A 144179-nucleotide genomic window follows, 5' to 3' on the forward strand; every position below is an offset into this window, starting at 1 on the left:
GTTGGAGGTTAGAGTGTAACGTGAGAAACTGAGAAAAGTTACATATGTACCAACTACTGTATTTTCCTGTCAAGTATAAATCATTAATTCCCCCAATAAAGAAAAAATAAATTACAAGGGATATAATTTTCGCTTGCCTACACTTCTGTGTCTTCCTTGGAGAAGTATCTGTTCAGATCCTTTGCCCATTTTAGAATCAGGCTGTTTTTGGTTTTTGTATATTTTGGATATTAGCCCCTTGTCAAATAAATATATGCTGTGAAATATCTTCCCCCATTAAGTAAAATTTCTTTTCATTTTGATGCATGTTTCTTAAAAAAAAAAGAGGCACGTATTTTATTTTATTTTTTAAATAATATTTATTTATTCCTTTTTGTTGCCCTTGCTGTTTTATTGTTGTAGTTATTATTGTGGTTGTTACTGATGTCATCGTTGTTGGACAGGACAGAGAGAAATGGAGAGTGGAGGGGAAGACAGAGGGGGAGAGAAAGATAGACACCTGCAGAGCTGCTTCACGGCCTGTAAAGCGACTCCCCTGCAGGTGGGGGAGGCATGTATTTTATTAGATACATTCTTACTAAGACATTCAGATAGAAATCAAAGTAATATTGTGTGTACGTGCATCCATAAGCAAGGGGCAATTATATACCTCAATGTAGAAGTGTTTCATAGCCCTCTGTGATTAGACTAAGACCTAATGAGCCTGACATTCTAATAGAATGGCCTAAAGAAGGCATCCTAAATGATCTAATCACATATTTACAACTTAGGTCTAGACACTCTCTTCTCCTACCCTTTACTTCACTTCCCTCAATCACTCTATTTACTCAACTACACAAAAGAAAGGAAGTAAGATATATTCTTCTATCTTTTAATCTCTTCTGACAGAGTATCAACATTATTGTTATCCCTTTGATAATCTTAAGAGAAACACTACCTAACTGGCCAAGAGATATACTGACAAAAACTACATATCAAGTAAAGGACAATTACTGTCTCCTTTATTAGAATCATCAAACAAGTAAATGCAGATAAAACAAGGGATGTAAAATTCAAGGTGGTCTATTTCCTCCCTACCCTGAGGCCAGATCCCATAAACCTAATACTGGTTTGGATACAGCTAATCACACTCAATACTTTAATAACTGGGAGAAAGTCTAAGCTCATCAGATAAAGAAGGGAATATAAAAGCTGGAAAAAAAAAAAAAGAGCAAGAGACTGGCTCACTTCAGGATGGCCCTTTTGGCAACTATCAGGTCACTCCATCACCCAGCATCCTAGACAGAAAGTGTTTGGATTTCCCCATAGATAATATGTGGCTAGACTTTTAGTAGATCCCTTTCTCTACCATCACTGGTCACATCCACTGGAAAATGTCATTATAAACCCTTTTGTGGGCTTCTTCAGGACCTTACCCTTACTATGAACTAGCAATGGTTGGGATGGCCCCACTCTTTGAAGGGAGGCTGGGTCATTTACACTGCCACTCCGGAAAGACTGGTTCTGAAGTGAGTTCAGCCTGGAATGTTCCCAGCTGTGACTATGGACTATAATAAGCACAGTCTGATAGGGACTAGGAGGTTGTACAGGTTATGAATACATATAGGCTCCGAGTTTGACAGATGTAGTAAACAGTTCATTGCATTTATAGATTTTCTTCAAGTCTATAAGCAACTCTTGACCCTAATCCTGCTTCCTAGTTCTGTTCTTAACTCTGACACCATCTTCCCAGTCAATAGTTCTAGTCCACCCTCATGTTAGCTATCAAGCTTACCTCACCTCTCCAGAGCCCTACCACACTAGGGAAAGGATGGGGGTATGTATCAACCTGTCAACATCCATGTCCAGTGGAGAAGCAATTAGACAGGCCAGAATTCCCACCTACTGCACCCCATAAAGAAATTAGGTCCATACTCCAGAGAGGCTTTAAATGAAAGGGGAGGAAAACCAGGAGGCTTTGCATACCCATTCCACCAGGACTCAAAGTGTTTTGTCATCAGTAATATTGTTTTTATAGAATCAGTGAAAAGAAAGCAAATCTGTAAAACCCTGGAGGAAGCCAGGCACTGTTTCTCTTATCTGAGAGAGAGAAAAGGAAAAAAGAAAAGAGACCTGGAAGTAGCAATAGGTGTGGGGGTGTCTTAGGAAAAAAAAAGTGAAGGCAGAGCCATTGAAAAAAAATGGACAGGAGGCGAGTAGTGGCACACCTGGTTCAGTGCACATGTTACAATGTGCAAGAACCTGGGTTCGAGCCTCCTGTCCTCACATGCATGGGGAAAGCTTCACAAGTGGTGAAGCAGTACTGCAGGTGCTTCTCTGTCTCTCTCCCTCTCTATCTCCCCTTCCCCTCTTGATTTTTGGCTGTCTCTATCCAATAAATAAAGGTAATTTAAAAAAAATTAAAAGGAAGTTGGGCGGTAGGGCAGCGGCTTAAGTGCATGTGGCACAAAGTGTAAGTACCAGCCCCTGGCTCCCCACTTGCAGGGGGGTCGCTTTAGCAGGTCTGCTGGTGTCTTTCTTCCTGTCTTCCGTCTTCCCCTCCTCTCTCCATTTCTCTCTGTCCTATCTAACAATGATGACATCAATAACAATAATAACTACAACAACAATGAAAACAACAAGGGCAACAAAGGGGAAAATAAATAAGTAAATAAAAATTTTAATTTTAAAAAATGGGAAAAATATATACACACATATAAAAATACAGACAGATAATATATACATATAAAATAGATACAGACAGATAATAATAGAATAGATACAGACAGATAATAGATAGATAGATAGATAGATAGATAGATAGATAGATAGATAGATAGAGACAGGTAATTATAGAATCAGCCCATATCGGTGACCTTGGGAGAGCTACTCCAGTTTCTAGTGGAGGGGATGGGGACACAGAACTCTGGTGGTTTATGTAGAAAGCTGAGAAATGTTACACATGTACAAACTACTGTATTTTACTTTTGACTGTAAACCATTAATTCTCCCAATAAAGGAAAAGAAATAACTCTGGTGGTGGGAACTGTATGCAGTTATACTCCTAATCTTACAATTTTGTAAATCAATATTAAATCACTAATAAAAATGGGGTCTAAGAAAAAAACAGGAAGAACTAGAGTAACATTGACCTGATATTTAAATAAAAACTTATAAGAACAGGGGAAAACAAAAGAAACAGGATTGGCCCCTTGGGGGGCAGTTTAGTTTGGGAATTGGGTTTGGATCTGTACAGATGGAGAGATGATATTAATACACAAGATCAGCTCTTTTAGTTTGGAGATGAAAGGAGGAGTGAGCTTAAAAAAAACAATCTGGGAGTTGGGCGGTAGCGCATAGGGTTAAGCGCACGTGGGGCAAAGCACAAGGACCCGTGTAAGGATCCCAGTCCGAGACACACACACACACACCCCCCCGTTCCCCACCTGCAGGAAAGTCACTTCACAGGCGGTGAAGCAGGTCTGCAGGTGTCTGTCTTTCTCTCTCCCTCTCTGTCTTCCCCTCCTCTCTCCATTTCTCTCTGTCCTATCCAACAACAGACATCCATCATAACTACAACAATAAAACAAGGGCAACAAAATGGAATAAATAATAAATAAATATTTTAAAAAAACAATCTACAGTCTCAGATTAAAATTTTCAAAATTTAAACATCTCTTAAAAGGGACATGAAGATCAGTGTTAGTAAGAAGGCACCCAAAGGGATTTCTAGAGAATGTGAACAACAGGAAAAAAATGGAAGAGAAAAAAAATAGTCCATAAAATAAGTTGAGTGTCTCAAGTACCTAAACCAGTTGATCTAGGCTATTCATTAGGGTTATAACCATCTTGTTTAATAATTAATGGTGTTAGCAAGCTTTCTTTAAAAACAAAAATCCATTGGCTGTTCTCTGCAAACGTAGAGTTTTAAAGCTACAGTCAGGATTCTAGACTCAAAAGAAAAAAGTTAAAAACAAGATGAGATAAATATGAGCCAGAATTATTGTGAGAGGGCCTAGGGGACTGGCCACCAAGCTGCAGATACTACTACAATTCCATCCTGACTTCCCTGGGCAGGTGACCTCACCAACATGTCCCAAAGTTTCACCTCTCCAGAGCCCAACCCCACTAGGGAAAGATAGAAACAGGCTGGGGGTATGGATTGACCTGCCAATGCTCATGTCCAAAGGAGAAGCAAATACAGAAGCCAGAACGTCTACTTTTTGCACCCCATAAAGAATTTTGGTCCATACTCCCAGAGGGGAAGAAATGTTTGGGGAAGAGGGCTCTGAAACTAAATTTCATAGGACCAGGAGAGAGAAGAGAAATAAAAAAGGAAAGAGATTGGGAAGGAGTAATAAGTGTAGCTGTGACAAAATGGAAAAGAAGGCAGGACCATAGGAAGAAAATGGAATATATATATATAATATATGTCTATATATTATATATATATATATATTTATTTATTTATTTACAGAAATATCAGTCAACCCATATCTGTGACATTGAGAGAAACACTGCAGTTTCCAATGGAGAGAATGGGGACATAAAACTCTGGTGGTGGGAACAGTGTGGAATTGCAACCCTCTTATTTTGTAATTTTGTAAATCACTAATAGAAATTGTGGTTTTAAAAAAAAAGAGTTGAGGGAGTCAGGCGGTCGCACAGTGGGTTAAGCGCAGGTGGCACAAAGTGCAAGGACCAGCATAAGGATCCCGGTTCGAGGCTCAGGCTCCCCACCTGCAGGGGAGACACTTCACAAGCGGTGAGGCAGGTCTGCAGGTATCTATCTTTATCTCCCCCTCTCTGTCTTTCCCTCCTCTCTCCATTTCTCCCTGTCCTATCCAACAACAACATCAATAACAATAACTACAACAATAAAACAATGGCAACAAAAGGGAATAAATAAATATTTAAAAAAAGAGTTGAGGAGAGATCAGAAGGATTCATTGCAAATAACATAACTCGTAGTACAGTTAAAACTGGAGTCATATTACAGTAATAAAAAATATAGTATGCTAGTTCCCCCTAAAAAGATGATCTAGCAACAAAGCGTTACAACATGTAAATAAAACAGTCTAATTTCTATATGAATACCAATGAAGAAACACAAACTTTTATGTTCGACTAGATACAATCAGCAATATATGATAATGATACTTTGTATACATTTCTAGGGCTAAGGAGCTGAGCAAGCATACTAAAAGTCAAGCAACCAGATTTCTTTGAAGTTCTACTCTTTGAAAAAATGTTGGAAACAGGCAATATGGTTCAGAGGAGCATATGTTCTTATATTTCTGAGTAACATTTTAACTGAAAAACAGAACAGTTGTTTGAAAAATACTGTTGAGTACAATGATGTAGGTGGGTGGATAATGCAAATTCAAACAAGCCTTTTTTTTTTTTGTAAGAAAACAGCGTTAATCTCAAATTTAAGTTTTCTATGAACATTTGTAAGCTTTATCTCTTATGAGATTAGTTAATACAATACAAATACATTTTCACCAGGCTGATTTCTACATAAGTGGGACTGTAAATTTATCAGTGTTGCCATTTCCTATGTTCCCTTCACTTCCTGTTTCACAGCCCGCCTCACCTCAAATTCTAGCTTAGATGCCCTGCTCAGCTTCCTGCCAGTCCAAGACGCCATGGTATCCTTTTGAATAGGCTCTTAAAGTACAACCCTAGGTACAGAGAACTTAATACAGCATCCGACACACAGTACGTTTCTTAAGTATGCAAAGAATGATGGGGAGAATTCTCTTAACCAGCTGTTGAGTGCGATAGTTAAAATCACTTCTGAAATTAGTTTAGCATCCTCTACCAAAGTTAGTCACACACTTTCCCTAAGATTTAGCATACTGGCAAAATACTATATTTTAAAACCAAGCCCATCTTAGAAAAATCATAAAGCAAGGAAACAAAGTCAAAGGAAAAGAAACCTTTGGGGTTTAATTACAGAAGTGAGGTTATCAAAAAGAGAGTGGGATGAGGGCTGGGTGGTGGTGAACCTGGTTGACAGCATACATTACAGTGCACGAGGACCCAGGTTCAAGCCAATGCTGCAGGTGTTTCTCTCCCTTTCCCTCTTTAGAGCCCTCTTCTCAATTTCTCTCTGTCCCTATCATATATATATATATGTGTATATGTGTGTGTATACATATATATATATTATGTATATATATATATGTATACACACACATATATGGAGAGAGAGGAGAGGTGTCTAAGGGTAAAAGGGATTCAGTAGATATTTGTGGGAGGGATACTGGTCTTTAGTGATGTGGTTCAACATACATCAGGAATCATTGTGAAATGGCATCCCTAAAACATATAGTTCTGAATATGGGATGATCTCACTCACAGGCAGAAGTTGAAAAATAAGATCAGAAGATAAAATACTAAGGAGAACCTGGACTGGAGTTGGTGTATTGCACCAAAGTAAAAGACTCTGGGGTGGGTGGGTGTGGATGGGGGGTGGGGGTGGGAGAGTACAGGTCCTGGAAAAGGATGACAGAGGACCTAGTGGGGGTTGTATTTTTATGTGGAAAACTGAGAAATGTTATGCATGTACAAACTATTGTATTTACTGTTAAATGTAAAACATTAATCTCCCAATAAAGGGGAAAAACATATAGTTCTGCAAAACATTACCTTCTCTTTCCAAAAGGAGTGATCTCAACTTCTTTGTTTGTAGAAGGAAAACTAGAAATAACCTCTTTGTTAATCTGGAATGGAGGGGGTAAATGAGCGGCCACAGAAATGTCCATCGGGTACTATTTAGCAATAAAAATGAATGAAGGGAATAAACTACAGTTACATCAACATGAATGAATCTTACAAATGAGGAAAGGGCCAAAGGGGGGAGAGGAAGAGTAGTAGAGTGTGATATCATTGATAAATATTTCAAAAAGAAGCTAAACCAAAATATTTGGCTAGAAATACATATATGGATATCAAATTTATATGAGTAGCAAATATTCATTACAAGAGTAAGACTTACAGTTGTCTTTGCAGAAAAGAAGGCAATAACTGAAATAACTGAGGAGTAGATTTCGTGGTGTGTGTGTGTGTGTGTGTACTGTAAACCAACTTTGCATGAGTACTGATAATACTCTACTTTTCTGACCTGGGTGATGTTTAGGGATGTTTATTTTGTCACTGCTTATTAACATGTGTATCTAGGTGAATGTGTGTTTCAGTATGTTATATTTTACAATGGAAATAAGTGAGCTGCTATATAGGTCTTGTTTGTGCTGTGCTAATTGCATTGATAACATCCTAGAATCATGAGTTCTGGCTCCAGCTTCTTGGCTGTTACAACTGCCAATGAGATACACTGTGAGCGAATTTTATGTGGTTGTTCTTGCTGGAACTTTTGCTCAGAATCCTTCCTCTCCTTTAAAAAAAATTTGTTTAGTCTAAATAACAAATCGGTTTGTGACTGCAATTATACAAATTTTGCTTAAAATATAGCTTTTATTTAAATAAGAGTGACTATATTCAAGGTATCAGGGAAAATGTAGTAGTGAAAGAATTACTCTACACAATAGCTTTCCTTTTGTGAGCTACAAAAACAAGTTATTTTGACAAGTATTTCTTTATTGATACACAATCTAGCAAATATCACACAGAAACAGAATGTATAAAAATCCCATAATTCGAGGTATATTGAAAAAATCTGTGCTTTCCATTTAACTGCCACATTTTTACTTATTTCACTACTTGGGTGCTTAGTAGTGTTTTAAGCACAGTATAAATGAATTTGCTGTCAAAGGAATGCATTTTGTACTGTCTATAATTGGTGTGTTTTCTAAAAGAATGGTTTAAATAGCTTCTTAAATAGACTATATTGCATAGTTTTGCTCTTATGCTCATATTTCTAGATTTTAAATGTTTTGCAGAACTGTATTTTTTTCCCTTTATTGGGAGATTAATGTTTCACACTTGACAGTAAATACAATAGTTTTTACATGCATAACATTTCTCAGTTTTTCACTGTTAACAGTGATGGGTTCAGAATATTGCCTATTAGCTGTAGTATACACTTGGGATGAAATACATGTTATCAAAAGTAAATGTGTATTCATGTTTAGAAGTATTATTTATAATTTCCACTATAATGGACAACTTTTTATTCTAGCTGATTAATTATTCAAACCTTCATTTCCTTGAATCAGAGGTAGAAAAATTTTGCAACAAGTTTAGCTCTTCTGACCGATTTGGTTCCTTTCTCTCTTTTTAGATACATAGAGGCAAAATGGCAGAGAGAGAGAGAGAGAGAGAGGGAGAGAGAGAGAGGGAGAGAGAGAGAATGTTGCCACAGCATTCTTCCATGCACTGGAGACAGAGCTCAAACCTGGGTCACACACATGTCAAAGGAGCACACCAATCAAGTTAGTTACTTCCCTGACCCTGACTTGCTTCCTTTCTAGTCACTAAGGAACCAGAAAGTATTTCAAAGGCTGTTGCATTAATATTCACAACCCAGGGCCTTACTGAGATATCATGCACATGAGTTCACACTCATGTGCTACATTTTAGGAAACAGCATTTCAATCCCTGAAATAAGAAAACACATTGTTTGCACTGGAGGCCCTTCTTGTGTGCTCTCCAGTGGCCTTGAGGTTGAAGGACATATAATACAATTTGTTACATCCTAGTAAAAGTAGTAATTTTCAAAATTATTAAAACTACAGATACATAAACCAAATAAAACTTGAGAGGAAAATTACAAAGAAGCAGCCTTAAGATCATTATGGGAGGGAGAGGGACTTTTAAGATATCAGGAAATGGATCATCTGTGATAATGGACTTGCCGAGATAAGTGACACTAGCTGCTGTATTAACTGACCCTCAAATGTCTGGCTCAACTCAATGAAGATCTGTTTTCTCAATCAATTTGTAGTACAATACATGTTGTGAGGATGTTCTGCTCTAACTAGTCATTTAAGGAGTCAAGCTTCTTACATGGTGTAGGCCAAGAAACTCAAACACAAAGTATCAAGACTGACCTGATTTCATTCTCTCAGTAGATGGCAGAAAGATAAAAGTAGAGAAGGCCCATCTCTTAACTGCTTAGCAGAGCTTAATCCTACTAGAGAAAACAACTGAAGAGGCCTTACCCAGATGCAAAACTTTGGGAAATGTCACTTAGCTATGGATCCTGGAGGGAAAAAACAGGGCTGGTAAGTAAGCATCTAGTCAGTCTTTATCATATATACTGAGATAGGTCTAAAAAGGATTCCCAATCTATATTTTGAGTATCACAAGTCTGCCTTTGGAAATTTCTTTCACTCTTTTGTCGTGCTGGTTTCGCGGGTGGGAGAGAGAGATGACCAGGGACTCATGGCTGAGCTGGGAAGCAGTATCTCTTTATTGACGAGTGGGGTTGCGGTTCAACAATCTAATCTCTTCTAATCACAACACAATTCTGTCCGCATCTCTCCTGAGGCGGAAGAGTCAGGAACAAGGAAGTACGTAGGATAGGGGGCGGGGAGAAGGGAAAAGCGTGAACCAGTGAGGATTAAACCAATGTCCTGGAGGCAGGGGGGTGCTTAGTAACAGTGGTTATGTAAATAGAATACATTGTAAGTAATACAAGCGAACCTAATGTGATGATCAAAACAGAAGGTCTTATAAGCAGGATTTAGAAGCATACCAACACTCTTTCTTTCTTTCTTTCTTTGCCTCCAGCTGTTGGGGCTCAGTGCTGGTGGCCTTTTTTCCTCCTCCTCCTCCTCCTCCTCCTCCTCCTCCTCTTCCTCCTCTTCCTCCTCCTCTTCCTCCTCCTCCTCCTCCTCCTTCTTCTTCTATTCAATAGGGCAGAGAAATTGAGATGAGAAAGGGAAGATAGAGAGGAGAGAAAGATAAGACACCTGCAGGACTACACTGCTTGTGAAGTATTCTCCCACCTATAAGGTTGGTAGTGGGGGCTTGAACCTGGGTCCTTGTATATTTTACTATGTGTGCTTAACTGGGTGTGCCACTGCCTGACCTCCCCCTTTGGAAATTTCTTAGGAAATCTTGACCATATTTTCTTTTCTTTTCTTTTCTTTTCCTTTCTTTCTTTCTTCTTCTTTTTTTTTAATATTTGTAAATCTTTATTTATTGGATAGAGACAGCCAGAAATCAAGAGGGAAGGGGATGATAGAGAGGAGAGAGAGAGAGACACCTGCAGCATTGCTTCACGACTTGCAAAGCTTTCCCCCTGCAGGTAGGGACTGGGGGCTCAAACTGGAGTCCTTGAGCATTGTAACATGTGAGCTCAACCAGGTGCGCCACCACCCAGCCCTCCCTTGACCACACTTTTCTGCCTGCTGTAACTAAAGGTTCTCTGTATGCAGCTCTTGCTGTTTCCTGAACAAGTCATGACCTTCCATGACTTTAGAAGTTTGCATCTGATTTCCATATGAAGCCTATCCATTCTTTCCAAATACTCTTTTCCTTTCAGCCTCTTCTTCCTCCAAACCTAGTGACACCCCCTTATCTTTCAAGATGTAACACTTAAGAAAATGTTGACAGCTTCTATGAACTTTTTCCTGATAATTATAGAAGACACTATCTTTTTAATTTTAATAGAATTTTATCTCTATATATTTAGTACCTACCTCTATTACTGAACACATACACCTTTATTATAATTATTTCAGTAAGTTGTATGTTTTCAAAAGGATCAAGTGTTTTAATATTTATAATACAGCGATCATTAAGAATAAACTTAGCTTCTTAAGGGTAAGGACTAAGTTAACTATCTCAGAATCTCCTGTGTCTACCCTTCATAGTCCCAGGTCACATACGCAATAACTTAAGGAAAAAAAGTGAATCTTGTCTCCTTTCTTGTTACTTCAGTAACAACTCTCTTTTGTGTGTGTGTGTGTGTGTGTGTTGGAGTAAAAACAACAACAACAACAACAAAAAACCACAGAACTCACCATCTTAACTATTTTTTTAATTTATTTTTTATTTTAAGAAAGGATAAATTAACAAAACCATAGGGTAGGAGGGGTACAACTCCACACAATTCCCACCACCCAATCTCTGTATCCCATTCCCTCCCCACTAGCTTTCCCATTCTCTATCCCTCTGGGATCATGGACCCAGGGTTATTGTGGGTTGCAGAAGGTAAAAGGCATGGCTTCTGTAATTGCTTCCCTGCTGAACATGGACATTGACTGGTCGGTCCATACTCCCAGTCTGCCTCTCTCTTTCCCTAGTAGGGTGGGTCTCTGGGGAAGCTGAGCTCCAGGGCACATTGGTGGGGTCTTCAGTCCAGGGAAGCCTGGTCGGCATTTTTTAAGTATACAATATAGGTCCACTAAACTACATGACTTGCTTGCTGCAGCTCTATAGTACATTTTCATTTTGCAAAGCTACAACAGCACTGACTACACAACTAACTCCCTGTTTTCCTCTTCCCGCAAACCTTGGAAATCAATATACTTTCTGTTTCCAGGAATTTGAGTATTTTAGATACTTCACGTCAGTAGGATAATGCAGCATTTGCCTTTTTGTGACTGGTTGATTTCACTTACCAAATTATTCTCATAGTGCATTCATGTGAGATATGATAGGTTTCCCTTCTTTTTTTTTAAGGTTGTAAAATATTTCATTGTATGCACCACATTTTCTTTACCCAGATATCAATTTAAATTTTCTCTGTTTTTGATTTGTCCCTATTGAACGAGACCTATGAGAAAACAAAAGTTTTATTGACCGAAGAGAAATATATGAGGACAGTTTAGGTCCTAGTGAGAAGTTATATTGGTTGTAAAGGGAAATTGAATAATAATAATAATAATAAAAACAATGACTACATAAAGAATGCCTCCTATTATCCACTATCTGAGCATGAGAAACTATTAAACTACTTTCAACTGAGCAGCAAGGGCCCAAAATAAATACCTATCCACATTCCAAAGATCTCTCATCCTAACCTTTTGCTGTCCTGTTGAGAAAAGAAACAGTGAAGTCTTAAAGTAGGACAAATGAATAGGTAAATAAATAAATAAATGGATAAACAAGAACTATATCATCACACAACACATACAAGAATTTAAATGCTTATGGAGAAGGTGACCCTTCAGTGTGATTTCTGGCTGTTTTTGGCATTAGGAATTCCAGTGATTTACACTGAGGCCCTCAAGGGACGTTCATAAGGGACATTCATAACCTTTCCTTCAGACTGTTAGGATGTAAGAATCTAAAATATCTGTACATTATCACACTGCGACTTTTTCAGTTGATCTGAGCAGCTATTATTAAATATGTTGCGACAGTGTGTCCTGAAAAATCTGCAAGAAAACTATCACTTAGCCTGTAAACATATTAAAACACCCCTCACACAATTACTATTTAAAGCGATTATATTAAAACCCCCAGCACTGATGAACAATCTTGCAGCTTTTTTTTTGTTAAAATATGGAAAATAAGAGTTTGAAGTAGTAAACACCCTCCCACACACACACACAAAATACGGCATTAGCAAATTAATCGGTGAGTGAACAAAGGAGTCTTTCATTGTGCTAGCATGAATGTTGCTTTTTTTTTTTCCCCTCCCCTCTTGTCTCTCTCAAATGATTTTTGAAAACAGCTGTAGTGCATGTTGACAAATGACAAAAGAGGCAGACATGGTCAAACACTTTCGGTCAAGGCTAAGAGGAGAAAAAAAAAAAAAAGGTTGGGGAGGCCAATGGGCTTGAGGCCCCAGCTTCCTTAACTCCCTCTCCCTCTCCCTCTCCCTCTCCCTCTCTCTCCAAGGCTAAAAGGAGAAAAAAAAAAAGATTGGGGAGGCCAATAAGCTTGAGTCCCCAGCTTCCTTAACACACACACACACACACACACACACACACACACACACACACACTCTGACACACACACACACACACTCTGACACACACACACACACTCTGACACACACACACTCTGACACACACACACACTCTGACACACACACACACTCTGACACACACACACTCTGACACACACACACACACACACTCTGACACACACACACACACACACTCTGACACACACACACTCTGACACACACACACACACTCTGACACACACACACTCTGACACACACACACACACACACTCTGACACACACACACACACTCTGACACACACACACACACACACACACACACACACACACACACATACAGTCTTTCTCTTTTCTCTCTCTCTCCCTCTCCCTCTCTCCCTCTACCCTGGTCTTCAGGGAGCGGGGGCCTCACCGTCCCATCCCCCTTCCCCTGGGTCTGGTTACACAGCCTTTCGAGTTAAACAAACTTGCAGCCAGAGGGCTGGCGGCGATCGCGAGCTCCTAGGCTCGGGGCTTTGCATTTATTCATTTATATTCCACAGCCCCCAGGGCGGGCCGCCGCCTGGACCCCGGGGCCTTGGCGGGGATCCGCACGCGCCCCCCGCGTGTTCCCCGCGTCCCGCACGTCCGCCCGCCAGTCCCCCAAGGCCGGCACGTGCTGCGCTCGCCAGCCCCGCTCGCCCAGGGGGCGGAGAGGGCGGAGGGGGCGAAGGGGGCGGAGGCCCCGGCTCCCCTCCGCACCCCCCGCTCGGCCGGGAGGAGGAGCAGCAGCGGCGGGAGGCGGTAGAGGCGGGAGGCGGCAGCCGCCTGGCCCAGGGAGCTCCGCGGAGAGAGCGCTGCAGCGCCCGGGCGCCCCGTGACACTCTGCGGCCGCGCGGGGGGGAGGCGGGGAGCGGCTCGGCCGCCTGGGATGTTCCCGGGCGCTTCCTGACTGGCTGGCAGCGCGCTCGCGGCCCGGCTCGTTCCCCGGCCCCGGCCCCGGCCCCGGCCCCTCGCTCGCTGGCTCTGCATCGGCCAAGCCGCGGTGGAGGCGCGCGAAGGGGGGCGGAGGAGAGGTGGACACGGCCCCGGGGGATGAGCTGATTGCGGGTAAATAACCCGCCGACGGGGCCCCGGGAAGCCGCGAGGATCCGCATTTCACAGAATAGCCGCCCTGCCCTTGGATTCGCGACCATGTACGTAGCGCGCTGCGGTCCCTGCTATTGTCTCGACCCCGCCGCGGGTCGCGCACCTCGGGGGCCGGGAGGGGGCCAGTGTCCATCCTCGCTGCGCCCTGCCCTCGTACTTCCTGACCACGTGCCTCTTTTTTTTCTTTTCTTTTCTCTTTTCTTTCTTTCTTTCTTTTTTTTTTCTTTTTCCTCTCCTGCTTTTTCTGCCTTGCAGGTCCATCCACATCGTGGCACTGGGGAACGAGGGAGACGCGTTCCACCAGGACAACCGGCCGTCGGGGCTCATCCGCACTTACCTGGGGAGAAGCCCGCTGGTCTCCGGGGACGAGAGCAGCTTGTTGCTCAACGCGAGCAGCACGGTCGCTCGGCCAGTGTTCACGGAATATCAGGCCAGCGCCTTTGGGAATGTCAAGCTGGTAGTGCACGACTGTCCCGTCTGGGTAAGGGGCGGCAACTGCTAGGGGCTAGGGCAGACGGAGTTTTTTTTTTTTTTTTCCTTTCATTTTCTTTTCTTCTTTTTCCCCACACCCCTTTCATGAATATGGAACGTGCAGGTAACCTGGGGCAGAGTTTTCAAACACTTTTGGGGGTGGGGTGGGGGAAGTCTTTGGTCCTTTGTTCTACTTATTGGACAGTGGGCAGCACAGTCAAAGAACACATTTGGAAGGGGTTGGGGGTGGGGAATATTTAAAAAAAAAGATTGTGAATGCAGAATACTATTTCTACACTTAATGACTGTGTTGGCCTATGGTAGACAGCTGACAGTTGAATGTGCCAACACCAAGGGACAGAGTCACTGAGTTTCACCAGGAGAGCAGTGTCTTTTTTTTCTTTTTCTGTTACCCTGTGGGTGATAGTGTAATATTAGTGCTCTAAAAATAAAGCTCTCTGAAAACTCAGCACAGACTAAAATATACTTCCCTGGGGCAGTTCATAAATAGGACCCCTGGAAAGGAGAGGAAGGGGAATCAGGGACTACAAATTAATTTGAATTAATTCACTTATAGCACTGTCTGCCTTTGAGACATTTTTAGCGATTTTTTTTAAAGTGAGGTACAATTGACATACAACATTAGTTTCAGGGGGTGGAACATAATTACTGAATGTTTGTATATATTTCAGAATGATCACACCATAAATTAAGTTCATGTTTCTAATTTGAATAATCCACACACTTTTGGTAAATTAGTCTTTTGTATAATTCTTAAAAATAGTATTACTAATGATGCTTGGACACTTCATAAGTCTAAACATTTAGTGATTGAAAAATTTATAGTGAAGTTGGTAAATTTTAGTGTGATTCTTGAGTTTGTGGTAAAAGGAGAAAGGAGTTTATTCCTTGACACAAACGTGTTTTTACAGAAGTTATCTTCTCATACTTTGTATAAAATACAAAGTATACTTGAATACTTTGTATTCCCCCTTTTTTATTTTCACTTAATTATAATTCAAAGTTTCTGTTTATTTACCAATATTGGAATTACAAGATTACATTTTGTAACAAGAAACTTTCGTGTCTGAAAAGAAGATACAAACTATCATTATGTTAGATTAAAAAATTAAATTGGGGCTATATGGAATTAGTACACCTTTGTAAAAAAAGCAAGAAAACATTTTTATATAGACTTCTGCACTGAAGGAATAGAACACTTGCCCACATAAATTTCCAGTTAAAGGAAAGTTACATCACTAGTCTAAAATCTAAAAAGCAACACATTTCAACAATAGGGATGCTATATACACCCGATCGATAGTGACAACGCTCCTCTGCAAAACATTGATAGAAAACTTCCTGGCCGGAGTCCATCTATGCAAGTGAAATGTTTCTTTTTGACTCTTTGATTATGAAAAGATCTTACAGTCTAAAATACTATTGCTTCTGCATGCAGCTGAACAAATGTCAAGTACACAGAGTAAATAAATGTAGAGAAAATAAACTAAACTGAATTAGGATGTTAGGATTACCTCCCTGATTTCTTTTCTTCTCTTTCTTTCTTTCTTTCTTTCTTTCTTTCTTTCTTTCTTTCTTTCTTTCTTTCTTTCTTTCTTTCGCTGTTAACTTTCTCTGTTAATTTAGCTAAAAGCAATGCTTGTGAGCCCTTGTGCTCCAGTAAGTCAGGTCTTTCAAATGGATTTAAATAAACATTCGCAGTCTGGACTTGTGCCATATACTGATTGTTATGTTTTGTTCTACTGATAACGTTTTGTTTGGTTAAACTCTGTCCCTGTTTAAGGCACTGAGTTTGTAACCAGGTGAAGTTGTTTGTTTTTTTTTTAAGAAGTCTATTAAAATAGTTTATTCATCTGTTTTGTATAGAGACATAAATTAAAAGGGAAGGGTTAGCAAGAGGGAGAGAGAGACAGACAGACAGGCAGAGAGAGTGCTGCAGTAATACTTAACCCCTCTTGAAACTTCTCCCCTGCAGGTGGTTACCAGGGGCTTGAGCCCTGGCCCTCCCCTGTAATGTATGTGCTCAAACAGGTGTACCATTACCCAGTCTCCCCCCCCCCCATATATATATTGGGAGTGGGGGCAAGAGAGAGCATGCAAGCAAGTGCAACAAAGAGAAAAAGAGTGAATGAGACTACAGCATCAAAGCTTCCTTGGGTGCATTGCTGTGGGAACCTTGGGACCTGCTTGAACCTGAAAGCAGCACACCTTCAGACCGAATTATTTCACCAGACCCTAGATGTAGTCTTCTCTTCTCTTTCTTTTCTCTCTCTCTCTCTCTTCTTTTTCTCTTCCTCCTCCTCCTCCTCCTTCTTCTTTTCCTTTTTTTGTTGCCTCCAGGTTTATCACTGGGGCTCAGTACCTGCACTACAGATCCACCACTTCTAGTGGCCATTTATTTTCCTTTTTTTTTATTGGATAGGACAGAGGGAAATTGAGAGAGGAGGGGGAGGCATAGAGGGGGAGAGAAATAGACACCTACAACCTTGCTTCGCTGCTTGTGAAGTGCCCCAGCTGCAGGTTGGGAGCTGGGCTTACCCCTGTGCTGCACTGCCCAGCCCCAGTGCGGTTTTCTAGGTCATGTTTTCCAGATACAGTGGAGTTGTTCTTTATAAAGGATTTTCCTTGCTTTGGTAAGTGAAAGTCCATCTAAGATACTGGAGTCAGTTGTATTTAGCAGCTGATATTTACATATGTACTGAACCAAAATATTATCTATAGCAGAACTGAGAGGGCACAGGTTTTGATATCAAGAGGACCTGATTCCAGAGGTTCACACTACTGTTTAGTGGTTATTTTCCTTGGTAAGTCACCTGTTTTCAGTTAGCCTTATTCTCCATGTCTATAATGTTGACAGTATAATCTCTGCCTCCAAGAGCTGGGCTGAAGAGTAAATGAGACATTACATGTAAAATTCTTAATATGGAGATTGATGTGTAGTAGGTACTGAGTCTGTGGTAGTTACTATAATAATGATGTGTTTCTTACCACTTAACTTGCCATGCATGACTTACACTAAGTAAGAGTAGTTTTCACCTACACGATTTATATAACTAGTTGGGCAGCAGTATTAGTACTTAATAGGACACTGTATTTGTAGCCCGACAATTAAGTAGAATGAAATTGTTTTGGTTTAAAAGAGAGAGGGAGGGAGGGAGGGAGGCAGAGAGAGAGAGAGAGAGACAGACAGACAGACAGACATGAGAGAGAGAGAGAGACAGACAGACAGAAAGACCGACAGACAGACATGAGTTCAGTTCTTCAAATGTGGCTTCAAGCCTTGTGTTGCATAACCACCTAGAGGAAATCCTGGAACTGATTTTGAAAGGGTGGGAGAATTTGATTTCCTTCATAGTTCTTGAAACCAGTGGAGCATTTTTCTCTTTGACATTTTTAAGAAGAAATGAGGTGTTTCGTTGGAGTTGGGATGATATAGTTGTGTTTATCTTCCCACGTTTTCTTTTGTGGCCCTATAGCCTTACTTTGGATGTTTGCCATATATGCTTGGCACTTTTTAAATAAATGTGTTTGTACTTCATTATATGTAGCTCACTATTAACTATGTCTCTCACACACTCCTTTGTGTGCGTGTAGTTACATTATGATTTCATTCCTAGATCTTTTCCTGTTTTCCAAAAAAATTTCCTTGTGCAAAGTTTGAAGTTATGATTATTGTTAAAATTAAAAATTACTTGTAGTTCACACATCATCAGCATCATAGTTTTAATGATGCCAATCCCAATTTTCTCATGAAATTTTAATTTAAAAATTTCATTTTTTTAATTTCTCAGCACACCTTTCCAGTAACTGGAACTTTAAACTACTTCAAATATGAAGAAAAGTTATTTTTGATTTGTGTGTCTTAGAGTTAAATGATTGCTTAATGCTAAACTACTTCAAATATGAAGAAAAGTTATTTTTGATTTGTGTGTCTTAGAGTTAAATGATTGCTTAATGCTAGTTCAGTTGTATTTAGGGTTTGTTATTTTTTTTTTGTAACTTTTTACCCCACTCACCTCACTTTCTCTTTTATATATATATATATTTCTATACCATGTTATACTTGTTTACTTTGAACTGCTATAACAGATACTGTTGAAATGTAATGGTTTTTGTGGTTTGGGATTTGAAAATTAGTGTGGAGTTCTGCTGGGAAGCTTTTAACTTTTTTTTTTTTGATCCACATCTCTATTTACTTTCCCCCCTTCTTAACTTCCTCTACAAAGTTCAAGGTCATTATATTTCATAGTTTGTCCTTTCTTTTTTTTTTGTTCTTAGAATCTTTCATAAAACTTTCTGTCCTTACAATAGTGTATTCATATCTAAGAATTCTGCAGTCGTTTTTTTTGGACACTTAAGTGTTTTTATAGGAAATGGGTGGACTGGGGGTAGTATAAGGAGTTGGGAGAGATTTTTTCCTAGAGCTTTGGAAGTACTGGTAAAAAAATTTTTTCTCTTTAAAGGAAAATTACTATATATATATATATATATATATATATATATATATATATATATATCTCCAGATTTTTCTATTATGGGATAAAAGTTGGGTCACATGGATCTCCATTTGCTGATTCAAACAGTATCTGCCCTGTTTTGTACTATTTTTCAAAATGCAAACTTTCAGAACTAAACAATGTTTGGACCTGCTAGCTACAGCAGTCTTATTTCTCATTATTAATGGATTTTTGGGAAGATTTATTGATTTAGGTGCAGGCATGTGAGAAAGAGAGAAGCAGCACTACTCTGGCATCTGTGCTCCCAGGAGCCATATTTACTAGTCCACGTATGCCAAATCCTGTGCTCTACCACTGAGCCATCTCTGCAGGTTACCCTACCTTTTATTTTTGTTATCTTAGTCTTAGCTTTGTTACACATTTGGAATATTAATATATGCCACAAGACTACATTAAATTCATCTAAGAGATTATGAATTGGACTTGCAGATGAAGGATTCTGAACTCAATCCTGGCATTGACATATACCAGAGTGATGCTGTAGTCTTCTTTCTCTCACTAGTAAATAAATAAAATCTAACAAAAAATTCAAAGAACACATATAAGGAAAAATAATAACAGTTACCTAGATCTGAGGAAGCTACTTAAGTATATTTAGCAGTGATATTAAGGCATATTTCACTACTCACATAACAACTTTGGAAAATTACTTAAAAAAATAAAGTGCTAAGTTTTTGTTATTTTTATTAGTGATTTAATGTTGATTTTACAAAATTATGAGATAACAGGGATATAATTCCACACTGGTTGCACCACTAGAGTTCTGTGTCCCTATTTCCTCCATTGGAAACAGCAGTAATTCTCCTAAGGTCACAGATGTGGGTTGACTATTATTTCTGTAACTATCTGTCCATATTGATATATATTTGCCCATTTTTTCCTATGGCCCTGCTATCCCCGCTACTACTTGTGAACGTCCTTCATTGTTCCCTCTCCTCTCTCCGAGTTTTTTTTTTTATATATTTATTTTATTTATTTATTCCCTTTTGTTACCCTTGTTGTTTTATTCTTGTAGTTATTATTGTTGTTGTCGTCGTTGTTGGATAGGACAGAGAGAAATAGAGAAAGGAGGGGAAGACAGAGAGGAGGAGAGAAAGATAGACACCTGCAGACCTGCTTCACCGCCTGTGAAGCTACTCCCCTGCAGGTGGGGAGCCGGGGTTCGAACCGGGATCCTTATGCCGGTCCTTGTGCTTTGCGCCACCTGCGCTTAACCCGCTGCGCTACAGCCCGACTCCCTTCTCTCCGAGTTTTGATGGAATTGGAGTTCAGAGCCTTTTGGTCATCTTACCCTAACATTTCTCCCCCTCTGGGAGTGTGGACCAAAATTCTTTATTGGGTGTGAAAAGTGGGAGTTCTGGCTTCTGTAATTGCTTTTCTGCTGGACATGGGTATTGGCTGGTTGATCCGTACCATCAACCTGTTTCTATCTTTCTCTAGTGAGGTAGGGCTCTGGAGAGGTAAGGTTCCAGGACACATCGGTGAGGTCTTTTGCCCAGGGAAATCAGGATGGAATCACAGTAGCATCTGCAACTTGGTGAGTGAAAGGCAGTAAGATATAAAGATATATAAAGTGTTTAATAAACAGGAACCAAAAAGTAGGAATAGAGCAGATGTGATTAGGGATCTTGGGACAGAAAGAAGCTAGGAAGTCTGTTTTAGGTATGTTTCAAGGAGCCCATGACTTTACTGATTTTTGCCCAAGCATGCTAGCTGTCATGCAGGTGGACTAGAAATATTGTCTGGGAAGTTGTAGTCAGAGTTAATAGAACTGGAAAGCTGGATTATGCCAGAGAGTAGCTCCCAACTTGAAGAAAGTATATGAATACAGTTTGTGTTTATCCCATTGATCTGACCCAGGGCCCATATATGTTCACATTTAGCACAGGGCCTGTGCAGTCTCTGAGTCCTTATCAGTTTGAGCAAAGCACTAAATTTTAAGAATAGGGTTCATGTTTTATTACTTTTTACTTCGTGTTTAAATACAAATATTAATTGTGGTCTGACGTGATATATTTCAGAACTGTGAAGTGTCATGCTAAATTTATTTATATAATCAGAACACATGAATTACAAATACATTCCTCATGATGTTAACACCATATGTATGTGTTACCATATGTTAACACCACAACTACAGTAGCTTTTTTTACGGGAGCATACTCGCCTTCCAAATATAAACACGCACATTTACTTAATTGGTACTTTCCAAAGATGTGTAAAATTAAATACTATATATGAATTTTGAAAATATGACTACACTGTATGGAACACCACAGACGTCACAGTACTTTGCAATTCAGAACAATTCTGCAGTGTCTAACTGGGTCACAGAATATCTTTTGAAGCTTTCTTATTCATACTGGTGCTCTTGCATCGAATGCAGTGTTAGGTTTTTAAAAATTGTCAGGTGATAAAAGTGTGGCATAATTGTGGCATAATTGTTAGAGTTTATTTTGAAGTACAAATAAAAAGATTGCATAGGCGCTCAGACATTCTTTAGATCTGTTTTTACCAACACATTAGTCTAGGCTAAATAAATAAGCTTCATATTTAAAAGCTAGTAGGTGGCAAATATTTTCTAATTTTACATTTTTACTTATTACATGTAGTTTTTTCAGGAACTATAGAAACTAAAGTGTATCAAAAATTAAATGTTTGATTTCTTGTTTGATTTGAAGACAAAGATTTCTCTTTGCATTTTAATTTAGGACATTTTTGACAGTGATTGGTACACCTCGCGGAATCTCATTGGAGGTGCTGACATTATTGTGATCAAATACAACGTAAATGACAAGTTTTCATTCCATGAAGTAAAGGACAATTATATTCCAGTGATAAAAAGAGCATTAAATTCAGTACCTGTAATCATTGCAGCTGTTGGCACCAGACAGAATGGTAAGCATTTCATTTTTTTATAATGAGACCACAAGTATGTACTTTACATAGAGCTAAGTTTATCAATGATTAATGAAGTGTTTTTTATATGAAATAATTGGGTTCAGATGCCAGCTGTTAATCTCGTCATCACTGGCATTGGTCATGACATCAAAGGGAAGTATTGCAGACTTCTGCTGTGAATCTGCTGGGTATAAGTATGTCTTCCAACTACTTTTTTTTTTAAAGATTTTTTTTATTCCCTTTTGTTACCCTTGTTGTTTTATTGTTGTAATTATTGTTGTTGTTATTGATGTTGTCGTTGTTGGATAGGACAGAGAGAAATGGAGAGAGGAGGGGAAGACAGAGAGAAAGACAGACACCTGCAGACCTGCTTCACCACTTGTGAAGCAACTCTCCTGCAGGTGGGGAGCCGGGAGCTTGAACCAGAATCCTTCTGCTGGTCCTTGTGCTTCGCACCATGTCGCGCGCTTAACCTGCTGCGCTACCACCTGGCTCCACCAACTACTTTTCTACACAACTGAGGGAAGACAGTAATTGTGTTCTTTTGATGTAGAAGAGACATCAGGTAGATGCTGAGTTCTGGGGGAAAAGTTAACAACCTTATAGGTCTATCCAGTTTTGAGCATCCATGGAGTAGTGTCTGTAGGTAGGTAGTTCTGAGTAAGCAGGATCCAACAATTAAGACCAACAATTAAGAAAACATCAGTATTCCATGGCTGATGGCTTCCTTTTAGTTTAGTCCATCCTATTAGTTGCTGTTATGCATATTATTGCAAATGTTTTAGAACTAACTTAGAATTCACTGAGATTAGGTGGTATTTTTTCTTTTTCTTTTTTTTTTTTTTTCTGCCTTCAGGGTTATTGCTGGTGCTTGGTGCTGGCACTAGGAATCCACCACTCCTGGGTTCATTTTTTTTTTTATTCTAGGACAGAAATAGAGAGAGGAGGGGACGATAGAGAGGGAGAATGAAAGATAGACACCTGCAGACCTGCTTCACCACTTATGAATCGTCATCCCCGTAGGTGAGGAGCTGAGGGTTTGAACCCAGATCCTTGTGCGTGACCTTGCACTTAGTATTATCTGTGCTTAACCAGGTGCACCACTGTCCAGCCCCTGTGCTTTATTGTTCTTAGAGGCGTTTCCTCAGTAAGCTCACTTTACATTATTTATTTACTCTGTTTTTTGAGCTGTAGCAAAGTAAAGGATGTAAAATTCACTAAATGTAGAATGAAGTGTGATGTGTGTTTACACATATATACACTTATGCAAACATCACGTAGATCAAGATAGAGAACATTTGCAGCACTCTGGAAGATTGTCTTAGGCTTCCCCCCTCCCTCCCGTCAATCATACCCCTCTTCAGAGGTACCCACTTACCTACTTCTAAGTTTGTACTTTTTTAAAAAAAAAAATTTATTTGTTGGATAGAGACACTCAGAATTTGAGAACAAAGGAGGAGGTAGAGAGGGAAAGAGACAGAGAGACACCTGCAGCCCTGTTTCACCCCTTTGTGAAGCTTTCCCCTGCAGGTGGGGCTGGGGGCTTGAACCTGGGTCCTTGTGCACTGTAGTGTGTACACTCAACCAGGTGCGCCACCACCAGCCCCCACTTAACTACTTCTAACAACACAGCTTAGTTTTTACCTGCTCCTGAACTACAATACTGTGGTTCATCCAGTATGTGCTTACCTGTCTTTTTTTTTTTTTTTTCCTCCAGGGTTATTGCTGGGCTGGATGCCTGCACCATGAATCCACCACTCCTGGAGGCCATTTTTCCCCCTTTTGTTGCCCTTGTTGTTATAGCCTCGTTGTGGTTATTATTATTATTGCCATTGTTGATGTTGGTCGTTGTTCGTTGTTGGATAGGACAGAGAGAAATGGAGGGTGGGGAGACAGAGGGGGAGAGAAAGACAGACACCTGCAGACCTGCTTCACTGCCTGTGAAGTGACTCCTCTGCAGGTGGGGAGCCCGGCGCTCGAAATGGGATCCTTACGCCGGTCCCTGCGCTCTGCGCTCTGCGCTCTGCGCCACCGCCCGACCCCCTACCTGCTATTTTTTACCACTGCATATAATTCGTTGTATAAATAAGCCACCACTTTATGTAACCGCGTTTCTCTTGAGGCTCATACTTAGGCTGTTACTTCGGAGCAGATTGTTGGGATCGTGGGGTAGGTGTATGTTTAGCGTTAGTAGATAAAACTAAATAGACTTGTTTTACTTCTCTGTCTTTCTTTTTATTGCTGCCTTTGATTCTTGAGTCATCCACACTTCCTCATGTCTCATTCATTCTTCAGTTTACTTCAGTCTGACAATAGTGTTGGCAGTTACACTGAGTTTGTTCTCACACAAGATTGCCAGTTACAAAGTCTAATACAGAATTAACAATAATTCTGTCCTTGAAATTACCTAGACACATTTCTCTCCACTTAATAAAGCCACATTTTTTCTTCCTACTTTCCCGTTGTTCTAATTGCATCATCTCGGACTCCCTACCTTTCCAACCTCATCCCCCTTGACCCTGCAGCATTTCTTGTAGGCTTCATCCCTTACTTTCACCTGAACCTGCTAACCAGCTAGCATCCCCTGTACAGACAGTGATGATTTGCCAATTGTGAAGCATCCTCCCCCCCTCTCCCGAGCAGCTGGGGAGTGGGGGCTGGAACCTGGGTCTTTGTGCATGGTACTATGTGCACTCAACCAGGTGTGTCACCACCCATCCCCCTTGATTTTAGTTTTTGTGTATCAAACCAGGGCCTTATGCATGTGTGATTTCACCACTCTGTGTTGATTTATTTTAATTAGCTGATTAGTCAATCAAGCGCACATGTTACAATGCACAAGGATAAGGGTTTAAACCCCTGGTCCCCTCCTGCAGGGGGAAAGCTTTACAAGTGGTGAAGCAGAGCTGCAGGTGTCTCTCTGACTCTCATCTTCTCAATTTCTGATTTTTTCTATCCAATAAATAAATAAAGATAATAAAAAATAATGAAATCAGTCAGTCAATTTACTAACACTGCTCATCTCTGGCTTATGGTGTTGCTGGGAGTTAAAACCTCTACTATTGGTTCTGTTGCATTACTTCTGGAACTCTCTTCCAAACTGCAACGCGCCTCCCTTTGAATTTACTTTTGATATTTTAAAGTAAGATTTATTAATTGGAGGGGGTTGAGGGAGAGAGATGCATATATGACACTAGGGATTGTACTTGGGATCTGATGCTTTGAGTCCAGCACTCTTGCCTCTGTTCCACCTCCCAGTCCTCAGGGTCTCTTTTTCATTCAGAATAAGAGATTGGGAGACATAGAACAAGAGAGACAGTAAGAGGAAGATGGGCCTCAACATCAGAGCGAGATAGACCTCAGCATTAATGGGTGGTGCTCCTTTATGGCACTAGAGTTCAAACCTGGGCCTTGAACATGGCAAGACACACACCTTTTCTGATCAGTTATCTCTAGCTCCAATTCAGTATTTTCAGTTAAGGCTTAAACTCTTTTGCTTTTTCTCTTCATCTTCAATGACATTTACAGCATAGTTAATAAATTATCTATTAGAGTAGCCTCCTCTTTGACCTTCTAAAAGGAAAGGTCCAGATTTGGCAAGACTTGAAACTAAACAGTCTGACAACCTGTTAAGGGGAAATAGCCCTTATAAAACCAGAGACACATATACGTACAGAGATGGATATTTATTTAGAATGAAAAAAAAAAAGGAATTCCAAATTCTAAAGAAATTGTGAGATCCCACAAGCATGTAAAACTGTTTTTATTATGTAACAGCTTGATACCTTTTTTTTAAACAGCCTTTCTTATATTTTTGGACCGTGTAATCTCTGATCACCTCTTCATAGAGGTCTCCTTTTGATATTTTCTGTAGAGAGAAGAATATTTTTCTTTGAGCAAGTTTTTTCACTCTCCAAGTCATTTCCGTACTGGGCACTATGGTTTCTGTTATGTTTGCCTTTCAGCTTTGTGTATGTATGTCATGATGGCAAGTAAATCTGCTCAGTGAGAGGCAGAAGCATTACAAACGTCACTTCCTGTGCTGGAACAGTTCTCAAGCACTTCGCTGTACAGGGAAGAGACTACAAACCACACAGAACAGCTCATTAAATCTAAATTTAAATTCTTTTTAGCAGGGCTGGAGAGATGACCGACTGCATAGGGCATGCGTCTTTCTGTGTGCACAGACCTGGCTTGAGCCCTGGAAACACATGGGAGGTGCAAAAACACTTAGAGGAAAAGCTCTAGTACTGTCCTCCCCACTTCTTTTGCCTGAGTGAAAAAAATAAGAGCAGAAGACTTGGCTCTGCATAAATAAAGAAATAAACAGGGGAGTCGGGCGGTGGCGCAGTGGGTTAAGCGCAGGTGGCGCAAAGCACAAGGACCGGCATAAGGATTCTGGTTCGATCCCCCGGCTCCCCACCTGCAGGGGAGTCGCTTCACAGGCGGTGAAGCAGGTCTGCAGGTATCTGTCTTTCTCTCCTCCTCTCTGTCTTCCCCTCCTCTCTCCATTTATCTCTGTCCTATCCAACAACGACAACAACAATAATAACTACAACAATAAAACAACAAGGGCAACAAAAGGGAATAAATAAAATAAATATTTAAAAAAAAAAAAGAAATAAACAACAAATTCCCGCTAGAAGCGTCCCCCAAATGCTTCCACACTTAGTCCAGAGCTGCTTGATACAGGGTGAAGGGGGCTGGAGTATAGAGCAATGATGACCTGGTGCCACACTTGGCTACGTGTACATGCTACCATGTGCAAGGACTGGCATCCAAATCCCCGATCCTCACTTTCACATGGAAAGCTTCACACGTGGTGAAGCAGGGCTTTAAGTCTCTGTGTCTCTCTGTCTCTATCTCCCTATTGTCATCCCCTCTCAATTTCTTTCTACCCTATCAAATTAGATGAGATTAAAGAGAGAGAGGACAGATATTAATCTTAGCAAAATATGGATAAAATGCCCTGCTTTGCAAATCTTACAAAAGTCTATGACCCTGTGAGACAATCTGTTGCCCAGGTCCCTTGCAGGACTTTGGAAGCTACTAGAAAAGGACCTTAGGGGGTCAAGCAGTGGCACACCCAGTTTAAGTGCACATAGTATTATGTGCAAGGACCCGGGTTCAACCCCTCCTACACACCTCTAGCGGGGACACTTCACAAGCATTGAAGCAGGTTTGCAGGTGTCTGTCTTTCTCTCCCCCTCTCTCTCTTCCTCCTCTACTCCCTGTCAATTTCCCTTTGTCCTATTGAATAAAATATAAAATGAAAAAAAAAAAGGCTACTGGGAGTGGTTGATTCCTAGAGCTGGCACTGATCCCCAGTGATAACCCTGGAAGCCAACTCCCCCCAAAGTTTAAATTTTACCAGTTTCATGGTAAATTGACCTCTGGTCTCCGTTTCCTGTTTTGGCCCTTTCTGAAATGAATCCTTTCAGAATAATAATCTTAAGACGTAAATCAGATCATTATAAAGTTCCCTTTTTATTTGCAGAATGTAAACTCAAGAAAATTTACAAAATAGGATATTGAGTTCCAGGAGTTACAAACACACGTGCACATGTGCTCACACATGTACACATGATTTTTTGGTCTGACCTACTACTTCAGAGTAAATTGTAAACAGTGTAAGATTTCATCCATCCTATTATTTAAGCATGTAACATCTAAGAACAGAGCCGTTCTTTGTTACTTATAATACAATTGCCATTGAAGAAATGCAATATACTGTTGTCCATTAGACTATTTAAAATAGAATTCAGGGGCCAGGCAGTGGCATACCTGGTTAAGCTCTCACATTACAATGTGCAAAGACCCAGGTTCAAGCCCCCGTTCCTCACCTGCAGGGGGAAAGCTTCAGGATCGGTGAAGCAGGGCTGCAGGTGTCTCTCAGCCTCTTCCTTGTCTATCTCCACTTCCCCTCTCAGTTTCTCTTAGTCTCTATCCAATAATAAATAAATAAAAAGATTTTTAAAAGATTTAAAATAGAATTCACATTCTTCTTTTTCCAGTTGTCCCAAGGATTTTTGGGAGAGGTTTATTGGGAACCACATTGAGGACATTATACATGCAAAACATAAGCATGTACTCTACCACTGAGCAATATCCCTGGCTTAATGCTGTTTTCTTTAATCCAGAATGAAATTGAAGACTGTACATTGTAGTTAGTTGCCATATCTTTCTTGTCTTTTTTTTTTTTTTTTGGTGTGGAAAAGAAGGTTCATAAATGAAGGGGGAGATGGAGGGAAGGAGGGAGGAAGGGGAGGGGGGAACCTGCAGCTCTACTACATCACTCGTGAAACTTTTCCCCTGCAGGTGGGGACCAGCGGCTTGAACCTGGGTCCTCGCACACTGTAATGTGTGCGCTTAACTAGGTGTACCACCACCTGGTCCCTTTCTCCATGCTGAGCTCCCTAAGTCTTCTTAACCTTCCCGCAGCGCCCCCTTCCCCCATCTTCTGCCTGTAGTATCCTTGGCTCTGTCACTTGTCGGCCTTTTGACTAAGATCAGGTATAGAGTCTGGGTCTGCTGCAATAGATCACCGCTAGTTTAAGTTTCACACTGTCGCTCCCTTTTCTTGGTTTCCTAAATTCTACCTATGAGCGAGGTCATCTGGTCATTACCTTTCTCATTCTGGCTTATCTCACTTTGCATGCTTTCTTCAAGTCCCATCCAAGATGTAGTAAAATATTTCATATAACCAAATTGTGTATATGCAACTTTCTTATCTGTCTTTGGACATTTGGGTTGTTTCTAAATTTGGCGTTTTAAAAATAGGGTTGCAATGAGCATAGCTGTGTATAGATCTTTTTGGATATGTGGCTTTGTGTTATTTGGATAAGTCCCTAGAAGAGGAATTGTTGCATCACATGATAGGATTTACCTCTAGGAGCTCCAGGCGCAGTCGGTGAGTGCGCAGTACTTATACAGGATTCACTTCTGATGTCCTCAGGAATCTCCAGACTGTTTTCTACAGAACAAATTTACATTCCCACCAGTAAAGTAGAAGGGTTCTTCCTCCCCTCCCCAACATCCTCACAGCATTTGTTGTTTCTGTCCTTTTTGCGTATGACATTCTCACAGGTGTGAGGTAGTATCTCATTATTTGCATTTCTCTGATAATCAGTGACTTTGAGCATTTCTTCATATGTCTGTTGGCTACCCTGAAAATTCTGTTCATGTCCTCTTCCCCATTTTATTTTATTTTACTTTTTTCATTATGTTGTCATTTCTTTTTAAAAAATTTTTATTTACAAAAAGCAAACACTGACAAAAACCATAGGATAAGAGGGTATGACTCTACACATTTCCCACCACCAGAACTCTGTATCCCATCCCTTCCCCTGATAGCTTTCCTATTCTTTATCCCTCTGGGATCATGGACCCAGGGTCATTATGGGGTGCAAAAGGTAGAAGGTCTGGCTTCTGTAATTATTTCCCCACTGAACATGGGCACTGGTAGGTCGATCCATGTTCCCAGCCTGTCTCTCTTGTTCCCTAGTGGGGCAGGGCTCTGGGGAAGCTGGGCTCTAGGACATATTGGTGGGTTGTCATTTTTTAAAAAAATATTTATTTTATTTATTTATTCCCTTACGTTACCCTTGTTGTTTTACTGTTGTAGTTATTATTGTCGTTGTTGTTGGATAGAACAGAGAGAAATGGAGAGAGGAGGGTGAAGACAGAGGGGGAGAGAAAGATAGACACCTGCAGACCTGCTTCACCGCTTGTGAAGCGACTCCCCTGCAGGTGGGGAGCCGGGGCTCGAACCGGGATCCTTTCTCCGGTCCTTGTGCTTTGCGTGGCGCCACCTGCGCTTAGCCCACTGTGCTACAGCCCGACTCCCCATTTTTTTTTTTAAGAATACTGCTCAGCTGTGGCTCAAGGTGGTGTTGGTGATTGAACCTAGTTAACCTTTTTCTTCAAGCATGAAAGTCTTTTTTATATCCATTGTATTATCTCCCCAGTCTCTCCATTTTTAATGGGGTTGTTTTTTTGTTGCTGAGTTTTGTTTGATGTATGGTGTGTACAAATTCTATTCCATTCAGTAGGGTGTATTGTGGTGTTGGTTTCTTTTACTGTGCAGAAGCTTTTCAATTTTGTGGAGTCCTGTTGATTTAGTTTTGCTTTTGTTTTCTTGGCTGTTGGGCTTAAGTCTTCCAGAGCTTTTCTGCTGGAAACATTGTGAAGTGTTCTGACAATGTTTCCTTCTATGTTTTTAATAGTTCCTGGTCTAATGTCCAAATCTTTGATGCTTTTGTAGTTTGCTTTTTTGTGTGTGTATCATGTAGTGGCCCTGTTTCTTTCTTATGTGTGTTTCAGCCCCATTTTCTCAGCACCACTCACTGAAGATTCTCCTTTCTCTATTTGATGTTCTGAATCTACATGTCATAAATTGTCCTTTGGTGTGTGCATGACTGGGCTGTCCTTTATCACCATTACTAGTCAACACAGCCTTCAAAGTTCTGTCCTTAGCAATTAGGCAAGAGAAAGGAATAAAGGGCTACAGGTCAGAGGAGAAAAGGTAAGGTTGTCACTCTTCACATATCATGGGATAATATACAAAGAGTCCAGTAAAAAAAAAAAAAAACACCTGGAAATTGTTATGCAATGTCTTAAGAAAGCAGGCTACACAGTTAAAATACAAAAATCAGTGACGATCTTCTTCTTCTAGCGTTTACCCTTCTTCTGTAGCCAGTCAACAGCGTCAGGTTGAGCCTGATGTAAAGTTTCGAGACCTCCTTTGAATCTGGAGAGGTGGCAGTCGTTGACTATGTGGGTCATAGTCTGTCTGTAGCCGCAGGGGCAGTTTGGGTCGTCTTTGGCTCCCCAGCGATGGAACATAGCGGCGCACTGGCCATGACGATGATTTATATAGGTATCTAGGAATAAACATAACAAAGGAGGTGAAAGACTTTAAAAAATTATTTATTTTCCCCTTCGTTGCCCTTGTCTTTTTTATTGTTGTTGTAGTTATTGTTGTTGTTATCGATGTCGTTGTTAGACAGGGCAGAGAGAAATGGAGAGAGGAGGGGAAGACAAAGATGGGGAGAGAAAGATAGACACCAGCAGGCTTGCTTCACCTCCTGTGAAGCGACTCCCCTGTAGGTGGAGAACTTGGGGCTTGAGAGGTGAAAGACTTTTATGCTGAAATTATGAATGACTACTACAGGAAATAGAGGAAGACAAAGGAATGGAAAGACATTGCACACTCATGGATTGGAAGAATTAGCATCATTAAAATGATTATCCTACCAAGAGAAATATACTTAATTCAATCTCAATCAAAGTCCCACCTAATTTCTTTAAGGCAATAGAATATAGACTACAAAAGTTTTTTTTTTTTTTTTATTACCAGAGGATACCCAACATTGTCATAGAAATCCTAAGAAATAAGAAAGGATACATCATGCTTCCTGTCTTCCAGTTGTATTACAGTGCTATACTCTCAAATCTGTGTCATGCTAGAACAAAAATAGATACAGATCAATGGAACAGAACTGAGCGTCCACAAATCATGTCTTTCTTTAAGTCTCAGTGAGTCTTACCTTGACTTTGTCAGCTATCACGTTCTATTTTTGGATTCTTAAGACTGAAGTTGAAACTTCTGGAACTCTCCAGTTCTCTGATCTTTCTTTTATACTTTCTATTCATTTATTTCTCTCTGCTACACTGTGAGAGAATTGGTTCCATGGCCTGTATTGGTGTGTTAATGGTTTATATAAACCAGGTCCCATGAGATAGGGCATATGTTCATATGTATCCATAAATTAGGGCAAAATATATACCTGAAAGCAAAAGTGCACAATAGTTTGCAGTGAGTCAGTAAGTGAAGCAAGCAAGTAGAAAGACCTAAAAAGACACCTTAAAGTACCTAATGAAATAGTTTCTACTTAGACCTTGATACCCTCCTCACTTATTTCCTATTATACTTCCCTCAGTCACTCCAAAGCTAACCTTATCAAATAAGGACTACAAAAGCTGAATAAAGGCAAGAGATTGGCATACTTTAATGATGACTCTTTAGTCACTATCAGGCCACCCCATCAGCTGGGGCCCTAGTTGGGAAGTCCTGGGATTCCCATACAGACATGATGAGCCTAGACCTCGAATAGATCCCCTCTTTCCATTATGACTGGTCATCTCCATCAAGAATAACATAATGGACCCCTTTGGGGCCCCCCATAGGATCTTGCCCTAAATGTGGATCAACAATGGTAGAGAATGTTCCATCCTTTGAAGAGGGGTTGAATAACATACTCTATCTTCCACCTGAAGAAGATGAGTCCTGAAATTGGTGCAACTTGGAATGTTCCTACTGATGACCACAGAATGCAAGTTCGGACCTACAGGGATGTAGAGGTCACACAGGCTCCTGTGCTGAATATGGGCTCTAGATCAAATCGATGGGGTTTCCAGTCAACAATATTTATACACTTTTCCCATATTTAGGAACTACTCTCTTCCCTGATCCAGCTTTCTAGCCCCTTTTCCAGTCATGACATCATTTCCCCAGACAATAACCTGGGTCCACCTGCATATCAGATGTCAGGCCCAAGCAAAAACAAAGTCATGGACCCTTTGGAATATACCTAAAATAGTCCTACTAGTCTTTATTTGGGTATTAATAGTTTATATTGCAGTCATTGATATATATATACATACATACAATACATACATACATACATACATATATATCCCTTCTCATCTTTCCATGGTAGGAGTCTGCAGGACACGTTCTCCCACAACCTAAGTCCATTTGTACCATTATGCACTAAGACTCCAGTGTCCCTACATCCGATCCTTTTCCATCCTTCCCCAGGGTCCTTTACTTAGGTGTAGCACAACACACCTAGTCCAAGTATAAATTTATGTTTTCCCTTACTGTCCTTGTTTCTTAAATTCTACTTATGTGTGAGATGATCTGGTGTACATAATTTATTTTGGCTTATCTCACTTAACATGATACCTTCAACTTCTGTCCTTGATGTAATAAAGATGACCTCATCTTTTTAATAACTGCATAGTATTCCATTACGTATACTTCCACACTTTTATTAACCACTCATCTGTTGGACAGCTGGGTTGCATTCTAGTTTGGAATATTAAAAATTGTGCTGCTTTGAACAAAATTGTGCATAGGTGGATGGGTATCTTTGGATGGGTATCTTTATTTTCTTTGGATATATCCCCAGGAGAGGAATTGCTAGATCATAGGGTAAATTCATTTCTAGCAGTTTGATCAGTCTCCAAACTGTCTTTCACGATGATTGAACCAATTTATATTCCCACCAGCAATGTGAGAGAGTTCCTTTTTTCCTCTGCAGTTCCTGCAACAGTTGGTGTTTCTGTCTTTTTCTAATTTATGACATTCTCACAGGTGTAAGGTGGTATCTTTTCTTTAATTTCCGTTTCTCTGATCATCAGTGACTTTGAGCATTTTCCCACATTTCTGTTGTCCCTTTTGATCTCTGTGGTGAAGATTCTGCCCATGCCCTCTCCTCCACCCCAAATTTTGAATGGAGTACTTTCTTTTTAAAATATCTTTCTTTATTATTGGTTAGAGACATACATAAATTGAGGAGGGGAAGAGGAGATAGAGAGGAAGAGAGACAGACACCTGCAGCTCTGCTCCACTACTTGTGAAGCTTCCACCTGCAGGTGGAGACGGGGGGCTTGAACCTGAGTCCTTGTGTACTATAATGTGAGCGCTTAGCCAAATGCATCACTGCCTGGCCCCGAGGTGTTTCTTTTCTTATTGTTAAATTTGATGAGTTCTTTATGTATTTTGGTTATTTTTTTTAATTTCTTTGTTGGGGGGTTAATGCTTTACAGTTGACAGTAAATAAAATTGTTTGTACGTGCATAACATTTCTCAGTTTTCCACATAACAATACAACCCCCATTATGTCCTCTGTCATCCTTTTCCAGGACCTGTACTCCCCTCAACCCCACCGCAGAGTCTTTTACTTTGGTGCCTTTGTCTGATGCACAACGTGTAAAGATCTCCCACTCCCTAGAGAGTTTCTGTTTCCTGACGTTCCTTTTGCTCTGCAGAGATTTTCAGCTTGACATTACCCCATTGGCTTATTTTTGTTTTTGTTTTCCTTGAAGTTGGGCATGAGTCATCAAAGATCTTTTAAAATCTTACACTGAAAGCAGTACTGTCAATGTTTTCTTCTAAGTATTTTGGTAGTTTCTGACCTAATATTCAAGTATTTGATTCATTTTGAGTTTAACTTTGTATTTGGTGAAGTGTGGTGGTCCAGTTTCATTCCTTTGCATGCTCAACCCAATTTTCCCAACACTAATTGTTAAATGGACTCCCCTTTCTCATTTACTATTTTGGGCCCACTTGTCAAAAACAGACATCTGTAGGTGTGTGGCCTTAGTAATTTTTTAAAATATTAATAATTTCTCTTTTTGCAGGATCTTAAGTGGTTCTTCCACATAATTTCTTGTCCTTGTTTTAAGGATGCAATATATAAAAACATTGTTCAATTATTTATAATAATTATTATTTTAAGTTAAAAATTTTAAATATCCCTCTTTTAGAGGCATAATTAATATCTTTTCATTGGTAAGATTTTATTTCATGGTGTGGATGCTTCCTAAATAGTGGATAATTCTTAACTTACCTAGTTTTCTAGCTTATGTTTTTCTGCTGGATTGATTCTTTCTAGTCTTCTCAGCTACTCTTTTTGGAATGGGTGTGGGAGTGGGTGTTTGAGTGGGAGTGGGAGTGGGGTCTGTATACTTTGCGGCATCCACTGGGTTGCTGTAATTAATCTCCTCTTAGGTTTTTAGTCTCCACCTTGCTACCCTCTCCAGTCATGTACCTGTGAACATTTTTGATGTTGCTTGCCACACTGAATGAGTTCTCACCTGTCCTCTAAGCTTCATCATTCCTCTCTGTTCTACCCTCAGCTTTTCAGGAACTCCTAATGTGCGAACTAAAGATTTCTCTTCTAATTTTTGAGTTTCTCTTCCTTATTTTCCTCTTTTCCACATTATTCCCTTTCCTCTTTTTATTTATTTATTTATTTATTTATTTATTTATTTGCCTCCAGGGTTACTGCTGGGGCTTGGTGCCTGCACTATGAATTCACTTCTCCTGGAAGACATTTTCCCCATTTTTGTTGCCCTTGTTGTTGTTGTTGCCAATGTTATTGTTGCCATTGCTGTTGTTGCTGGGTAGGACAGGAGAAATCAAGAGGAGGGGAAGACATAGAGGGGGAGAGGAAGATAGACACCTGCAGACCTGCTTCACCGCTTGTAAAGTGACCCCCCCCCACCTGCAGGTGGGGAGCCAGGGGCTCAAACCAGGTCCTTATGACTGGTCCTTGTGCTTCGAGCCATGTGCGCTCTACCCGCTGCACTACTGCTGGGCCTCCTCCTTTTCCTCCTTTTATTATTCCTCCCTCCTCCTCTCTGTTTCACCATCTGCGTAGACAGAGTACCGTGTGGGCTTAGCTTGCCATTTTGAAACTAGAAGGAATGTGTCCCGTTTTCACTCAGGCCCAGGCTTCTGCACATACGGCACTCCAGAGTGTTGTAGCATGCTCCTCCCTGTCATATCTGCACAGCAGTTCCACACTTATACTTTAAACCGTGACGTGTTCTGCGAAGCTTTCCATACACTTCCTCCTCAGAATTAACTTCCCTTCTCTGTTCCCATGGTGACTTTACACACTTTCACTTCAGTGCTTTTTAATACTGTGTTAGGATTGTTTGCACTCATGTCTGGTTTGGCTCAGTTGACTGGGAGCTGCTTTTATCTGTGCCATTATATTCTTACTTGGTGTGGTATGTGGTTAATATACATTTGTTCAATTAATAAATTATCTTATGAATGTTATACATAAATTCAGCTCTCAAGATGAAATTAATTTGCCATAGAAGATGTAAGTTCAGGGGCCGGGTGGTGCCGCACCTGGTTGAGCGCACATGTTGCGATGTGCAAGGACCCAGGTTCGAGCCCCCAGTTCCCACCTGCAGGGGGAAAGCTTTGCGAGTGGTGAAGCAGGGCTGCAGGTGTCTTTCTGTCTCTCTCCCTCTTCCTCTTGATTTCTGACTGTCTCTATCCAATAAATAAATAAAGATAATAAAAAAAATTTTTAAAGGATTTAAATTCAAAGCAGTTGCATCTCAAATCTGGTTTTTCAACTCATTGTCCCCTGCCCCAAATCTCTTGCAGTGCACAAAACTGTGTTCTGATGACCGCTCTGGTGCTCTTTTTAGAATTAGTTCAGCACACAGTCAGTCTCACCTCTTTCCTTTGTCACACAGGTTTTGGCAAGCTTGACTGTGTGTCTATGTCTTCCTTGGATCTGAATACACTTTTGGCTTTTGCTAAATATTCCATTCGTCTTTGCAATGGAACATTGTTTTTCTAAACTTGCCTATGTTGTATTCATAACATTAAGCTCCTGAAAATGGACATCCTGTCTTTTATAATTTGAAGTGACTATAGAGGCTAGTACTTTCCTAGGCTGGAATGTTTCAAAGGATCTAAAACTTTAAAAAAAAGTATTTTATTTATTTATTAGATAGAGACAGACACTTAAAGAGGAGGGGGAGTTAAAGAGGGAAAGAGAGAGAGAGAGAGAGAGGAAACACCAGCACTGCTTTACACCTCATGAAGCTTTCCCCCTGCAGGGTTTGAACCTGTGTTCTTGTGTACTGTAATGTGAGTGCTCAATCATGTGCACCACTGCCTGGCCCCCTAAGGATCTAAGACTTTAAAGCAATAGCAGGGTATTGTATGAATTACCCTAGAGGTTCTCAAAGTCACTGCTTTGTCAAAGAAACCACTCACTTCAATTGCATAGCTATATTGTATAACATTTTTAAAAAGAACATGTATTTAATTTAAAAAAAAAAGACTAGCATTCTGATTCAGTCCCAGTGACTATGAGGTAGGTTCCCGGTGGTGAGTCTGGAAGAAACACAGTAATTTGAAGTTAGTTAGTTTGGATGCTGCCATTGTTCTTGTTGAAATGTTTAGTGTAGGTTTTGTTTGTTCTCCTGTTCAAATGTTTAGTTTGTTCTCCTGATACATATAATGAATGAGCATTTTTGGCTTTGGGGAATGTGTGAATGGAAACAAAATGCCTTCTGTAACCTAGAGGAGATACAGAGATTAGATATAAGGAGTTTTTTTAAAGAGTGTAAAATGCTTAAATGCTTCCAGCAAAACACAATGTAAAACTGCATGAAAACTGAAACTTTCCCCTCAAGATTGCTTGAAATTATTTTATATTGTGTTCACTTAGCTTTTCACTTTAAACACTACTGACTTGGCTTTAGTTTTGCCCAGAAATGAAGTTTAATGTGGCGATCTGCCTACTCATCCCATTCCATCGACATTAGTAAAGCTTTATAGACATGAGGCAGCCTCTGTCTTCAGGAGAGCAAAAGCCCTGTTTGTGAAGGCTTTGTAAGGAATGTGAACAATTGTGGTATTTTGTAAGGGAGGCTGGATTCTGTGTGAAGACTTTATTTGCTCCAGTCCTAGAATGATCCTTTGGAAAACAAAGATTCAGGTTAGAATTTATAGCAGAGAATTTGTAGTTTAGATAACCCAGACTTACTTTTTATATTTCTCTCATTTAAAAAAAATATTTATTTATTCCCTTTTGTTGCCCTTGTTATTTTATTGTTGTAGTTGTTATTGATGCCGTTGTTGTTGGATAGGACAGAGAGAAATGGAGAGAGAAGGGGAAGATAGAGGAGGGAGAGAAAGATAGACATTTGCAGACCTGCTTCACTGCTTGTGAAGCGACTCCCCTGCAGGTGGGGAGCTGGGGGCTCAAACCGGGATCCTTACGCCAGTCCTTGCGCTTTGCACCACCTGCGCTTAACCCGCTGCGCTATTGCCAGACTCCTAAATTCTCTCATTTTAATGAGCCTTTGCTTAAATTTTGGCTGCTTGCAAGTTTGGGCTATTGCAAATAATGCTACAATCAACAGAGGTGTATAGAAATCTCGGAAGGAACTTGATGGGATCATGTCAAGTGAAATAAGCGAGAAGAGAAAAACAATACTGGATGATTTCACTTATAGGAGAATCTTATGAAAAAAGTAGTCAAGGGAAACTTAGGCTGAAACTTGGACTAGGACTGGTCTGTTGCAACACAGCCAAGGACTCTGGGGACAAGAGTGGGTCTGGAAGGAGGAGATTGAGAGGGCATTGGGGACCCAGTACATGATGGTGGAGGAGGGCTGAAGTTGGTAGTGGTGAGAAGACACCTCTCAGGGAGAGATAAGAAGTACTCAAGGGGGCTGGAGTGTGGCACATCTGGTTGAATGCACACATTACCATGCACAAGGACCTGCATTTGAGCCCCCACAATGAAGCAGTTCTGCAGGTGTCTGTCCTTTCCTCTCCCTCTCTACCTTCCACTCCCTTCTCAATTTCTCTCTGTCCTATAAAATAAAATAAAAATGAGGGGGGAAAGGAGAAAAATGGCTACCTGGAGCAGTGGACTTGTGCTGGCACCGAGCCCTAGCAATACCCCTGGCAGCAGAAAGAAGGAAGGAGAAAGAAAGAAATTGTACCCATGTAAAAACAGTTGTCTTGTAAAGCACTATTTCCCTAAGAAAACAATAAAATGATAGAGCAGTAAAAAGTAATATTCCTTGGCTTAAGCCAAAAGTTTATTTTTCTAATGCTCTTTTATTATGTGGGAGAAATAATGATTTTGTTACTGTTTTTCCACCGCTAGCACACAAAGAGATTTGGACAAGCCGTTTTTCTCTCTGTCTTTGTAAAATTAGGATGTCAGTGCACGGTTTCTAAAACCTAAAATACTTTCACTGAAATGAAAAATTTTCTAATTCACGGTATGTGCGCTCTGGCATAGATACATACATGGTGATCACATGCATGTCTCTAGCAAACCAGTTACCATTGACATATTTGTGACTCACCATGAGCAGCTCCTGGTAGAAAACTGCTTGTGAATGCTGTAGGGAGTTGCCCACGAACCATCCTAGAGCCTCTGTGCTTCCCGATTCAGTGTCTGAGCTTGTTGGCTGAGTCTGATTCACCAAGTCCCTTTCCAGACTTCACTTTTGTGAACAATATGCAGAAACCCTATTTAAGTTAAGTTGGGAGACCGGAAAGTTCCTACATGTGTGTCAGTCTGTAAACTACAGCCCATAATGCTTTGTTGCTGTTTCCCACTCCAGTGGAAGTGAGAAGGACATTCAGTACAGGTTAGGGAAGAGAATATGGTTGTTCCCAGATTCACCTCCTAGTAAACATCATGCACACCAATCTCCATTTCACATTCTGCTTCCCAGGACTCACTTTTTTTGGTTTGAGTTTTTTTTTTTCTTTTGGCCTCCAAGGTTATTTGCGACCGTTTTTTTTCTTTTCTCTTCTCTTCTTCTCTTCTCTTCTCTTGTCTTTTCTTTTCTCTTTCTTTTTTTTTTTCTTTTTCGGTTTTTAATTGGATAGGACAAAGAGTTATTGAGAGGGGAAGGGAGTGGGGGAGAAGACAGAGAGGGAGAAAGATACCTGCAGACCTGCTTCACTGCTTATGTGGTGTCCCCTGCAAGTGAGGAGTTGGGGGGCTTCTAACCTAGATCCTTGCTTGGATCCTTGTGTATGTCCCCTGGTTTGAATTGCCTTTTGAAAACAAAACAGTAATCTAACAAACCCAGAGCTGAACACACAACTCTATCTTTTATCAGTTTCTTTTCTTTTCTCTTCTTTTCTTTTTTTCTATTTCTTTCCTTCCTTCCTTCCTTTCTTCCCTTCTTTCTTCTTCTTCTTCCTCTTCCTCTTCTGCTTCTTCTTCCTTCTTCTTCTTTTTTTAATAGATATATTGATCTACCACCTTCCCGTATATGATCTGTAGATGGTGCATCTGTAATTCTTGGGAATTTGGTCTTTTCAGTTGAATATTTTACAGTCTAATTCTTGAAATATTTGCATTGGTTAGAATACAGGTGACATGAAATTTGAAGAGTGAATGACAGTTTTGTAGCCTTGAAGATTAAGGTAAAATTGAGAGGGGAGGGGAAGATACAGAGGAGAAGAGAAAGACACCTGCAGACCTGCTTCCCCGTGATTTCTTCCCCCCCCATGATTTCTGTCTGTATCTAATAAAACAAATAAACAAACAATAACAACAAAAATAACTGATTCTGTTAAAAAATGAAAGTATAGATGTGGGTTATAGCATAGCTAGTAGAGTTCATGCCCTACTGTTTGTGAGGCACTGTGTTTGAACCCCAGCACTACATGAGAATACATGGATGGTGTCAGGGGAGCTCTGTGGATGATGGAGTGGTGGTGTGTTGTCTCTCCTTTCTATGTGTCTGTGTCTCCCTTCCTCTTCACTCTCTTTAAAAAAAAAAATTGAGTAGAAAATTGGAACTGAGATGCTACTCAGCAGTAGCCATCAAGCACAAGGCCCATACTTCACTCCATGGGACCCTATTTTTAAAAAAGAATGAGAAAGTATAAGGCCTACTCAACCTTGGTAGATATATCTAAAATTCATAACAACAATAGAAAAGCCAAATTGACTGTGTTTTTTTTTCTCTCATATTAATTAAGTAGTGATTTATATGACTACAAATTAATGAATGTACATAAAAACCATTCCCACCACCAAAAGACTGTGTCCCATCCCACCCCCCCCCCCACCATGAAGCTGAACATCCACCCTCACCCTCACCATCATCCCAGGGTTTTTTTTTTTAATTCTTTATTGAGGAATTAATGTTTTACATTCAACAGTAAATACAATAGTTTGTACATGCATAACATTCCCCAGTTTCCCATTTAACAATACAACCCCCACCATGTCATTTATCATCCTTCATGGATCTGTATTCTCCCCACCCACCCACCCCACAGTCTTTGACTTTGGTGCAATATGCCAATTACATTTCAGGTTCTACTTGTGCTTTCTTTTCTGATCTTGTTTTTCAACTGCCTGAGAGTGAGATCATCCCATATTCATCCTTCTGTTCTGACTTATTTCACTCAACATAATTTTTTCAAGCTCCATCCAAGATCGGCTGAAAACGGTGAAGTGACCACTTTTTACAGCTGAGTAGTATTCCATTGTGTATATATACCACAACTTGCTCAGCCACTCACCTGTTGTTGGACACCTGGGTTGCTTCCAGGTTTTGGCTATTACAAATTGTGCTGCCAAGAACATATGTGTACACAGATCTTTTTGGATGGATGTGTTGGGTTCCTTAGGATCTATCCCCAGGAGAGGAATTACAGGGTCATAGGGTAGATCTATTTCTAACCTTCTGAGAGTTCTCCAGACTGTTCTCCACAGAGGTTGGACCAATTGACATTCCCACCAGCAGTGTAGGAGGGTTCCTTTGACCCCACACCCTCTCCAGCATTTGCTGCTGTTACCTTTTCTGATGTGTGACATTCTCACAGGAGTGAAGTGATATCTCATTGTTGTCTTGATTTGCATTTCTCTGACAATCAGAGACTTGGAGCATTTTTTCATGTGTTTCTCAGCCTTTTGGATCTCTTCTGTGGTGAATATTCTGTCCAAGTCCTCCCCCCATTTTTGGATCACCCCAGGGTTTTTACATTGGTGCCCTACTGCAAATTCAGTCAGATCCTGCTATTAGTTTCCCTTTCTGTTCTTCTTTCTCAATTTCTCTTTATGAGTGGGATCATCCCACACTCATCTTTTGCCACGCCCCATCCTGCTGCTCCTCGGTCCGTCGCAATATTTATCTTTCTGACTTAGCGCGCTTAACACAATTCCTTCCAGCTCCATCCAAGATGGGTCAGAGAAGGTGGGTTCATTGTTCTTAATAGCTGCATATTGACTATGGTTTCTGTGGCAAAATGAGTTGTTAAATTTGTAATGATGCTTAAGATTTCAAAGTTATTTGCTAGTAACTTGAATAGCTTTAGTCATATTCATCTGTCCCCCCTTTTTTTAAATGCAGCTTGTTTTTCTTGTAGTTAAAGTATATCTTAGGGACCTTTCTATTATCATTTTCACAGTTAAGTTAACGTCCATTGGGGTAGTAGATGAATGACCTTAAATTTTGGTCTAGTACAAGCTCTTGTTGAATGTTCAGATTACTTGTGTATTTTTTTTTTACTGTGAAAAAAAAATCTTGGTATTCATATTCACTTTTTCAGAAGAATTACCTTGTACATGCCCACTGTGTACCTCAGACAGAGGCAGTTGTGTTAGTACAACTGAAGGCATCCAACTTGCTAAGGAGCTGGGAGCTACCTATCTTGAACTACACAGCCTTGATGACTTCTACATAGGAAAATATTTCGGAGGAGTGGTAAGTGGAAATTCTTTTTACCTAGGTTAAAGAGACTTGTGAGTTTGGCCTGTTTTTTTCAGAATATTAGTTACAACTTTATTTTAAGATCATAATTGGTTTCAACCTTAAGTGAAAATGAGAGTAAACAGTAAAAATATTTTGTCAAAGTAAAACCATAGTTACGTTTTCTCTCCAAATGCATCTTTTCCATTGCTTATTGTATTGTGTGAGTTCGCATCCGATACTTTATTGATTTGATTTTATTATTTTTATTGACAGCAGGGTTATTACTGGGGCTCAGTGCCAGCACTACTAATCCAACGCTCCCGGCGACCATTTTTTTTTCTTTCTGATTTTTGTTAGGACAGAGAGAAATTGAGAGAGGATACGGAGATAGAGAGATGAAGAGAAAGTTAGACATCTGCAGACTTGCTTCAACACTCGTGAAGCAGACCCCCTGCAAGTGAGGAGCAAGGACTCAAATCCAGGTCCTTGAGCTTGGAATATGTGTGCTTAACCGAGTGTGCCACCAACCAGCCCCAATTTTACTGCTTTTTAAAATATACATATCAAAAGCATGTTTACTTATAAGAACTTGTGAAATCAGTCATAATAGTGACCTATATATAGGTCAATAAGCCTGCAACCTAAATCAGTGGGCTCTGAAATTTCTCCTTTGTTTTTATCTGCTACTATAAAGAATAATTTTTCTGGGGCTGGGTGGTGGTGTACCTGGGTAAGTGTACGTATTACCATGCATAAGGTATCTAGGTGCAAGCCCCTGGTCCCCACCTGCAAGGGGAAAGCTTCACAAGTGGTAGAGCAGTGCTGCCAGTTGTCTCTCTCTCTCTCTTTTCCTTTCCATCTCCCCTCTCTCCCAATTTCTCTCTGTTCTACCAAATAAAATAAATAAAGTTAAAAAAAAAGAATTTTTTTTTCTTTCACAGTATGTTTCTCCAAGACTTCACATAGTACTCTTATGGTTGATTTCAAAAATTTTAGAGAAACTTCTTACACAGATAACTTTTTATCAAATCGGCATAGAGTCAGGGTTTGCTTTCTGTTACAGTGGCGATTAGATCCTGCAGGCTTCTGAGGCCCCTATCTGCACACAACACCTACCCTGCAATACCAGGACTACATGGTCATTTGAGGAAACTGTAGTATTAAATTATTAGGTATTTGATACTTGACTGTGGAATTATCTTCCATATCCTCTAAGAACAGAATCTTGTCAAGCAGCCAAATTTGGGTAACATTGCTATGAAGTCTAAATCAAAAGAAGCTCTGGGTCAAGTAGGAGTGCTTTGAACTGGTCCGTTCCTTCTCTTTCACTTCGTGGAGTACTCTTTCCAGTATTCCTACATCTTCCTTTTGGAGAGCCATGTAAAAATGTTGAGGCTTTAACAGATGACTGTAGACGTTTCATTTGTTCTGGAGTCACTAAACTGAGAAATGGATCAAATGCAAGTGGTTCTGGGTTCTCTCAGAACATAGTAACATCATGAAGGAAGGTAATGCTCCCAATACTGACAGAATCAACAACTTATATCTTCGTTATTTTATTATATTTATTTATTTAATCATTTCACTGGGGAAGTTAATAGTTTATGTGTGAGTGCAGTTTCTCAACTCCCCATGACAGATGTCTGGCAAATACTCTCAACCTCACTATCGTGCGCAGGGATCCTGATGTCCTCTCCACCCCCTCTGTGCCCCTCCCTCCCCAGAGTCCTTTGCTGTGGTACAGTTCACTCCACCTAGTTTAAGTTTCATTTTATTCTTTCCTTTTCTTTCTTTTCTTATTTTTTTTACCTCCAGGGTTATCGTTGGGGCTCGATGCCTGCCTGCACTATAAATTCACTGCTCCTGGCGGCCATCTTTTTTTCCATTGTTGTTGTTGTTGTTGGATATGATAGAGAGAAATTGAGAGAGGAAGGGGAGATGGGGGGGGTGGAGAGAAAGATATACACCTGCAGACCTGCTTCACCACCTGTGAAGTGACCTCCTTGCAGGTAGGGAGCCAGGGGCTTGAACCGGGACCCTTGTGTCTGACCTTGCACACTATGTACGCTTGCTTAAATCTGTGCTCTACCATCTGGACTCCTGCACTTTCCTTTTCTGTCCTTGTTTCTTAAGTTCCACCTATATGTGAGATCATCTGGTATTTATCTGCTGTTGATTTGTAGTGACAAGAAGTGTGTAAAAAAGTAGACAAAATAGAATATACTTTTTCCATTGTAGAGACAGAGAGGCAGAGCCAGAGGGAGAAGAGAAAGAGAGAGAGAGAGAGAAAGAAAGAAAGAAAGAAAGAAAGAAAGAAAGAAAGAAAGAAAGAAAGAAAGAGGCAATCACTGGAGCTTTCTTTACTGAAGTGGAGACTGGACTCAAACCTGGGTTGTCCATATGGCAAAGCAGCACATTATCCAAGTGAGCTATTTCACTGGCCCAGAACTTAATCTTGTCAAAAATCTTATATTGTAGTTGCTAAAAAAAAAAAAATTGGTTTTAGATAATTGCATTTCTCTAAAATACATAGAGAATTGAAGATAATGAAAAGGATAATTTGGGGAGTTAGGTGGTAGCGCAGTGGGTTAATCGCACATGGTGCAAAGTGCAAGGACTGGTGGAAGGTCTGGCTTCTGTAATTGCTTCCCTGCTGAACATGGGTGTTGACAGGTTGATCCAAACTCCCAGCCTGTCTCTCTCTTTCCCTAGTGGGGAAAGTGCCACTAGTCATCTCCATCAGGAACAATATAATGGACCCCTAGTGGAGCAGGGCACTGGGGAGGTGGGCCAGCTCCAGGACAAATTGGTGGGGTTGTCTGCCCAGGGAAGTCAGGCTGACATCATGGTAGCATCTGAAACCTGGTGGCTGAAAAAAGAGTTACGATATAAATCAGAACAGATTTGGGGGTCTCCATTTTGGAAAAAGCTAGTAGTTCTATTTCAGGTATATTCCAAGGGGCCCATATCTTTACCAGTTTTTTCCTGAGTCTGACAGCTAACATGTAGGCGGACCCAAGGTATTGTCTGGGGAGATGGTGTCATATTTGGAAAAAGGACTAGAAAGCTGGATCAGGGAAGAGAGTGGCTCCCAAATATGGGAAAGTACATAAATACCATTAATTGTAAACTCCATTGATTTGATCTGGGGCCCATAGTCAGCACAGGAGCCTATGTAATCTCTGCATCGCTGTAGGTCTGAGCTCATATTCTGTGGTCACGACTAGGAACATTCCAGGCTACACTAATTTCAGGACCCATCTTCCTCAGGTAGTAGGTAGAGTATGTTGTCCAACCTCCCTTCGGAGAATGGAACAATCCCTACCATTGTTTATCCACCTTGAGGGCACGGTGCTGTAGGGACCCACAAAAGGATCCATTATATTGTTCCTGATGCTGATGACCAGTGGCAGTGGAGAGAGGGATCTGTTAGAGGTCTAGGCCCATCATGTCAGTGTGGGAATCCCAGGACTCCCTGTCTAGGGCCCCAGGTGGTGGGGTGGCCTGGTAGTGACCAGAGTCATCATTAAAGTCTGCCAGTTTCTTGCCTTTATCCTGCTTTTGTGATCCTTACTTTGTCTGACAAGGTTAGCTTTGGATTGAGGAAGTGAAATAGAAAATAGGTGAGGAGGGTTTCTAGGTCTAGTAGGTGTAAGTCTAAGTAGAAACTATTTGATTATGTACTTTATGGTATCCTTTTTAGGTCTTTCTATTTGCTTGCTGCATTTATTAACTCACTGCAAAACTACTGTGTGCTGTTGCTTTAAGGTATATATTGTTCCCCCAACTTGTGGATACCTGTGTACGTAAGTCCTATCACATGGGCCCTGGTCTATAGCTAAGTTTTGAGGCTTTGTTAGGAAGTGCACCACCCAAAATGGAATTACTGAGTCCTATGAGCTAGGAAAGGTCTTACCAGAGTAATGAAGCTGGAGGGTTGACATTCCACACCTGACATCTCCGGACACAATCTGAAGTGAAACATGTCGGGGTGGTATTTTAAACTCATAACTCCACTCAATGTGTATTGTCCTTTCTGTAGCCCAGCCTATATGTGATCTGCGGCTCTCTTGCTTGGTTCCACTTTGACCCCTCCTGTATACTTCCTCCACCACTGCCCTGGAAATCTTGCCCTCACTTGGAATTCCTAAGTTTTAAGCAGCTGCTTTGCAGAGAGAAAGTCAGGAGATGTCGTCATGCCGCCATCTTGGCTTCTCCCCCCATGTTAAAATAATTTTAAAGTAGTTTCTGATATGTTTATGATACTGGCGCTAAAATGTTTGACAAATGTGAATCAGGCAGATTCATAATTTTGTTAAAACCTTAATTAAAATTTGTTTCCTGTTTTAGTTGGAGTATTTTATGATTCAAGCCTTAAATCAGAAGACAAGTGATAAAATGAAGAAAAGGAAAATGAGCAACTCATTTCATGGAATTAGACCACCTCAGCTCGAACAACCGGGTACATTCGCTTGATATTTATTATAGATCATTTCTTAAGTCTTAGAGCCATAGTTCTCAAACTTGAGTATTTGAGGGCTTATCTGATTCAGGAAATCTGGAATTGAGCCTACAGTGTGCTTCCTGAATAACATTCCTGGGTAATTTTTTGAAGCAGGTGGCCCTTGAACCAACTTTGAAGAACCTGTCTTTAAAAAATGAGCCTATAGAGATAAGGAGATATACCAGGTAGAGTGCACACTTCACCATGCTCAGAGAGAAATTAAGAGAGAAAGCAGAGATGGATAGGGAGAGAGAAAGTGAGACACCAGCAGTACTTTACCACTTATGAAGCTTCCTCCTGCAGGTGGGGAATGGAGGCTTTCAGCCAGATCCATGCACGTGATAAGGTGTGTACCACCCAGCCCCGTCTCCCATTCTGTCTCCCATTACCCTCTCAGTTTCTCTCTGTCCTATCAAATAAACAAATAAATAAAAAAGTAAAATAGTAACTTAAGTACAAGTACATGAGCCTTGATTGGATCATGATTCAGTGAAAACATTGAAAAGACATTCTAGGATCAGTTGAGTGAAATTTTAATAAAGATGGAAAATAAGATATGACATGAAATTACAATTTTCTTATGCATGAGTAGCATTGTGTTTAATCAAAGAGTGCCCTTTCTCTGTGAGATGGATGTGAAAGTATTTAGAGCCAAGCCGTCATGATGACTGCAACTTATTTTAAATAGTCAGCAGTATGTGCACTGAAGGGTATTTGTGCTTCTTGCATTAATCTTACACTTTTGTAGTGTTTGAAATATTCACATTGCAAGCTTAGACAAAAGAAACTTAAATAAAATTATATCAACTGTTATAAATTTAATGTGAATTTGTAACAGAACTAGTATAGTTTTCTAGCCAAATCAGTTTGTTGTATATATATTTTAAAAAATTAGATACTTGGTATGTTTTTATTAAATTAACTAATATAACTTAAAAAATGGGAAAATATAAGTTAGTAGGGAAAACCAATTCCAGGCATAATTCCAGGCAGATCTATAGGCCACACACCATATATACTTAGAATTGAAACTTCTTGGTGTACAAAGTGAAAGAGGAGATGTGATCTTTGATGCAGGAAGCACTGAAGCCTTAAATATTTTCTGAATGAGAAGATAGGTGGGGAAAAGCCAAATAAATTATGTGGAGAGATAGATATTCTCTAACCTCATATTAGTCAAGGAGAGAGAATGTATTAGTTCTGAAGAGAAAGCAAAGCATCTTGTGTCATTCACTACTAAAATAAATGTGTTTAGGTAGTCATAGGGGGTGGGTCTCTAGGTGATAGTGGACAGAGCCTTCAGAAATGTCCGGTTAATCAAAGCAATTTCAGTTAGTGCAGGGCTGTTTTTGTGCTCTTCTGTTAGGACAGCAGTGGAGATCACTGGGAATATATACAGGGGTCTAGGACAATACAAGTGTGGGTACACATTCTAACTAGTTCTTAAGATTTATTTTATTTATTACATATGAGGAGGGAGTTTCACATGAGATGAAATGAGAGAGAGAGAAGGAGGAGGAGGAGCCAAAATACCACTCTGGTACACGTGGAGGCAGTGATCAAACCAGGAACCTTGGGCATGCAAATTTGATGCTCTAGTGTTTGAGCTATCTCCTTGACTATAGTGCTAATTTTTAAAAAATAATATGTTTTGGGGCCCTGGGCTGTAGCGCGGGTTAAACGCAATGGCACGAAGTGCAAGGACCAGCGTTAAGGATCCCGGTTCTAGTCCTGCCCCCGCCCACCTTCAGGGGGGTCGCCTCACAAGTGGTGAAGCAGGTCTGCAGGTGTCTATCCCTCCCCCTCTGTCTTCCCCTCCTCTCTTGATTTCTCTGTCCTGTCCAACAACAATAGCAATGGTAACAATAACAACAAAAAGGACAACAAAATGGGGAAAATGGCCTCCAGAAGCAGACACAAGCCCCAGTGATAACGCTAGAAGCAAAAAATAAAATAAAATATTAAAAAATAAATTGTTTAAAAAATAATGTCTTTTTAAAAAGCATAGTTATTTTTTTATTAACAAAATACATGTTTTTGTGCTGCCAAGGACACATCTCTTGCTTGATTACACAACTCCTGGAACAACTTTTTCATTTTTTTAATTTGAGAAATAGATATATGGGAGGAGGTGCTGATCTGTTCCCTAAGGGCAAATCCTGAGCTTTGGGGCATGTGACTTTCAAACTGTTCTCAGCTTATAAGTTTGCACGGAGGTGCCTCTAATATTGAGGTGGTATACAGTAAGGTTCATTTCTGAAAGGGCTGGACCCCCAAAGTACTATATTACTGTCTTTTATTAGACTGGACTTTTGCATTAAAGATAACAATTTACTTTTAAAAAATATATATTTATTTATTGGATACAGTCAGAAATTGAGAGGGGAAGGGGATATAGAGAGGAAGAGAGACAGAGAGATACCTGCATCACTGCTTCACCACTTCAAAGCTTCCCCCCTGCAGGTGGGGACTGGGAGCAAGAACCTGGGTCCTTGTGCACTGTAACATGTGCGTGCAGGTGCATCACCACCTGGCCCCCAAGAAAGCAATTTACTTTCCATTTATGTGACTGCGTACCCTCCAAGTAGCCATTTGCTGGTAACATTTTCCTCAACTCAGCTTTAGATGAAAATTAGCAGGCATTTTACAGTGAGGGTCTGTGAAGAGGTACAGTCCTTGTGTAGCCCTTCTGAACTCAAGGGCCATCCTGCTTTTGTTCATAATAAACCTAGAAAATAAACCTGACAGTTGATCCTCTTTTGGAAGTTAGGAACCTCACCTGCACATTTATTGAAGGGAAAAAGCTCATTCTTGGGGAGCATATTGTTTTTCTGAGAGAATAAAAATAGTAATTTCAGGGTCAAAATAAAATAGTCAGGATGACCTTGCAAACAGGAGTTCAAGGCTCTTCGTTTTGACCCTGAGAGGTTGTAGTTTTAAGAGTTTAGCCTTCCATCTCCACTTCAAGTCCCAGAAGGAAAACAAACAAACAAAAAACTTAAAATGTAAGGTTGGGTTTTTCAGAATTTATTCACTATTAGTTTGAATTTTTATCACGTGAAAGCAAAGAATGCTGGCTGACTAAAATTTAATACTTAGAGGATATTTTATTTTGGAACATACAAATAAAGATCAGTGTTATTTTATTAGTATTTGTGACAATACCGGGTTTTTCATTGGCACAATACAAAGGAAATACCCCATTTCTATGTTTCTGTTATGAAATTCTGTACTTCCTAATGATCGGTTTATATGTGTTTATAACTAGTGTAGAGTATACAGTAATTCTTTTTTATAGGTCAAAGTTGTAATTTTTATGACTTCGCCTAATATTTAAAATTTTTGTTATGTTCCATCTAAAATAAACCTACAGTAGTTGGCTCTACAGACCTAGAGCATAGTTTGTGATTTTCATTGTCTTTTTTATGAAACAGAAAAAATGCCTGTGTTAAAGGCCGAAGCATCGCATTACAACTCAGACTTAAACAATTTGCTGTTCTGCTGCCAGTGTGTGGATGTAGTATTTTACAATCCAGAATTGAAGGATGTTGTGGAGGCCCACAAAATTGTTCTGTGTGCTGTAAGCCATGTTTTCATGCTGCTTTTCAATGTCAAGAGTCCTGCTGAGATTCAGGATTCCAGTATTATCCGAACTACCCAGGATCTCTTTGCTATAAACAGAGATGCTGCGTTTCCAGGTGCTAGCCAGGAGTCTTCGGGCAACCCACCATTACGAGTTATTGTTAAAGACGCCATCTTCTGTTCATGCTTGTCGGACATTCTGCACTTCATTTATTCAGGTATCTTGTCAAATGGCTCTGTTATACTCTCTTAAGCTCTTGAAACGAAGTATGCTTATGGTCCTCAGGTGTTTGGGCTAGTTTTATATTTATTTTCTTCCTACCATCTGAAGTGAAGGTCATTCTTTAAATAGTATTTGCTTTATATACAGGAATTGATCCAAGTCTTTCAAGTATTCCATGTGTTACTTGTCTTGATTTTTAAAACATTTTTTATTATTTTTTGCTTTATTTATTTATAATAAGGAAACACTGACAAAACCATAGGATAAGAGGGTACAACTCCACACAATTCCCACCACCAGAACTCCATATCCCATCCCCTCCCCCAATAGCTTACCTATTCTTTAACCCTCTGGGAGTATGGACCCAGGGTCATTATGGGGTGCAGAAGGTGGAAGGTCTGACTTCTGTAATTGCTTCCCCGCTGAACATGGGCATTGACAGGTTGCTCCATACTCCCAGCCTGCCTCTCTCTTTCCCTAGTGGGGTGGGGTTCTGGAGCTCCAGGACACATTGGTGGGGTTGTCTGTCCAGGGAAGTCTGGTTGATTTGTCTTGATTTTTAATTTATTTGTAAAAACAATACTTTCTTTTCCTACATGAGTAACTTATTTTTTTTAAATAACTGAAATGTGAAAATAAAGGAATCTGTACCCCAGTTTAAAGAAAGAATATTTCTGAAATGTATATGAAAATATGCATAGACATTAAAATGTAGCTTTTATATTTCATCCTTAGATTTTTTTTTTTAAAGAAACTGAGCAGAGAAATTAGCTGTTTAGGTGACATTTTGTTTAGGAAGTGGAGACAGCGTCTGAATTTAGTATAGGCTGATTGCTGATCAGCTTTGGTTATGACTGTTTTAGGTTTTACTTCTTTACCCTTACTGTTTTTTTTTTATCTTCTAAAGATCTAGTTTAGCAATTCTTTTTCTTTTTTTGTAACTTTTATATTAATGATCTAACAGTGGTTTACAAGTTTATAAGATGTCGGAGGTATAGTCACATTTTTATAGTATGTGTCAGTCACCACATCCAACACCAGTGTTCTGTTTTCCCTGCTCCCCCCACCCCCCTCCCACACATAACCCCCTCCACACAATCAACATAGTTTTCATACGATTTAAAAAGTATTTTAATTTTTTTCTGTATTTATTTGCTTTACTTATTTTTACTGCACAAATGATCAAGAAACCATGAATGGAACTGAAGATGATTATGCTAAATGAAACATATAAAGAGGTCAATTATTGTTCTTTTATCCTACTAAAAAAAACCTCCGAAGCAGCTATGTTCTGAATAAGTGTTTTGTCTGAACTATTTTAGCAAATGAATGAAGATCTCACATTTTAATGTTCTATGTAAGAATGGAAAGAAATGAAAGTAAAATGATTTTTTAAGTAAACACCCAAATGAACATTTTCTTTTTTTAAAAAAAATTTTACTTATTTATTTATTCCCTTCTGTTGCCCTTGTTTTACTGTTGTAGTTATTGATGTCATTGTTGTTGGATAGGACAGAGAAAAATGGAGAGAGGAGGGGAAGACAGAGGGAGGAGAGAAAGATAGACACCTGCTTTCACCGCTTGTGAAGCGACTCCCCTGCAGGTGGGGAGCCAGGGGCTTGAACCGGGATCCTTACTTGGTCCTTGTGCTTTGCGCCACCTGCACTTAACCCACTGCGCTACTGACCGACCCCCCCCAAATAAGCATTTTCTGAGAATTTCTCCTTTCTTTAATTTTTCCCCCATTTGGAATCATGAAAGAATATTAGGGTAAGGTCATTCCATGTATGGAATGTGTCTGGAGAAATATTTATTATCTCCTTTTAGTCGTCAGAATGAGAATTAAATAAAATGTATATAAAGGTTTACAAATAAGGAAAAATATTAATTCATATATCTGAGAAAATTGTGGATAGTGTCCAGTTGAAATGACTGATTTATTATTATTATTATTTTAACCAGGGCTTCACTGGGGCTTCTGCTCCTGGCAGATTTTTTTTCTACTAGAAGGTGAGAGAAAGGGAAAGAGAGAGAGAGAGGAGAGCTGCATCACCTCTTCACTACTTGTGAAGCTTTCCCTTAGTATGATGCCCCCACATGGTGTCAGGGGGTTTGAACTTGATTTCTTGAGCATGATAAAGTGCGTACTTTGCCAGGTTAGCTGTCTCCTGGCTCTAAAAATGATTGATGTTAGAAATAAAATTTTAACTATTTTTATTTGGTCAGTGGACATATAAGTTTAATTATTTATTTTTATTTTATTTGCAGAACCAGGGTTTTATGCATATGCATTACAGACTGCTTTTTCTTTTTTTTTTTAGAAATTTACTTTTTAAATTTTAGTGATTTATTAAAAATTGACAAGATTGTGGGATAAGAGGGGTACAATTCCATACAGTTCCCACCACCAGAGTTCCATATTCCCTCCCTTCCATTGGATGTTTTCTTGTTCTTTATCTCTCTGGGAGTATGGACCCAGGCTGATTATGGGGTGCAGAAGATGGGAGGTCTGGCTTCTGTAATTGCTTCTCTGCTGGACATGGGCATTGGAATGTCGTTCACACTCCCAGCCTCTTTCTATCTTCCCCTAGTGGGGCAGGACTCTGGAGATGTGGGGTTCCAGGACATATTGGTGAGGTCGTCTGCCCAGGGAAGTCAGGTTGGCATCATGGTAGCATCTGCATCTTGGTGGCTGAAAAAGCATTAAGATATAAAGAAGCTGAATAAACTGTCTAATGATCAGGAGCCTAAAAGTAAGAATATAGCAGATGAGATTGGGTCTCCGTTTTAGAAAAAGCTGGGAAATCTATTTTAGGTATATTCCAAGGGGCCCATGGCTTTACTAATTTTTCCCTGAGTCCAATAGCTAACATGCAGGTGGCCTAAAGGTATTGTCTGGGGAAGATGGTGTTAGGGTTGGAAATAGAAAGCTGGATCAGGGAAGAGAGTAGCTCCCCAAAATATGACAAAAGTATATAAATATTGTTTACTGTAAACCCTATTGGTTTGGTCTGGGGTCCACATTCAGCACAGGAGCCAGTGCAGTTTCTGCATGCCTGTAGATCTGAGTTAACATTCTGTGGTCATAGCAAGGAACATTGGAGGATGCAATCATTTCAGCACCCGTCCTTAAGTGGCAGAGTCTGTTGACCCAGTCTCCCTTCAGAGAGTGGGGCAGTCCCTACCATGGTTGTTCCAAATTGAAGGCAAGTTCCTATAGAGGCCCACAAGAGGGTTTATGATGTTCTTCCTGATGGAGATGACCAGCGATGGTGGAAAGGGATCTGTTAGAGGTCTAGGCCCATCATATCTATGTGGGAATCCCAGGATTCCCTGACTAGGGCCCTGGATGATAGGGTGGCATGGTAGTGACTGAAAGAGCTTTCATTAAAGTATGCGGTCTCTTGCCCTTATTCAGCTTTTGTAGTCCTTACTTTGACAAGGTTAGCCTTAGAGTGATTGAGGGAAGTGTGATAGAAAGTAGGTGAGGATGATTACATATTTTTATAAGTTGAAATGAATTGTTTTGAAAAGTATAATTGCAGCTTGAATTTTAAGTAGATTAAAACACATATGCATTTGTATATATGTACCTATATATGCATATATATGTATAATGTGGTGGCAGATTTAACTCCATTGTGTAGTGAATGCTGGATTGACTTGTAGAAGACATAAATAATCAATCTACAGAGCACAAAAGCACAGTGCCTTCAGCCGACATACCCTCTCTGTCAGCTGAATTAGTCAGTAGGCTGTAGTAGCTGTGAATCAATACATGAATAAGCCTTATTAAAGACCTCTTTTAGTACTACAGATTCTTATGTTTGAACTTGGATTCTTATGTTTAAACTCAGAATTTTAACCCATTTTGAGAAACCAAAATGTTTATGTGTTAAAAGTTTAATGTTGTGTTTAGAAAATGATGGAAGAAGGTGCTTGGCTTCCCCCCCCCCAATGATTTTACTGTTTAAATTATGAATTATTCAGCATATTCCCCACAGTGCCCATTGAGTGCTTTCAAAGGTGCATGAACACTTTGCGGTCAGTTACATCTTCTTTGATATGGTAACAGTAAAGTGATTAGATGTATCTTCAGTGACAGAAAACCTGCTTAACTTTCTTCTAGAAAGTGGGTTCTTTGAATTACAAAACCACTACATGTAGATGGAATAAAGTGGGGGAGGGGGAAGAAGAGAAAAATGGAAAGTTATTCTTATTCCCTTCCCCTTACTCCAGAGTCAGTTGCCTATTAAAAGTGTGTGTGTGTGTGTGTGTGTGTGTGTGTGTGTGTGTGTGTGTGTGTGTGTGTATATTCTACCACCCACCTCTACTTAGCTGCCAGGATCAAATGAGACCAGGCATATTCAAAGTGGTATGGCTAGATTTGCATGTTATTTCTAACACTATTTAAAATAAATTAGTATATTGAGAAATTGACACTGCTGAGTTAGTTTCATCCGGGGCAACTGCTGTTTTACAGAAATCTTTATTTTCTGATGTCTTGAGTATAGAGTAGGAGGTGGTGACAGGAGGAAGTGAGGGTGGCAAAGCAATCCATGCGAGCTGTTTCTTTCTTTCTTAGAAGCTGCTTTAGGCTTTTAAGCGTGATTGCACTGGACTTCAGAAAATTAATTTCTGCGTATTTGTTGCCACTATATATCACTCTCTAGTCTTTGTGAATAGGTTTTCTTTAAGGGTTTTTAATCAAACAAAAATATTAAATCTGCATTTCCCCCTCCCCAGAAACTCTAGTCAAGAGGTCAAACTTGTGGGTTTCTGTTTTGTTTTTCTCCTTGTTAAACACTTTAAAACTTTGAACAGAGCGCACATTTTAAGACCCAATTATGCAATGGTTTCTTCCCAGAAGCCTCAGCCTACCCACAGGTTACATCAGGGAACTGTGGAAGACAGGAGCTGTTTGTATTCCTGACAGTAGGGTGGGTAAGGCAGAGTTGGTACTCCATGACATGGCATATTTGGGAATATTTGTCCTAAGCAAACATGGGCTGGGAAACCATATGAAAACTGTATCCTGCTCTTTTTTTTTTTTTTAATGAACCAAGTTACAAAGGATATCTTCTTTTATAATAGCATACTTTAAAAAGTCTTCAATAATTTGGTATTTTGTATATATTGTGTTACCATGGAATTTAGTTCCTATGTACATTTGGCAAAGACTTGGATAACAGTTGGGTCAAAACTTTATACCTACATAAAGCTTCAGTTAATTTTTCTGAGTTGACAGACACTATAAAAATAGGTATGTTCTGTTTATGTTAGTTTCATACTGGCTAACAGAAAACACTAATCTGTAAGTACCTAATGACTAATGCTAAAGGAGCAGGAGTAATCTGAAAATTGAGGCCTGCAGTTTCCTGGTTATCATGTAGTAATACTTAAATGGCATTCAATTATAACATTCCTACAATACTTGATACAGTCTTCATGCTTGCAAATTCCTAAGTCATAGGATCTCAGATGGTTAGGAACTGAAATATTTTAAAGAACCTCAAGAATTTAACTTTGAGCTCTTCCTGCCACAGATGGCTCTGAGACTCTTACATCACTTACAGAAATGCTGCCAGAGGGAGTGAGTATGTGGAAACAACCTTTCATCTTTAGTTTGAATAAAATTCTTCAACTCTTAGAATTATTCCATGGCATGCTTCTTTCTGCATTGCATAAAAACACAGCTTAGTACATGAGTAGACCATGTTCTCTGAAAGTCCATGAGTATTTTTGAGAAAGTAACAAGAAAATCCCAATTCATTATGCACGACAAGTAAATGGTAGAGAGATGCTATACATTCTTTGTACTGTTTAAAATACTGTACTGTATAGCCCAGGAAGTGGTGGAATAGATAAGGCTTTGGACTCGCTTCCCTTTCATTGATGGTATAAAAGCAAGATTCCTGGTGAAAAACACTTAGGGTCCTGGTGGAATGAGGGGACAGAGCCCTTTGGTTTACTTCCCCTATCACTTATCCCTCTGGTGCAATAGGTGGGAATTCTAGCTTCTTCACTGAACATGGGCATTGACAGGTTGACCCTTACCCCCAGCCTATTTATATCTTTCCTATATGGGGAGTAGGATTCTGGAAAGGTAAGGTTTCAGGAATTATTGGTGAGGTCGTCTGCCCAGGGAAGTCAGGATGGAATAACAGTAGCATCTGGAGCTTGGTGGCTGAAATGCAGCCAGATGGAAAGCAGGACAAAATATTTAATAACCAGGAACCATAAAGTAGTAATAGAGCAGATGAAAGTTGAGATTTTAGGATGGACAAACATGAGGAAGTCTGTTTTAGTTAGGAACCTGTGTCTTAGTAATCTTTGCTTGAGCTTGATAGCTAGCATGAGGGTGGACTAGAACTATTGTTTGGGAAGATGATGTCAGAGTTGAGAGTAGAACAGAGGCAGTATAACAGGGTTAAGAGATCAGAGAGAAGAAACGTCAAGAAGTATGAACAAAGTCCCAGATGTTCCAGGACTAGGAAGCAGGGTTAGGACAGAGTTACTTGCAAACTTGAAGAAAATTTATAAATGCAGTCAACTGTTTGCTACATCTATCAAACCTGGGGCCCATACATATTCATAATTTAGCATTGGAGCCTGTACAGCCTCCTAGTTTCTGTCAGACTGAACTCGCAGTCCGTGGTCAAAGCTGGGAACATTCCAGGCTGAACTCACTTTAGAACCAGTCTTCCTTGAGTGGCAGTGTAGGATGACCCAGCCTCCATTTGAAGAGTGGGGCTGTCCCTACCATTTTTTAGTTCATAGTAAGGGTAAGGTCCTAAAGAAGCCCGCAAAAGGGCTTATGATGGCATTTCCAGTGGATGTGACCAGTGATGGAAGAGAAAGGGATCTATCAGAATTCTAGGCCCTTTTTATCTATGGGGGGAATCCAAGAATTCCTCCCTGTCTCAGACCCAAGTGATTGGGTGACCTGATAGTGCTTAAAAAGGCCATCTTGCTGTGAGCCAGTCTCTTGCTTTTTTTTTTTTTTTAGCGTTTGTAATCCCTTCTTTATCTGTTAATCTTAGACTTTCTCCCAGTTGTTAAAGCATTACGTGTGTTTTGTTGTATTCAAGCCAGTATTAGGTTTATGGGATCTGGCCTCAAGGTAGGGAAGAGATAGACTTAGGATTTTAGTGGGGGTCTCAGCCCCCTAGGGTTTCTGCATTTACTTGTTTGATGATTCTAGTAAAGGGGACAGTAATTGTTCTTTTCATGATATGTCGTTTTTGCCAGTATATCTCTTGGCCAGTTAGATAGTGTTTCTCCTAAGATTGTCAAGGGGTAACAATAATGCTGATGCTCTGTCAGAAAAGATTAAAAGTTGGACTGCATCTTACTTCCTTTTGTGTAGTTAATTGAGTAGATATAGATTGAAGGAAGTGAAGTAGAGGGTAGGAGAGGAGGATGTATAGGCCTAAGTAATAAATATATAATTAGAGAATTTAAAATGCCTCCTTTAGGCCATTACACTAGGTTGCAAGGCTTATTCAGGTCTAAGTTTAGTCACGGAGGGCTAGTAAGCACTTTTACTTTGAGGTATAGAATTACCCCTTACTTATGGATATATGCACACATGTACCCAATACCCTAGGCTCTAGCTTCTATCTAGTGTCTGTAACTTTCTTAAAAAATCTTGCATCAGAAAAGGGAACAGCAGCAAATGCTGGATAGGGTGTGGGGTCAAAGGAACCCTCCTGCACTGCTGGTGGGAATGTCCATTGGTCCAACCTCTGTGGAGAGCAGTCTGGAGAACTCTCCGAAGGCTAGAAATGGACCTACCCTATGACCCTGCAATTCCCCTCCTGGGGATATAACCTAAGGAACCCAACACATCCATCCAAAAAGATCTGTGTACACATATGTTCTTGGCAGCACAGTTTGTAATAACCAAAACCTGGAAGCAACCCAGGTGTCCAACAACAGATGAGTGGCTGAGCAAGTTGTGGTATATATACACCATGGAATACTACTCAGCTGTAAAAAGTGGTGACTACACCATTTTCAGCCGATCTTGGATGGACCTTGAAAAAATCATGTTGAGTGAAATAAGTCAGAAACAGAAGGATGAATATGGGATGATCTCACTCTCAGGCTGAAGTTGAAAAACAAGATTAGAAAAGAAAACACAAGTCGAACCTGAAATGGAATTGGAGTATTACACCAAAGTAAAAGACTCTGGGGTGGGTGGGTGGGTGGGGAGAATACAGGTCCATGAAAGATGATGAATGACATAGTGGGGGTTGTATTATTAAATGGGAATCTGGGGAATGTTATGCATGTACAAACTATTGTATTTACTGTTGAATGTAAAACATTAGCTCCCCAATAAAGAAATAAATTATTTTAAAAAAAGAAATAAATTATTAAAAAAAATAAAACATACATGAGTCTAGAATATAAAAAAAAAATCTTGCCATTTGAAATGACACTTGGTAGTCCCATGTATTAGGAAAGATCTCACCAGGTTAGCGGAGTTGGAAGGCTTGCGTATCAGGCTTGGCCATCTCTGGAGGCCATCTGCAGTAGCAAGTCAGCAGCAGCATCATGTGGTATGGCAACACTGGTAGTGCTGATTTAGTTGAGGTCAACAGAGACTTAACAGGGTAAGAGATCAGAGAGAAGAAACATCAAGAAATATGAGCAAAGTCCCAGATGTTCCAGGACTAAGAGAAATAAGAATTTTAGAGATAATGGGAAAGGTTCCTTGTAGTAAGTGATGATTATTATTAGAACCACATTAGTTAGGATCTTGTTTTTCCTTGAAAAACTGATAGTTAGAATTTACCGTAATATACTTGACCTCTCTATGTTTTATGCTATTGAAAGATATTTACTAGTAACTATCTTAGATACTGACAGGACCAAATGATTTTGATCTATCTGACCTAAGGTTGTATGTAACTTAGATAAATAAAAAAATAGGGCAGGGGTAGATAGCATAATAGTTATGCAAAGAGATTCTCATGCCTGAGGCTTCAAAGTCCCAGGTTAAATCCCCTGCACCACTAAAAGCCAGAGCTGATCAGTGCTCTGGTAATAATAATAAAATAAAAAATATATGTAAATATATAGATAGATTATATTTCAGAGCTGCTTAGACCATTTAAGCCCAGTGTCAGAATTAAATCTTACAAATCTGAAACAATAAATATTTGGGCTAAAGAAAATATGTTTACTCAGAACAAAAATCTTGCCAGTTAGAGAACTTGAAGTGTTAAATCTATTTTCCCCTGACATATTGAATAAATAGTGATTCGTAAAAATCTGTGTTAATAGGAGTATAGTTTCACACTCATTGTTCTCCAAACCAAAGTTCTTTCTCCCACCCCACCCCCCAGATAACCACTATGGCTTTCCCACAGTCTTGGATATGAGTTGATTGATTGTTTCTTGTTTGTTTTCACATTCATGTGTTCAGTTCTTTATATTCCACATGTAAGTGAAATCATTCTGAACTTGTTCTATACTTGCTTACTTACTTCACTAAGCTTAAGCTTTTCCAATTCCATCTATTTTATCCCAAAGGACACAATATCATCTTATTTAATTTTTTAATTATTATCTTTATTTATTGGATAGAGGCAGCCAGAAATTGAGAGGGAAGGGGGAGATAGGGAGGGAGAGGTACAGAGAGACACCTGCAACACTGCTTCACTATTCACAAAACTTTCCCTCTACAAGTGGGGGCCAGGGGCTTGAACCTGGGTCCTTGTGCATTGTAAGACGTACAGTCAACCAGGTGCGCCACCACCTGGCCCCCACAATATCATCTTTTTTATTGCCAAGTAGTAGTCCATTGAGTATGTCTCTTAACTTCTTTATTTCTGCTTCTCCTGTCTTTCCCTCCCCCCTTCTCATAATAAATAAACTTTTTTTTGTTGTTGTTGGAAAGGATAGAGAGAAATGGAGAGAGGAGGGGAAGACAGAGAGGTGATGAGAGGTGAATCGACTCCCCTGCAGGTGGGGAGCCAGGAGCTCCAACCAGGATCCTTATGCCAAGTCCTTGTGCTTTGCACCACCTGCGCTTAACCTGCTGTACTACCACTCGACTCCCTTATATCTGTATTTTATAAAGGAACACCTATGCACATTCTCTCCTTCTTTCCAGATCATTTTCTTTTCTTTTTTTTTTAAATAATTTATTTCTTTATTGGGGAATTAATGCTTTACATTCAACAGTAAATACAATAGTTTGTACATGCATAACATTCCCCAGATTCCCATTTAACAATACAACTCCCACTATGTCATTCATCATTTTTCATTGACCTGTATTCTCCCCACCCACCCACCCACCCCAGAGTCTTTTACTTTGGTGTAATACTCCAATTCCATTTCAGGTTCGACTTGTGTTTTCTTTTCTAATCTTGTTTTTCAACTTCGGCCTGAGAGTGAGATCATCCCATATTCATCCTTCTGTTTCTGACTTATTTCACTCAACATGATTTTTTCAAGGTCCATCCAAGATCGGCTGAAAATGGTGTAGTCACCACTTTTTACAGCTGAGTAGTATTCCATTGTGTATATATACCACAACTTGCTCAGCCACTCATCTGTTGTTGGACACCTGGGTTGCTTCCAGGTTTTGGCTATTACAAACTGTGCTGCCAAGAACATATGTATACACAGATCTTTTTGGATGGATGTGTTGGGTTCCTTAGGATATATCCCCAGGAGGGGGATTGCAGGGTCATAGGGTAGGTCCATTTCTAGCCTTCTGAGAGTTCTACAGACTGTTCTCCACAGAAGTTGGACCAATGGACATTCCCACCAGCAGTGCAGGAGGGTTCCTTTGACCCCACACCCTCTCCAGCATTTGCTGCTGTTACCTTTTCTGATGTATGACATTCTCACAGGAGTGAAGTGATATTTCATTGTTGTCTTGATTTGCATTTCTCTGACAATCAGAGACTTGGAGCATTTTTTCATGTGTTTCTCAGCCTTTTGGATCTCTTCTGTGGTGAATATTTTGTCCAAGTCCTCCCCCCATTTTTGGATGGGGTTATTAATAAATAAACTTTTAGTAAGTATTGTATTGAACACTTAAAATTCTTGGGGGCCAAGTGATGGCATACCCACTTAAGTGCACATGCCATGAGCAAGGGCCCACAGAAGGATCTGGGTTGGAGCCCCCCGATCCCCACTTGCAGGGGGTCACTTCACAAGCATCGAATATCTGCAGGTGTCTTTCTCTCTCTTTTTCTCCCCCCCACTCTTTCCATCTCTCTCTGGCCTGTCCAATAAAATGGAGAAAATGGCCATCAGGAGCAATGGATTTTTAGTGCCAGCACTGAGCCCCAACAATAACTCTGGAGGAAAAAAAAACAGAACACTGAAAATTTTGTTAAGAGGATAGATCTCATGTTAAATGTTTTGCATACATGAGGTTGGGGTGAGAGAGATCTGTAGTCTAAAAATTATTAGGACTATATCATAAATGATTTTGATTAACATACCTGAGAGTAAGTAAGAGTGTTCTTATAAGCTTGTCTTAAATTTTATTCTCAATTGTGAGATCTTTCTATGTCTGTTCTCAAAAAGATCTGACACTTGTAGGGATTTACCTGCTACTAAATACATATGATTCTTGCTTTCAGGTAATCTCAGTGGGACTGTTGTTGTAGGTATGATTTCTATGAAGATTTATTTATTTACACTGTGAGAGAGAGAGAGACGGAGAGACGGACTAGAGCATGACTCTGCTTTATGTGTTTTTATCTCCTTTGGATAAATGCCTGGAAATGGTTTGCAGGATCCTAAGTTATTTTTACTTTTTGAAAAGAATATGCATAGGAGCTATACCAGTTTGCATATTTTTTTGCCTCTAGGGGGCTCAGTGCTGGCACTACAAATCCACTGTTCCCCGTGGACATTTTCTCCATTTTATTGGATAGGACAGAGAGAAATTGAGAATGGGGGGTGGGGAGGGAGATAGGTAGAGAGAAAGATAAACACCTGCTTCATCGCTTATAAAGCATCCCTCCTGCAGGTGGGGACTGGGGGCTCAAACCCGATCCTTGCTTGGGTCCTTGCGCATAGTATTATGTGCGCCACTGCCCAGCCCCTCACCAGTTTGCATTCCCACCAGATGTGTACCAGGATTTTTTTTTCCCCCTTAATGTCCTTACCAATGCTTACTCTTTTGAGATTATTTGTTTATTTATTTATTTTCTACCAGGGTTATCACTGGGGCTCAGTGTCTGCAAAACAAATCTATCTCTCCTGGAGGCCATTTATTTCCTTTTATTTTTATTTTTCTTTATTTAATAGGACAGAGAGAAACTCAGGAGAAGGGGAGAATGAGCGGGAGAGAGAATGAGAAACATTTGTAGTAGTCACTCATGAAGCCTCCCTCCCTATAGGTGGGAAGTGGGGCTTGAACCTGAGTCCTTGCACATGGTGATGTGTGCACTTAACCAGATGCACCACCACCCAGCCTCCTTGAGCCTTTTTTTTTTTTCATGTAGGCCATGCTCACAGGTGTGAGGTGGCATCTCATTGTGATTTTAACAGTGTAACACTGTTACATTAAGTATATATATATATATATATATATATATATACTTAATATATATTATATATACACATACATATGACTATAGGTGATCTGAATGACTTCTTTAGAGAATTTAGACATATTGCCTGCTTTTTCACTGGGTTGCTTGTTTTTTGTTATTGAGTTATATAGGTGGGCTGTCACTTTACTCTGCACTTTGAAATTAATTTGTTGTTTGCCTGTGGGAGGTTCTGTGGCTGTAGTGATGGACTTTACCTTTGCATATAAAGTGTGACAGGGAGGGAGAGGTCAATAGAAATAAAAGGAATAACCATAGTAGTTCCTGGCATTGCTTCTTCTTCTTCTAGCGTTTGCCCTTCTTCCGTAGCCAGTCAACAGGTCAGGTTGAAAGCTGTCAGGAGCTGCTTGTTGCTGGCTTTGAAAGTGACTGGGATCCATGTGGATTCAGTCGGCTAGGAAGGATCGTCAGTTTCCCCAATGAATGGGTACTCAACGGGATGCACCACGAGAAGGTCGATCCAATGCATCCCTGGCATTGCTGAAGGAGTGGAATTACATGGCTCAGTGAGAGGACTCCACAGCGCACCCTAGTGCCACTAGTGCAGAACAGTTCTCTGTGTGCACTCAACAGGACAGAGGCTCAGTTTCCTCACCTACATATACTACTCCAGTGCCACAGTCCTGGAACTCATTCAAAAATTATCTAACCCCTTTTATTTTTTATTCTCTTATTATTGGGTAGAGATCCAGAGAAATTGAGAAGGGAGAGGAAGGTAGAGAGGGAAAGAGACAGAGAGACACCTGCAGGCCTACTTCACCACTTGTAAAGCTTTCCCTCTGCAAGTGGGGACCAAGGGCTCGAACCTGGGTCCTTGTGCATTGTAATGTGTGTAATTTAAGGTGTGCCGCAGCCTTGTCCCCTCTACCTCCTTTCTTTGGGTTGATTTTGTAGAGGTGACTTGGAACATCCTGACCTGACCCTGACAGTGCACAAGATCTTCTGAGTAGATCATGTACCAATGATGGTAGTCATCGATCTCCACAGTTAGCACAGTTTGATTGTACGTGGACAAGACCAGACCTGATTTCTTGCCTGGTACAAAGCATTCATTCTGGTGTTGGACAATTTATGATGGTAGCTTGTGTCCTGACCATTGTTGTTATCACTAGTTGATCACCTATAATTTAGAGGCAAGCGAATTGATTTTTTTTTCTCTTCTTTTGCCATTAGGAATATTACTTAGACCCAGTGCAGCCATGAATCCATTATTTCAGTAAGCTATCCCCGTCCCCCCCTTTTTTCTTTCTGTTTTTGATAGAAGGAGGAGGGAGTGATACAAAGACAAGGAGAGACCTGCACCACTGCTCCACTACTCCTGAAGCTTCCCCCTGTAGGTAGGGACCTGGGGCTTGAATCTGGGTGCTCTGACAGGATAACGTGTTCTACTGGGTGAGCCACCACCCTTGCCCTGCAAACGGATAAGATATATTTTCTCCAGAGCACTGCTCATCTCTGGCTTAAGGTGGTGTGGGGGATTGAACCTGGGACCTTGAAGCCTCAGGCATGAGAGTCTCTTTACGTAACCATTATGCTGTCTACCCCCACCCCAAACTGATTTAAAAAAAAAAAAGAGTTGTTTAAACATACAAGGACATACATTTTGCAGAGAAAATTTTAAAGAAAAATATTGAGCAACTGGGTTAGTGATTCCACAAGGAGAGCATAGGACTTCCCTGTATAAGACTCTTGTTCCTTGCACCATGAATGCTGGGGTGCAGTGGTCCTTGGTTTATCTGTTCTTCTGATTCTATCTTGTTAGATAAATCTTTAGGAAGAACTGAAAATGAAACATTAATGTCTACAAGAGTTTTATTTTTTTCTTCTTTTTTTTTAACTAAAACAAACAAACAAACAAAAAAAAACCCCAACATATCTTACTTTGTTCACAGGTGCTTTTCAATGGGAAGAACTGGAAGAAGATATCAGAAAGAAATTGAAAGATTCTGGGGATGTCTCCAATGTAATTGAGAAAGTTAAATGCATTTTAAAAACGCCAGGGAAGGTAAGCTAGTTTTTGTGAATTTGTTTACTTTTACTTTCTCTGGACTATCTCTGATGGTTGTGATGACTCTAATATTGAGATATGAAAAAAGTGTGAAACTGTGATGACTATAATATTGAGATATGAAAAATGTCAATAGCATATACATGTTTTCATTAAATGTTTGCCATTAAGACACTTTATAAACATAAGCATATGTAGTTCTCATATGTAGTTCTCAGATTGTTAATTCATGCAAGAATTACAATATTGTTAGTCACATCTTAACGATGTTCATTTTTGAAGCATCCCTCTGACCACTCTGGGACTATGCAACTTATTTAAAGTTTGAAGGGCTGTTAAACTAGTCCAAATAATCATTTTGAAACTGTTAATTCTTCTAGTCCATGAGTATAACCACTGGACTTATAGGTGGAACTTAGGCAACAAGGACAGAACGGGTAAAGACAAGGTGAAACTCAGGCTGCATGTCATATTCTGGACCAAAGCAAATGATTGTAGGGAGGGAAAGGCCTGGTTCAGGTGAAGAGGCCATTGGAGGCCAGGTGCATGATGGTCAGAAAAGACTTAAATTGGGGGTGAAAGTATTTTGCAGACACCTCTCTCAGAAAGATGAAGCATTGTACCTGGGCATCAAGAACTGTGCTATTAGCAACTGTCCTCCAATACAATGATTTGGGTAGGGAGTGAGAGGAAAAGAGGGGCAGTTGGGAAGGTTCTGAGTCAAAGGATCTTTAGAACCAAATATATATATATATATATATTTTTTTTCTCAGATAAAAAATTATGCTTTTTTTTTTTAAAGAGAGAATATCTTCTCATTTCTCAAAATTTAAGTCCATATCATATTCAGGAGCATGAGAGTTGCAGATTGTGTCCTTTTTTTAATTGAAATCTGTATGACCAAGTAGATAGTAAAGGAATAGTTTCTCATTTGGTATAAACTTAAAATAGTAGCTAAGAGTCAAAGCTTATAAAAACACAGACCTTGAAACTGGCAAAATAGCTCACCTAGACTGTGTATGTTTTACCACAAGCACTACCAAGCTTGAGCCCAGCCCCACCCCACCACATTAAAGGAAACTTAGGTCTTTACCTCTCTGTCTGTTTGTCTGTCTGTCTGTCACTCTTTCTATTTGAATATGCCAGCCTAGAGTGGTGAAACTCCAGCAACAAACAGACAGACACACATACAAACTTTGTACATGGTTATAAAATTAGGCATATGAAAACTTTGGTAACTTGTATTGTACAAACATTGTAGGATTTTTAATGTAAGAACATATATTAAGTTTTAAGATAACTACATTATACCATTTACTCAGTGTATTTGAATTTTGTATTCTGTGCTAAACAGTGGCTATCTTAGATTAAAATGGTAAATTATGTGCAATGCCTAGCAGAATATAGGTTTATATTAAATGCAATAAAAATAATTTACCCTTTAAATATTTATGATATTAGTAATTAACAAAATTACAAGTTCACAGTGGTACAATTCCACACTGTTCCCACCACCAGAGGTCTGTGCTCCCATTCTCTCCACTGAAACTACAGTCGTTCTCCCAAAGTCAAAGATGTGGGTTGACAGTTATATCTATAGCTATCTGTCTACCTCTATATATCTCTTCCCATTTTTTTTTCTTACAGTCCTGACTTCTCTTCCTCTCTAAGTCACACTTATACCTATTAGTGCTTCAAAATGTCCTTCCTTTCTTCTTCTCTTTCTAGGTCCTAATAGAATTGGCTCTCAGAGCCCTCTAGTCATCTTCCCCTAATATTTCTCCCCCTTTGGGAGAATAGACCAAAATTCTTTATTTTTTTATTTATTATTTTTTTTATTTAAGAAAGGAGACATTAACAAAACTGTAGGATAGGAGGCTTACAACTCCACACAATTCCCACCACCTGATCTCCATATCCCACCCCCTCCCCTGATAGCTTTCCCATTCTCTATCCCTCTGGGAGCATGGACCCAGGGTCGTTGTGGGTTGCAGAAGGTGGAAGGTCTGGCTTCTGTCATTGCTTCCCCGCTGAACATATGGGGTGTAGAAGGCAGGAATTCTGGCTTCTGTAATTGCTTCTCTGATGGACATGGGTATTGGCAAGTCAATCCATACTCCCAGCCTGTTTCTGTCTTTCCCTCGTGGGGTAGAGCTCTGGGGAGATGGGGCTCTGGGACACATTGGTGTGATTGTCCACCCATGAAGTTCAGGATGGAATCATAGTATCTTCTGCAACTTGGTGTCTGAAAGGCAGTAAGTTATGAGGCAGGACAAAATGTTTGATAAATGAGAACCAAAAAGTAGGGATAAAGCAGGTGAGAATAGGGATTTTAAGGGTGATAAACTAGGAATTCTACCTTAGGTGTGCTCCTAGAGGCCCATGACTAGTGATTTTTACCTGCACTTGATACTTAACATGGAGGTAGCCTAAAAATATTGTCTGGGGTGATGGAGTCAGAGTTGAGAATAGAACTAGCAAGCTAGATTAGGGCAGAGAGCAGCTCCCAAACTTGAAGAAAATATATAGGCGGCTGGCAGTGGTACACCTAGTTAAGCACATAGTGTGAAGTGCAGGGACTAGCACAAAGATCCCTGTTTGGGCCCCCTGGCGACCCCTGGCACTGAGCCCCAGCAGTAACCCTGGAAGCAAAAAAAAAAAAAAAACCGGGAGTCAGGCTGTAGCGCAGTGGTTAAGCACAGGTGGCGCAAAGAGCAAGGACCGGAGTAAGGATCCAGGTTTGAGCCCTGGCTCCCCACCTGCAACGGAGTTACTTCACAGGTGGTGAAGCAGGTCTGCAGGTGTCTATCTTTCACTCCCCCTCTCTGTCTTCCCCTCCTTTCTCTATTTCTCTCTGTCCTATCCAACAATGATGACAACAATAATAATAACCACAACAATAAAACAACAAGGGCAACAAAAGGGAATAAATAAATAAATATTAAAAAATTTTTTAAAACAACATATATATAGACATATATTTACATATATATATACAATTAACTGCTTACCACATCAATTCCTTTAAATTTTAGACAAATGTCTTTTCAAGTCTACAACCTAAGTTATCAATATTTTATAATAACATCAAACTGCACTAACATTAGTGAGAATCTTTGAGTATTTTTTAACTGGCATAATGGTTCCTATTCTCTTTTTAATGAAATAACTTGGAATTAGGAGCAAGACCCTTTTTCTTGTTTCATTAACACACTGAAGTAGGTATGCAGAAGCTGTCCAGTTTTACAGGTATATGTCAGAGCAATAGCTCACAATCTAATTAAGGTAAGTGATGAGTTTGTAAAAATGCGCTCCCAAACTTACATTTTTTTCAAAAGTTTTCTAGGTTAACTGGTTTATTGACCAGTGAAAATGTACATTATATACATCTTTATTGTTTTAAACTTATGCTCACTTCCCCCCTTTTCAAATTGAGAGTATAGGTAATAAGATAATTAGTTTATGCAGAATCATTCATTTTATGTATATAAACATATTTATATTCACACAAACTATAGATATCATGATATATACACATAAAGTTGATATGAATAGTATTATGATATTGCCAGTCATTCTACTCCTGGACTTTCCTTGAATCTGATTCTAAGCACAGCCATTCTTTTGAGTGCTGACAGTAAGATGAGTTTTTCTTGGGGAGAGTAGCTGCTATGCTGGTGTTTTCAGGGGGTGGGGTGTTGATGAGTAGCATATGATCCTAGGATATTAAAGTAAACTCCCTCCTTAGTGTAGGAGGAGAGAAGAGTTGTGTGCTTTCCTCCTGTGCTCCCCTAGATAAAGGCTTCTCTTTTTTGATGAGTAAGACACAGGGATGTTACCATTGAAGTGGCAGTGAGGAAATGTACATGTAAACTATGAATCTACCACAGATCATCTCTGTAGTATGCAAGTCTTTTCCAGGCTTTTTAAATATATATTTATTCCCTTTTGTTGCCCTTGTTGTTTTATTGTTGTAATTATTATTGTTGTTGATGTCGTCATTGTTGGATAGGACAGAGAGAAATTGAGAGAGGAGGGGAAGACAGATGGGGAGAGAAAGAGAGACACCTGCAGACCTACTTCACTGCCTGTGAAGCGACTCCCTGCAGGTGAGGATCCGGGGACTCGAACCGGGATCCTTATGCCGGTCCTTGTGCTTTGCTCCACATGTGCTTAACCTGCTGCGCTACCGCCCGGCTCCCCAGGCTTTTTTTTTTTTAATGGGGGCTGAATTATTAAAGAATTTCTTTTCTTTTCTTTCCTTTCTTTCTTTCTTTTTCCTTTCTTTTTTTTTTTTTTTGTTGTTGGTCTTGATATTGCTGGGGCTTCAGTGCTCCAGGATTTTTCAAATAGACAGAGACAGAGAGACAGAGGAAATGACAGCACAGCACTGAAGTTTGCCCCAGTTCAATGAGGGCTGGGCTCAAAGCTCGGTCATGCATGACAAAGCAGGTACACTATCCAGTGGAAATATTTTGCCAACCTTTACTGGAAGATTTCTAAAGCTCTTGTGAGCTCTAAAATTAAGTGACTTTTTTTTTCTTTGCCTAATTTCATTCATTTGTATGGCCCTGCCTTCGCTTCCTTTCTAAGCTACAATTGTAACTCCTTCTCAGTGTCCTTCCTATTTCCTTCCCTCTCAGATAAGAAAAACAGTGCCTTGCTTCCTCTGGTGTTCTGCAGATTCTCTTCTCTCTCAGTGATGGTATAAAAACAAAGATTCCTGGTCACTAATGTTCTTGGTCACAGTAGAACTGGAGTTCAGAGCCCTCTGGTCATCTTCCTCTAACATTTACCGCCTCTGGGAGTATGGACCAAAATTCTGGCATTCTGTAATGACTTCTCTGCTGAACATGGACAGTAACCAGTGGATCCATCTCCCCAACCTGTTATCTTTCCCTGGTTGGGTAGGGCTCTGGGGAGTTAAGATTCTGGGACAGCTTCGTGAGGTCATCTGCTTACAGAGGTCAGGATGGGATCGAAGTAATATCTGGAACTTGATGGCTGAAAGGCAGTAAGATATAAAATAGGACAAAATGTTTAATAAGCAGGAACCAAAGAGTAGAAGTAGAGCCACTGAGAATAGGGACCTTAAGGTGAAAAGAAGCTAGAGTATCTACTAAAGTATGTTCCCAGAAGTCTATGTCTTTAGCTAACGTGGAGGTGGACTAGAAATATTGTCTGGCAGTATGGTGTTAGAGTGGATATTGAACTTGGAAGCTGGGTGAGGGCAGAGAGTGGCTATCAAGCTTGAAAATAAATAAATAAATAAATAAATAAATGGAAACAAATAAATAAATAGAATTAACTGTTTACCACATCTATTGGACCCGGGGCTCATGCATATTTATATTTAGCACTTGAACCTGTATTACCTCTGAGTCCCTATCAGTCTGACTTTACTGCCCATGGCTACAACCAGAAACATTCTAGGCTGCACTCATTACAGAACCAGTCTTCCCTGAGTGGCAGATTAGGATGATCCAGCCTGTCTTTGGAGAGTGGGGCAATCTTACCATTATGAATTTATAGTGAGGGTAAGGTCCTGGAGAGGCCTGCGAAGGGCTGATAATGAAATTCCTCATGGAAGTGATCAGTGATAGTAAAAAGAGGGATCTGTTAGAGGACTAGGCCCATATGGAAGTATCCATTGATACTCTGAGTAGGTAACCAGGTAGCCTGGTATTGGCCAAAATAGTCCTCATTAAATGAACTAGTCTCTTGCCCCTTTCCAGTTTTTGTAGTCCTTTCTTTACCTGACCAGGTTAAACTTTGAGAATAAACTTTGTGGAGCCTTGATTTACATAGTCCTGTATCACTTCTCTTATTTGTGGGTTCCTTTTGGAGTCTATTTTCTTTCTGGTGAAAAAGGATATTTTTTTCCTTCTCACCAAAAAGTCTGACTTTCCACCAGAGTAAACTAGTCCAACGTGGGAAGTATGTATCTTTTATTCTTACTGCTAAAGTTGTATATGTCATTATTTTTTTTAGAGTAGAGTTTGTTGACTTCTCTAGCTGGTTAGAGTTCTGATCTTGGCTGAAGTTCTGAGATTCAGCAGATGTAAATGAGTAAAGATGCAGTGCTTACCCTAGACTTCTGGGACTGAAAGAAAGAAATGTTTGAAAGATAACAGAAAAGATTAAACAAAGCCCCAGGTCCTGAGTGAGAAGCAAAAGAGGACTGTGTATGCCCACAGTAGGACAGGGTAGGGCTCTGGGGAGTTACTAGAGACTCCCAATTAAAGCATCAGGATGAGAGAACAGATAGGATAGTCATAGATAAAGGCTTTGGAGCTTACACCCGACATCCAGGCAGCCTTTTATGGACTCAAGCAGTCCTAGCTCTGGGTCGGGAAATATTTAAGGATATAAGATTGTAGAATAAGATACAGCTAAGCCAGTTAATAATCCCTCTTAGGTATTTTAATGTTGATTTATTGGATAGAGACAGCCATTGAGAGGGAAGGGGAAGACAAAGAGGGAGAGTGACAGACACCTGCAACACTACTTTGCTGCTCATGAAGCTTTCCCCCTGCAGGTGGGGACCAGGAGCTCGAACCCAGGTCCTTGTGCATTATAATACTTGCACTCAACCGCCCCCCCCCCCACCTATAGATTTGTTTTCCTTAACCAGGTCATTCACTGCTGCCTATGCTGCATAGTGCAAAGTTACTGATTGTCAGGTGGCAGACATCTTTTTTCTTCTTCTTCATCATCATCTTCTTCTCCTTCTCCTCCTCCTCCTCCTCCTCCTCCTTCTTCTTCATTTCTTTCTATCTAATTGAGGGATTAATGGTTTACAGTATGGCTGATCACATATGGGTATATCAATAGCCCATGAATGACCCTTTTCACACCCTTCCAACCACTTCCTCTTCAGTCTTTTGCTTTGGTTCCATACATCCTTCCCAGGCCAGGGTTCAATTTGTGTTTTCCTTTCCTAGTTTATTTCTTTGTTTGTTTGTTTCTTTCTTTCTTTTTAAAAAAAATTTTATTTTTATTATTTATTCCCTTTTGTTGCCCTTGTTGTTTTATTATTGTAGTTATTATTGATGTCGTTGTTGTTGGATAGGACAGAAAGAAATGGAGAGAGAAGGGAAAGGCTGAGAGGGGGAGAAAAAGATAGACACCTGCAGACCTGCTTCACCGCTTGTGAAGCGACTCCCCTGCAGGTGGGGAGCCCGGGGCTCGAACTGGGATCCTTACTCCAGTCCTTGCGTTTTGTGCCACATTTGCTTAACCCGCTTTGCTACCGCCCGACTCCCCTAGTTTATTTCTTAAGTTCCACCTGCAAATGTAGGCATCCGGTATTTGCCTTCTCTCTCTCTCTCTTTTTTTTTTTTAACTTATCTCACTTAACACAGTGCCTACAGATTCCATCCAGGATGAAACTAACTGTGCTGCTATGAACACAGTTGTACATAGATCTTTTCAGAAGGGTGTGCTTGTTTCCTTTAGATATATCCTAAGGAGAGGATTTCTAGGTCATAGGGAAGTCCATTTCTAGTGTTCTGAGAAGTCTTCAGACTGCTTTCCACAGGGATGGGAGGACTGGACCAATTTGCTTTCCTACCAGCAGTGTAGGAGGGTTCCTCTTTCTCCACATCCTCAACAACATTTGTTGTTACTGTCCATTGTCACAGGTGTAACGTGATATTTCACAGTTGTCTTTATTTGCGTTCTCTAAGAATCAATGACTTGGAACTTTTTTTTTTTCACATATCTGTTGGCCTTTTGGATCTCTTCTTTGATGTGAAGACTCTGTCCATATCCTCTCCCTATTTTTGGATAGGGTTGTTTTCGTTGCTGACTTTGGTGAGTTTTGTGGTTATTATTGTTTGAATTGTTAAAATGTATTATAAATAATCACTATGGTAGAGGAATAACTGATGATGTTAGGATAAATCTGATTGAGTTCCTAGGACTAAAGGGACTTCTTAAGGGAAATCAGACTTGAAAGGGAGAAATTCCCTTCCCCTAACTGGAGTTTAAACTTCATTGGAGAAGGTAGGCTAACATCTTACTGAACGATAGAGAAGTTCACTGTATTGTCTCATTCAGAGCTGGGTCACAGTTGCTGGACATTAGGAAACAACACTAAAGACCTAGGAAGTGCACAGCAGTAGAACACATGATTTGTAAGCGTGGGTGTGGGGAGTGCTGAGTTCAGTCTCTTGTACTTCATATGCAGAGTGACCCTCTGATTCTCTTCTTTCTATTATTAATAAATCTTGTAGATTTATCGTAACATTCTGGAAGTGTAGTTATTTTGAATGTGGTAGATAAAGATACTGTGTAAGAAGAGTCACTGTACTAGCATAGATCTCATCTCTTTAGAGAGTCTCTCTGTTTTGGTCATGGTTCCTTTTGCTGTGCAGAAGCTTGCAACTTGATAAAGCCCCATTGGTTTATTTTTGCTTTTGTCTTCCTTGTAAATGGATCTGTCACTGGAGATGTTTCAAAAGTTTACTTCAGAAAGAGTTCTGCCAATGTTTTCCGCTAAATACTTGACGGATTCTGGTCTAATATCCAAATCTTTGATACATTTGGAACTTACCTTTGTGTGTAGTAAGATGTAATGGTCCAGTTTCATTCTTCTGCATGTTTCAACCCAGTTTTCTGAACACCATCTGTTGAAAAGACTCTTATTACTCCATCTAATGCTTTGCCCCTTTTTGTCAAAAATTAGATGTCCATAAGTCTGGGGGCTTACTTCTGGGCTATCAATTCTATTACACAGATCTGTGAGTATATTTTTGTTCTAGCACTAGGCAGCTTTAATTAAGATAGTCCTATAGTATAGTTTGGGGTCTGGAAATGTGATGCCTCCATTCCTGTTCTTTTTTTCTCAATTGTCCTAGTGATCCTTAGGTATTTTATGATTCTAGGTAAACTTTTGTAGCTTTCATTCTATTCTCTCAAAGAATACCATCTTATGGAAATGGCATTAAGTCTATATACTACTCTGGGTAGAAGGGTTATTTTGACTAAGTTAATTCCATTTCTTTGTGTCTTTTTCTAGTTCCTTGAATAGTAACCCCAAATTTTCAGTATACAAAATTTTCACTTCTTTTGTTAGGCTTATTCCTAGATATTTGATTGTTTTTGCTGCTATAGGAAATGGGACTGATTGGCAGACATAGTTCTTGAGGGTAAGTTCTCATGAAAATTGTAATCATTGGTGTCATAATAATTTCACTGAACACTTAACAGTCTTCTAAATGGTCTGACTAATCCGTATACATTACCAAAGAGTGATGTACAATGTTTTCCCTTGTGTTTTTGTTCTTCTTCATAGATCAATTGCCTAAGGAATTGCAAGACCTATCAATCCAGGAAACCTCTGTGGTTTTATAACACTTCCCTCAAGTTTTTCCTTAATAAACCAATGCTTGCTGATGTTGTCTTCGAAATACAAGGTATGTTTCAATTTTTACAGAGTCCATTTTAGTCCTATTTATTGTTTTTTTTTTTTCATCAACTTTGAACATTTTGCTTGAAGGGATGGCTACTCTCTATTGTAGAATATAGACTAACATTGTTGGCATTTTAGTAAGATATTGCAGGGAAAATGAATTATTTTATTGAAATAGTAAAATAGTAAAAGAAGTTTATATTTTTCTTATTTTTATTTCTCTCTTTTATATATATAATTTTTATTTATAAAATGGAAATATTGACAAGACCATAGGGAAAGAGGGGTACATTTTCACATAATTCCCACCACCAGAACTCAATATCCCATCCCCTCCCTTGAAAGCTTTCCTATTCTTTATCTCTTTCTGGGAGTATGGACCCAGGATCACTATGGGGTGCAGAAAGTGGAAAGTCTGGCTTCTGTAATTGCTTCCCTGCTGAATATATACATTGGCAGGTTGGTCCATACTCCCAGCCTGTCTCTTTCCCTGGCAGGGCAGTGATCCAGGGAGGGGAAGCTCTAGGACACATTGGTGGGGTCGTCTGCTGAGGGAAGTCAGATTGGCATAATGGTAGCATCTGAGATGTGGTGGCAGAGTAATGAAGCTGAAGGGTTGGCATTCCGCGCCCGATATCTCTGGGCACTGTCCGAAGTGAAGCATGCCAAGTTGCATTGCTTAGGTTGGGGTCAGCAGATGCAGTATCAGTTGGTATGAATTGAGAGAAGCATGCAGGAAAGTGAGCCTCACCCTAGAGATTCCAGGCCTTGGAGAAATATGGGCCTTATAGAGAAAGGGGAAAGTTCCTGCTGTCTAAGGGTTTAAGAAGGCAGTAGATAATTATTGCTATAACCAAACTATTTGGCAAATAGGTTACTTTGAAAATCCCATTGTTAAGGCTTGCTGTATCGTAGAAGACATAGAACTTTGACATAGAACATAGAACTTTGGTGGTGGGAATGATGTTAATATACACTCCTATTAAGTTATAATCTCATAGGGAGTCGGGCAGTAGTGCAGTGGGTTAAGCACACCTGGCGCAAATCGCAAGGACCGGTGTAAGGATCCCGGTTCCAGCCCCAGCTCCCCATCTGCAGGGGAGTCGCTTCACAAGTGGTGAAGCAGGTCTGCAGGTGTCTATCTTTTTCTCCCCCTCTCTGTCTTCCCCTCCTTTCTCCATTTCTCTCTGTCCTATCCAACAACGATGACATCAATAACAACAATAACTATAACAATACAAAAAAGGCAACAAAAGGGAAAATAAATATTTTTTAAAAGTTATAGTCTCATAAATCACTAATTAATATGAGAGGGGGAAAATGGATCGAATGTCTAAAACTTTTTGATGTGTAGACTGTAACTCTGAGTATATGTTCCTTCAATCTAAACACTTAAAACTTCAAAGTGGGGGACTGGGTGGTGGCACACCTGGTTAAGCACACACATTACCATGTGCAAGGACCCGGGTTCAAGCCTCTGGTTCCCACCTGCAGGGGGAAAGCTTCACAAGTGGTGAAGAAGGGCTGCAAGTGTCTCTCTTCTTCTTCCCTCTCAGTTTCTGGCTGCCTCTATTCAATAAAGATAATTAAAAAACAAAAAAAAACTTCGGAAGTCGGGCGGTTGCGCATCGGGTTAAGTGGTGTAAAGCGCAAGGATAGGTGTAAGGATCCTGGTTGGAGCCCCCCGCTCCCCACCTGCAAGGGAGTCGCTTCACAGGCGGTGAAGCAGGTCTGCAGGTGTCTATGTTTCTCTCCCCCTCTCTGTCTTCCCCTCCTCTCTCCATTTCTCTCTGTCCTATCCAACAACAATGATGACATCAATGATAATAATGACCACAACAATAAAACAGCAAGGGCAACAAAAGGGAATAAATATATAAATAAATATTTAAAAAACTTCAAAGTGGTAATCAAATTCTTTTTCTCTTACCATATACCACATTATTTTTAGAGATCAGCAAGGAATTGGGGTTTCTGTAATATTACCCATTATATATTTTTGTTTGTATGTTTATTTTCCTTCCTTTCTTTCTTTTCCTCCCTTCCTCCCTGCCTTCATTCTTTCCTTCCTTTTTTTTTTTTCTTTCTTTCAGAACCTGGGTCTCGCACATGTGTGATTTCACTGCTTCCTTGGCTACTTACTTTTTCATTCAGGTAGAGAGAGATAGCAACAGGGAGAAGAGCCACAACATCAGAACTTCCCTAGATGCTTTGGTACTTCTTAGGTGGTATTGGGGTTTGAACCTGGGCCATGAACGTAGCAAGCCATTCACCCAACCTGGTGAGATGTCTCTCTGGCCCTGTGTGTAGCTCTTTCAGAATCTAATTTTTTAATCTCCTGGATCCAGTCTCCTTACTGTGATTATAATGATAGTTTATTTCCTTCTACTCTGTTCCTTTTTTATTTAAACAAAAGAAACTGGTCATGGGCTAGTGTTCATGTCTGGCTTACATCAGGCATTGTAGCTATTGCTTCATGGACTCCTCACAGCATGCTTATCACCAGAGCAGCTGAGGGCTGCTTGCTTTTTTTTTTTTTTTTTTAATTCTCTGTAGGAAAGTAATGCAACCTAATTTTAATAAAGATAAGCTGTTTTAATGCCTTTTAATTTTATTTGCTTGGATAATTTTGTCACCTTAGTGGATTAAAAGCATAATCCTAAAACATGAGTTGTCAGATACCTTCAATTATATAAGAAGGTTAGAAGGAGTTGTTTCCAACACCATTAAATTGAACTTCAGTGGGCTATTATTAATGGAAGATGAAGTTCTAATGAGGGGGTAGGCATGTATGGCAAGAAGCAGTCATTTCTTTTCTAAAAGTTTTTACCCAGTTTTCTTTTTACTGTTAACTTTGACCACTTGCCACAACAAACAGCAAGTTGGGAGTTTCCCAGGGGTGCCTTTGGATTTGCCGTTTGGAATGTGAGTATGACACACTGATAAAGGAGCAGAAAGTGTAACCTTGAAAAAAAATTGCAGAAAAAAAAAAAGAGAGACAATGACAAAAGACCAAATTTGTTTATAATTTGCATAGAAGTCATTAATATCAGTTTATTGTTTGTATAGCAAACATTGACACAAAATACTGTGTTACAGTATCCTGCTGAAAAGATTTTCAAAAGGAATAAGGTACCATGAAAATATTTGTTATACTGAGAAGTAAGCATGGTGTGAATACCCTTTCTCCTCAGAATATTTTTCTTTTCTTTTATGGTTTTAGCCACTGACCCCTGCTCATGCCTTCAACTGTATATCATCCACTGCAGTTTTTTTTTTTTTTTTGTAACTTCCCTAGTTCAAAATCCAAGGCTTCCCAAGGAGTGGGGAGCAGAGATGGGCAGGAATAAACAGAAGCACGATTGAATGACGGTTTTCCACCATCAACCCAAGGAGAAATGAGCCCAGCCTCTGAGAGGTGGTGGTGTAGAGCTGTAGGCAGCAGACTTTTCTTCTCCAAGGAGGGCTGCGATTGCTAATTCAAATGGTGGGCTCTGCCGTGGAGTTATAACCAAGCAATGGCCAGGTCACTTAGCAAACTTGCCCTTAAATTCTCTTCATTTGCATATGAAGATGAACTGTGTAGATCATAAAAGGTCTTTTGTAACTTGCTGAGGTAGTAGGGACAGGGGCTAGAAAGAAATTGTGCTTGGGTGCATATTTACTTATAGGTTTGCCAATGTTAATTTACCTTTCTCACCTCGTTTCTGATTAATTGGGGAAACTAATTTCTGCATGGTAGGGTGTCACATGCTGAGATGATGCATATAAGGGAGAATATAGACCCAGTAATGAGGCTCCACTCTCCTCCTGTTGCACTTTGTTCTACTGAACAACAACAACAAAAAAATTTTTTTTGCCTCCAGGGTTATCGCTGGGGCTTGGTGCCTACACCATGAATCCACTACTCCTGGCAGCCATCTTTTTTCATTTTGTTGTTGTTGTTATTGTTGTTGGGTAGGACAGAGAGAAATTGAGAGAGGAGAAGACAGAGAGGGAGAGAAAGATAGACACCTGTAGACCTTCTCCACTGCTTGCAAAGTGACTCCCTGCAGGTGGGTAGCTGGGAACTGGACCCAAGATCCTTGCACCGGTCCTTGAACTTTGTACTATGTGTGCATAACCCGTTGTACTGCCACCTGGCACCCTGAACAAATCTTATTTTACAGTGTTCCAAGCCATTACCAACAAATATAAATCTACTTACTATCCCTGTAATATAAAATAATCATGTACACTTACATATATATTTATTAATTTAAAATATTTACTTTTCTGCACTGAGATATGTGTGTGTGTGTGTTTACTGCTTACATTTACATACGTCCATCTATGATGTTTGGATCTTGTGTGTATGCATTATTAATGCTCGGTAGCCTTCTCCAGGTCAATTTTCTTTTCTTTCTCTAAGATATTGTATTTACTTGAGGGGGGGGAGGGAGAGAGAGAGAGAGGGAGCCCAACAGTTATGGAGAGACACAGAGAAATATGGTGAGCCTGAGGACTGAACCTGGGACCTTTTGAGCCTCAGGCATGAGAGTCTTTTTACATAACCATTATGCTGTCTTCCCAGCTGGTCAATTTTCTCATCTATTTTAGAGAGAGAAGACAATTTTTTAAATTTTATTTATAGAAAGGAAACATTAACAAACCATAGGATAAGAGGGATACAACTCCACACAATACCCACCACCAGAACTCTGTATCCCCTCCCCTCCCCTGATAGCTTTCCTACTCTTTATCCCTCTGAGAGCATGGACCCAAGGTCATTGTGGGTTGCAGAAGGTGGAAGGTCTGGCTTCTGTAGTTGCTTCCCCGCTGAACATGAACGTTGACAGGTTGATCCATACTCGTAGTCTGGAGAGAGAGAACACTTTTTTTTTCACTCCTTTTTTACAGAGAAAAGGGAGAGGAGGAAAGTAAAGCTGAGAGAGAGCAGAAACATCATGCCACTGTTCCATCATCCTTGGAGCTTGGGCTCCATGTGGTGCTGAAACATGAATGCAGGGCCCCTCGTGCGGTAAAGCATGCACCCTATCTCTTGGCATGTATATTATGGATGTTCTAAAACTAGTCTTAGTAAATATATAGATCTGACATCAAAAGGTTCAAGTTTCCTTTTTGACTCTTGAATCTGTCTTATGAATATACATTTTATAATAAAATTTCCAGAATTTTATTCCTTCCATATTTGTTGATGTAGCATATGTCTTAAATCTCTCTTGAACTAGGTGTGCTTCCTGATTTTCAGAATAAAACAATAATTGTAAAGATTTTATTTTTGAAATTTGGAAAATAGTAGTATGACAAATGTCTTATTTTTTATTAGATCTTTAGTAAGTATCTGAAAAATTTCTAGAAAACCTGGACTTCAAAAATTTTGTTTCACTCTACAAATTCTCCTTTTAAAAAAGTCTCTTAAAGCTGTAACAGTAGCTGAAAACCAGAAAGGATTAATATATCAGGGCCTGACATTTTGAAAGATCATGTTTATCTTTTAACTAGGAAATAGATGACTTCCCCTCTGAGTACTTCCTTAACTCCTTTCTCTGACTGCTTAATATACAAACACTGCATTATGTCTAGTCAGCATGTTTTATACAGTGTTTATATATTATTTATACAGTTTATATACAAAGTATTAAAATGTGGCCACTTATGAGGCGTTGCATTACAGCTTCACAGTGGAACAATTTATAGCAAAACACTAACTTACAAAGGTGACAAACAGAAGTTGGTGCTTTCGTAACTAAAGATTAATGGTTTCCCAAATTAAATTCCAAACCTGAGATGGGCTTTGAAAATGGTTTAAGATACAGTATACTTTGTTGCATTTTTAAAAATTTATTTAAACTGTATTTTGAATGGATATACTTTTAAAATTCCAAGGTTACTTTTATATTTCTCTCTCACCTACTATCTTTTTGGTATCTTGGGCCAACTAAAACTCTGCTTAACCTAAATGATAGAGCATCTATTTTGTTTAAATCATGTCTCTAATTTTCTTTATTCATTGTCTTGGTGCTCTATTTAAAAATTTAAAACCAGACACCAGGTGGTAGTGCAGCGGGTTAAGCACAAATGGTGCGAGGCATAAGTACTGGTGTAAGGATCCTGGGTTGAGCCCCAGCTCCCCACCTGCACACTGGGGGGGGGGGGGGTCGCTTCACAGGTGGTGAAGCAAGCCTTCAGGTGTCTGTCTTTCTCTCCACCTCTCTGTCTTCCTATCATCTCTCTGTCCTATCCAGCAACAATGACAATAATAATAATAACAACGATAAACAACAATGGCAACAAATAGCCTCCAGGAGAAGTGGATTCATAGTGCAGGCACTGAGCCCTAGCAATAACCCTGGAGGCAATAATATAATAATAATAATAAAAGCATAAAATGACAAGTCAGAATGCACTACTCATTTGATTTAATGAGATTTAACCAGCCTGCCTTAATTGTGGCAACTGTCCATGCCCTTTTAGTAGACACTAACTTTGAGGGCAGGATGTCTAATGTAAAGAGATGAGACTAGTACAGAGCCTAGAGGAAGAAGGTTTGCTAATAGTGGTGCTTACCTACTATGAGTCTACACACTCAGCCTTTTTCTTCAGAGAGGGGCTTCTGTGAAGTCACAGCACTGAACAGAACTGGCAGCTCAGGGAGGTTGCTTGTGGAGTGTGAGCACTTGTTGGCTTTGGAGGCCATTGGACTTAAATGCAACACTTTCATGAGTCAACTGTCTTGCTTGGTGTTAAAGTGGTAAAGAATCTAATAGTGGCAAATTTTTAGGGAAGAATATATGCTCCTGAAAAGTATGAGATAATAAGGATGCAGAAGAGAAGACTCTTGAGCAGAGTAGAGTGGTTTGACTTCCAGAATTACTTCTAGAAGTTGCTCACACGGCTGTGATGCCCTCCACTCAGTTAAGTACTTAACAACTGCAAAGCTCAACGTTTTGTCTTCCTCATCCTTTTGTCTATAGTACTAAACACTGTACTTGTCACTTGGTGGTTCTTGATTATGTTCTGTTGAAGTGATCTACACTGGCTGTGGGTTCATGATTTCCTAAGGCGATGGCAATGATGAGAACTACTTTCTCTACCTCATACCCCAGATTATGTATTTTCCTTTCAGTGCTGTCTTGGTGTGGAGAAGCAGTCACTGGAAGTCTTACAGTCTTTCACTAGAGTAGGTTCAGCTTAATGAGCGCTAGGGCTAAAGTACCTTTAAATTTTAAAGTTACTCTGGCTGAGCCAGAAGTAAGCATTGTTTATCTATGAAGGATAGCTGGGGAGATAGCATGATAGGGAGAAAGAAGGGGTTTACTTCTTCTAAGCTTCCTATTTCTGATAAGTAGAAACCTGGCCAGGAAGGTAATGGTGGTTTCTGGGAGGCATATGGGCAGGGGTTGGTGGTATTTATTTAAAGCCATTTCAGAGGGAATCGATGTTTTGTTATAAGAAAAATGAAACAAAATATTTCATTTCAGGTAGCGGTCCCATCTTCAGTAAACAAAAACCAAGTTACGAATAGTTGCCTGACTTGCAAATTATTAGTTTCAGAGACAACTTCTGAACTCTATTTATCCATTAAAATTTAAAAGTCTCTGAATTATTGCTGAATATAACTCCCAGTCTTGGTTGCTGTACATCAACAATGCAAAGCCATTCCAGTTAGAAGAGACATTGTCAAAACAATAACTGCATATTTATCTTACTATCTCCCCCCTTTTCTAACCCTAAAGGTACAACAGTGCCAGCCCACAGGGCCATTCTGGTGGCACGTTGTGAGGTGATGGCAGCCATGTTTAATGGGAATTACATGGAAGCAAAGAGTGTTCTGATTCCAGTTTATGGTGTTTCCAAAGAGACTTTCTTGTCGTTCTTAGAATACCTGTACACAGACTCCTGCTGCCCAGGTGAGAAACTTAAATGTTAGGTACTATCCCAGAATTCTTTCATTCCTGAGTACTCATTGTGATATTAAAAATGTATCCATTTAAAATGGAATGTGCTAAGAGGGTGGAAATGATATGTTGATATGATAATGAATTTTTAGTCAGCTCAAGTGATTGAACATGTTTTAAGAACTTTCAAACTCTGATATGCTCACATGTCCCACTCTGCAGCACCAGCCGTGTGGTGGTCACTGAAGTGGAATTGTCTCAGGGCACTCCAGCTTCTATACATTGAAGCAGAGAGCCCCAGGGACAAGTGTCCCTTTGTGAAAAGAAGGTTGGATAACTGCTTTTTCTGTCTTTCCTGGTTGTATTTCTAAGGACTTTCAATATTTGGAGACCTCAGTGGTCATCTCTATGGCTCAGAATATGTGAGGTTTTTCTTTTTTAAATTTTGTTATATATAATTTTTTTTTAATTTAGACATACTATTTGTTTTTGAAGTAACCTTGGTTTGGAAGACCATAAAAGTTCTAGAAGTTATTTTTTTTTAACCACTTCAAAAGATGTTAACACTCTTTACCCACCACCAAACTACCAATATTCCTTCACCAAAGGCAGTCTTTTCACCCTCGCAGCCCACTCCCCCACCCCCTAATTCCTTTGGTAACTTCAGTTCTGTGGTCTGAGTCTGAAGGCTTGGCTTCTTTTGGCTTTGCTTATTTTCCTCTTGCTTTGCTTTTTTCATTTACCCCCACAAGAGTGAGGATAACCAGCATATTCCTTTTTATATAAGCCCATTTAGTATATTCTTAAGGGCTAGTTGAGTGATAATGAATTCTTTTTTTAATATATTTTTTATATTTATTTTTATTTATTTATTCCCTTTTGTTGCCCTTGTTGTTTTATTGTTGTAGTTATTATTGTCATTGTTGTTGGATAGGACAGAGAGAAATGGAGAGGGGAGGGGGAAGACAGAGAAAGGGAGAGAAAGATAGACACCTGCAGACCTGTTTCACCGCTTGTGAAGCGACACCCCTGCAGGTGGGGAGCCAGGGCTTGAACCAGGATCCTTATGCGGGTCCTGGTGCTTAGCGCCACCTGCGCTTAACCCGCTGCGCTACAGCCTGACTCCCAGTGATAATGAATTCTTAACTGCTTGTCTGGGGAACTCATCACTCCCTCAAAGCTGAATAGCAATCTAGTTGGATAGAGTATTCTTGGGCAGAGGTTAGATAGCATTAAAATTTTTGAATATATCGTTCTAGTTCTTTCTGGCCTTAGAGTTTCTGTGTATATGCCAGGGATAATTTGACAAGGATTCCTTTGCAAGTGACTCTTGCCTTTTCTCTTTCTCTTTATTTTTGATCTTTGCTGTTTAATTATTATTGTCTTGGTATGCTTCCGTTTGGATTTATTTTGTTTGGACCTTTTAGAATTTCCTGAATCAGTCAGCCAGTCTCTCTCTCTCTTTCTGTTTGGGAAAATTGTAGGCCATTATTTCTTCAAGTAAGAATATTCTGACCTTTTTTTCTCTTCTCCTTGGGGCACCCCTATAATGCAAATAGTGTTTCTCTTTGTTTTAGTTTTTTCTTATTCTTGCTACTAATTGTTTTTTATACCCTATCCTCCAGCTCACCACTTAAATATTTGGATTCTGTCTTCCTGCTATATCTTCTGGCTCAGGAAATGTATATGTACTGAGGTTATTATCACTGGGGCTTGGTGCCTACATCACGGATCCATTGCTTTTGGCAGCCATTGTTTTCCTTTATTTTTTGATAGAGATAGAGGGAGGGGAGAGGGAGACACCACCTACAACACTGACTGTATGTACCACTTGTGAATATTCCTCCCTGCAGGTGGGCCTAGGGAGTTGAACCCAATCATAGTTTTGATGTCCTCTTTAGGAAGTTGTGCTGCATTTGGAGTTTTCTTCAAGTTACTCTCTTGGTTCAACAATGTGAATAATTCTTCTACCTTCTCATTATGCTTCGTTTTCTGTGGGGGCCTGTCTCCACATCTGTCTTTCAACTTGGATAGAGACCAGAAGTTTGAGGATGCAGTTACTCAGCTGCACTGGGATTTCATGGAGGTGACAGGAGGTGTCAAGGGTGGGGGATGGGGATGATATTCAGAGCTGATATGTTGCTAGGATCTCAGTTCAGCTAGAGATGGTGCTGTGCACATTCTGGGGCTCATAGGAAATAGAATCCGGTCGGTTGTGAGCCAACTAGAAGTTAATGCTTCCCAGAATCAACCCCAGCACCTGTTATTATGGAGATTGAATTTTAATATGGCATCCACCACGACTGCCTGTCAGCAAGCTACAGGGCCCATTGGGAAGGCTGCTGTTGTGACTCTTACCTGGCTTACAGTTTTCAATTTCCTGTTTCCTGTTATTGCATTGTTGTAAGCACAGAATTATAATAGGATTAGGATGATGAGCACTTGGTGATATTTCCCTCTCCTTGTCAGATTAAAGTTCTGTACTTTCGAGATCTCTTGGATTGATGTTTGCTGATACAGGTAAGGACTTTATTCCTTAGGACTGGGCAGATCATCTCTGTGTTCCCATTACTTGAATTCTGTGGAAAGTCCACTTCTGTTCAGATTTTTTCATATATTGTTGTGCCTTGTACAAGATGAAGATTACATAAGTACTCTATTCAGCCATCTAGGCTCCATTTCTAAGATGTGGGGCTTTGAGAATTTTTAAAATTTTATTTACTTATTTATTGGCTACAGACAGAAATCAAAAAAAGGGTAGGGGGAGATAGAGAGGAAGAGAGACAGAGAGCCATGCTTCACCACTCACAAAGCTTTCGCCCTGTAGGTGGGGACCAAGTCAAACCCAGATACCTGTGCATTGTAACATGTGCGCTTAACCATTTGCCCCCCTCCCAGATACCTGTGCATTGTAACATGTGCGCTTAACCATTTGCCCCCCCCTCCCAGATGTGGGTTATTTTAAAGCCTTTTTCTGACTTTTCCTATAATTAGACTCCCTACAATGGATACCATCAACAGTTTTTTCTAAAAAGTTTACAATTCCCATTGTACAAAGAATGTTTTTCTAAACTCACTGACCTAGAACTGTCGATGACTTGGAGATATCCAATTCTGTGGCATCTATAGGTTGAAATTGATCCTGCAGAATTCGCTTAACTGGAGTTACTTGGAGACATTGCAGAATTCTTTCAGATTTTTCTGGAGCCTTGATATGCAGGCATCAAAGTTCACTTTGATTAGTCTTCACTCTTTGGCCGCCAGATGGCTCCCACTACAAGGATAGCCAGAATAAACTGCAGGTTTAAGAACTTGATTACAGAAACTGACTGGCAACCCTGACAAATATAAAGTAAAATTCACAAAAATAAAAGAAAATAAAATTCACATTTCCCACCATATCTCCCCTCTAGTTTACTAGTTTGATTTTTTAAATCTAGAAGTTTTTTTTTACATTTATTATTGAAATAACTAGTTTTAAACAAGTAATGTGTCCTCTAGTGAAAGGTTTTAGAAATTCTAAGAAGAAAATTCCTATTTCAATTTAATTCTATTTTGGCAGTTAGTTATAGGGCATTTTTGGAGCTACTAAAAAATTTGACTGTCAGCATTTTAAAATGTCTTATTAGGTGCTTGTATAATAAAAATGGAACATTGTTTTGATCAGACAAAGTATTACTAATTATTATTTCAATACTGGAAAATCCGTGTCTTAAAAATGAGCAAATTAAAATAATGAGAACATTTGGTTTCCCAGTCATCCTCTCACCAAAGTAATTGAAGTTTCTAATTCTATATCTTCTTTTGATATAGAATTAGAAACTTGATAATTGGGGGAAAAAAATCTCAGTTTAGTAGCAATAGCTACAGAGCAAAGTAAAAAAGGAAGTCCAGATATGGTGGGGAAAGAGTTTAACATGAATACAAATCAAGGAAAATCACAGAAAGATAGCCTATTCATTATGTGAAATATGTATCATTTGCAGTGTTTCTGTGTCCTAACTTACAAAAAAAAAAAGTAAGCAATTTAGAGAGCAGTAAGAATAATCAGACATAAGACAAGTGTAAAAAAAATCACATCTTAGTGTCAACATTCAACTTAAGGAGAGGTATTGGTTGTCACTAGCCTCTGTTGTCCTAATGAGTTAGGATAATACCATTCATGACAAAGATTGATAATAGGCCTATAGCTAAAACTTACTGTGCTAATGGATTTATTTACATTAAAAGATTCAAACTAGCCAGGCGGTAGTGCAGTGGGTTAAGTGCAGGTGGCTTAAAACACAAGGACCGGCATAAGGATCCCGGTTCGAGCCCCTGGCTCCCCACCTGCAGGGGAGTTGCTTCACAAGCGGTGAAGCATGTCTGCAGGTGTCTACCTTTCTCTCCCCCTCTCTGTCTTCCCCTCCTCTCTCCATTTCTCTCTGTCCTATCCAACAATGACGACAATAATAACTACAACAATAAAGCAACAAGGGCAACAAAAGGGAATAAATAATAAATATTTAAAATAAATAAATAAATAAAAGATTCAAACTCTGTGGCCTTAAGCCCACTTCTCTGATTATTAATTATAGATAATTTAATTGTATTGGGAATTGTCATGTTATGTTTACTTTTGGATAAAACTTGCATTAGATGCATAATTCAGTAAGTTCACAAATTGTTGATTTGTCCTTGTTTAGAAGTTAAACACTTTATCATGATATTAAGTTTTAAAATCTTGTTTATATAACTTTGTAATTTAAGAGTAATGGATGCTGTAGTAATGTCTGAAACACATGTGGAGATGAACAGTAAAACTTTATTTACAGGGGCCAGGCGGTGGCACACCTGGTTAAGTGCACACATTACAGTGCTCAGGGATCCGGGTTCAAGTCCCTGGTCCCCACCTGCAGGAGGAAAGCTTCACAAGTGGTGAAGCAGGTTTGCAGGTTTCTCTGTCTCTCTTCTGCATTATCCCCCCCTCCCCCTCACAGTTTCTGTCTCTATTCAAAATCAATAAAGATTTAAAAAAAAAAATAACTGTTTATTTACAAGTAGAAAAAAAATTAACAACAACACCTGAGTGAGGTAGGGTTAAGTTGGGAGTTATCATTCAGAAAGAAAAGTTTTAGAGATATTGGTAATGGTTACACAGCAATGTGAATATGCTTTATGACACTTTGTGGTAAGATTCATGTTACGTATATTTCACCACTACAAAACCAAAATAAAATGGGGACTAAATTCAAGAGATGAAAAAGTACAATCCAGGATTTGAGTCACAAGAATATTTGGAGAAAAACAAACAAACAAACAAAAAAGAATATTTGGAGAATCATCCTCACTGGAGACTTTGCCCTTGCCTACAATGATGGCAAATCCTGAGTAGTGAAGGCTTCTTATCTTACCAATGAAGTAATAATTTTAAATGCTTTATTTCTTCACCTCCTGCCCTGCACTAGATAACATCATCAAAAAAATCTTTAATACTGTCCGTTTTCTGTTTTCCTCCTTGAATCAGCTGGCATTTTCCAGGCTATGTGTCTCCTCATCTGTGCAGAGATGTACCAGGTGTCCAGACTGCAGCACATCTGTGAGCTGTTCATCATTACTCAGCTACAGAGCATGCCCAGCAGGGAACTGGCAGCCATGAACCTTGACATTGTTGATCTGCTCAAAAAAGCCAAGGTAATTGGGATTATTGATCTGGCTGCTTGATTATTATTTAATCTTTTCAGGTTTTTTTTTTGTTAAAAATTACTTTTTAAAATTTGTATTGGGAAGATTAATAGTTTACAAGTAAACAGTAAATATAGTTGCTGATAAATATGTAAAATTTCTTCAGTTTTCTGCAGAACACTCTAAACCCCGCCTAAGTCCTCCTCCTCCATCGTCCTGCATCAGGACGTGAAAGTCCCCCCACCTCCAGAGTCCTTTAGTGTAATACACCAATCTTATAAGCTTTTATTTCTTTCTTTATTTTTATTGGGGGCTTAATGGTTTACAGTCAACAATAAAATACAGTAACAAAAAAATCAGAATACACTAGTTTGTACATGTGTAACATTTCTCAGTTTTCTAGATAACAATTTAACCCCTTCTAGGTCCTCTGACATCATGTTCCAGGACCTGAGTCCTCCCCCCACCCCCACCCCAGAGTCCTTTGGTGCAATACACCAAACCCAGTCCAAGTTCTGCTTTGTGTTTTCTTAGAAGTTTTTAAGAATACGCTTAGAATTTCTATTTTTTAAGGAATATATTAGAACTTGTTATAGTTTGGACGTTTATGAAAATGAGATCAAAGTGCCTAAAACAATTTCTGTGGCTAGGTAATTTGGAAGCAAGGTTTGTTTGTTTAGAGAAGTAGAATTTGTAAATAGAGAATTGTTTCAACTAGATGTCTGCTCTTCCTAGAGCCACTTGAGCTTGATACTAATTGTGTTTTATCGACATTATAGAAAATAGAATTTCCAAAGAATTTTCCAAAATGATTACATATAAGGGTTTCTAAGAGGAAATGGCAGGGTTGATTCATACATTTCTGATATAGAAATGGTTGGGCTAAATGTGTTTCTAGCTTCATGAACAGGTGCTGAAATTCCATTGATATGCAGGAGATAATTAGTGTGCTTCATTATCCTTTTTACTATGTCTTTTGTTGCTTGGCCCTCATTATACTCAGTAAAAAAGAAAAAAAAAATTGAGGTTGAGAATAACTGCAGCATACTAGCTTCTCCTAATCTCTTCTAAGTATAACAGAGCTTCCTTGTTTTAAAGAGTTGTTTTACTCCACATTCTAGGGAGCAGACAGAATTAGCACAATGAAACTTACTAACTACAGTTGCAAAGACCCTAGAATGTGAATCTAACAAAGGACTAGGCCAACTCTCTAAGTAAACTAGTTTCTGCTTTCTCAAACTCTACTTCTGGAAGTCTCAAATATTCCAGTCATAAGTCTACCATCTCCTCATTCCCACTCCTTCCTAGGAGCAGAGAATTTATGCAGATGAGGCATCCTGCCGTTAGTTCTATCATTCTATCCCCTTGCCCTAAGACAGTTTTAGGATTTGCGGTGGTCATGACAAACTAATGTGCACTGAACTTGCAGTCCGGTGAACCATCTAGGCCTTTTTCTTACAAGGTGCATTTAATCCATCCGTACACTACCAGGACTTTGTAAAATATTGTCTGGCATTCGGCAATTGCCTACCCTTATCAACTTACAGAATTAGAAAAATATAACTAATTTGCCTCCATCCAAGATGCTAAAATGGAGCCACTATGGGGCAAAGAAAATTCTCTGTGACATCTATAGGCTGCGGTGAATTCATTAATCAGTATAAGTATTTCTGGGCATAGCAGGAATTAATTTAAGTCTCTTATTATTTCCTAAAGTAATTGGGAGTTCATTTCTCTTACAACCAACTCTTAAAATGATATATATTTAATATCAGGGATAAAAAACAACTGTAGGGAGTTGGGCGGTAGTGCATCAGGTTAAGCGCACGTGGTGCAAAGTGCAAGGACTGGAGTAAGAATCTGGTTTGAGCCTGGGTGGAGCCCTAGGCTCCCCACCTGCAGGGGAGTCGCTTCACAAGCGGTGAAGCAGGTATGTAGGTGTCTCTCTTTCTCTACCCCTCTCTGTCTTCCCCTCCTCTCTCCATTTTCATTGTCCTATCCAACAACGACAACATCATCAACAACAACAACAACAACAGTAATAACTACAACAACAATAAAAAGGCAAGGGCAACAAAAGGGAAAATAAATAAATAAAATAAAAAAACAAACAAACCAATTTTAGAACTCGAGTAATCCCCATCTCTCTAAAATATTTATGTTGAGCGTGGAATAAATAGCTACCCACTAGATTTAGTTTAAAAATTCTTTTTTTAGAGGCTAGGTGGTGGTGCACTTGGTTGAGCACACATGTTACAGTGCACAAGGACCCAGGTTCAAGACCCCATTCCTCACTGGCAGAGGGAGAGCTTTGTGAGTGATGAAGCAGTGTTGCAGATATCTCTCTTTCTCCCTCTCTATCACCCCCTACCCTCTCAATTTCTGGCTGTCTCTCTCCAATAAATAAATAAATATAATTTTTTTAAAAAAGGTTAGATTCATAAAAAATATATTTTAATACTTTCTTAATATTTTTACAGTTTGTTATTTTAGTCTTTTGAAATTTTTCCCCTTTTGTTGCCCTTGTTTTATTGTTGTAGTTATTATTGTTGTTGATGATGATGTTGCCATTGTTGAATAGGACAGAGAGAAATGGAGAGAGGAGGGGAAGACAGGGGGAGAGAAAGACAGACACCAGCAGACCTGCTTCACTGCCTGTGACGTGAACCCCCTGCAGGTGGGGAGCAGGGGATCAAACCGGGATCCTTACACTGGTCCTTGCGCTTCGTGCCACTTGTGCTTAACCCGTTGCTCTACTGCCCGACTCCCCTCAGTTTGGTTTTGATGTATAATTTTCATACTACTATAATGAGGCTATCATACTTTTAAAAATGCTAACCAACGAATGTTAATGTGTTTAACATTAATCCTTTTAAGTATTCCAAGCATCAGAGCATCTTATATGGTTTACTAGGATTTTTTTAAATGTCTTTATTGGGGGATTAATGGTTTACAGTCGACAGTAAAATACAATAGTTTGTATACATGTATTAAATGCATAACATTTCTCAGTTTTCCACATAACAGTTCAGCCCCCACCAGCCCCCTCCTCTGCCATCATGTTCCAGGACCTGAACCTTCCCTTCTACCCCAGAGTCTTTTACTTTGGTGCAAGACACCTTTTTTTTTTTTTTAAGGATTCCCTCGCCCTTAAACACACGCACACACACACACACACACACACACACTTCCTCAGTATCTTTTATGACTTCATTGTCAGAGATTCTTCATAGCCTGTTGTACCTAACTATATGGTTTTTTGATTATATGATTATCTTTGTTTTTTTTTTCTCTCTTAAATTCAAAAACTTATGCTACCGGTTTTTGTCATTTTATTTATTTCTGAAGACTTTTGCACTTAGGCTCATTTTAGCTGGTTTTCCTTGATTCTGTTCCTGGTGGCCCCTTATTTGACTACTTTTTAAAAGATTTCATTTATTAACATGGAGAGTGAAAGAGGGAGCAAGGGAGAAATAGTGAGAGGATACCAAAGTATCACGCTGGCACATGGTAATGCCAGGGATCCATCTCTGAGTGCCTCATGCTTTCCAAGTTCAGTGCCCTTCTCACTGTGCCACCTCCTGGCCCCACTTGGCTATTATCAGTCTCAGATAACGGGATAATTTTCTCCCGGATTCTGGAACTTCTTAGCCTGAAGTTCCCTTCTCCGGTTCTGTTCGTCAGAATTTAGTTAAACTTGCCCTTAATGTTTCTCTCTCTTTCTTGCTCTCTTTTTTATTAGATAGGGTAGAGAGAAAGTGAAAGGGGAGGGGGAGAAAGAGACATACTTGAAGACCTGCTTCACTGCTTACTGCTCATAAAGCTTCCTCCCTACAGATGGGGCTGGGAGCTAGAACTCAGGTCCTTGTGCATGGTTATGGGTATACTCAATAGGGTGCACCACCACCCAGCCCCCAAATAACTGAAATTCCTAATCACTGTACTATCATCATCTCTGCTAGCATCTCTCTCTCTCTCTCTCTGGTCATCTCTGGGGCTTCGCCACTCTGGCATGAATTTTTCAGCTGGAAAGAGTGAGGCAGAGAGAGCAGGAATGAAACTATAGCAACAAAGCTTCCTTTGGTGTAGCTGGGGCTAGACTTGAACTGTACATTTCATTTGTGCTCATTTAAGTTTTAAACTCAACACCACACATAGAATTTATACAGTAATGTTTTATTATTTCAGGCCACCAGCTTTCTTTCTGAACTTATCCTTGTGCGTTTGTAAGTACTTCTCTTACAATGATTTTTCAGTGCTGTTAAATGCCAAAACATCTGGTTTGGAGGTTTTTTTTTTTAAGTACCTTTTTAATTCCCTCTCTCTCTTTCTCTCATGTGAAACTATCTCATATGAAGTAAATAAAATAAATCTTAAAAAATAATATCATTTTAACACTTGTGTGTGTGTGTGTGTGTGTGTGTGTGTGTGGCTAGCTGATCCTCCCTTCTCTTTATAAGTCACAACCCTTAAGCAATATCTTAAACATCAGTGGAAAGATGACCTTGTTTTAAGTTAAACATTAAATCAAACTTCTGTGATTTCTGTTAAGTCACTCTAGAGTCTTGCTGTATTTCCTTGAGCTAATAGTTATATTTGTCTGCTGAAAGATGGGGGGGTGGAGGTAGCGAACATGGAGCAAAGCACAAGGACCGGCGTAAGGATCCTGGTTTGAGCCCCCGGCTCCCCACCTGCAGGGGGTCGCTTCACAAGCAGTGAAGCAGGTCTGTAGGTGTCTTTCTTTCCCCCTGTCTTCCCCTCTTTTCTTGATTTCTTTCTGTCCTATCCAATAACAACAATGAAATACAGTGACAATAACAACAACAAGAAAATGGAAAAAAAGTGGCCTCTCAGAGCAGTGGATTCATTGTCAGAAATTCCTCATAACCTGTTTTACCCAACTATTTGGTTTTTTGATTATATGATTATCTTTGTTTTTTTTCTCTCTTAAATTCAAAAACTTATGTTACCAGTTTTTTGTAATTTTATTTATTTCTGAAGCACTGCAGGTACTGAGCCCCAGAGATAACCCTGGAGGCAATATATGTGTGATGTGGGATTAGGAAAAACTATAAAGTCTAATAATTCAAAAATTCTAATGTTTGTATAATGAAAACCAAAGGAATCTGTGAATATACATGGTAAAATACTCCGATGTTATAACTTTTTAAAAGGTTTGTACTTGTGTTTCTTCCTTAATGTTTGAAATTATGCATCTTTCTTCATTGTAGCTTCACCTATTGCTTCTTTAATATTTTTGAATGCCCTTGAAAAAGCTTAGGTGGGTTCCAGAGCTCCAGGTACAATCCTCTCAGTCCCCCACACCACCATAAACAACAGCTGAGCAGTGCTCTGGTAAATAAATAAATAAATAAATAAATAAATAAATAAATAAGGAAAAAAAAACCTTAGGTGAAAATAGCTCAAGTAGTCATCTGCAGAGGAATAGATTTTAAAAGGGGGGGGGGGGGAGAAACTTCCAGTGGAGAGGATGGGATAGAGAACTCTGTTGGTGAGAATTATATGGGACTGTACCCCTCTTTTCCTGCAATCTTGTTAATCACTATTAAATCACCAATAAAAAATATTATAAATACATGCGATGGAATATTACACAGCCTTAATAAGGAATGAGATTTTGATATATTGAGTGAATGAACTTTTATAATATCGCAGTAAGTAAAAGTAAATAGAAAAAGAACACATTATACCATTTAACTTATATAAGGTACTTATAATAATCAGTTTCATAAAGCTAGAAAATAGAGTAGTGTTTATCTGGGGTTAGTGTAGATAGGAAGGAGAATCACTGTTTAATGGATATAGAGTTTCAACGTGGGATGATTAAAAAAAAAAAGTCCTGGAATTGGATATTGGTAAGACTTGTACAACAATATAAGTGTACTTAATGCCAACGAACTATATACACTTTAATATGGCTAAAATAGCAACTTTGATATTATGTATATTTTACCACACACAAAAAAAAGAGCTATATTCCTGTACCAAAGTTGACTGATAATGAGTTATAGTGATCTGAATTGAGTGGTTAGATGGATCTGTGAGTGTAACTGTATTTACACAAAGATGATGATGTCCTGGCTAAGTTGCCCTTATGGTTACCCCATTAGCAGCTGTAGGAATTCTAAGTGAGAAATGTTCTCAGTGTAACAGTGTATCGTAGTTAAATATACCTATTCAAGTATAACTTTTAAAAAATATTTATTTATTTATTCCCTTTTGTTGCCCTTGTTGTTTTATTGTTGTAGTTATTATTGTTGTTGATGTCGTCGGTGTTGGATAGGACAGAGAGAAATGGAGAGAGGAGGGGAAGAGAAAGATAAACACCTGCAGACCTGCTTCACCGCTTGTGAAGCGACTTCCCTGCAGGTGGGGAGCCAGGGGCTTGAACCTGGATCCTTACGCTGGTCCTTGCACTTTGTGCCACATGCACTTAACCCGCTGTGCTACTGCCCGACTCCCCTCAAGTATAACTTTTTTTTTCAAGTATAACTTTTATTTACACATCTAAGTCCATACCCTTAGATTGATGACATTTCCTAGTTAAAAAAAAAAAAAATCTGCTTTGCTTGACAGGTGGCCGTGATATGGCTAAGTATATACCTTTGCAAGCCAGACTCTTGTCTATTGCACAGACACATACAAGGCTAGATTTCAAATCGTCTTTGTTACCCAGAAATGCAGCTTTGCATCTGCCTAAGCTATTTGGACACTCCAGTGGCAGTAGCTTGATAATCACTTATTATTTCGTTTCCTCACTGAATAAATGCAATGCTACTATCTGCTAGTAATGCTTTTTCCTCTGTTGGGCAGAACAGCCTGGTGGTTGTATCACTTATGAACACATTAAACATGAACTTGAGTCTTCTGGAATTCTCCCACACTGTTGTATCTAATCACCATAATGATTAAGTGCAATATTTGTCACCTTCCATTTTTCTTGCAGTTTCACCACTCTGATTGCCTTTCAACCTGGCTACTTCATTTCATTGCCACTAACTACCTCATCTTCAGTCAAAAGCCTGAATTTCAGGATCTTTCAGGTAAACTGCAATTACTTTTTTGAGAAGAAAACTTTGTTCTTCCTTGTGTATGAGATTTGTTCTTATATATGAGACATGATTTGTAATAGTAGTTTAAAATGAAACTAGATGCAATATGTTTTAAATCTGCAATGTAGTAATGGAAGACACTTCAGCTTACAGTCAGCTGTGTTACAGAAGTAGCTTAACCCTGTTACACTAGAAGTTTTCTAATCATTATTTCAGAGTTCTATCCTTTTTAAGTGCCTTATTCTTCTAATGAGGAGAGGTAAAGTGGCCGCATGTTGCATTTGCTTATGACGGATAAGATACTGGTTTTAACACCCTAATTCAAATGCAAATTTAATAGTATGGAGTTTTAATAATTGTAACGGTTATATTTATAGTATATAGTTTTATTGTAAGTAAGTGTAGTTATATAGGGATTCACTATATTACTAAGGCATAATTATATTGATCAGAGAGTATTGTGAAACTTACTAAGCAAAGAGAATACATAATGTTATTTTTTTAAAAATATTTATTCCATTTTGTTGCCCTAGTTTTATTGTTGTAGTTATTATTGTTGTTGTTATTGATGTCGTCATTGTTGGGTAGGACAGGGAGAAATGGAGAGAGGAGGGGAAGACAGAGGGGGGGGGGAGAGAAAGATAGACACCTGCAGACCTGCTTCACCACCTGTGAAGCGACTCCCTTGCAGGTGGGGAGCCGGGGGCTCGAACCGGGATCCTTATGCCGGTCCTTGCACTTTGTGCCACCTGCACTTAACCCGCTGCACTACCGCCTGACTCCCGGTAATGTTATTTTTTAAGAGGTAAAGTAAAAAGATTAAAACCAAAAGATGAACTTTTGAGTACTGCATAAGAGGAGAAACATGAAAACATAATAATTATGAGACTTGACAGTTTAGATGAAATGATTTGATCATATTAGTACTTAGACTAGACCCAAGTAATAATCAAGTTCAAAGAAAAAAGATGTTTTAATTAAATAGTTTGAATCTAGACAGAGAAATCCTCTTGGAGGTGTTTGAAGGGCTTCTATTGTGAAGTGGGCAGAAGAGGAGGGGAAAAAAAAGGAAGGCAAGAATTTGCAGTTCTAAGACTCCTCCATCTCAAATTTAGTTAGAATAGTTCTTTTATCTGGTACTTTTTTCTTATTGTCTTTGTTTCTTAAGGGGAGAGTGTCCTTGGAATTGAACTCAGAACCTCATACATGTGAAGCATATACTCTGCCATTATATTTCATACCTTAAAGTTCTGTGGTTTTTAAAACATTTTTTATTAATAATTTAATATTTATTTATAAAACTGTGAGATAATAGGAGTGTAATTCCACACTGTTCCCATCACCGGAATTCTGTGTCCCTATTCCCTCTATTGGAAACTTCAGTAGTTGTCCCAAGGACAGATAGGGGTTGACTATTATTTCTATAACTGTCTTTATATATTTTTGCCCTTTTTCTTTTTAAAAATTTTTTTATATTTATTTACTTATTTTCCCTTTTATTGCCCTTGTTTTTTATTGCTGTTGTAGTTATTATTGTTGTTGTTATTGATGTCATCATTGTTGGATAGGACAGAGAGAAATGGAGAGAGGAGGGGAAGACAGAGAGGGGGAGAGAATGATACCTACAGACCTGCTTCACCGCCTGTTAAGCAACTCCCCTACAGGTGGGGAGCCAGGGGCTCAAACCGGGATCCTTACACTGGTGCTTGCATTTTGTGCCATGTGTGCTTAACCCGCTGCACTACCGCTACCACCCGACTCCCAATTTTTTGCCCTTTTTCTATGGTCCTGTCTTTTCTTCCTCTATAAGTCACACTGTTACTACTTCTGCATGTCCTTCCTTTTATCCTCTCCTTTTTCTGGGTCCTGACGGAATTGAGTTCAGAGCCCTCTGGTTATCTTCCATTAACATTTCTTCCCCTCCAGGAGTATAGACCAGAATTCTTTTTTTTTAAAATAAATATTTTATTTACTTATTTATTCCCTTTTTATTGCACTTGTTATTTTATTGTTGTAGTTATTACTGTTGTTTTTATTGATGTCATCATTGTTGGATAGGACAGAGAGAAATGGAGAGAGGAGGGGAAAACAGAGAGGGGGAGAGAAAGACACCTGCAGACCTGCTTCAATGCTTGTGAAGCGACTCCCCTGCAGGTAGGGAGCCATGGGCTGGAACTGGGATCCTTATGCAGGTCCTTGTGCTTCGCGCCACATGCACGCTTAACCTGCTGTGCTACCACCTGACTCCCAGACCAGAATTCTTTATGGGGTGCAGAAGGTGGGAGTTCTGGCTTCTGTAACTGCTTCTCTGATGAACATAGGCATTGGCAAGTTACTTCATACCCCCAGCCTGTTTCAGTTTTTCCCTAGTGAGGTAGGACTCTGAAGAGGTGAGGTTCCAGGACATGGAGGTCAGGATGGAATCGTAGCATCTACAACTTGATGACCAGTCCCCTGGGCCCTAGCCTGTATCTAAGGTCTGTAATTTTGTTGGAGAGTGTGTCATTTGAAATGGAATTAGGTAGTCCTATGTGTTAGGAAAGGTCTTACCAAATTATTAGACCTGAAAGGCTGACACCTCAGACTTTGTGTCTCTGGATACAATCTGAAGTGAAAAGACAGTGGCGGCATAACTTAGCATGGTGGCACTGGTTGTGTTGATTTAGTTGAAATCAGCAGAGAGAAGTTTATTGTTTTAATTTTACTATTAAAATTGAGACATAAAAATTGGGCTAGAGAGAGAGACATCTGCTACACTGCTTCACTACTTGTGAGGCTTCCCCCCTGCAGGTGGAGACCAGAGACTCGAACCCAGGTCCTCTCAAATGGTTTCTTGTGCACTTTACCAGTTGTAACACCTCCCTGACGTGTGTGTGTGTGTGTGTGTATGTGTGTTTTAAGTGGAGGCTCGATCTAGGAGGTGTGGAGTACTTGAGCAGTAGAGGTTAATATAGAATAAAATAGTGGGGAGAAAAAATATTGAAGAAATACTACGTGCTGTCTTAATACCGTAGGACCTGAGTTAACAAACTGGAAAAATCAACTAAATGTTCAGTCTACTTCATTTAAAAGGTGCATCACAGTACATGCAAGAACCTCAACTATAAGTAGAAAAATCCAAAGTTTATAGGATTAAGAAAGAAAGAAAAAAAAGCACATGCATAGATCACCTACCAAGGCCTCTGAATCGGAATGATAGTGAAGTTCCTTTTCTCAGTTACTTTACTGAGGAAATATTGATTCACTAGTCTCAGCAGTACAGTTTCACATCTCCCCAGCACAGGTGTAAGCACACCTTGCCCTCTTACCAAATTGTCGTCTTCCTCTGCTCTAGATCACTGGGCCTCCAATTCCTTTTTTTTTTTTTTTTGCCTCTAGGGTTATCTCTGGGGTTCACCACTCTTCCTGTAGGCCCTTTTTCTCTGTTTTGTTGCCCCTGTTATTATTGTCATTACTGTTGGATAGGACAGAGAGAAGTCGAGAGAGGAGGGGAAGACAGAGAGGGGGAGAGAAAGATAGACACCTGCAGACCTGCTTCACCACTCATGAAACGACCGGGGGCTCAAACCAGGATCCTTATGCTGGTCCTTGTGCTTCGCATCATGTGCGCTTACCCCACTGTGCTACTGCCTGGCCCCCCTCCAATTCCTTTTTAACCTTTTCCTACTTTACTTTTTTACTCCTCTGTGTCCTGGGATCAATTGAAATAGTCCACATTTTATTAACGTTTCACCAGTGAGACCATCTTCTAGTTTACTTCACTTACCATAATTATGGAGGACATTGTGATAGGGGAGGGTTTGTTTGTTTTTGCTTTACCAGAAACCTCTTCAGCTCTGGCTTACAGAGATGCTGGGGTTTGAACTAGGAAAGTCAGAGCCTAGGCACAAAGTCTTTTTGCACAACCATTACACTATTTCCTACCTTAATAATGGAGTTCTTTTTGTTGTGTGTGTGTGTGTGTATATTATTAGTGATTTAATATTGATTTAGAAAGTTATAACGGGTATAATTCCACACCTTCACCATCAGAGTTCTGTGTCCCCATTCCCTCCATTGAAAACTGCAGTCACTCTCCCAAAGTCACAGATAGAGGTTGACTATTATTGCTATAACTATCTATATTTATATATATCATCCATTTTTTTCCTATAGTCCTGACATTCTAAGTCCCTCCTTTCTAAATCAGGATGGAATCCTAGTATTATCTGCAGTTTGGTGGCTGAAAGATATAAAGCAGGACAAAACAATAAACAGGATCAAAAAGTAGGAATAGAGCAGATGCAAATAGTGATATTAGGGTGGAGAGAAGCTAGGACGTCTATTTTAGGTATGTTCCTAGAGGCCAATGACTTTAGTAATTTTTGTTTGAACTGGATAGCTAACATGCAAGTGGACTAAAAATATTGTCTGGAATGGTGTAGTCAGAGTTGAGAATGTGACTAGAAAGCTGGATTAGTCCAGAGAATAGCTCCCAAACCATAAGTATATAAATAAAATGAACTTTTTATCCATCAGTCTGACTCAGGGCCTATATATATATATTCCCATTCAGCACAGGAGCCTGTGTAACCTCCTGTCCCTGTCAGTCTGAGCTCACAGTTCATGGTCACAGCTGGGAACATTCTGGGATACAACCATTTCAGGACCAGTCTTGTTTGAACGGCAGAGTAGGATGACCCATCCTTTCTTCAGAGAATGGCACAGTCACTGCCACTGCTACTTTATAGTAAGAGCAAGGTCCTGGTAGTGGAGTTCTTAACAAGTTTAGAAACTAGAAAGCAGTGGAATACAAACTTCAGCATTCCAGGGATGCTTTTAACTAGAATACTTTCTCTTTTTTTATTGGTAGGGTTAATGCTTTACAGTGCAATCATGGATATATGAATACAGTTTTCTTGGTGTGCTTCTAATTCTGCTTCTAAAACCCCTTCTGTTTCATTGGTTTATTCCCCCCTGCTTAACACTGTATTCTCTTTACATAACCACTGTTAACTAAGCACCGCCCTGCCTGCAGGGCATTGGTTTAATCCCCACTGGTTCATGATGTCTTTTTGCTCCCCCCCCCAATACACCCTGATTTCCACCAGTCTTTTTTCGCTCCACCCTCTCTATGTCACATCCTGTTTCCACCCTACTTGGTGAGTATATATAAGGACAGGATTGTGATTAGAGATGGCTTAGATTACGCTGTGTTCCACATGAATAAAGAGATACTGCTTCCCAGCTCAGCCATCAGTGCCCGGTCATCTGTCTCCCGCCCACGAAGCTAGCCAGCCTGGCACAGTTTCATTATGCAGCAGGACCCCACAGTTCTCTTTCACCTCTCCCTCCCTGTCTTTCCCCCAAGTCCTTTGTAATACACCATGCCCAGTCCACATTTCATTTCATGTTCTCTCTCCCTGTCCCTATTTATCAAGTCCTACTTATAAGTGAGATAATTTAGTATTTATTTTTCTCTACGTATGGCTTTTCTCACTTAACATGATGACCTCCAGTTCTAATAGGATTATTTCTTTTTTAGTGTTAAGTTTACTGAGCTCTTTATGTATTTTTGGTTATTAGTCCTTTATCTTCTGTATGTTGTATAAAGATCTTCTCGCATATTCTAGAGTGTCTTTCTGCTAGGGTGGATATACATTTTGCTGTGTAGAGGTTTTTCAGTTTGATGTAGTCCTATTGATTTATTTTTGGTTTTGTTTTCTTTGCTGTTTGATCTTGGTCTTTCTGAAGTATTGATCATAAATTCTTCTCCCAATGTTTTCTTCTGTGTATCTGATAGTTTCTGGTCTGATGTCCATATATTTGATTCACTTGGAGTTGACTTTTGTGCATGGTGATATGTGGTGGTTTAATTTAATTTGTTTACATATTTTGATCAAATTTCCCCAATACCACTTATTGAAAATAATCTCCTTCCTCCATTTACTGGTTTGTGTCCCTTTGTAAAAAAAAAAAAAAAAAGTTGTTCAGAGATGTGGGGGCTTGTTTCTGGGTTTCAGTTCTATTCCACTGATCTGTGTCAATTTTGGTTTCAGCACAAGGCAGTTTTGATTATCATAGCTTTGTAGTATAGTTTAATGTCAGGAAATGTATTTTTCTTTTTTCTCAAGATTGCTCTGGCAATCTTAGGGAATTTTTGGATCCAGAAAAATTTTACAGCTTTTTAAATTGAAGTTTTATACCAAACAAAATTTGATGTGTGGAAGGAGAGACCAAAGACATTTCAACATAAGAAAAGTCTCAAACGTACTTGTTAAATAGCAGTCTTTTTATGGAAGCTTGATAAAAATTGGGTCTTGCAAAAACTAAAAGATCAACACTGATGTCCAGGAGGAAAGGATCCAACAGAAAAGCAAGAAAGACAGTAAAGACTGAGGGACTCTTGATGATAAGCTTTTCTAAGGCAACCACATGACATCTTCAGGAATGGGTGATTTCAGGTCTGTGGTTGGGAGGAAAAGAAAATTCAGCGCGGGAGTCGGGCGGGAGCGCAGCGGATTAAGCGCATGTGGCACGAAGCACAAGGAGCAGCTTACCGATCTGGGTTTGAGCCCCTGGGTCCCCACCTGCAGGGGAGTCGCTTCACAAGTGGTGAAGCAGGTCTGCAGGTGTCTGTCTTTCTCTCCCCCTCTCTGTCTTGCCCTCCTCTCTCCATTTCTCTCTGTCCTATCCAACAACGATAACAATAATAACTACAACAATAAAACAACAAGGGTAACAAAAGGAAATAAATAAATATAAAGAAAAACATTGAGAGCATCTAAGAGGATGTGGAAGGTTGAGTTAGCTACAAAGAAAGCTAACTAATTGTATAATAGAACAAGTGTTAACATCGCCAAGGAAAATTAGTCTCAGTACAAAAGAAAAGGAACAAAAGTATTCTTTTATGATGCAGTAGACAGAATATGTATAATTGTAAATCATAAAAAAAAAAAACACCAATCAATCCTGATGACAGATTTAACCAATATTGTGTGAAATGGTTTTTGAAAGCTTGGAGAAAGAGTACAGGGGAAGTAGTAGAATTTGGTCCTCATCTATTAAATAGGAAGTCAATAGTTAATATCTAAACTTGACTCCAGATTAATTTACTCAATTAATACTCTTTTTTTTTTTTAGTGGAAGAACGCAGTTTTGTTGAAAAGCACCGATGGCCATCAAATATGTACTTGAAGCAGCTTGCAGAATACAGGAAGTATATTCACTCCCGGAAATGCCGTTGTTTAGTAATGTAATGAATATATATATTTTTTATTATTATGAAGAATGAGATACCCTTGGGCTCCTGAAAAAAAAAAAAAAATCTTGAGACTGAAGTCAAAATAAGCATTAGATAAAAGGAAAAAAAATCACCATATAACTAAATAAGTTTATTAGTTCTATTTGAAAAACAAACAGCAACAAACCCACCTATAATTATTGTTTTAAAAGGGAACAGAACATGCTCTAGGCTAAAAGTAAGACATCGCCCCAGTATATAAAGCTTCTGCAGACAATTCCTTTTCCTTTTAAGATGTCCTTGTTTTCATGATATTCAGAGGTTTCATCATGTTTGGTTAACTTCCCTATTAGTCTAAAGATTGTTAAAGACAGTGTCATTGTTTCTTTAGTGAAAAATCTAGGAGAGGACCAATGAATCTGAAGTTTTAAAAATAGAATTTTTCTTGGGGTTTTAACAATGGAATGAGACTTAGCCCAAGTTCAGTGACAATTATGAACCATTGTGAAAGGTTTTGATTTTCATCTGGAAAACCCAACTGAATCACTTTGTCTCTTCCCTGGGGTTCTAAATGGGCAGAAAACTTAAACAGAGCTTGCTTTATGGCCATACCACCTGTGTAGTCCCAGAAGGCACAACACTGAGACAAGCCCTGCGTTCACCACCTTGAAAATCTGTATAGGACCCTGCATTTTCAAGACTGTATACACTCTTAGCAGGGCATATATGTTATTATCTTACTCAAATGTTGTTCTCTCTTGATATAAAAAAAGGGGGGGTCGGGCGGTAGTGCAGCGGGTTGAGCTCACATGGCACATAGTGCATGGACCGGTGTAAGGATCCCGGTTCCAGCCCCCAGCTCCCCACTTGCGGGGGAGGGGAGGTCGCTTCACGAGTGGTGAAGCAGGTCTGCAGTGTCTTTGTTTCCCCCTCTGTCTTCCCCTCCTCTCTCCATTTCTCTCTGTCCTATCCAACAACAACAACAGCAATAACAACAACAGTGACAAACAACAATGGCAACAAAAGGAAAAAAGTGGCCTCCAGGAGCAGTGGATTCATAATGCAGGCATTGAGTCCCAGGAATAACCCTGGAGACAAACAAAAACAAAAACAAACAATGAATGAATGAAGACAGTTATCAAGGGAAGAGAAAGAAAATCTGCTAAGGAAGAGACTATATGGGGTTTCCCATTTTTAGGGAACTCTGCACCACACAGGAGCCTCTGCTGTTACCTCTGTTGGTGAGAAAGGTGGTTTGTCCTGACTTGAAAATAGTTCTGAATTCCCTACACCACCATAAGAGAGAACTGAGCAATGCTCTGGTCAAAAACAAAGCAAAACAAACAAACAGAAACCAGTTCTGCTCTATCTCAAATGAACAGATGCTTTCTTGATCACTCTGTATAACCAGAATATTGATAAAATTGAGCAGTGTGATTTTAATGTCCATTTAAAAAAATACTCATAGGAAAAGATGACTCCTAGAGAATTTTCTGCTAAAATAGCATTTTTAATTGTATTTACTAAAATTAGGATGCCATGGGCTTGATTTTTTAAAATTCTTCCTAACACCACAGGTTATACAATGGGGAGTAGCAAAAATCTCATCCTTTAACATACTCAGTATGTTAAAAGAAAGGATATGGGAGTCGGGCAGTAGTGTAGTGGGTGAGGTGCAGGTAGTGCAAATCACAAGGACTGGCATAAGGATCCCGGTTCGAGCCCCCGGCTCCCCACCTGCAGGGGTGTCGCTTCACAGGCGGTGAAGCAGGTCTGCAGGTGTCTGTCTTTCTTTCCCTCTCTCTGTCTTCCCCTCCTATCTCCATTTCTCTCTGTCATATCCAACAACAATGACATCATCAACAACAACAACAATAATAACTACAATAATAAAACAACAAGGGCAACAAAAAGGAATAAATAAATTAAATATTTTAAAAAGAAAGGATATAAGTCAGACTTGTTACATATAGTAAAAATGGCATAAAGATAGAAGACATTATAAAAAATATAAAAAATTAAAAAAAAAAAAGATAGAAGACAGGATTATAGTTTATTTTGCATCTCATGTCAACAAAAAATAACAAAAGGAAAAGCTCACAGAGACAGAAAGATTTCTATTTATTTTTAACTTCATCTATAATTTATATTGGAAATATATTAATTTATTTGTATTTCCAATAACTTTATAGTATACATAGTTTTTCAAACTATGTTAGTTTTTCAAACCTAGTTAAAGGTTTGATTGAATAGTACTTATAGTAGAATCACATATAGTCTTTGAAACTATACCAGCATTGTCAGAGTGAAATGGTAAGAATTCTTATATATGGGAGTCGGGCAGTAGCACAGCAGGTTAAGCGCACATGGCGCAAAGTGCAAGGACCGCGTAAGGATCCCAGTTCAAGCCCCCGGCTCCCCACCTGCAGGGGGTTCTCTTCACACACGGTGAAGCAGGTCTGTGGGTGTCTTTCCTCCTCTCTGTCTTCCCCTCCTCTCTCCATTTCTCTCTGTCCTATCCGAGGACATCAACAACAATAGCTACAACAATCAACAACAATAGCTACAACAATAAAAAACAAGGGCAACAACAACAAAAAAGGAAATAAATAAATATTGAAAAAAAATCTTACATATTTGTTTCAAGAAATTTTTGATTAGCTTACACTGAAGAACTTTATGCTTTTTTGTGTTTTAATCTGTTGAGTTTATCAACTATAGGCAAAATCCCATTTGGCAAGAAGTCCCATTGTAATGAGTTGACTTCTAGAAGTTCACCCATATGTAAAACTTTAAAAATACAATCATAGTATTTTATTCTTCAGAAACATATCCTTACCCCAAGTACTTAAGATTCTAAACCAGTTACTTTTAATCAAGGAAGTTTTAAAAAGTAAGTTTTACATCAAAATTAAGTATTTTTCTTGAAAAGATTATTTATTTAATATTTCAATATTCCTTAGGTAGCATTCAGGTTGTCTGAGTGGAAGTGGAGTTTGGAAATGGGTGCACTGTTGGTGTTGAGTATGTAGTTTTTATGAACGTTCATTACCATCAGGTGAGTGGCTCAAACATAGGATGTTACAGCTCACCAAGAAGAATCCAGTCTACAAATCAGTTTTTCAGCCTTTGAATTAACTCAATTTAAAGTAACAATAAGTGGACAAAATATTTATAAACTATCTTGGAGAAATGAGCGCGTTCTTTGAATCTTTTGTAATTGAAAGATTATTTGAATAGATGACTGTATGCTGTATGCTGATCTCTGCTTCAGTATATTTACCCATCATTTTAATTACATAAGATAATCAATGGTAGAATTAAGGCCTTCTCCCTCCCGCCCCACCCAGGCCAGGTTTTCACCTTGTATAACCCTTTATGTATGTCTGATTACTCTGTGTTCATATTCTAGGTGACTGACTAGACTTCTAATATAGAGAAGTTTCAGTGGCATGACTGAAATTTCCCATCTGAGCCAGTGTGATGGCTTCATATTGGGCAGTATTAGAAAACTGCATTGGTTAAGTCTGACTTCCAAGACACCTAGCCTTTTCAACTGTAATTTTAAAAATTACACTACACTGATACAGTTAGATAAAAATGTACTTTATTTTATTTAAGTATCTAATTCAACCTCTAATAATTTTTGCAAAGAGGGGTATGTGTGCATTTTAATATAACCCAACCTGGATTTATATGTTTCTAGCTTTAGTATTTAACATTTTGTAACAAATAAACCTTTTCTAAAAACAAATTTAATATGGTTCCCTGTAGTCATTTTACCTTCGGTGTTGAAGTGATAAAATAAATTTGGGAATACTTTCTTATATTTTTCAAGCATCATGACGTTTCACAAATAGTTTCCATTATATGCAAGATATTTAGAATGTTTGGACTGGATGCCTTATATATGTGTGTGATAAGATAAAGAAATTGTATCTCTTTCTGTCCCTCTCTCTATCTCACACATTAGATAAGTAACTAATTTTAAAAATGCTTGAGAAATACTAGGCTAGAAGTGGGGACTATGTACAAAACCTCTGTTGACTGGAACCTAGACTTGAGTAGTGTAGTGCAGAAGCTGTTCTGAATAATACAGAATTAAGAATTTGCTATTTTCCAGGGTTATGGAGTCTCCAGATAGGAGGAAAGAAAGCAGGTGGGTGTACTATGAGGGTGGATTGTGTAATTGTATACATCCCCCTCAACAGAAGGCTCCCAAAATGCCAGCAAAGTCTGTTCAACTCAGAAGGGCCCCCACAGTTCTGTTGAAATTATATTCCTAACATAAATGTGATCTGAAAACACGCCTTTCTAGAAGATCCTCATTACCTGTGGAAGAATGTTCGTGTTCATTGTCTTCACTGTCTTTTAAAACTTAGCTGCCCCCACCACTCTTTTTTCACCTTAAATTAAGGAAATGTTGTTCTACAATAGTTTTTTGTTATGGTGGTGGTTGTGGTTGCTGTTTGCTTGTTTTGTTTTTTTGTTTTTGTTTTGCCACCAGTGTTATTGCTGGGGCTTGATGCCTGCACTATGAATTCACCACTCCTGGCAGCCATTCCCCGTATCCCCCATCTTTATTGGATAGGATAGAGAGAAATTGAGAGAGGAGAGAAGATAGGGGAAGATAGACACCTGCAGACCACGGGGGAGAAAAAGTTTGACACCTGCAGACCATGCATTAAGTATACATAGTATGGAGCGCAAGGTCCCACACAAGGAACCCCATCCGAGCCCCAGCTCCCCCTCTGTAGGACTTCTTAAGCCTTGGCACAGAGGTCTGTAGCATCCATATTATCTGTGCACTTGTACATTGCATACTTTCCCCGTAACTTGAGTTTGCTTCCCATTACCTGCCTACTCTGCAAATTCCTGCATATTCTGTAAAGGCCATTTCTTGCCTTCTGTGACTTTCCTGGAGGAATTTAATTGCTTCCTCATATGCCTTGCCTCAGCTTTTTATTCATGCACTTTTGTAGTTTAAGGATTTATGTAATGATGGACTCTACTTGGCTGTAACGTGAGGGCAGAGACTGTATGTTGATTTATCAGTGTGCTCACCACACTTCGCCAGTTTTCCACCGATCACTGGAACAAAGAGAATGTTAGCATAAGTGGCACTGAAAAGAGCAGATTGCCCCAGCTGAAACAGTAATGAAAAAAATCTGCAAATGCAGATGAGAAGTATGTTTGCACCTGAAACTTTGTTGGCTCTGGGTCGTAAGTAGCCAAAAGCAACTGGCACATGGGGCCTGTAGTGGTGACGATGGCAGCTTGCTGTGCAGTTGAGGAGCATATTTAAGAGAATGGGAGAGTCATAATCTAGAGACCACTGAGGAAATGGAGAACACATACAAAATTATCCTTGGGAACACCTCTATCTGGGAATCTCCACAGAGGGGAGTGGACTGAAGGTCTAAGAATAAAGGGCAAAAGAGTTTCTGTTGGAAGCGCAAGGACCGGCATAAGGATCCCGCCCGGTTCGAGCCCCTGGCCCCCCACCTGCAGGGGAATCGCTTCACAGGCGGTGAAACAGATCTGCAAGTGTCTATCTTTCTCTGCTCCTCTCTGTCTTCCCCTCTTCTCTCCATTTCTCTCTGTCCTATCCAACAACAATAACAACAATAGCAATAATAACAACAACAAGGGCAACAAAAATGGGGAAAAAACAGCCTCCAGGAACAGTGGATTTGTAGTGCAGGCACTAGTGATTCATAATTTTCAGCGTAAAAGTCTTTCACTTTGAAAGCCAGACGGTGGCGCAGCTAGTTAAGCTCACATGGTGTGAAGCTCAAGGGCCGGCCTAAGGATCCTGGTTCGAGCCCCTTGCTCACAGCCTGCAGGGAGTTCACTTCACAAGTGGTGAAACAGGTCTGCAGGTGTTTATCTTTCTCTCCCCTTCTCTAACTTCCTCTCCTCCCTCAATGGGTCTCTGTCCTATCCAATAAAATGGAAAAAAATGGCTGCCAGGAGCAGTGAATTTGTAGTGCAGGTACTGAGCCCCAACAGTGATTCCTGATTTATTAGCTAGCTATATTCTCAGAATCTTAGAACTCTGTGCTACTACTCCAGCTTAATGTTCAATAATGAACTAATCACCCTTAGTTTGAGAATGTATGGTATTCATTTATATGTCCAGAGTAGAGAGCTCTCTATTTGCTATCATTTAAGAAAACAACAGGCCATTTATAGTAGTTTACATATCACTTATTTTCAAAGATATTAAGGGAGGGAGATGGAATCTCAGTCCCTCTTCCTTTGTTTGAAACATGGACCAGAAAACTCAACAGGAGAAATCTTTATCTCAAAAAAAACAAACTCGAAACAGTTGCTTTTTCTAAAAGACTGAGCTTAGCCCTCACCAATGATTTAGTACTTACCTTGTTTGGTTCATTCACAATTTTAGCATCCTTTTATCCCATTTCTTCTTCCCCTAGTAACACATTGCCATTGAAATGTTTTCTCATAGTAGCTATAGCTGGTATGATTCCAAAATTCCCAGTGGTTTATGGCAACAGCTCCAAATTATTTGCATTTACAGATCATTTGTTATGGAACAATGGAAAACTAATATGCTACTTTTCTTATACAAAGATGACGTGAATTTTCTGCCAATACCTTTTAAAGCTGGATCTCAACCCCCACCCCCTTAAGTATAGCAGTCCACTAAGCCACTTAAAAAATATATATTTATTTATTCCCTTTTGTTGCCCTTGTTGTTTTATTGTTGTAGTTATTATTGTTGTCATTGTTGTTGGATAGGACAGAGAGAAATGGAGAGAGGAGGGGGAATACAGAGAGGGAGAGAGAAAGACATGCACCTGCAGACCTGCTTCACCGCCTGTGAAGCGATCTCCCCTGCAGGTGCGGAGCCTGGGGCTTGAACCAGGATCCTTATATCGGTCGTTGCGCTTTGTGCCACGTGCGCTTAAGCCAATTTTTTTTTCAAACTTTCCATTGAAAATCACCTGAAGGTTTTTTTTTTTTAACTTGTATTTATAAAATGGAAATGTTAACAAGACTATAAGATGGAGGGGTACAATTCCACACAATTCCCACCACCAGAACTTCATATCCCATCCTATTCCTCCCCATACCTTGAAAGCTTTCCTATTTTATTTTTAAATCCCTCAGGGAGTATGGACCCAGGATCATTATGGGGTGAGGAAGATGGAAGGTCTGGCTTCTGTAATTGCTTCCCTGCTGAACATGACAGGTTGATCCATTACTCCCAGCCTGTCTCCCTATCTTTTTTTTTTTTGCCCCCAGGGTTATTGCTGCAGCTTGGTGCCTGCACCATGAATCCACTGCTCCTGTAGGCTATTTTTTTTCCCTTTTGTTCCCCTTGTTGTTTTGTCGTTGTTGTGATTATTATTATTATTGTTGTTATTGATGTCATTATTGGATAGGACAGAGAGAAATGGAAAGAAAGATAGCAGCTGCAGATCTGCTTTGCCACTTGTGAAGCAACCCCCCAGCAGGTGGGGAGCCTGGGGCTCGAACTGAGATCCCTCCACTGATATTTGCACCACAGCACCATTGCGCTTAACCTGTTACACTACCACCTGATCCCTTCCCCCCTTTTTTCCCTAGTGGGGCAGCGATCTGGGGAGGCGGGGCTCCAGGACACATTGGTGGGGTCATCTGCCCAGGGGAGTCAGGTTGGCATCATGGTAGCATTTGGAACCTGGTGGCTGAAAAAGAGTTGATATAAAGCAGAACAAATTGTTGACTAACCATGAACCTAAAGACAAGAATATTGCAGATGAAGATTTGGGGGTCTGCATTTTGGAAAAAGCTAGTAGGTCTATTTTAGGTATATTCCAAAGGGTCCATGACTTAACTAGTTTTTCCTGAGCCTGACACCTAATATGCAGGTGGACTCAGGTTATTGTCTGGGGAGTGTCAGAGACCAGCAGGTTGTTAGGGTATTTCCTGAAGGAAAAGGGAAGTCAGCCAGAATGAAGTGAGAGACACGTCAACTGCTTCAAATGCAGAAGAGAGGCACTTCTGCTTACTCTTTGCAGAACTTTTATTTTAAAACAATTTTTACCCGAATACAGTTGGCATCATATAAGATTATTTTTATTAACATCAAAAATAACTCCAGGCATTATAATCATTTTAGGCATGTTCTCCTTGAAAGTTTCATTGGTCTGAGACAGCCTGCCCTCTCCTTCGTTTTGACCATCTGTGTGGCCTTGGTGTGGCCAAAATAACTTTGAACATTTATTCCCTTTGTTTCGGCCATCTGTGTTGGGTTAACACATCTTTTCTGGAACTCAATCTAATAGTCTTTCTTCTTAACCTATTTTTGGATGGGTCTAATTAGATCATTCAAACCAAGTCTTTTATAATATCTAGTAAACTGTCTACCTAAAGGAATCTTCTGCTGTAAAGTAAGCACACACCATGGGGACTCTTCTGGCTAACCTTAGCGTATATGAGGGTATACTAACTTCTATCCATATGAAAGTTTACTAAATTCTATCCATTTACCCTTAACGTTAACTACTTAACTACAAAACGTCTATATTCATCATAGGTACCTGTAAGGGAAACGGGGCTTGTGGGTGAGGGTAAGCAATAGGGCCTTCTTATATTTAGGTGGAAACCACAGTCCGCCACTCATTCTATAAGCCACCCATAGTTCTGGGTTTTGGTCTGAATCTAGCTAATTGAGAAGCTGTAGTGGTGACAAATAGCTCTTCTTCTGAAAGCCTTTTAATGAGTGCAGCAGCTCTGCTCCTAGGCCATTTTTAGTCTTGTTACACCCACTGCTGTGATTATTGTTACTATGTACGTCCCCTGGGGATCTCTTTTTATTGTCCCCAGGTAATATTTATGTATGTCCAATATAGCCGATAAGTCCTCAAACTACCAATGTAATTGAAAACAAAAGGTTGAATATCTTCAGTTTGGTCTAGAACTTCCCTCTCTGCAGGCAATCTTTTGTCAGACAACAGACTTGACTTTACCTCTATCAGGGGAGATGATGTCATAGTTGGAAAAAAGGACTAGAAAGCTGGATCAGGGAAGAGAGTAGCTCCCAAATATGGGGAAAGTATATAAATATTGTTAACTGTAAACCCCATTGATTTGATCTGGGTTTTTTTAAAAACAGTACTGGACCCTGCTGGCAGAATTCTGATTTTATTAATTTTGGTTGGGGTCAGAAAACTTCTATTTGGAAAGGTGATCTCTAACAATGCAAATGTTATTGGTCTCCACAGATCACCCCTTGACAATACCTTAAGTAACCCCACTTCTCTGGCATCTGAAGCCTCTTCCTCTTCCCCTAGTCCACAGGAGTTTCCCTCCCCCTTCTATTTGACAGTCCTCCAGGCCAACGCCCTACTTTTTTTTTTTTTTAATCTCCACAATAGTTCTTCTAGCTCTGTCACCCTTTCCTCATTTTTCTGATTGGACTTTATAAAAGTTTGACCAAAAATACCCAGTTTCCCTTGAGTCCTGTGTGCAGCAGCCTGGTGATGAAGGGCTTCCCAGGGTAGTTCCCTCAGTTGGAGGTTAGGAGGTGGGGAATGGGCGGTGAGACTCTGCTATTACACAGTATGTCTCCTGTGGGCCTCACTTTGCCTTGGCCTGTCATTCTTCTGTGGGCTTCTCTGGCCTTAGACTTTCTCTCTTTTGACCAGGAGATGATTCAGGTTGAGAATTTTCAATGAAATCATGTACAATTAATTTATGAGAAGACTTAGAAACAGTCCTATATAAACTTCTAAAAGAGTTTAAATAGGAGCCCAGTGAGATAGTTTAGCTGGAGATTATACCTGCTTCATCATGCACAAGGTCCAACATTACTGGAGGAAGCTTCTGAGCTATGTTTTTTCTCCTCATTACCTTAGAATGACCTCTTGCGGTCAGGCTCAGGAAAAAGACTAGTATAGTCATGGGCCCCTTGGAATATAACTAAAATAGGACTACCAACTATCTTCAAAAAGGTGACCCCAAATCTTCATCTGCAATATTCCAGCCTTTAGGTTCATGATTAGTCAACGATTTGTTTAGCTTCATACGTTAACTCTTTTTTCAGCCACCAGGTTCCAGATGCTAACATGATGCCAACTGGACTTCCCTGGGCAGACAACCCCACCAATGTGTCCTGGAGCCCTGCTTCCCCACTAGGGAAAGAGAGGCAGGCTGAGAGTATGGATCGACCTGTCAATGCCCGTGTTCAGTGGGGAAGCAGTTACAGAAGCCAGACCTTCTACTTTCTGTACCCCATAATGACCCTGGGTCCATACTCCCAAAGGGATAAAGAATAGGAAAGCTGTGATCCAGGAGGTGGCACAGTGATAAAGCTTTGGATTCTCAAGCATGAGGTCCTGAGTTCGATCCCCAGCAACACATGTGCCAGAGTGATGTCTGGTTCTTTCTCTCTCCTCCTGTTTTTCTCATTAATAAATAAATAAAGTCTTGGAAAAAAAAAAGAAAAGAAAAAAGAAAAGCTATCAGGGGAGGGGAGGGATGGGATACGGAGTTCTGGTGGTGGGAATTGTGTGGAGTTGTACCCCTCTTATCCTATGGTTTTGTCAGTGTTTCATATATATATAAGATTAGAGTGGTAAAGCCCTGACAGCAACAGAAAAAAAAAAGTTTAAATAGGAAAGTGTCTTTCAATAGTTGTGTTTACAAATTTACAATGATAGGTTTGATTCTATATCAGAAGATACTTTCCCCTTGAAAACTGCCTTTTAGTTATCTTCTCCAGGGCCCAGCAGTGCAAGGATCTGTGTAAGGACCTGGGTTCAAGTGAGCTCTGCTTCCCACCTGCAGGGGGGATCCTTCACAAGTGGTGAAGTAGGTCTGTAGGTGTCTCTCTCTCTCTCCCTCTTGATCTCCCCCTCCCCTGACAATTTCTCTCTGTGCTATTGAATGAAAAGAAACTAAAATAGTGATCTTCTCATTAAAAGAAATCACATTCATCTTCTGGATAAGAATTAGAAATAATATTGGAACATAATACTAAATAGCTTCTTTTAGGCTTAAGGGCCGGCAGGACAAAGTTTGGTTCAACCAGTTTTGTAAGCCCTAGGAATTCTTATCACAGTAGCCAGGAGTTATTAAGTAACCAGTGTCCCTTATCACTCAGACTACTTCTTGGATACTTTTCCCTTCCATCTCTTGACTGAAATAACCCTCCTTTTGTCCTTTCTCAAATGCAAGACTCTCTTTTTAAAAATATTTTTATCTATTTATTATTAGACAGAAACAGAAATTGAGAGGGGAGAGGGGGATAGAGAGGGAAAGAGACAGAGACACCTGCAGCCCTGCTTCACCACTTGTCAATCTTTCCCCCGCAGGTGGGGACCAGGGACTTGAACCTATGACGTTGTACACTATAATGTGTGCACTTAAGCAGGTATGCCACTGGCTGGCCCCTTAAGTGCAAGACTAGAAAAATGATTATAGTTGATTTGGTTTTTATAACATTAAAATTCATAGAGACTGTTTTTATTTCCCTAGAAATCCCCTGTCTGATTTTCTCCCTGTGGTCTGCTGATCAACTAAACTCATCTTTGTTCTTGTCTCTTTGGGGGAAGACTTGAGTTTGGGTTTCTAAATTCACAGTGACTTCCTCTGTGGAATGAACTGTCTTGGAGTAAACAAGATCTTTTTTTGGTCAAAAATCACTATATACTAAAATCCCTTCTGTTAAGATGCCGTCAACAGAACCCTGATTGGTGGTGGATGGCAAGACAGATTACAGTACTGCGATGCTTGCTGAGGTTTCAATGCATCCTTGACTAAACGGAAAGCCAAAGTTAAGACTATTCCTATGGAAAGAATTCCTATGTGAAGATAGTCATGTAAGTGAAGGAAGCATGTACCATCAAGTATTTCCACAGATATTTTCCTAAGCTGCCAAATCATCACTAAACTACATGAACCACCAACAAAACTTTCTCTTTGGGGTTGGAGAGATGTCTCACTGGGTAAGGTACCTGTCCTGCCATGCTTACAGCCCAGGTTTGAACCTATACCACATGGGAAGTTCTGTAACAACTGGGGAAGCTCTGGTGCTATGCAACCCCATGCCCTTGTGAAAAAGTGATGAAATTCTGAGTGTCTGAGGCCCCAGTTCCACAACAAAAACAAAGAAACACTTTTCTTTTTTATTGTCCTTATTATTTTTGTTGAAACTAAAATAAATTTGACATGAACTTAATCACTGAACGCCTCCCACCCCATAAAAAAAGACAAATGGGGTGGGGGACAGGCGGTGGTGCACCAGGTTCAGCACACATAGCACTAAGTGCAATGACAGGAGCAGTGATCTGGGTTCAAGCCCCTGGCTCCCCACCTGCACAGGGCTCACTTCACAAGCGGTAAAGCAGGTCTGTAGGTATCTTTCTCTCTCCCTCTCGATCTCCCCCTCCTCTTTCAGTTTCTCTCTGTCCTATCTAATAAAATGGGAAAAAAATGGCCTCCAGCAGCAGTGGACTTATAGTGCAGGCATTGAGGGGAGACCGGCAATAACCCTGGAGGAAAAAAAGAAAGGACAAAGAATAAATGAAGTCTTGAGCTATTAGGATCTTTGGAACACAGCTAAAGCAGTACTAAGAGAGAAAGTCATAGCCATACAGGAATTTATCAGGAAACAAGAACATAATTAAAATAAACAGCTCACCTTCACACCTGAAGGATTTAGAAAAAGAATAAAAACCCAAAGCAAGCAGAAGGAGCAAAATAATAAAAATTAGAGTGGAAATAAACAAAATTGAAAACGAAACCCATGAAGCTAAGAGCCGCTTCTTTCAAAGGTTAAAAGAAAAATGACAAACCAGGGTCAAACAGTGTTGCATCTGGTTAAGCACACACATTACAGTGTGCAAGGATGCAGGTTCAAGCCCTCAGCCCCCAACTGAGGGAAAGGGGGGAAAGCTTCACTATTGGTGAAGCAGAACTGCACGTGTGTCTCTCTCTCCCTCTCTAGTCCCCACTCCCCTCTCAATTTCTCTGTGTCTCTATCCTATAATAAATAAATATAAATATTTTAAAAAACGAAACGTGAAGTTGATTCTGTTTATGCTGAAGAAGATCCCCCTCCATCCACTACCAATTGATTTAGATATGGAAGATTTTTTCAAACACTTAAAAAATTTATTTATTTATTTATTTATGTTGGACAGAGACAGACAAATTGAGAGGGGAGGATGAGATAGAGAGAGACACCTGCAGACCTGCTTCACTTCTCCTGAAGCTTCCCCCTCTGCTGGTGGGGACAAAGATTTTTGACCTTGGGTCCCTGTGCACCTCATAGTAAGTGCACTTAACCAGGTGCGTTACCACTTGTTCCCAAAGATTTAAACATTTAGAGATTAAAAATTACTTCCATCTAGTACCTGGAGATCTGACTCTTTGGGGTCTAAAATTTCCTCAGAAAAATCCTTCTCTTTTGTTATACAGAAATTCCAATGCATGGACCTAACAGTCCAATAATGTCTCTGTGCATACAATTTTAATTAATAGCCTACAGAAAACAACTTTAGAGATTCTTAATGTCACAATGAGCTATTCAAATGTATATATTTTCATCGGTCTCTGGATTTTGCTGAATTCATTTAAAATGATTGTTTTAATTTGGTTTAAGGGTTCTGTTTAGAATTATTTTATTATTTCATAGTATTTTCTTCAAGTATCTTAGTTTACAATATTTCATAGGCTCCAGATGTGCAACATCTATCTATAAAGCAACATCTGTGTTTATTCCATTCACTTCACCACGAAAAGTCTAATTGTAGTCTTCATCATACCGTTTACTCCTTCTTTCATACTTGTCCACTCAACCCTCACTATTTTTCATCTTCTATGGGACTTCAGTATCATTTTAGGTGTTAGAGATGTCTGAGCTATTTTTAATTTGCGGCATCATCTAAGTTCATTTCCCACGTCTACGCTCTACCGGACCTGCCAATATACGCGGATATCTTCACCCACCCTGTCCAACGCTTGATGTCTCGTCACCCAATCTGGTCCCCTACGCCTACACTGAACTTCTCTGTTCCAGACTCTTGGAAACAGAGTTGGCAGTCAGCCGAGGTCAAGAACAAACACCTCATCACAGACCCCTGCAAGCGTCAACCCGGCTTTGACCTAGCACGTTATGATTGGGCCCTCCTCAATCGCTATCGAACAGGCCATGGCCGGTGCGCCGCTATGTTCCATCGCTGGGGAGCCAGAGACGACCCGAACTGCCCCTGCGGCTACAGACAGACTATGACCCACATAGTCAACCACTGCCACCTCTCCAGATTCAAAGGAGGTCTCAAAACTTTACATCAGGCTCAACCTGATGCTGTTGACTGGCTACGGAAGAAGGGCAAAAGCTAGAAGAAGAAATTTGTTTTTCCTCTGTGGGGGAATTAGTGGTTTATAGTTAACATTAAAATACAATAGTTGGTACATGTAACATTTCTGTTTTCCAAATAACACTGTAAAAGCCCCACCTAGGTCCTCCTCAGCTGTCATGTTCCAGGTCCTGAACCCTCCCCATTGCCCAGAAACCTTTACTTTGGTGCAGTACCCCATGTCTGAGCTGCTGCTTCTCCTCCCCCTCTTTTCCTTCTCCTCTTCCTCCTTCCATTCCACCCCATCTCCCCTCCCCCTTCTCCTCCTTGTCTTCCTCTTCCTCTTTTTTTCCTTGTTGCCCAAGTTTCACCAAGGTTTCAATACCTGCATTGCTCCAGGCCTTTTTGGAGATAGAAGGTGAAAAGCAGAGGTGAGACGGACAGAAAGAAGGAAGATAAAAAAATAAAAAGGAAGATGAAGCAAAATGATTACGCAAATGACTTTCATATCAGAGACTGAGCTCCCAAGTTTAGTCCCCAGCACCACCATTAGCCAGAGATGAGCAGTGCTCTTGTAAAAACAACAACCAACAACCAAAACGAAGACACATAGCAACACTATTTCACTATTCCTGAAACTTCCCCTTTGTGTGGTGCCCCCATGTGGTTGTGTGGCTTCTTGCATCTCACTTTATTATTTTTTTAATTTTCTATTTATAGAAAAGATACATTGGGGAGTCGGGTGGTAGCGCAGCGGGTTAAGTGCACGTGGCGCAAAGAGCAAGGACTGGCCCAAGGATCCCGGTTCTAGACGCTGGCTCCTGATCTGCAGCGCCGTCGCTTCACAGGCGATGAAGCAGGTCTGAGGGTGTCTGTCTTTCTCTCCCCCTCTCTGTCTTCCCCTCCTCTATTTCTTTCTGTCCTATCCAACAATGATGACATCAATAACAATAACTACAACAATAAAACAAGGGGAACAAAAGGTAAAATAAATAAATAGTTTTTTTTTACAAAAGGAAACATTGACAAAACCATAGGCTAAGAGGGGTACAACTCCACACAGTTCCCATCACCAGATCTCCCTATCCCATCCCCTCCCCTGATAGCCTTCCTATTCTTTATCCCTCCGGGAGTATGGACCAAGGTCATTGTGGGTTGCAGAAGGTGGAAGGTCTGGCTTCTGTAATTGCTTCCCCGCTGAACATGGGCGTTGACAGGTGGATCCATACTCTCAGCCTGCCTCTCTCTTTCCCTAGTGGGGTGGGGTTCAGGGGAAGTGGAGCTCCAGGACACATTGGTGGGGGTCTGTCCAGGGAAGATTGGTCGACATCATGCTAACATCTGGAACCTGGTGGCTGAAAAGAGAGCTAACATACAAAGCCAAACAAATTGTTAAGCAATCATGGACTTAAAGGCTGGAATAGTGCAGATGAAGAGTTGGGGAGGGGTCCTCCATTTTGTAGATAGCTAGTAGGCATATTTTAGTTATATTCCAAAGGGCCTGTGGCTATACTAGTATTTTGTTTTTGCCTGTTACTTCATTTTTGTATGTCTTTTAATATCATTTCTAAAGCATAATAAATGCTTGAGATATCCTGGTGCTTATGAATAGAAGTATTTTATCCTCTATGGAATGTCCCTGCTACAGGACAGAGCTTTCAAGGAGTGGTGGATGTGGAAGAAAATGAGAGAGCTACATGAAGTGCTCCAGAAATAACTCAGAGATTTTGGGGCTGTGCTCTGCATACAGAGGTGGAATGGAGTGCTATAAAGGAGTCGTTCCTATTACTGCTGCATGAACTCCCTAGACTAGTGAGGACTGGAAAACATGAAGTGTCATTTGTTTTTATCATTTTGCTGGGGGGAAGAAATAATTTACAGGACAGCTGTTGACAGATGGGTACAAGCTCTCATCTCCCCATGGTGGGTGTCTGCACAACATTCCCATTCCCATTCCCATTCCCATTATGTGCTGGGTCTCTCATACCCCTCAACCCCTCTAGCCTCACCTCCCCAGAGTTCTTACTTTATCAGGTGCTGTCAGATCTCCATTGTAAATGAGTACAGCGAGTCACAGCCCAAGGTCATTAGTTAATCAGTGGCAAAGCCACTAATCAGTGGTTAATCAGGGGAGAGCAGAGCTTGATTCCAAAGCCCTATGCTCTACCTAACAAGTAGCCTCAAAATCATTTTTTTTTAGTATTATTTTACTGAAAGAGAGATACAGAGAGAAAGAGAGACGCCAAAATACTCCCCAGCTCTGGTATACAGTGGTGCTGAGACTAAACTTGGGACTTCAGAGCCTCAGGCATGAAAGCCTCTAAACCATTCTTAAAAAAAAAAAAGTGAAATAGCTGGGAAGATAACAGTGAGGCTATGGAAAAAAAAATTTTTTTTTTTGCCTCCAGGATTATTGCTGGGGCTCAGTGCCTCCACCATGAATCCACTGCTCCTGGAGGCCATTCCCCGCCCCCCTTTTGTTGTCCTTGTTGTTGTAGCCTTGTTGTGGTTATTATTGTTGTTGATGTCGTTCGTTGTTGGATAGGACAGAGAGAAATGGAGAGGGGAAGGGAAGACAGAGGGGGAGAGAAAGACAGACACCTGCAGACCTGCTTCACCGCCTCTGAAGCGAGGGGCCTGAAGGTGGGGAGCCTGGGGCTCGAACTGCTATCCTTACACTGGTCCTTGTGCTTTGCGCCACGTGCGCTTAACCCGCTGCGCTACCATCCGAACCCCCCCCCCCACTCATGCCCGAGGCTCTGTGCCCCCAGGTACAATCCCCAGAACCACCATAAACCAAAGCCCTGAGCAGTGCTCTAGTTAAAATTAAAAGTTAAAATAATGCAGGAGGCCAGGCAATAGTGCTGTGAGTTAAGTGCACATGGAGCCAAATGCAAGGACCAGCATATGGATCCCAGTTCCAACCCCCCCCCCCCAGCCACCCCCCGCCCCTCTCCACCTGCACAAGTGGTGAAGCAGGTCTGCAGGTGTCTATCTTTCTCTCCCCCTGTCTGTCTCCCCTTCCTCTTTCCTACCCAGCAACAACAATAACAAGAGAAACAAAATGGAAAAAATGGCCTCCAGGAGCAGTGGATTTGTAGTGCAGGCACTTCTTCTTCTAGCGTTTGCCATTCTTCCGTAGCCAGTCAACAGCATCAGGTTGAGCCTGATGTAAAGTTTCGAGACCTCCTTTGAATCTGGAGAGGTGGCAGTCGTTGACTATGTGGGTCATAGTCTGTGAGCCCCAGCAATAAGCCTGGAGGCAAAATAATAATAAAGCAAACACTGCATGGTATTCTCCGTCTGAAGGCACTGCCAAACTGCTGACTTCATGTCATGTGAGTAGACATGTGGAACTGAGCATGTCCCTGAGACACTCTGAACTTCCTTGTGAGATTAACTCTAAGATCTAAGAGTCAAGGTTTCTACCTTTCCCCTTTCTCTATCCTCACTCTCCCCTAGAAGTTCTGGTGGTGGGAACTGTGTGGAATTGTACCCCTCTTATCCTATGATTTAGTCAGTGTTTCCTTTTTATAAATAAAAAATTATAAATATAATATATATAAATCTTCTGTACATTTAACCTTGTGCTCCACCACCCATCCCCCCTAAAGTATATCTTTGTTCCTTCCAAGTTGTGGTCGTTAAGAGTGAAACTGCAAGATGGGGTGGGGGTGGGGCAAATGTCCCCGTGCACAATTCTTCTTCTAGTGTTTGCCCTTCTTCCGTAGCCAGTCAACAGCGTCAGGTTGAAAGCTGTCAGGAGCTGCTTGTTGCTGGCTTTGAAAGTGACTGGGATCCATGTGGATTCAGTCGGCTAGGAAGGATCGTCAGTTTCCCCAATGAATGGGTACTCACGGGATGCACCACGAGAAGGTCGATCCAATGCATCCCACCGTGCACAATAACCTGGGTTAAGTCCCCAGGAGTTTTCCACTGCAGGGGGAAAGTCTTTCAAGTGGTGAAGCAGGGCTGCAGGTGTTTCTCTGTCTCCCTCTCTATCTCTCCTTTCTCTCTTGTTTTCTGGCCGTCTCTATCAAATAAATAAAGATCATAAAAAATGTTAGAGAGAAAAAAAAAAGTACAGTAAACATCTGAGCAGGTTTTGTGTGAACATCAGTTTTCAACTACTTTGGCTAAATACCAAGGAGTGTAATTGTTTGATTGGATGGTAAGAATATGTTTAGTTTTAGAAGATACTACCAGGGGTCGGTCAGTAGTGCAATGGGTTAAGCATAGACGGCGCAAAGCACAAGGACCAGCATAAGGATCCTGCTTCCATCCCCAGCTCCCCACCTGCAGGGGGGTCCCTTCACAAGTAGTGAAGCAAGTCTGCAGGTGTCTATTTTTCTCTCTCCCTCTTTGTCTCTGTCCTATCCAACAACAATGACATCAATAACAACAATAATAATAACCACAAAATATACACAGTGGAATACTACTCAGCTATTAAAATGGTGATTTCACCATTTTCAGCCCATCTTGGATGGAGCTTGAAGAAATCATGTTAAGTGAAATAAGTTAGAAACAGAAGGATGAATATGGGATGATCTCACTCACAGGCAGAAGTTGAAAAACAAGATCAGAAGAGAAAACACAAGTAGAACCTGGACTGGAATTGGTGTATTGCACCAAAGTTAAAGACTCTGGGGTGGGTGTGGGGGACAATACAGATCCTGGAAAAGGAGGCCAGAGGACCTAGTGTGGGTTGTATTGTTATGTGGAAAACTGAGAAATGTGAGGAGCCAGGTAGTGGCGCACCTGGTTAAGCACACACATCACAGTGCACAAGGACCTACATTCAAGCCCCTGGTCCCCATCTGCAGGGGGAAAGCTTCATGGGTGGTGAAGCAGGGTTGCAGATGTCTATTTGACTCTCTCCCTCTCTCTCCTCCTCCCCTCTCAATTTCTGTCTGTCTCTATCCAATAATAAATTAATAAAAATATTATAAAAGAAAAGAAAACTGAGAAATGTTATGCATGTACAAACTATTGTATTTACTGTCGAATGTAATTAATCCCCCAACAAAGGAAAAAATTTTAAAAAATAATAACCACAACAATGATATAACACAAGGGCAACAAAAAGGAAAAAAAAAAAAGCCTCCAGGAGCAGTGGGGCACCGAACCTCAGCAATAACCCTGGAGGCCAAAGGGAAGCTGTCAGGGGAGGAGATGGGAATTGTGTGGAGCTGTACCCCTCTTATCCTATGGTTTTGTCAGTGTTTCCTTTTTATAAATAAAAATAAAAGAAAAAAAAGAAAAAAGAAAAAAGATGCTACCAGCAAGCTGTCTTCCAAAGTATTATAACTGAAGTATTTTGCATTTCCACCTACGATGTATGAGAGTTCCTATTGGTCCATGTCCTCACCAGTATTCCTGGCATCAGTGTAGTGAATTTTGGTCATTAGAGAATGTGTGTAAGGGAGTCAGGCGGTAACGCAGCGGGTTAAGCGCACATGGTGCGAAGCTCAAGGACCAGCATAAGGATCCTTGTTTGAGCCCCAGGCTCCCCACCTGCAGGGGAGTTGTTTCACAGGCGGTGAAGCAGGTCTGCAGGTATCTGTCTTTCTCTCCCCCTCTCTGTCTTGCCCTCCTCTCTCCATTTCTCTCTGTCCTATCCAACACAATGAGGACATCAATAACAACAACAATAACTACAACAATAAAACAACAAGGGCAACAAAAGGGAATAAATAAATATTTAAAAAAAAAAAAGAATGTGTGTAGTAGTGTCCCCTGAGAAATGATGTGGAACATCTACTCCTTCCTTCCTTCCTTCCTTTTTACCAGAGCACTGATCAGCTCTGGTTTATGGTGGTGCAGGAGATTGAGCCTGGGACTTCCGGAGCCTCAGCGTGAGAGTCTCTGCATAACCATTTTGCTATCTACCCCCTGCCCTGTAACATCTTTTCAAAAGCTAACTGCTTATCTATATATCTTCTTCAGTAAAGTACTTATTGTGGTATTTGGCACATTTTTAAATTTGATTATTGTTGAGTTTTAACAGTTTTGAATATCAGTTACATCTTTTACAAATATTTTCTCGTAGTTTCAGTTTTGTCTTTTCATTCCCTTGGCAATGTCTGTCACAGAGTAGACATTTAAAAAATTTTCTTTCTATTATTAATAGCATCACTGAGGTTAAATTCTTGCCCCTCAAACAATTGATGTTATGTTGCTAGAAAGCAGACAGCTAATAATAAGAAAAGCCTGCTAGGGGGCTGGGAGATAGGTCACCCATAGAGCACTTGGTTCATCATGAGTGAGGCCTGGGCTCAAGCTCCAGAACCATGTGGGAATACTAAGGTCAGTACTGGTGCAAATCCATGAATGGTGGAGCATTGCAGTGGTGTTTCCGTCTCCCTCTCCTATCTCTCACTACCTCAAAAATTAAAAAAAAAAAAAAAAAAAAAAAAGTTGGCCTGGTGAGGTAGAGTCAATGTCTGAGGCCCCTGTGTTGCAGAAAAAAAGAAAAGGCTGCTATTAATATAAAAAAAGAATGTAACTGAAAATACGTCAGGATTGAATTATGTAAACTATGTCCCCGGACCTACTAACACTTTTTATGGTGTAGTAAATTTGGGAGTGTGACTTCCTGTGTCAGCCAGATGTCAAGGCATGCTAATAATGCTGGGGATAAAAATAGCATGGCCTGGGTTGCACAGATCAATTCATCTCCACACCCTGTTGTTCCCTTTAGGGCAGTTCTGACTGTGAGGGATTTGTTGTTGAACCTCAAGTTCTGGACCATGCTGGAAACAGCAGAACGAAGGCAGTTATTGGATCACTTGCTTTTTAAGTAAACAGGAGTATAACTTTAACTATGCATTATTTTTCTGGTTATTTTTGTTGTTTCTCTTTGAAATTTTTTATTAGTCATTTAATAATGATTAACAAGATTGTAAGATAACAGAGGTATAATTCCATACAGTTCCCATAACTAGAGTTCTGTGTTCCATCCTCTCCATTGGAAACTCCCCTATTCTTTATCCTTCTGGGAGTATGGACCCAGGATCATTATGGGATTCAGAAGGTGAAAGGTCTGGCTTCTGTAATAGCTTCTCTGCTGGACATGGGTGTTGACAGGTTGATCCATATTCCCAGCCTGTTTCTATCTTTCCCTGGTGGGACAGGGATCTGGAGAGGTGAGGTTCTAGGACACATTGTTGAGATTATCTACCCAGGGAAGTCAGGATGGAATCACAGTAGCATCTGCAACTTGGTGGCTGAAAGGTGGTAAGACATAAAGCAGGACAAAATGTTTAATAAACCGGAACCCAAAGCTAGGAATAGAGCAGGTCAAACTACAGGTCGTCCTGTGTGAAGAAGCTAGAAAGTCTATTTTAGGCTTGTTGCTTCTTTCTGTCAACTCTTCGCTGTTCTTTGAATGTTCAAGGGTATCACCCCAGGTGGAAAGTTCTTTTGGGTCTGGGGAGATAGAGCTGGTAGTGGTGTGCCAGACTTCTATGCCTGAGATGCCAGAGATTGCAGGTTTTAGTCTCTGGCACCCTAAGCCTGCACTGTTCTGGTTTTTCTTTTTATTTCTTATATCTACATAAATCTCTCTTAAAATATGAAGTAGCTCACCTACCTGTGAGGACAACTGCTATGTCATGGGCGACCACATTGTCAAAGAATAGTTATGGGGGGGGGGCATTTGCTAGGTGGTAGATCATGTGGGCTTTGGAGTCAAGCTCTGTTCTCCTCAGCTCTGCCACTGATGACCTTGGGCTGTAACTCACTGTACTCATTTACAATGGAGATCTGACAACACCAGCCTCATGAGATTACTGGGAAATGTAATGACATTAATTAATAACAACACTAGTACTTATAGAGTGCTAACTCTGTGAAAGGTGCTGGCTTTAGATTTTATAAGTCTGTCCTCACTTACTCCTCCCAAGAAAACTACGCCCATTAGCTCCATTTTATGAAGGAGCAAACAGGTCCAGCAAAATAGCTTGCCTGGATAGTGTGCCTGCTTTACCTTGCGTGTAATCCAAGTTCTAGCTCAACCCCTATCATACTGGGGAAAACATCAACGTTGTAATGTCTTTCATCTCTTTGTCTCCTTCTAACCAAAAAGCTAGGTCCAAAACTATAAAGCCGAAGAAATAACAACAACAAAAAAAAGTGGGGTAGAGTTAATTCTTTCTATGCTGGCAAATCACACAAGAGTAGCCCAGCAAAGAGCTGGCAAGGATCAGATGCTATGAGAGCCGGCATAGAGGCTGGTTAAGCGGAGAGGACTAAGTGCAAGGACCTGCACAAAGATCCAGATTTGAGCCCCAGATCCCCATCTGCAGGGGGGACGTCCCGCTGCACAAGTGGCAAAGTAGGTCTGCAGATGTCTTTCTCGCTCCTTCTCTATCTCCTCCTCCCCCTTCCCCTCTCAATTTCTCTCTGTCCTGCCCTATAAAATGGAAAAAATGGCCACCAGGAGCAGTGGTTTCAAACCGCAGGCACCAAGCCCCAGTGATAACCCTAGAGGCAAGAGAGAGAGAGAGAGAGAGAGAGAGAGAGAGAGAGAGAGATTGCACATTGACCAGGGAGCTGCCAAGTCTCTTTTTCTTGCTTGGCATCAGAACCTTGGTGGCCTGCCCAGGCTCTCCTCCAGCTGTGAAAGTGGAGCAACTGAATGGCTCAAAGGAACTAGCATGGGAGTATCTGCACCTGATCATGCATTTATTAATACACCTAACAAATACTTATTAAGTGTCTACTATGTGTGGACAGTCTTGATGCTGGAGATACAGCAATAAATAAAGCCACATTCCTGACTCCAAGGAGCTCATCTATCTGTGTTGCAAACAGGTACTAAACAAAATTAACAAATAAATTAGGGGCTAGGTGGTGGTACACCTGGTTGAGCACACGTTATAGTGCACAAGGACCCAGGTTCGAGCTGGAGTGGTGAAGCAGTGTAGCAGGTGTTTCTCTCTCTCTGTCCCTCTGTATCACCCCCTTCTCAATTGCTGGATGTCTCTATCCAATAAATAAAGATAATTTTAAAAAAAACAACTAAATTATGCAGCATATTAGGAGATACATGTTTTTGAGGAAAGTAAAAAGAAGAGGGAGAGAGGATGCTCAGTAAAGTTTTACATAAGCTGATGTAGGAGGCCTTGCTGAGAAGGTGACATTCGGTGGAAAACTGTGGTAAAGTCCACCAGCTGACAAATCCATTCCCTACACACAAATCTTTCAACCAACTGCTGAAGCCTCATTTAAAAGTACAGGTAGGGAGTCGGGCGGCACGTGGCGCAAAGCGCAAGGACCAGCATAAGGATCCTGGTTTGAGCCCCCGGCTTCCCAGCTGCAGGGAAGTCTCTTCACAAGCGGTGAAGTAGGTCCGCAGGTGTCTATCTTTCTCTCCCCCTCTCTGTCTTCCCCTCCTCTCTCCATTTTCTGTCCTATCCAACAATGACGACATCGATAACAACAATAATAACTACAACAAGGGCACCAAAAGGGAATAAATAAATAAATATTTTTTAAAAGTACACAGATCTCCATGCAATTGAGAAAGTATTTCAAATGTAAAACAGCAACAACTTAAAGACTAGGGGAGGGGTAGGAATAAAAAACCAACTTTTTGAGAACAGGAGCCATAAATGCAGACTGACTACATCAGCAGCAAAGTTATGGGACTATGAAATACTACTCTGCAATTAAAAATTATGATGATGGGGGCAGAGCAGTAGCGCAGCGGGTTAAGCACACGTGGTGCAAAGCGCAAGATCGGCTTAAGGATCCTGGTTTGAGCCCCTGGCTCCCCACCTGCAGGGGGGTCGCTTCACAAGTGGTGAAGCAGGTCTGCAGGTGTCTATCTTTCTCTCTCCCTCTCTGTCTTCCCTTCCTCTCTTCATTTCTCTCTGTCCTATCCAACAACAATGACATCAGTAAAAAAATAATAATAACCACAACAACGATAAAACAACAAGGGCAACAAAAGGGAAAAAATTAGGTTTCCAGGGGCAGTGGATTTGTGGCGCAGGCATGGAGCCCCAACAATAACCCTGGAGGCAAAAATTAATTAATAATTAAAAATAAAAATGATATTGTGCTTTTCAGGACAAAAATGAATGGAATTGGAGGTGATCATATTTAGTGAAGTAAAAGAATGACAGACAACTACTGGCTTCCAGGAGCAGTGGGATCGTAGTGCTAGCACTGAGCTCCAGCAATAACCCTGGAGGCAAAAATTAAAATAAAATGATATTAAAGCAAGATGTCTAAGTTGAAACTCTCTCAATACTTCTGAATCTGGCTAGAGTACAGATGGTCATGACTTTTAGCAGCTGGTAGTAGAAATGTTCCAAAGTGCTTTAACATTGTAGGAGAGGAACAAGCTAACGCAAAAGGCAGTTGAGAAGAGGGGGTCTGTATATGCAGATAAGTGTGTAAAACAGGCCTTGAAGAAGAAATTAGAAAGCAGAACGAAGAAGACAGGGCACAGTTTAAGAAGAGGACTGGCCAACGCCCATGTTCTGCGGGGAAGCAATTACAGAAGCCAGACCTTCCACCTTCTGCAACCCACAATGACCCTGGGTCCATGCTCCCAGAGGGATAGAGAATACGAAGGTTATCGGGGGAGGGGATGGGATGAGATATGGAGTTCTGGTTCTGGTGGTGGGAACTGTGTGGAGTTGTATCCCTCTTTTTTTTTTTTTTTTTTAGGGCATGCCTTATCATGCTTGAGGTCCTGAGCTAGAGCCCCTTTACCCCATGGGAGCCCCAAGGCACAGAGAGAAGCTCCACAGATAGCTAAGCAGTGTCCTCTCCCCGAGCCCCTCCTCCACCCACCTCACAATTTTTTTTTAAATAATTTATTTCTTTATTGGGGAATTAATGTTTTACATTCAACAGTAAATACAATAGTTTGTACATGCATAACATCCCCCAGATTTCCATTTAACAATACAAGCCCCACTATGTCATTCATCATCTTTCATGGACCTGTATAATCCCCACCCACCCCAGAGTCTTTTACTTTGGTGTAATACTCCAATTCCATTTCAGGTTTGACTTGTGTTTTCTTTTCTAATCTTGTTTTTCAACTTCGGCCTGAGAGTGAGATCATCCCATATTCATCCTTCTGTTTCTGACTTATTTCACTCAACATGATTTTTTCAAGGTCCACCCAAGATCGGCTGAAAACGGTAAAGTCACCATTTTTTACAGCTGAGTAGTATTCCATTGTGTATATATACCACAACTTGCTCAGCCACTCATCTGTTATTGGACACCTGGGTTGCTTCCAGGTTTTGGCTATTACAAACTGTGCTGCCAAGAACATTTGTGTACACAGATCTTTTTGGATGGATGTGTTGGGTTCCTTAGGATCTATCCCCAGGAGGGGAATTGCAGGATCATAGGGTAGGTCCATTTCTAGCCTTCTGAGAGTTCTCCAGACTGTTCTCCACAGAGGTTGGACCAATTGACATTCCCACCAGCAGTGCAGGAGGGTTCCTTTGACCCCACACCCTCCCCAGCATTTGCTGCTGTTACCTTTTCTGATGTATGACATTCTCACAGGAGTGAAGTGATATCTCATTGTTGTCTTTATCCCTCTTGTTCTATGGTTTTGTCAATGTTTCCTTTTTATAAAAAAAAAAAAAAGAAAAGGAGAAGAAGTAGAAAAAGAAGGGAGAGGAGGAGGAGGAGAGGGAGTAGGAGGAGAAGGAGAAGGAGAAGGGAAAGGGAGGGGCAGGGGGAGGGGAGGAGAGGGGGAGGGGTGGGGAGGAGGAGGAGAGGAAGAGGAGGAAGAAGAAGAAGAAAAAGAAGAGGAGGAAGAGGAGGAGAGGAAGAGGAGGAAGAAGATGAAGAAAAAGAAGAGGAAGAGGAAGAAGAGGGGGAGGGGGAGGAGGGGAAGGAGGGGTGGGGGAGGAGGAGGAGGAGGAAGAGGAGGAGGAGGAGGAGGAGGAGAAATGCAACCAGGGACAGAATGTAAAAGTTTAAGCCAGTTGGTCTCAAGTGGATGCAGGACTGTGCAGGTTGCACACTTCAGGGCCTCTGGGGGGCAGCACTGAGCACTGTGCAGGGAAAGCTTGTACAATCACTGGCAGCAATCTGGTTAAGGAGAGTAATTAGGGCCCTTAAGGGAAAAATCGATTCAAAAGTGCAAGGGTATTGGACAAGAAATGGAAAACTAAAATGTGAGATGAAAAAGACTGTTGAGTTCCAAGCATTATTCTGTAGGCTCATGTTGTCATATTCCATTTAAACTATTTGTCCTTTCAGTATGAAATTTGAAAACCACATCAACCATTTGTACTCAGTGAGGGAGAAGATAAACTTTCATTTGCAATAGCGGAGGTCAAACGTGACTAAAGCTTTACACCAGTACATTCACACAGATACCTTAAGGAGTTATTATAAGGTATTAAGGTATTAAAGCATTCTTTTCACTCTAATACCTTAAAGTCTTGAGAAGATAGAAAAAAAATCAGGCCAAAATCAATGGGTTGTATATGGGTGCTGCTTTATTAGGAAAGAAATGAACAATTCACAGTAGAAACTGTGGAAGAAAATTCATTTTGCAATTCCAGAATACACAATTCTTATGATAAAGAATTCTTATATTTTCAAAGAGTGAGGAGAAAGAAAAATCACTTAGGAAATGCTTCTCAAACTTGGTTCCTTCTTGAGGTAGGGGCTTGCATGTTTTCTAGAATACTGTTTTACTTTTGTGGACAATGTGAATTAAATTACTACACACATATTCAGACGAGATGGGGTATGTTCAGGGTAGTATGGCTATAGAATTAAACACGTATTCAGGATGACCTAAATGGTCATGTGACAGACTAGAGTATGGTCATGTGACTGCAATGACTGCACTGTGTCTGATCATCTGGCACCAAGTAAAGATCAACCAAGCTCAACGTTTTATGCAGAGTTTCTCAGGTAGTGTCTTCAGACTTCACAGAATTACTATGAACACTAGCTCAGAGAGGGGATATTTAAAACAGCGAAGATTAAGTTTACTGAATCCTATGGACAGTTTGAAAAAGTACCTTTGAAATACCCACTGATCTCATAATGCAATTCCTTGAGGTCATCAAGCTGAACCAAATAATTTCAGCTGATGGGCAATAGCAGAAAACCAACTATAAATTCATCCTAGGGAGCATGAAATAAAATTGGTTGAGACACTGGCTTAGAGGAATAGTCCATTACATAGGGAAAAAAGTAAGAAGCACAGGACAAGAAGAATGAACATATTTTGAATCAATAAATGAGCTTTAAACCATAAGTCATCATAGATATGAAACCCAAAGACCCAGTCCCAAAGAAACAGCTGTCCAGCCCTTTTCTCAGATCTGTACTTTTGGTCAAATTGTTCATTTACTAAGTCAAAAGAAGAAAAGGCTGGTTTTGCCCAAACTCCCACTTTTTTTTTTTTTTTTTAGGATTGACATAATTCAGAAATTTAACAGTTGTCATAGCAGGGTGAATGTAGTCCCATATCCAACTGACAGGAAGTGCTGCCATTCTTCATAATGCTGTCTTGCCTTCAGAGGTGACATCGGTCTGTGTACCATTCTGCCTAAAAGAAAAAAAAAATCAAAATTTGGATTTTCTTGAAAAGGTAAATTCCCTTTTATTTCTCTTTCAGCACCTGAGCACTTATACTCACTATTTAAACATCATATGCTACACAATGGCCTTGAAACCCTAATGCCCACCCTAGCAGAGGCAGTTAGAGGATGCCAGTCCCTATCCACCAAGGAGAGTCGTAAACTTTCTTCCATGTTTTAAAAATTTATTTATTTATTTATTTATTTAAATGAGAAGGATACAGAAAGATAGGAAGAGACTAGAGTATTGCTCAGCTCTGGTTTACAATGGTGATAGGGATTGAGCCTTAGAGCCTCAGGCATGAAAACTTTTACAACTTTCTTCCATTTTTAATCCAAATCTAGTGCATGGAGTGTGGCCAGACTGCAAATCCTAAAAATAACAGTATTGACCTGCTGTGGTGATGTGGCAGAATTGTGATTGTAAGGTTTATAACACCGACTACTTTATTTCACTAAGCTCAGTTGTGATTTTTCAGACCTTTTGTTTTTACTTCTATTACTATTCTGAATAGCCACTACAAGTATGATATATATCCCAATGATACCTAGAGTTATTAATTAGTGGGCAATAGGTAGTTCTCAAACAAAATTAAAGAACCATGCATTTCTCCATTGACTCAAAAAAAAACCTCACCAAGGCTGACTGCAGATGAGTCAAGGGAATTAACCTGAGTAGATGCCAGTTAACACTGAGAGGTGGGGTGAGGGAAGCTCATGAGACATCCCCCCAAAAACTATTATTCTGCACTTTTTCTAAAGAGTTTATCACCTCTCACAGTTTTCCATTGAACCAAGGCTCTCCCTGGATTGCTAATTTTAGAAAACTTTGTTTTGGTATTTGGGAAGCCAATGAGGTTGAATTGATTTGCAGTGTGGACACAAGTAATGCAAAAATTACCTTGATTTCAAATTTCATTTAGAATAATAGAATGTGTGGGGGCCAGGTGGTGGTGCATCTGGTTGAGCGTACATGTTACAATGTGCAAGGACCCAGGTTCAAGTCCCCGGTCCCCACCTGCAGGGGGAAAACTTCACAAGTGGTAGCAGGGCTGCAGGTGTCTGTCTCTCTTCCTCTCTATCCTTCCCTCTCGATTTCTGGCTGGTTCTATCCAATAAATAAATAAAGATAATAAAAAAATTAAAAAATAATAACAGAAAGTGTTATAAATAATAGAAAGGGTGGATGTTCAGCTTCACGGGGTGGGGGATGGGGGATGGGATGGTAGGAATGGTGTTTATGTACACTCCTATTAATTTGTAGTCATATAAATCACTAATTAATATGAGAATAAATTTATTTCAAAAAAGGAATAATAGAAAGTGTTTACCTGTGTGTCTGGGTCCTGCCCACATCCCCTGCTACCCTCCATTCTCATTGCATTTCTCTCACTGTGCTCCTGCTTTTTCCTTCCTCCTCTCCCTTGCCTTTTCTCTTCCTTCCTTCCTTCCTTCCTTCCTTCCTTCCCTTTTCTATTCCTTCCTTCCTTCCTTCCTTCCTTCCTTCCTTCCTTCCTTCCTTCCTTCCCTTTTCTATTCCTTCCTTCCTTCCTTTCTCTCTTCCTTTCTTTTTTCTTTCTTTCCACCAGGGTTATTGCTGGGGCTCCGTGCTACTCGATAGCCCCATTACTCCCCTCCCCTTTTTGTAACTGGATAGGACAGAGAGAACTTAAGAAGGGAGGGGAGATAGAGGGAGAGAAAAACAAACACCTACAGACTTGTGTAGGTGGGAAGCCAGTGCAGGTGGGAAGCCAGGGCTCAAACCCAGGTCCTTGAGCTTGGCAGTATATCCGCTTGGCTGTCTGCTTTCTACCACTATATATTTTGAAAGCATATTCATTTGTTTATTTTAAAAGGAGGAGAGAGAATAGCCTTCTACAGAGATTCCTGCAGCATGAATCAAACCCAGAAGATCACACAGGCAAACCTAGCTCTCTACTTGGTAAACCACCTTCCCCAGATGCCTAAAAAACATTTTTTTTAATTTATTTATTTTTGACACCAGGGTTATTGATGGGGCTCCACTAGTATACTATTCAATAGTAACCAAGGGTCATTTGTTGTTATTTTTGTTTGTCGATTTTGCCTTTATTTTAAGATAGTGAGAGACAGTGTTGTATGCTTTACATTGGGTTGTTCTAGTTCTCCCCCGCCAAGAGAATTGGATCAGTCCAGTTAGTTTCGCGGCCCGCTTGGCCCTGCCCCTAGGAACCCCTCCAGAGTTCCAGAGTTGGAGAGTTGCAGAGTTCGAGAGTGCTTGCGCCTCCGCAAAGAGACAGCAGAGTTCTGTTTGGTGATTAGTTTGTCTTAGTTTATGAATCGTTGTTCTTGAATAAAGAAATACAGCTTCCCTGCCCAGCCATTGTCTCCGCGTCTCTGTTACCCTCCCGTGAAGCTAGCCTGGCCAGCTGGAGCCTCTGAATATTTAACAACAAGACAGAGGGAAAAAGACAGAGAGAAAGACAATAGTTCTGCTCCATCTAGTAGTTCCCCCTGTGCAAAGGCCTGCAATGGCCTAGGGGCTCAAACCCAGGTCCTCTGGCCTGATAAAGTATGACCCTCCCGAGTGAGTTATTTCCCATCCCTTAATCTATTCTTTCTTTTACTACAGTACTGCTCAGTTCTGGTTTATGGTAGTATGGGGGACTGAACCTGGGACTTGAGAGCCTGAGACTTGAGGGTTTCTTTGCATAACCATTATGCTATCTCCCCTTTCCTCTATAAAAATTCTCTTTAAGAGAAAAACAGTGCTATTCTCCATCACCCCAGTTTGAGTGTTTAGGGGAGACTGAGGTGCAGAGGGGCCTTGGAACAAGGGTTCTCCACCACATGGGCCTGGAGCCATCTGACCCTGGCATGTTCCCCTTTGTGTTATAGGCACGGGGGCTCTCCCATTATTTCTTGACTATCTTGTACTCACCACCTCAGAGACCTTGATGTTGCTATTCTTTCTGCCTGGAAAACTCTTCTTTATTCTTATATAGTTGTCTCACTCTTGCCACCTGGGCCTAAGCCGAACAAGCCTTTCCTCATTATATTAATTAAATTTGCTCCCCACTCCCCGCTGCATTCCATCACATTCCACTTGTTTATTTCCGGAATTACTTTCTTTTTCTTATCTTTCCACCTTTCTGAAGCCAAGTTCCTTGTTATCGCTTTGTCCACCATGACATCCCCAGTATCAGTATCGAGTACAGCATGTGACATATAGTAAATTCTCAGTAGGGCTGGGGAAGCAGCATAATGGTTATACAAAAGTTTTCATCCCTGGAGACTTCCAGAGGCGGAGCTACAAGCAGCAGGAGATCTCTTTCTCTCCTTGCCTCTCCTCTCCCGGATCAACTAGGAATACCAAAGGAGACCACCCGGGACAAAACAAGGCAGGACTAGAATGACCACAGGAACCCACTAAATCACCAGTGAGTACAAACATGTGTGGCTGGTGACAGAGAAGAGCGTAGGGAGAGATTAAGTGACTGCTAACAGTCCAGCAGTTTATCAGTTGAGACACCACCTCCAGTCTGCTCCACCAACAAGGGGACAGCTGAAGGGAGGAGAGGACTCCCCAGAGACTCACCAAGTGCAACTCTGAGTTTCCATTGCTACTGCCCTCAGAATCTGGAGCAGCAACAGGGAGGGACACCAGGGGACAGAGATCTAACCAGGATACTCAGGAGAAGACCTATACCTTGGTGGCATAGCTGAGGGGCTGTAAAAGTCTCTTTGCATAATCACTGGATTATCTCTGCCACACCCTGCTTTATCTCTTGGTCAGGAGTCAGTGATTAAGCTAAGAAGTCTATTTATAATTTAAAAGCCCTCAGGCTTCCATAGCCTACAGGGAAGAGTTTTCATGTCTGAGGCTCTGAGGTCCAGATTCAATCCTCAGCACTATAATAAGCCAGAGCTGAATAGTACTCTGGTCTCTTTCTCTGTATCTTTCCCTCTGGATCTCTTTCTCTCTCATTAAAATAAATAAAAATTAGGGATCAGGAGTTGATTCATACAGTTGAGAATAGGCATAACCATGTGTAAGGACCCAGGTTCAAGCTCCTGGTCCCCATCAGCAGGGGGAAAACCTTACCAGGGGTGATACAGTACTGAAGGTATCTCTCTTTCCCTCTTCCTAATCCCTCTCCCCTCTCAATTTCTCTGTCTGATCAAACTAAAATAAATTAATTAAATGAATAAAAATTACAAATTAAAGTTCTCAATAAATACTGGGTTGTGTCTGGGGAGATAGCATAATGGTTCTGCAAAGAGACTCTCATGCCTAAGGCACCAAAGGTCCTAGTTTTAAGCCCTAGAACTACCATAAACCAGAGCTGAGCAGTGCTCTGGTAATAGATAGATAGATAGATGATAGATAGATAAATAAATAAAACAACTGAGTTGTCAGAAAAGTCATGCCATATTTTTGCACAGAAAAATACATCACGACTTTCCAACATGTTAAATGAAGGCTAAGTGAAAGGATACTTCTCTTGCTAACACAATTAATCCTGCTGTACTATGTGGATGTCATAGATAGCAGCTCTTGGAGTCATGCCCAGTCACTCTCTAAGTAGACAAACTTCCTAGCTTGCAATTAAATGTGGCTGTAGAATTCTCCCATCTCTCAGTGCTCTGGCCCAGGGTCCCACTGGCCACTCACCTGCTGGTTATTGTAGGGCACCCATTGCCTTCAGGCGCATCAGAAGTTCCCCACTCTGATGCATACTTACTAGATCACTGCACCCACCAATACACTCTTTACCAAGAAAGACCCGTGGTACCTGAAAAAAACAAGCAGACCAGGACAGAAAAAAAAACTGATTACATTAGGAAGAATGCCAACCAAAGAAACCACTACCCAAACCAAGAGACCCCTCACAGAATGGGAGAAGATCTTTACATGCCATATATCAGACAAGAGGCTAATAACCAAAATAAATAAAGAACTTGCCAAACTCAACAACAAGGAAACAAATAACCCCATCCAAAAACGAGGAGAGGACATGGATAGAATATTCACCACAGAAGAGATCCAAAAAGCTGAGAAACACATGAAAAAAATGCTCCAAGTCCTTGGTTGTCAGAGAAATGCAAATCAAGACAACAATGAGATACCACTTCACTCCTGTGAGAATGTCATACATCAGAAAAGGTAACAGCAGCAAATGCTGGAGAGGGTGTGGGGTCAAAGGAACCCTCCTGCACTGCTGGTGGGAATGTCAATTGGTCCAGCTCTGTGGTGAACAGTCTGGAGAACTCTCAGAAGGCTAGTAATGGACCTACCCTATGATCCTGCAATTCCTCTCCTGGGGATAGATCCTAAGGAATCCAACACATCCATCCAAAGAGATCTGTGTGCACATATGTTCTTAGCAACACAATTTATAATAGCCAACACCTGGAAGCAACCCAGGTGTCCAATAACAGATGAGTGGCTAAGCAAGTTGTGGTCTATATACACAATGGAATACTACTCAGCTATAAAAATGGTGACTTCACCGTTTTCAGCCGATCTTGGATGGACCTTGAAAAATTCATGTCAACTGAAATAAGTCAGAAACAGAAGGATGATATGAGATGATCTCACTCTCAGACAGAAGTTAAAAAACAAGATCAGAAGAAAAAAGAGAAGTAGAACCTGAACAGGAATTGGTGTATTGCACCAAAGTAAAAGGCTCTGGGGTTTGTGGGGGGGTGGGGAGAACACAGGTCCAAAAAGGATGATAAAGGACCTAGTGAGGGTTGTATTGTTATATGGAAAACTGGCAAATGCTATGCATGTAGAAAATGTAAAACATCCTCACACCTATGGACATCTAATCTTTGACAAAGGGGCCCAGTCTATTAGATGGGGGAAAGCAGAGTCTCTTCAACAAATGGTGTTGGAAAGAATGGGCTGAAACACGCAGAAGAATGAAACTGAACCACTGTATTTCACCAAATACAAAAGTAAATTCCAAGTGGATCAAGGACTTGGATGTTAGACCACAAACTATCAGATACTTAGAGGAAAATATTGGCAGAACTCTTTTCTGCATACATTTTAAAGACATCTTCAATGAAACGAATCTAATTACAAAGAAGACTAAGGCAAGTATAAACCTATGGGACTACATCAAATTAAAAAGCTTCTTCACAGCAAAAGAAACCACTACCAAACCAAGAGACCCCTCACCAAATGGGAGAAGATCTTTACATGCCATACATCAGACAGGAGTTTAATAACCAACATATATAAAGAGCTTGCCAAATTCAACAACAAGACAACAAATAACCCCATCCAAAAATGGGGGGAGGACATGGACAGAATATTCACCACAGAAGAGATCCAAAAGGCCGAGAAACACATGAAAAAATGCTCCAAGTCTCTGATTGTCAGAGAAATGCAAATCAAGACAACAATGAGATACCACTTCACTCCTGTAAGAATGTCATACATCAGAAAAGGTAACAGCAGCAAATGCTGGAGAGGGTGTGGGGTCAAAGGAAGCCTCCTACACTGCTGGTGGGAATGTCAGTTGGTTCAACCTCTGTGGAGAACAGTCTGGAGAACTCTCAGAAGGCTAGAAATGGACCTACCCTATGATCCTGCAATTCCTCTCCTGGGGATAGATCTTAAGGAACCCAACACATCCATCCAAAAAGATCTGTGTACACAAATGTTCTTGGAAGCACAATTTGTAATAGCCAAAACCTGGAAGCAACCCAGGTGTCCAACAACAGATGAGTGGCTGAGCAAGTTGTGGTATATATACACAATGGAATACTACTCAGCTGAAAAAAATGGTGACTTCACCGTTTTCAGCTGATCTTGGATGGACCTTGAAAAATTCATGTTAAGTGAAATAAGTCAGAAACAGAAGGATGAATATGGGATGATCTCACTCTCAGGCAGAAGTTGAAAAACAAGATCAGAAAAGAAAACACAAGTAGAACCTGAACAGGAATTGGTGTATTGCACCAAAGTAAAAGACTCTAGGGTGGGTGGGTGAGGAGAATACAGGTCCAAGAAGATGACAGAGGACCTAGTGGGGGTTGTGTTGTTATATGGGAAACTGGGGAATGTTATGCATGTACAAACTATTGTGTTTACTGTTGAATGTAAAACATTAATTCCCCAATAAAGAAATTTTCAAAAAAGATTAAGATAAAAAATAAAATTAATTAAAAAAAGAAAATGTAAAACATTAATTCCCCAATAAAGAAATTAGAAAAAAAAATAAAAGAAAGAATGTCAACCTTCTTGAGCATTTCCTATGATTCAAATTTTTTTTTCAGATCATTTAATGACATTCTTCTGTCAAGACTTTCTGTTGTAATCGTGAAATCACTTGTTTGCACAATTTCCAACAGAGTAGGTCTGCTCTTCATGAAGTTATCGAATCAATTTAAACACTCCACTCTCCAGAAGCACATTTCAAAGTAAAAGAATCTGGGCTGGCTACACTTAGACCACCCTGATGGAATTCTGGTTTCTTTCTTTCTTTTTCTTTTTTTTTTTTTTTTTCCCTTCAGGGTTATTGCTGGGCTCAGTGCCTGCACCATGAATCCACCACTCCTGGAGGCCATTTTTCCCCCTTTTTGTTGCCCTTGTTGTTGTACCCTCATTGTGGTTATTATTATTGCCATTGTTGATGTTTGTTGTTGGATAGGACAGAGAGAAATGGAGAGAGGAGGGGAAGACAGAGAGGGGGAGAGAAAGATAGACACCTGCAGACCTGCTTCACTCCCCTGCATGTGGGGAACCGGAGGCTCGAACAGGGATCCTTACGATGGTCCCTGCACTTTGTGCCACATGCGCTTAACCCACTGGACTACCGCCCGACCCCCCAGGAATTCTGGTTTCTTTACAGCTGAGGCCACACCCAAGCCCTCCAGCTGATTTCTCACAACTAGCAAGAGGTTGGCTTTTTAAATACTTCTGAAAAAACTTTGTTTCAGGTTTGTGACCTTATTTTTTAGGTCCACACTTTACCATAGTCATCTCTCTGTGCTGGGAAACTATCCTCAGCTGGGGAAGGTGTGGTGGTGTCTGAGCTCTTTAATCCCTGGTCCTTGACGTTTTAAGCACTGCAGTGCTAGAGCCAGTGCCTAGCTAACTTTGCGGGCGGGATAGAGAGACGACCAGGGACTCATGGCTGAGCTGGGAAGCAGTATCTCATTTATAATCAGATACATCGACTTTTATGCATCTCTTCACTAGAAGTGGCAAGGGAAAGGAAATGACTAGGAGAGGGGGCAGAGCAAAAAAAGAAACATAGAAAGCTTCCATCTAACCAGTGGGGATTAAACCAATACCCTGCAGGCAGGGTGGGACCCAGGTAAAACAGTGATTATGTAAATAGACCTCAGCCAGGTAAAACAGTGATTATGTAAATAGACCACAGCATAAGTAATACAAGTGAACCTAATGTGATGATCAAAACAGAAGGTCGTATAAGCAGAATTTAGAAGCATACCAACATGCCAGTACATTCATCTGCTTTACAAGCCTTGATAGATCCCTTCAAGAAATGTTGCCAATGACATTCAAGCTCCCCCCCTGCTACTAGGCACAGACACATTCCAGAATTCCAGAAACTACTACAATCCTGGAGGAGAAGGAAGTCCTCTCACTACGACCCAGTCAAGTTCTAGACCAGGGGGTTAACAAGACCCAGGTTCAAGCCCCCCAGTCTCCACCTGCAGGGGGAAATCTTCACAAGTGGTGAAGCAGTGTTGCAGGTGTCTCTCTACCTCTTTCTCTCTCTATCTCCCTGCATCTCTAAGTTTCTAGCTGTCTCTATCCAGTCAATAAAGATAATAAAAAAAGACCCAAAGTTAAAGAGAATCCCATACCTTGCATTGCCACAATTATTTCCTATGCTCCAGAGTAAGACAAAATACTCAGAATTGTGTTCCACAGAGAATCCAGGTAATGTCCAGAAAGTAAGGCCTGCTTCACATGGTTTGGTAAGGATTCATCAAAAACAAAATTATTATCAAGACACCACAGAAGGAAATTAGAAACCTAAATTTGTCCCTAGGACCTAGTTTTGTTTTGTTTTAATTTATCTATCTATTTATGTATTTATTTTCATCACTAGAGCTTCACAGCTTCAGGCTGACTTTTTCAGATAGAAAGACAAACAAGAAAAAACATCATAGCTCCGAAGTTGCTATGATCAGCTCAGCCTTGGGCCATACACATGAAAAAACAAGGCTCACTCATTTATCCAGTGGACACTCCAGCACTAAAAAAGGGACTTTTGCACCCCTATGTTCATAGCTGCATTATTCACTATAGTGGAAGCATCCTCGGTGCCCAGCATCAGATGACTGACTAAAAAAGTCATGGGATATATATTCCATAGAATACTACTCTGCAATAAAAAAAAGAGATGATACTGTGTCCTTTGGGACAAAATGGATGGAACTGGAGGACATTATGCTTAGCAAAATAAGAGATGGAAGATAATTACCAGATGGCTTCACTCATATGTGGAATCTAGCGATCTGATTTATATGAACTTGCAAAAAGAGAAAAAAAGAAAAAGAAAAATCCAAACAAAACAGAAGCAAGCAAACTTTAGAACTTATGAGAACTATGGTGATTATCTTTGGGAGAGTGGGGATGGTGAACCTTGGTGGAGGGTGTGGTGTGGAACTATACATTGTAATCTTACAATCTTGTAACAAACTATTAACAACAGATACATTTTTTTTTTTGCCTCCAGGATTATTGCTGGGTCTCGGTGCCTGCACTACGAATCCACTGTTCCTGGAGGCTGTTTATTCCCTTTTGTTGCCCTTGTTGTTTATCATTGTTGTTGTTATTGTTGTCATCGGATAGGATAGAAAGAAATTGAGAGAGGACGGGAAGACAGAGAGGGGGAGAGAAATAGAGACACCTGCAGACCTGCTTCACCACTTGTGAAGCAACCTCCCTGCAGGTGGGAGCCAGGGGCTCGAACCAGGATCCTTATGCTGGTCCTTGTGCTTTGCGTTATATGCACTTAACCTGCTGTGCTACCACCTGGCCCCCTAACAAATACATTTTTAAAAAGACCACATTAAAGAAAGACTTGGTTATCATCAGTTGTACCAATAAAGTACAACGAATCCAAGAATAACTGTAGTGTGGTTATACTACAGGGGCATTCCTTTGTAAACATAGCCTAGTGAAATAAAACAAATATATATATATATATATATATATATATATATATATATATATAGTTTAAAATAAGAATGATGTAACCTTAAAATGAATGTGTCTTTAAAAAGCCTTGTGCAATTTTACTTCTCTGGCTTTGACCAGAGTGTTGGCTGAGGAGGTGTGAGTTAAATTAGTTTGCAAGAATGTCCTGACTAGAAGGGGCTGGCAAGATAGCTCACCTTGGAAGATTCCTGTTTTTCCATGTTCACAACCCAGGTTTGAGTCCAGGGCATAGGGCAAATGCTAGAAGAAGAAGTCCAGGGCACCATACAGGAGTTCTTTTTTTTTTTTTATTTATTAGTTTTTTAAAAAAACTTATTCCCTTTTGTTGCCCTTGTTTTATTGTTGTAGTTATTATTGTTGTAACTGATGTCATCGTTGTTGAATAGGACAGAGAGGAATGTAGAGGAAGGGAAGATGGAGAGGGGGAGAGAAAGATAGACACCTGCAGACCTGCTTCATCGCTTGTGAAGCGACTCCCCTGCAGGTGAGTAGCCAGAGGCTCAAACTGGGATCCTTGTGCTGGTCCTTGCGCTTTGCACCACCTGCGCTTAACCCGCTGCGCTACCACCCGACTCCCCACACAGGAGTTCTAAGGCACTGAGGTAATCTTGATACTGTGGTCTTCTATCTGAAAATGTTCAGCAGTGAAGCTCCAGTGATGACAGAAATAAATAAAAGTCCCTGACAAACAGAATTCTCCTTTGATAGTCATTTTCAAATTTGAACACATCCCAGAACTACTGAAAGACTTATTAAAGACAGGTTTCTATTCCCCTTTGCCCCAGATATATCTGATATTCCCAGGAGACTCTGGGTGGGAGTCAAGGATTAGGACTCTGATTACTCTCTCGAAGATGTTGGCTTGAGTGCTCACAGATCACACTTACAAACCACCAACCACCGAGCAGCCTTTACCACAGTGCAGCCTGGTTTGTTTGCGTAATCCCACCCCTCTACCACAGGTCTCCTACAGCCCCTGATGGCCAGAACCAAGCTCTGAAATATGAGCAGGCTGTCTCCAGGGTGCAGTTTTCTGCATACCATCTGGACAAGAAACCTGTTTATCTCAGACTAAAAAATCCCCTTGTGCCTTTCCTCACACCCACCCTCTAGACTTGGCAGAAGCAAAACCACTTGAAAACACCCTGGGGGCTCAATGACAGGCTACACACCATAGTGTATATGTGTATGGGGGTGGGGAGGGCTGGAGAGGGGTGGTGACAACACAGGAAACTGCTGGCTTAGCTGAAGGAGGAAGAGGAAATATCCCTTCTGTGTCTTTCTCCCTGGCCCCATGCCCCTCTTTAGAAGACTCAAGAGTCTCTAACGGTTGAAATGCAGAAAAGGAATTACCAATGTAAGAACTGAGGCTGGTAATATTACTCTACCTGGGTAGATTTCAGGGAGCTGCCTCTATGCTCTAAAGTTACTCAGATACTCCCAATACATCTCCTCATCTCCTTGACTATGTGCCTGCTACTTAAAGAAAGATATCAGAGAAGGAATAAATGATGGAGACATTGACCTAGAAGCTGTGGCTGCAGCAAAATTAAAGTGGCTTTGTCCAAATACATGGCTGAATTGAAGGACAATGGATTTCTGTAAAGTTAAGTCCTCTAGTTTTAAGTCCAACATTAGAAATCATTATATAACATTATGTATTTTTTTAATCTGCATTTATTAAATGGGGGAGAGAACCACCACTCTGGCATATGAGAGACTTGGGACACCATCCTTGTAAGTCTAGTGCTCTAGCCACTGCACTACTTCCCAGGCCACAGGACACCATTTCTCTTCTGAATTCATGCGACAGTCTCTAGGTTTGTCAGAGTTCCAACCCTTACCTTTCCACATTGCCACCAGGATGACCCTGTCAGAACTAAGTGAGACTGAATCATTTCTCTGTTCAAACCCTCTAGTAGCATTTCATCCCTTGTCACAAAGCACAGTCCTTAGGATAGCTTAAAAGGTCTTCCCAACCTATGGTCCATCATCTTGCAGACCTCATCTCTTAGCCTACTCAATTCCAAGTGCTCCAGCCTCCCAACCCTCCCTGTGAGGCAGGCTTCTGCCACAGGACCTTTACACTTGCTGTTCTCTCTACCTGGATTGCTCTGTTCCCCCAAATTTCTTCATGTCTTGTCCCTTTACTACCTAGAGAGATCTGCTCAAATCAATGAGATCCTGATGTTTCCATTTAAGACCTTGTTGCCTAGGCCTCCCTTTTTTGCCTACTTATATCTTCTCCATAACCAGGCATCATCTTCCAATGTACGTTATTTAATGTTAAGGACTTCTTTACTATGAGAAAGAGGGTGAGTGAGGAGAATCAATAATTCTTTAAATATTAAATAATAGTATGTTGTAGATCCAAGCTTCTGACCGATGATAGTTTGCCTCTCTCTGAAGAATTTCTTCAAATAATTAGTGCAAGACAGGTCTATTGGAAACAAGTGCAGTGTGTGTGTGTGTGTGCGTGTGCGTGTGTGTGTGTGTGTGTGTGTGTATGTGTAGTCTTTATTCTTTACTTTGCAGGATAATTTTGCTAGATGAAACACAGTTTTAAGTAACTACTCTATTTTGGCATTTTTGTGGATATTGCAAACTCTACTATGAACAGAACTAAAGCTCTTATTTTTGTGGAACTTAAATTTCAGTATATACAATAAATAATATAATATGGGGGCGAGGGAGATAGTTCAGCCTTTTAGACTACTAAACTTAGAGATGCCTGAGAGCCTAGAGGTCACAGGTTTGATTCTCAGCACCACCTTATGTCAGATCTGAGCATAGGCCAGAAGCTTGGATCTACATAAAGGAAGGCATGAGAGAAGGAATGAGTGAAGACTTAGATCTAGAAGTTGTGGCAAAACAATTTTGTCCAACTCCATGGCTGGCCAGAAGACCTGAGCTTCTGTTATTAGTCAAGTCTGTCGTGAATGTTCAGGGCTCCAGCAGGCCGGGCTAGCTTTGCGGAGGTAGACAGAGACGACCAGAGACACACGGCTGGGCAGTGAAGCTATATTTCTTTATTCACGAACAACGATTCATAAACTAACCCAAACTAATCACCACACAGATCTGTCCTGCATCCTTTTCCTCACACAGCCACACCAAGAACTCCTGAACAACTCCCAAACTACGTAGCATAGGGGGCGGGGAGAAAAAGAGGCGAAACTAGCAAGGGCCAAACCAAGTCTCTCAGAGGCGGGGGTGGGGAGGAGACCAAACCAATGTGAAGCATACAACACAAGTCCATCTGGTTCTGGCTATTGAATTGCGTCATGGGTTATTATAGGACAAATACTATTGCAACTGCTCTCAAATTTTCCTGGACAAGGAAAATAGCAATTTCTCTTAAGTTTTCAATCTTGTCAAATAGGAACTTTTCATGGCTGGGAACCATGAAACCTAAAACCTTATAGAGTTTGTTTCTTCCTGTGGATTCAAAAAAACGGTGGAAAAAATTGCTTTAATTTAAAAGCTTAAATGGCCACCAGAAGAAAAAGAAATTTAAAAATGGAGTGAGGAAGTTTGTTGATGGGCTGGGTGGTGGATGGTGCACCAGGTTCAGCATACATGTGACCATGTTCAAGGACTGGGGTTCAAACCCTGGCCCCTACCTATGGAGGGAAACTTCACAAGCGATGACAAAGTGCTGCAGGTGTCTATTCCACTCTCCCCTCTCAATTTCTCTCTTTACTATAAAATAAAAATTAAAAAAAGATTGTTGGGAGCAGTGAATTCATTATGTAGGCAC

At 40.3% G+C, this 144179-nt stretch overlaps 2 protein-coding genes across 2 annotated transcripts in view; one reads left to right on the forward strand and one right to left on the reverse strand.

Annotated features, from left to right (window-relative positions):
* Nucleotides 1-13381: 13381 nt before the first annotated feature.
* RHOBTB3 (Rho related BTB domain containing 3) lies at nt 13382-106077 on the forward strand. The gene is made up of 12 exons (XM_016191835.2): nt 13382-13983; nt 14192-14417; nt 21657-21843; nt 41996-42150; nt 46489-46600; nt 50077-50442; nt 64933-65045; nt 74347-74467; nt 82203-82376; nt 87871-88037; nt 94996-95092; nt 102224-106077. Coding segments are annotated over exons 1-12 (1836 nt in total). The 5' UTR covers nt 13382-13981; the 3' UTR covers nt 102340-106077.
* A 23027-nt stretch (nt 106078-129104) lies between these two features.
* The window catches only part of GLRX (glutaredoxin), an 18508-nt gene continuing 3433 nt past the window's right edge, over nt 129105-144179 (reverse strand). The window contains exons 2-3 of the mRNA XM_007531421.3: nt 134879-134999; nt 129105-130193 (exon numbers count right to left, since the gene is read on the reverse strand). Of these exons, the coding sequence (XP_007531483.1) occupies nt 134886-134999 (114 nt within the window). The 3' untranslated portion in view covers nt 129105-130193; nt 134879-134885. The remainder of the gene's footprint in view (nt 130194-134878; nt 135000-144179) is intronic.

This window comes from Erinaceus europaeus, chromosome 11 (genome assembly GCF_950295315.1).
Source record: "Erinaceus europaeus chromosome 11, mEriEur2.1, whole genome shotgun sequence".
NCBI lineage: Eukaryota > Metazoa > Chordata > Mammalia > Eulipotyphla > Erinaceidae > Erinaceus > Erinaceus europaeus.

Excerpts from the sequence above, each read along its gene's own strand:
- RHOBTB3 (XM_016191835.2), top strand. Across the intron at positions 46,601-50,076 it reads ACCTCAGCTCGAACAACCGG|AAAAAATGCCTGTGTTAAAG; the intron begins GTACATTCGCTT and ends TTTATGAAACAG. Across the intron at positions 65,046-74,346 it reads TTTTAAAAACGCCAGGGAAG|ATCAATTGCCTAAGGAATTG; the intron begins GTAAGCTAGTTT and ends TCTTCTTCATAG.